General features: G+C 44.7%; 6 protein-coding genes and 3 pseudogenes across 17 annotated transcripts in view; 6 read left to right on the top strand and 3 right to left on the bottom strand.

Moving 5' to 3' along the window:
* ankrd33ba (ankyrin repeat domain 33ba) overlaps positions 1–26893 on the bottom strand; it is a 41268-nt gene extending 14375 nt beyond the window's left edge. The window contains exon 1 of the mRNA XM_029697099.1: positions 25686–26893. Within this exon, the coding sequence (XP_029552959.1) occupies positions 25686–26108 (423 nt within the window). The 5' untranslated portion in view covers positions 26109–26893. The remainder of the gene's footprint in view (positions 1–25685) is intronic.
* Positions 26894–34589: 7696 nt separating this feature from the next.
* LOC115148875 (ropporin-1-like protein) lies at positions 34590–37281 on the bottom strand (annotated as a pseudogene).
* A 511-nt stretch (positions 37282–37792) lies between these two features.
* On the bottom strand, positions 37793–50256 carry LOC115152277 (nucleoporin p58/p45). 9 transcript variants are annotated; one of them, XM_029697027.1, is made up of 15 exons: positions 49834–50255; positions 47228–47385; positions 47037–47069; positions 46578–46844; positions 46327–46368; positions 46080–46239; positions 45875–45940; positions 45573–45747; positions 45384–45463; positions 43894–44012; positions 43682–43764; positions 43361–43562; positions 39415–39498; positions 38870–38968; positions 37793–38730 (listed from the first exon to the last, which is right to left on the bottom strand). In XM_029697027.1, the coding sequence occupies exons 1-15, from the start codon at positions 49911–49913 to the stop codon at positions 38561–38563; spliced, it is 1818 nt and encodes a 605-aa protein (XP_029552887.1). In that variant the 5' UTR covers positions 49914–50255; the 3' UTR covers positions 37793–38560. The 9 variants fall into 9 exon arrangements, with proteins under 9 accessions (XP_029552887.1, XP_029552860.1, XP_029552899.1 ...); XM_029697000.1 differs by having other exon boundaries at positions 46080–46368; positions 49834–50256; XM_029697039.1 differs by lacking the exon at positions 46327–46368 and having other exon boundaries at positions 49834–50256.
* A 646-nt stretch (positions 50257–50902) lies between these two features.
* On the top strand, positions 50903–71649 carry LOC115152271 (myotubularin-related protein 6). Of its 3 annotated transcripts, XM_029696984.1 has the most exons (15): positions 50903–51137; positions 52888–53016; positions 57495–57657; positions 58205–58362; positions 58459–58587; positions 63877–64011; positions 64112–64244; positions 64341–64450; positions 65846–65971; positions 66092–66235; positions 66344–66450; positions 66526–66660; positions 67601–67727; positions 67870–67941; positions 71045–71129. In XM_029696984.1, exons 1-14 carry the CDS (start codon positions 51114–51116, stop codon positions 67891–67893), a joined length of 1644 nt encoding a protein of 547 aa, XP_029552844.1. In that variant the 5' UTR covers positions 50903–51113; the 3' UTR covers positions 67894–67941; positions 71045–71129. The 3 variants fall into 3 exon arrangements, with proteins under 3 accessions (XP_029552844.1, XP_029552824.1, XP_029552833.1); XM_029696964.1 differs by lacking the exon at positions 67870–67941 and having other exon boundaries at positions 71045–71649; XM_029696973.1 differs by lacking the exons at positions 50903–51137; positions 52888–53016; positions 57495–57657; positions 67870–67941 and adding an exon at positions 57674–58028 and having other exon boundaries at positions 71045–71649.
* LOC115152311 (oleosin-B3-like) lies at positions 67948–69491 on the top strand. 2 transcript variants are annotated; one of them, XM_029697086.1, is made up of 2 exons: positions 67948–68379; positions 68431–69491. In XM_029697086.1, the coding sequence occupies exons 1-2, from the start codon at positions 67969–67971 to the stop codon at positions 68674–68676; spliced, it is 657 nt and encodes a 218-aa protein (XP_029552946.1). In that variant the 5' UTR covers positions 67948–67968; the 3' UTR covers positions 68677–69491. The 2 variants fall into 2 exon arrangements, with proteins under 2 accessions (XP_029552946.1, XP_029552938.1); XM_029697078.1 differs by having other exon boundaries at positions 67948–68532; positions 68584–69491.
* An 8232-nt stretch (positions 71650–79881) lies between the features above and the next one.
* Positions 79882–83004, top strand: LOC115152263 (APC membrane recruitment protein 2-like). Its single transcript, XM_029696953.1, has one exon. It carries the CDS (start codon positions 80222–80224, stop codon positions 82223–82225), a length of 2004 nt encoding a protein of 667 aa, XP_029552813.1. The 5' UTR covers positions 79882–80221; the 3' UTR covers positions 82226–83004.
* Positions 83005–98935: 15931 nt separating this feature from the next.
* LOC115148864 (toll-like receptor 13) lies at positions 98936–110359 on the top strand (annotated as a pseudogene).
* Positions 110360–118541: 8182 nt separating this feature from the next.
* LOC115148856 (toll-like receptor 13) lies at positions 118542–120885 on the top strand. Its single transcript, XM_029691145.1, has 4 exons — positions 118542–118625; positions 118913–119438; positions 119728–119845; positions 120192–120885. Exons 1-4 carry the CDS (start codon positions 118542–118544, stop codon positions 120430–120432), a joined length of 969 nt encoding a protein of 322 aa, XP_029547005.1. The 3' UTR covers positions 120433–120885.
* A 15994-nt stretch (positions 120886–136879) lies between these two features.
* On the top strand, positions 136880–140390 carry LOC115152260 (toll-like receptor 13; annotated as a pseudogene).
* The last annotated feature ends 3789 nt before the right edge of the window (positions 140391–144179 follow it).

The raw sequence follows: 144179 nt of genomic DNA, 5'->3' as shown, positions 1-144179 counted from the left end.
CTCCTGTTCTGTCTTCTACTAGATACAGCTCTGTTTCACCCTCCTACCCTCTCTACCTGTAGCACTGAGGTGACTACTCCTGTTCTGTCTTCTACTAGATACAGCTCTGTTTCACCCTCCTACCCTCTCTACCTGTAGCACTGAGGTGACTACTCCTGTTCTGTCTTCTACTAAATACAGCTGTTTCACCCTCCTACCCTCTCTACCTGTAGCACTGAGGTGACTACTCCTGTTCTGTCTTCTACTAGATACAGCTGTTTCACCCTCCTACCCTCTCTACCTGTAGCACTGAGGTGACTACTCCTGTTCTGTCTTCTACTAGATACAGCTGTTTCACCCTCCTACCCTCTCTACCTGTAGCACTGAGGTGACTACTCCTATTCTGTCTTCTACTAGATACAGCTCTGTTTCACCCTCCTACCCTCTCTACCTGTAGCACTGAGGTGACTACTCCTGTTCTGTCTTCTACTAGATACAGCTGTTTCACCCTCCTACCCTCTCTACCTGTAGCACTGAGGTGACTACTCCTGTTCTGTCTTCTACTAGATACAGCTCTGTTTCACCCTCCTACCCTCTCTACCTGTAGCACTGAGGTGACTATTCCTGTTCTGTCTTCTACTAGATACAGCTGTTTCACCCTCCTACCCTCTCTACCTGTAGCACTGAGGTGACTACTCCTGTTCTGTCTTCTACTAGATACAGCTCTGTTTCACCCTCCTACCCTCTCTACCTGTAGCACTGAGGTGACTACTCCTGTTCTGTCTTCTACTAGATACAGCTCTGTTTCACCCTTCTACCCTCTCTACCTGTAGCACTGAGGTGACTACTCCTGTTCTGTCTTCTACTAGATACAGCTGTTTCACCCTCCTACCCTCTCTACCTGTAGCACTGAGGTCACTACTCCTGTTCTGTCTTCTACTAAATACAGCTGTTTCACCCTCCTACCCCCTCTACCTGTAGCACTGAGGTGACTACTCCTGATCTGTCTTCTACTAGATACAGCTCTGTTTCACCCTCCTACCCTCTCTACCTGTAGCACTGAGGTGACTACTCCTGTTCTGTCTTCTACTAGATACAGCTGTTTCACCCTCCTACCCTCTCTACCTGTGGCACTGAGGTGACTACTCCTGATCTGTCTTCTACTAAATACAGCTGTTTCACCCTCCTACCCTCTCTACCTGTAGCACTGAGGTGACTACTCCTGTTCTGTCTTCTACTAAATACAGCTGTTTCACCCTCCTACCCTCTCTACCTGTAGCACTGAGGTGACTACTCCTGTTCTGTCTTCTACGAGATACAGCTCTGTTTCACCCTCCTACCCTCTCTACCTGTAGCACTGAGGTGACTACTCCTGTTCTGTCTTCTACTAGATACAGCTCTGTTTCACCCTCCTACCCTCTCTACCTGTAGCACTGAGGTGACTACTCCTGTTCTGTCTTCTACTAGATACAGCTGTTTCACCCTCCTACCCTCTCTACCTGTAGCACTGAGGTGACTACTCCTGTTCTGTCTTCTACTAGATACAGCTCTGTTTCACCCTCCTACCCTCTCTACCTGTAGCACTGAGGTGACTACTCCTGTTCTGTCTTCTACTAAATACAGCTGTTTCACCCTCCTACCCTCTCTACCTGTAGCACTGAGGTGACTACTCCTGTTCTGTCTTCTACTAAATACAGCTGTTTCACCCTCCTACCCTCTCTACTTGTAGCACTGAGGTGACTACTCCTGTTCTGTCTTCTACTAGATACAGCTCTGTTTCACCCTCCTACCCTCTCTACCTGTAGCACTGAGGTGACTACTCCTGTTCTGTCTTCTACTAGATACAGCTCTGTTTCACCCTCCTACCCTCTCTACCTGTAGCACTGAGGTGACTACTCCTGCTCTGTCTTCTACTAGATACAGCTCTGTTTCACCCTCCTACCCTCTCTACCTGTAGCACTGAGGTGACTACTCCTGTTCTGTCTTCTACTAGATACAGCTCTGTTTCACCCTCCTACCCTCTCTACCTGTAGCACTAAGGTGACTACTCCTGTTCTGTCTTCTACTAAATACAGCTGTTTCACCCTCCTACCCTCTCTACCTGTAGCACTGAGGTGACTACTCCTGTTCTGTCTTCTACTAGATACAGCTGTTTCACCCTCCTACCATCTCTACCTGTAGCACTGAGGTTACTACTCCTGTTCTGTCTTCTACTAGATACAGCTGTTTCACCCTCCTACCCTCTCTACCTGTAGCACTGAGGTGACTACTCCTGTTCTGTCTTCTACTATAAATACAGCTGTTTCACCCTCCTACCCTCTCTACCTGTAGCACTGAGGTGACTACTCCTGTTCTGTCTTCTACTAGATACAGCTCTGTTTCACCCTCCTACCCTCTCTACCTGTAGCACTGAGGTGACTACTCCTGTTCTGTCTTCTACTAGATACAGCTCTGTTTCACCCTCCTACCCTCTCTACCTGTAGCACTGAGGTGACTACTCCTGTTCTGTCTTCTACTAAATACAGCTGTTTCACCCTCCTACCCTCTCTACCTGTAGCACTGAGGTGACTACTCCTGTTCTGTCTTCTACTAGATACAGCTGTTTCACCCTCCTACCCTCTCTACCTGTAGCACTGAGGTGACTACTCCTGTTCTGTCTTCTACTAGATACAGCTGTTTCACCCTCCTACCCTCTCTACCTGTAGCACTGAGGTGACTACTCCTATTCTGTCTTCTACTAGATACAGCTGTTTCACCCTCCTACCCTCTCTACCTGTAGCACTGAGGTGACTACTCCTGTTCTGTCTTCTACTAGATACAGCTGTTTCACCCTCCTACCCTCTCTACCTGTAGCACTGAGGTGACTACTCCTGTTCTGTCTTCTACTAGATACAGCTCTGTTTCACCCTCCTACCCTCTCTACCTGTAGCACTGAGGTGACTATTCCTGTTCTGTCTTCTACTAGATACAGCTGTTTCACCCTCCTACCCTCTCTACCTGTAGCACTGAGGTGACTACTCCTGTTCTGTCTTCTACTAGATACAGCTCTGTTTCACCCTCCTACCCTCTCTACCTGTAGCACTGAGGTGACTACTCCTGTTCTGTCTTCTACTAGATACAGCTCTGTTTCACCCTTCTACCCTCTCTACCTGTAGCACTGAGGTGACTACTCCTGTTCTGTCTTCTACTAGATACAGCTGTTTCACCCTCCTACCCTCTCTACCTGTAGCACTGAGGTCACTACTCCTGTTCTGTCTTCTACTAAATACAGCTGTTTCACCCTCCTACCCCCTCTACCTGTAGCACTGAGGTGACTACTCCTGATCTGTCTTCTACTAGATACAGCTCTGTTTCACCCTCCTACCCTCTCTACCTGTAGCACTGAGGTGACTACTCCTGTTCTGTCTTCTTCGAGATACAGCTGTTTCACCCTCCTACCCTCTCTACCTGTGGCACTGAGGTGACTACTCCTGATCTGTCTTCTACTAAATACAGCTGTTTCACCCTCCTACCCTCTCTACCTGTAGCAATGAGGTGACTACTCCTGTTCTGTCTTCTACTAAATACAGCTGTTTCACCCTCCTACCCTCTCTACCTGTAGCACTGAGGTGACTACTCCTGTTCTGTCTTCTACGAGATACAGCTCTGTTTCACCCTCCTACCCTCTCTACCTGTAGCACTGAGGTGACTACTCCTGTTCTGTCTTCTACTAGATACAGCTCTGTTTCACCCTCCTACCCTCTCTACCTGTAGCACTGAGGTGACTACTCCTGTTCTGTCTTCTACTAGATACAGCTGTTTCACCCTCCTACCCTCTCTACCTGTAGCACTGAGGTGACTACTCCTGTTCTGTCTTCTACTAGATACAGCTCTGTTTCACCCTCCTACCCTCTCTACCTGTAGCACTGAGGTGACTACTCCTGTTCTGTCTTCTACTAAATACAGCTGTTTCACCCTCCTACCCTCTCTACCTGTAGCACTGAGGTGACTACTCCTGTTCTGTCTTCTACTAAATACAGCTGTTTCACCCTCCTACCCTCTCTACCTGTAGCACTGAGGTGACTACTCCTGTTCTGTCTTCTACTAGATACAGCTCTGTTTCACCCTCCTACCCTCTCTACCTGTAGCACTGAGGTGACTACTCCTGTTCTGTCTTCTACTAGATACAGCTCTGTTTCACCCTCCTACCCTCTCTACCTGTAGCACTGAGGTGACTACTCCTGCTCTGTCTTCTACTAGATACAGCTCTGTTTCACCCTCCTACCCTCTCTACCTGTAGCACTGAGGTGACTACTCCTGTTCTGTCTTCTACTAGATACAGCTCTGTTTCACCCTCCTACCCTCTCTACCTGTAGCACTGAGGTGACTACTCCTGATCTGTCTTCTACTAGATACAGCTGTTTCACCCTCCTACCCTCTCTACCTGTAGCACTGAGGTGACTACTCCTGTTCTGTCTTCTACTAGATACAGCTCTGTTTCACCCTCCTACCCTCTCTACCTGTAGCACTGAGGTGACTACTCCTGTTCTGTCTTCTACTAGATACAGCTGTTTCACCCTCCTACCCTCTCTACCTGTAGCACTGAGGTGACTACTCCTGTTCTGTCTTCTACTAAATACAGCTGTTTCACCCTCCTACCCTCTCTACCTGTAGCACTGAGGTGACTACTCCTGTTCTGTCTTCTACTAAATACATCTCTGTTTCACCCTCCTACCCTCTCTACCTGTAGCACTGAGGTGACTACTCCTGTTCTGTCTTCTACTAGATACAGCTCTGTTTCACCCTCCTACCCTCTCTACCTGTAGCACTGAGGTGACTACTCCTGTTCTGTCTTCTACTAGATACAGCTCTGTTTCACCCTCCTACCCTCTCTACCTGTAGCACTGAGGTGACTACTCCTGTTCTGTCTTCTACTAGATACAGCTGTTTCACCCTCCTACCCTCTCTACCTGTAGCACTGAGGTGACTACTCCTGTTCTGTCTTTTACTAGATACAGCTCTGTTTCACCCTCCTACCCTCTCTACCTGTAGCACTGAGGTGACTACTCCTGTTCTGTCTTCTACTAAATACAGCTGTTTCACCCTCCTACCCTCTCTACCTGTAGCACTGAGGTGACTACTCCTGTTCTGTCTTCTACTAAATACATCTCTGTTTCACCCTCCTACCCTCTCTACCTGTAGCACTGAGGTGACTACTCCTGTTCTGTCTTCTACTAGATACAGCTCTGTTTCACCCTCCTACCCTCTCTACCTGTAGCACTGAGGTGACTACTCCTGTTCTGTCTTCTACTAGATACAGCTGTTTCACCCTCCTACCCTCTCTACCTGTAGCACTGAGGTGACTACTCCTGTTCTGTCTTCTACTAGATACAGCTCTGTTTCACCCTCCTACCCTCTCTACCTGTAGCACTGAGGTGACTACTCCTGTTCTGTCTTCTACTAAATACAGCTGTTTCACCCTCCTACCCTCTCTACCTGTAGCACTGAGGTGACTACTCCTATTCTGTCTTCTACTAGATACAGCTGTTTCACCCTCCTACCCTCTCTACCTGTAGCACTGAGGTGACTACTCCTGTTCTGTCTTCTACTAGATACAGCTGTTTCACCCTCCTACCCTCTCTACCTGTAGCACTGAGGTGACTACTCCTGTTATGTCTTCTACTAAATACAGCTGTTTCACCCTCCTACCCTCTCTACCTGTAGCACTGAGGTGACTACTCCTGTTCTGTCTTCTACTAGATACAGCTCTGTTTCACCCTCCTACCCTCTCTACCTGTAGCACTGAGGTGACTACTCCTGTTCTGTCTTCTACTAGATACTGCTCTGTTTCACCCTCCTACCCTCTCTACCTGTAGCACTGAGGTGACTACTCCTGTTCTGTCTTCTACTAGATACAGCTCTGTTTCACCCTCCTACCCTCTCTACCTGTAGCACTGAGGTGACTACTCCTGTTCTGTCTTCTACTAAATACAACTGTTTCACCCTCCTACCCCCTCTACCTGTAGCACTGAGGTTACTACTCCTGATCTGTCTTCTACTAGATACAGCTCTGTTTCACCCTCCTACCCTCTCTACCTGTAGCACTGAGGTGACTACTCCTGTTCTGTCTTCTACTAGATACAGCTGTTTCACCCTCCTACCCTCTCTACCTGTAGCACTGAGGTGACTACTCCTGTTCTGTCTTCTACTAAATACAGCTGTTTCACCCTCCTACCCTCTCTACCTGTAGCACTGAGGTGACTACTCCTGTTCTGTCTTCTACTAAATACAGCTGTTTCAGCCTCCTACCCTCTCTACCTGTAGCACTGAGGTGACTACTCCTGTTCTGTCTTCTACGAGATACAGCTCTGTTTCACCCTCCTACCCTCTCTACCTGTAGCACTGAGGTGACTACTCCTGTTCTGTCTTCTACTAGATACAGCTCTGTTTCACCCTCCTACCCTCTCTACCTGTAGCACTGAGGTGACTACTCCTGTTCTGTCTTCTACTAGATACAGCTGTTTCACCCTCCTACCCTCTCTACCTGTAGCACTGAGGTGACTACTCCTGTTCTGTCTTCTACTAGATACAGCTCTGTTTCACCCTCCTACCCTCTCTACCTGTAGCACTGAGGTGACTACTCCTGTTCTGTCTTCTACTAAATACAGCTGTTTCACCCTCCTACCCTCTCTACCTGTAGCACTGAGGTGACTACTCCTGTTCTGTCTTCTACTAAATACAGCTGTTTCACCCTCCTACCCTCTCTACCTGTAGCACTGAGGTGACTACTCCTGTTCTGTCTTCTACTAGATACAGCTCTGTTTCACCCTCCTACCCTCTCTACCTGTAGCACTGAGGTGACTACTCCTGTTCTGTCTTCTACTAGATACAGCTCTGTTTCACCCTCCTACCCTCTCTACCTGTAGCACTGAGGTGACTACTCCTGCTCTGTCTTCTACTAGATACAGCTCTGTTTCACCCTCCTACCCTCTCTACCTGTAGCACTGAGGTGACTACTCCTGTTCTGTCTTCTACTAGATACAGCTCTGTTTCACCCTCCTACCCTCTCTACCTGTAGCACTGAGGTGACTACTCCTGTTCTGTCTTCTACTAGATACAGCTGTTTCACCCTCCTACCCTCTCTACCTGTAGCACTGAGGTGACTACTTCTGTTCTGTCTTCTACTAGATACAGCTCTGTTTCACCCTCCTACCCTCTCTACCTGTAGCACTGAGGTGACTACTCCTGTTCTGTCTTCTACTAGATACAGCTGTTTCACCCTCCTACCCTCTCTACCTGTAGCACTGAGGTGACTACTCCTGTTCTGTCTTCTACTAGATACAGCTGTTTCACCCTCCTACCCTCTCTACCTGTAGCACTGAGGTGACTACTCCTGTTCTGTCTTCTACTAAATACAGCTCTGTTTCACCCTCCTACCCTCTCTACCTGTAGCACTGAGGTGACTACTCCTGTTCTGTCTTCTACTAGATACAGCTCTGTTTCACCCTCCTACCCTCTCTACCTGTAGCACTGAGGTGACTACTCCTGTTCTGTCTTCTACTAGATACAGCTCTGTTTCACCCTCCTACCCTCTCTACCTGTAGCACTGAGGTGACTACTCCTGTTCTGTCTTCTACTAGATACAGCTGTTTCACCCTCCTACCCTCTCTACCTGTAGCACTGAGGTGACTACTCCTGTTCTGTCTTTTACTAGATACAGCTCTGTTTCACCCTCCTACCCTCTCTACCTGTAGCACTGAGGTGACTACTCCTGTTCTGTCTTCTACTAGATACAGCTGTTTCACCCTCCTACCCTCTCTACCTGTAGCACTGAGGTGACTACTCCTGTTCTGTCTTCTACTAGATACAGCTCTGTTTCACCCTCCTACCCTCTCTACCTGTAGCACTGAGGTGACTACTCCTGTTCTGTCTTCTACTAAATACAGCTGTTTCACCCTCCTACCCTCTCTACCTGTAGCACTGAGGTGACTACTCCTGTTCTGTCTTCTACTAGATACAGCTGTTTCACCCTCCTACCCTCTCTACCTGTAGCACTGAGGTGACTTGTCCTGTTCTGTCTTCTACTAGATACAGCTGTTTCACCCTCCTACCCTCTCTACCTGTAGCACTGAGGTGACTACTCCTGTTCTGTCTTCTACTAAATACAGCTGTTTCACCCTCCTACCCTCTCTACCTGTAGCACTGAGGTGACTACTCCTGTTCTGTCTTCTACTAGATACAGCTCTGTTTCACCCTCCTACCCTCTCTACCTGTAGCACTGAGGTGACTACTCCTGTTCTGTCTTCTACTAGATACTGCTCTGTTTCACCCTCCTACCCTTTCTACCTGTAGCACTGAGGTGACTACTCCTGTTCCGTCTTCTACTAGATACAGCTCTGTTTCACCCTCCTACCCTCTCTACCTGTAGCACTGAGGTGACTACTCCTGTTCTGTCTTCTACTAGATACAGCTCTGTTTCACCCTCCTACCTTCTCTACCTGTAGCACTGAGGTGACTACTCCTGTTCTGTCTTCTACTAGATACAGCTCTGTTTCACCCTCCTACCCTCTCTACCTGTAGCACTGAGGTGACTACTCCTGTTCTGTCTTCTACTAGATACAGCTCTGTTTCACCCTCCTACCCTCTCTACATGTAGCACTGAGGTGACTACTCCTGTTCTGTCTTCTTCTAAATACAGCTGTTTCACCCTCCTACCCTCTCTACCTGTAGCACTGAGGTGACTACTCCTGTTCTGTCTTCTACTAGATACAGCTCTGTTTCACCCTCCTACCCTCTCTACCTGTAGCACTGAGGTGACTACTCCTGTTCTGTCTTCTACTAGATACAGCTCTGTTTCACCCTCCTACCCTCTCTACCTGTAGCACTGAGGTGACTACTCCTGTTCTGTCTTCTACTAGATACAGCTCTGTTTCACCCTCCTACCCTCTCTACCTGTAGCACTGAGGTGACTACTCCTGTTCTGTCTTCTACTAGATACAGCTCTGTTTCACCCTCCTACCCTCTCTACCTGTAGCACTGAGGTGACTACTCCTGTTCTGTCTTCTACTAAATACAGCTGTTTCACCCTCCTACCCTCTCTACCTGTAGCACTGAGGTGACTACTCCTGTTCTGTCTTCTACTAAATACAGCTGTTTCACCCTCCTACCCTCTCTACCTGTAGCACTGAGGTGACTACTCCTGTTCAGAGAGAGAGAGAGAGAGAGAGAGAGAGAGAGAAAGAGATCTGTGTATGTGTTTTAGCCTCCATGTCTGTCTGCAAGTGAAAGTTAGTTGATGAACAGGCCCATCTAGTTGACAGAACCAAAATCCACCAAACACTATGAGATGTATGAAGATGGCTGAATGAGAAGCTCAGTTCTGATGACTAACTGGGAAACATATGATATCTGAGCCAGTGTCGTGGAGGTTAGACGACAACAGGAGGCCTGTACGTATGGTCCAAAACCAATATCATTCAGTAAATATTACAGAAGTTTTGTTTGCTATTAAAACAGAACTTTGATCCTTGTGGAAAATTCCTATCGCTTTTCTGATGTGCTGTGTTTTTGGAATGCCAGTGCAACGTGTGTGTGTGTGTGTGTGTGTGTGTGTGTGTGTGTGTGTGTGTGTGTGTGTGTGTGTGTGTGTGTGTGTGTGTGTGTATTAAGCTAGCAGTATTGTTAACGGGAGTTGAAGGCTCAAACTCATTGGCTGTTAAGTGTGTAGTGTGTGTGTGTACAGGCTATCAGAGTGGCTTTAACAAGCTTGGGAAACAAACTCTTCTACTCTGTGCCTCTATGTCTATATCTTAACTGATTGCGCAACACACGTGTTTGTCTGTCCTTTCTTTCTTTCTAGCTAGTAGAGTGTGAATGACCACACACACACACACACACACACACACACACACACACATACACACACACACACACACACACACACACACACACACACACACACACACACACACACACACACACACACACACACACACACACACACACACACACACACACACACACACACACACACACACACACACACACACACACACACACACACACAGACACACACACACACACACACACACACACACACACACACACACACACACACACACACACACACACACACAGAGAGAGAGAGAGAGAGACAAGCCTATAGAGAGAACAGAAATACCACCAGACACTCAGTAGGCTAAACCTGACTGAAATAATCAGCCTGAGAGGTACTTCCAGGGACAGACTCTCTGTGTGTGTGTGTGTGTGTGTGTGTGTGTGTGTGTGTGTGTGTGTGTGTGTGTGTGTGTGTGTGTGTGTGTGTGTGTGTGTGTGTGTGTGTGTTTGACTTAAGTGATTTGCGTGGTGTATAATCAGGAATTCCTGGAAAAACTCAAAGTGAGACAATGGATATCTGTGTGAAAAATTGCCTTTTCACATACCGTACCTCACCATAAAAATAGCTGCGCTGAAGTTTTTCATTTTTTAAATATAGAGTAAAAGTGCAGGCTTGTTGTTAAACCATTATTCTTAAGGGTAGATGAACTTGTTTGTCCTCCCTAAATCCTAATCTGTTCTGTAGTGGATTGAGGTTGACCCCAGCCCAAGCACTATGTTCTGCATAACTGCTTCAAAACTATCTGAAATTTTTCAATTTCTCCAGTTTCTCCAGTTTCAAATACAATATATCTAAAAATACATGTATTTTCACTTGAAACTGTTATGAATTAAAATAATTAAATGTTTGTGAAAAAGTTCCATTCATGTGTATGATGTCATATGAAATGTGTAGAATTCAAGGTTGTTGAATTATGTTTTACATTCTGTAAGATTTGGCTATACTTGTTAGCAACAGCCCACGTTCTTCATCCACAGAACAAATTCAACATCTAAATTGACTATTTTCAAAGATATGTGTTGATTAAAAGACAGCATTCTGGACATGTTTTGCCTAGATCAATGTCTGCATCCCAACCCTGTTGTGGAAACATTAAGTCTATTCCCTGTGGTAAACCCTAATTGTTATACAAGTGACATGTTGTAGCTATTTTTAGGATGGATAACATCTATTTGACGAGCAGCGGTTGAAACTAAATGTCTAAGAATACATTTCCTAGAACACAAAAGGACTTGTGGGCATAAGACCAAGACAGCAGGTTGATTAATAGGTGAAGGTCTTTAAGGTCAATAGGGTCACTGAGTGAAACTACTCCGCTCTCAGCCCCACAGGTACAAACACAATCCCAGGATGCTGAGAGAGCGAGAGAGAGAGAGATCTGGGAATATAGAAAGACAAGAATAGAAAGGCTTAGCCACAGAGAGAGAGAGGGAGAGAGAGAGAGAGAGAGAGAGAGATCTCTCTCTCTGGGAATATAGAAAGACAGGAATAGAAAGGCTTAGCCCTATCAGCCACACCGAGAGAGAGAGAGAGAGAGAGAGATACCCTACACAGCCCCAGGACAGCAACACAATTAGACCCAACCAAATCATGAGAAAACAAAAAGATAATTACTTGACACATTGGAAAGAATGAACAAAAAAACAGAGCAAACTAGAATGCTATTTGGCCCTAAACAGAAAGTACACATTGGCAGAATACCTGACCACTGTGACTGACCCAAACTTAAGGAAAGCTTTGACTATGTACAGACTCAGTGAGCATAGCCTTGCTATTGAGAAAGGCCGCCGTAGGCAGACCTGGCTCTCAATAGAAGACAGGCTATGTGCACACTGCCCACAAAATGAGGTGGAAACTGAGCTGCACTTCCTAACCTCCTGCCCAATGTATGACCATATTAGAGACACATATTTCCCTCTGATTACACAGATCCACAAAGAATTCGAAAACAAACCCAATTTTGATCAACTCCCATACCTACTGGGTGAAATACCAGTGTGCCATCACTGCAGCAAGATTTGTGACCTGTTGCCACAAGAAAAGGTCAACCAGTGAAGAACAAACACCATTGAAAATACAACCCATATTTATGCTTATTTATTTTCCCTTTTGTACTTTAACCATTTGTACATCGTTAAAACACTTTATATATATATACATACTATTACATTTATAATGTCTTTATTCTTTTGGAACTTTTGTGAGTGTAATGTGAGTGTAATGCTCCGTTGTCCTGAGTCTGCACAACTCTGCCAGGACCTAGGAGTCTGCACAACTCTGCCAGGACCTAGGATCAAGGGAGACACTAAAGGGTTTTAGTACTATATCTCTTGACACAATGATGAAAATAATCATGGCCTCTAAACCTTCAAGCTGCATACTGGACCCTATTCCAACTAAACTACTGAAAGAGCTGCTTTCTGTCCTTGGCCCTCCTATGTTGAACATAATAACGGCTCTCTTTCCACCAGATGTGTACCAAACTCACTAAATGTGGCAGTAATAAAGCCTCTCTTGAAAAAGCCAAATCTTGACCCAGAAATTATAAAAAACTATCGGCCTATATCGAATCTTCCAGTCCTCTCAAAAAATGTAGAAAAAGCTGTTGCGCAGCAACTCACTGCCTTCCTGAAGACAAACAATGTATACGAAACGCTTTAGTCTGGTTTTAGACCCCATCATAGCACTGAGACTGCACTTGTGAAGGTGGTAAATGACCTTTTAATGACGTCAGACCGAGGCTCTGCATCTGTCCTCGTGCTCCTAGATCTTTGTGCTGCTTTTGATACCATCGATCACCACATTCTTTTGGAGAGATTGGAAACCCAAATTGGTCTACATGGACAAGTTCTGGCCTGGTTTAGATCTTATCTGTCAGAAAGATATGTTTGTCTCTGTGAATGGCTTGTCCTCTGACAAATCAACTGTCAATTTCGGTGTTCCTCAAGATTCCGTTTTAGGACCACTATTGTTTTCACTATATATTTTACCTCTTAGGGATGTCATTCGAAAACATAATGTTAAATTTCACTGCTATGCGGATGACACACAGCTGTACATTTCAATGAAACATGGTGAAGCCCCAAAATTGCCCTCGCTAGAAGCCTGTGTCTCAGACATAAGGAAGTGGATGGCTGCAAACGTTCTACTTTTAAACTCGGACAAAACAGAGATGCTTGTTCTAGGTCCCAAGAAACAAAGAGATCTTCTGTTGAATCTGACAATTAATCTGGATGGTCGTCTCAAATAAAACTGTGAAGGACCTCGGCGTTACTCTGGACCCTGATCTCTCTTTTGAAGAACATATCAAGACTGTTTCAAGGACAGATTTTTTCCATCTACGTAACATTGCAAAAATCTGAAACTTTCTGTCCAAAAATGACGCAGAAAAATTAATCCATGCCTTTGTTACTTCTAGGTTGGACTACTGCAATGCTCTACTTTCCGGCTACCCGGATAAAGCACTAAATAAACTTCAGTTACTGCTAAATACGGCTGCTAGAATCCTGACTAGAACCAAAAAATGTGATCATATTACTCCAGTGCTAGCCTCCCTACACTGGCTTCCTGTTAAGGCAAGGGCTGATTTCAAGATTTTACTGCTAACCTACAAAGCATTACATGGGCTTGCTCCTACCTATCATTCCAATTTGGTCCTGCCGTACATACCTACACGTACGCTACGGTCACAAGACGCGGGCCTCCTTAATGTCCCTAGAATTTCTAAGCAAACAGCTGGAGGCAGGGCTTTCTCCTATAGAGCTCCATTTTTATGGAATAGTCTGCCTACCCATGTGAGAGACGCAGACTCAGTCTCAACCTTTAAGTCTTTACTGAAGACACATCTCTTCAGTAGGTCCTATGATTAAGTGTAGTCTGGCCCAGGGGTGTGAAGGTGAACGGAAAGGCTGGAGCAATGAACCGCCCTTGCTGTCTCTGCCTGGCCGGTTCCCCTCTCTCCACTGGGATTCTCTGCCTCTACCCCTATTACAGGGGCTGAGTCACTGGCTTACTGGTGTTCTTCCATGCCGTCCCTGGGAGGGGTGCGTCACTTGAGTGGGTTGAGTCACTGACGTGGTCTTCCTGTCTGGGTTGGCGCCCCCCCTTGGGCTGTGCCGTGGCGGAGATCTTTGTGGGCTATACTCAGCCTTGTCTCGGGATGGTTAGTTGGTGGTTGGAGATATCCCTCCAGTGGTGTGGGGGCTGTGCTTTGGCAAAGTGGGTGGGGTTATATCCTACCTGTTTGGCCCTGTCCGGGGGTTTCATCGGATGGGGCCACAGTGTCTCCTGACCCCTCCTGTCTCAGCCTCCAGTATTTATGCTGCAGTAGTTTATGTGTCGGGGGCTAGTGTCAGTCTGTCACATCTGGAGTATTTCTCTTGTCTTTTTCGGTGTCCTGTGTGAATTTAAATATGCTCTCTCTAATTCTCTCTTTCTCTCTTTCTTTCTTTCTTTCTTTCTTTCTCTCTCTCGGAGGACCTGAGACCTAGGACCATGCCTCAGGACTACCTGGCTTGATGACTCCTTGCTGTCCCCAGTCCACCTGGCCGTGCTGCTGCTCCAGTTCCAACTGTTCTGCCTGCGGCTATGGAACCCTGACCTGTTCACCGGACATGCTACCTGTCCCAGACCTGCTGTCCCAGACCTGCTGGAACCCTGACCTGTTCACTGGACGTGCTACCTGTCCCAGACCTGCTGTTTTCAACTCTCTAGAGACAGCAGGAGCGATAGAGATACTCTCAAAGATCGGCTATGAAAAAGCCAACTGACACTTACTCTTGTGTTACTGACTTGTTGCACCCTCGTCAACTACTATGATTATTATTATTTGACCATACTGGTCATTTATGAACATTTGAACATCTTGGCCATGTGCTGTTATAATCTCCACCCGGCACAGCCAGAAGAGGACTGGCCACCCCTCATAGCCTGGTTCCACTCTAGGTTTCTTCCTAGGTTTTGGCCTTTCTAGGGAGTTTTTCCTAGCCACCGTGCTTCTACACCTGCATTGCTTGCTGTTTGGGGTTTTAGGCTGGGTTTCTGTACAGCACTTTGAGATATCAGCTGATGTAAGAAGGGCTATATAAATACATTTGATTTGATTTAATGTTTACTGTTCATTTTTATTGTTTATTTCACTTTCGTATATTATCTACTTCACTTGCTTTGGCAATGTTAACATATGTTTCCCATGCATATATTTCCCATGCCAATAAAGCCCTTTGAATTGAATTGAGAGAGAGTCACAGAGTCAGTGAAAGACAGAGAAAGGACAGTAAACTCTGACAGTAGACCTTGTTATGTCTCATTTCTTTGAGAGAGAGAGAGAGAGAGAGAGAGCAGGGGAGAGAGAGAGACAGAGAGAGAGAGAGAGCAGGGGGAGAGAGAGAGACAGGGGGAGAGAGAGAGAGAGAGACAGGAGAGAGAGAGACAGGAGAGAGAGAGAGAAAGGGAGAGAGAGAGAGCAGGAGAGAGAGAGTGAGAGCAGGAGAGAGAGAGACATCCACAGGTCACAGAGAGTGGTGTGTTTATGTTGAAGATATGTTCAAGTTTTAACAACGGCTAAAAATAAATCAAGCTCATGAAAGAATACATGTGTTATGTTGACTGTAAATAAACAGCATTGTCCTGTTGTCCCTCCAGTTAATATGTAGGCTGAACATCCTCTCTAGAGTCAGAGGTTATCTCTGTCATCAGGGTTGTGTCAGTCCAGAGGGTGACCTTTAACCCCCTAGACAGAATGTTGACTATGTCCGTGTACAGTTACTGTATGATACCATATTACTATACCATGTGCAGTCTGTTTATTGTGCTTTGTCTTTAGCTGGCCAGATCCCATTGTTTAATTTCATAACTTCTAAACTACAGCAATAGCAAACAGAATTATATGTGTGTAACTCATTTCTTTAATATTTCAGCAGTTTTAAAACATTAAACGTGTTTTTTTGGTGTGTATATTAGAGCCAGATAGTAGTTGATTGCGTGACGCTGGCCTCAGTGACACCAAAGGATATTAGATAGGACATGTCTCACCCAGAGAGACACAAACCCAAAACAGAGCTTTGTTGACAGTTTGACAGAGAGCTACGGTTGTCATTCCTGATACAGCAGATCATTTCATGGATGAAAACATTGTCCCTTATTTCTATGGCTAAGCAAACTGAAAACATATCTCAAACCCTAACCTCTAATTCCTATTTTACTTTGGCACAACCATTGTGTTACAACTGAGAGTTTTTCTGCACAAAAAAATAACACAAGCATTGTGTAGATATTTGTGCAGACATTCTCTCCATTGTATCACAGAAGCATCAGAACCATTTAACAACCTAAGTTTGAAAGAAACATGAAGCCTGGTTTTACAGAACACGAGGCAGGAGACAGGACTGTGTCCCAGTGTAATGAACAGCAGGCAGGAGACAGGACTGTGTCCCAGTGTAATGAACAGCAGGCAGGAGACAGGAGACAGGACTGTGTCCCAGTGTAATGAACAGCAGACAGGAGACAGGACTGTGTCCCAGTGTAATGAACAGCAGGCAGGAGACAGGACAGTGTCCCAGTGTAATGAACAGCAGACAGGAGACAGGACAGTGTCCCAGTGTAATGAACAGCAGACAGGAGACAGGAGACAGGACTGTGTCCCAGTGTAATGAACAGCAGACAGGAGACAGGACAGTGTCCCAGTGTAATGAACAGCAGACAGGAGACAGGACTGTGTCCCAGTGTAATGAACAGCAGACAGGAGACAGGACTGTGTCCCAGTGTAATGAACAGCAGGCAGGAGACAGGACTGTGTCCCAGTGTAATGAACAGCAGACAGGAGACAGGACTGTGTCCCAGTGTAATGAACAGCAGACAGGAGACAGGAGACAGGACTGTGTCCCAGTGTAATGAACAGCAGGCAGGAGACAGGACTGTGTCCCAGTGTAATGAACAGCAGGCAGGAGACAGGACTGTGTCCCAGTGTAATGAACAGCAGACAGGAGACAGGACAGTGTCCCAGTGTAATGAACAGCAGGCAGGAGACAGGAGACAGGACTGTGTCCCAGTGTAATGAACAGCAGACAGGAGACAGGACTGTGTCCCAGTGTAATGAACAGCAGGCAGGAGACAGGAGACAGGACTGTGTCCCAGTGTAATGAACAGCAGACAGGAGACAGGACAGTGTCCCAGTGTAATGAACAGCAGACAGGAGACAGGAGACAGGACTGTGTCCCAGTGTAATGAACAGCAGGCAGGAGACAGGACTGTGTCCCAGTGTAATGAACAGCAGGCAGGAGACAGGACTGTGTCCCAGTGTAATGAACAGCAGACAGGAGACAGGACAGTGTCCCAGTGTAATGAACAGCAGACAGGAGACAGGAGACAGGACTGTGTCCCAGTGTAATGAACAGCAGACAGGAGACAGGACTGTGTCCCAGTGTAATGAACAGCAGGCAGGAGACAGGACTGTGTCCCAGTGTAATGAACAGCAGGCAGGAGACAGGACTGTGTCCCAGTGTAATGAACAGCAGACAGGAGACAGGACTGTGTCCCAGTGTAATGAACAGCAGGCAGGAGACAGGAGACAGGACTGTGTCCCAGTGTAATGAACAGCAGGCAGGAGAAAGGAGACAGGACTGTGTCCCAGTGTAATGAACAGCAGGCAGGAGAAAGGAGACAGGACTGTGTCACAGTGTAATGAACAGCAGGCAGGAGACAGGACAGTGTCCCAGTGTAATGAACAGCAGACAGGAGACAGGACTGTGTCCCAGTGTAATGAACAGCAGACAGGAGACAGGAGACAGGACTGTGTCCCAGTGTAATGAACAGCAGGTAGGAGACAGGACTGTGTCCCAGTGTAATGAACAGCAGGCAGGAGACAGGACTGTGTCCCAGTGTAATGAACAGCAGGCAGGAGACAGGACTGTGTCCTAGTGTAATGAACAGCAGACAGGAGACAGGAGACAGGACTGTGTCCCAGTGTAATGAACAGCAGACAGGAGACATGACTGTGTCCCAGTGTAATGAACAGCAGGCAGGAGACAGGACTGTGTCCCAGTGTAATGAACAGCAGACAGGAGACAGGACTGTGTCCCAGTGTAATGAACAGCAGGCAGGAGACAGGACTGTGTCCCAGTGTAATGAACAGCAGGCAGGAGACAGGAGACAGGAGACAGGACTGTGTCCCAGTGTAATGAACAGCAGGCAGGAGACAGGAGACAGGACAGTGTCCCAGTGTAATGAACAGCAGACAGGAGACAGGACTGTGTCCCAGTGTAATGAACAGCAGACAGGAGACAGGAGACAGGACTGTGTCCCAGTGTAATGAACAGCAGGCAGGAGACAGGACTGTGTCCCAGTGTAATGAACAGCAGGCAGGAGACAGGACTGTGTCCCAGTGTAATGAACAGCAGACAGGAAACAGGACAGTGTCCCAGTGTAATGAACAGCAGACAGGAAACAGGACAGTGTCCCAGTGTAATGAACAGCAGGCAGGAGACAGGAGACAGGACTGTGTCCCAGTGTAATGAACAGCAGACAGGAGACAGGACTGTGTCCCAGTGTAATGAACAGCAGGCAGGAGACAGGACTGTGTCCCAGTGTAATGAACAGCAGACAGGAGACAGGAGACAGGACAGTGTCCCAGTGTAATGAACAGCAGGCAGGAGACAGGAGACAGGACTGTGTCCCAGTGTAATGAACAGCAGAAAGGAGACAGGACTGTGTCCCAGTGTAATGAACAGCAGACAGGAGACAGGACTGTGTCCCAGTGTAATGAACAGCAGGCAGGAGACAGGACTGTGTCCCAGTGTAATGAACAGCAGACAGGAGACAGGAGACAGGACAGTGTCCCAGTGTAATGAACAGCAGGCAGGAGACAGGAGACAGGACTGTGTCCCAGTGTAATGAACAGCAGACAGGAGACAGGACTGTGTCCCAGTGTAATGAACAGCAGGCAGGAGACAGGAGACAGGACTGTGTCCCAGTGTAATGAACAGCAGACAGGAGACAGGACAGTGTCCCAGTGTAATGAACAGCAGACAGGAGACAGGAGACAGGACTGTGTCCCAGTGTAATGAACAGCAGGCAGGAGACAGGACTGTGTCCCAGTGTAATGAACAGCAGGCAGGAGACAGGACTGTGTCCCAGTGTAATGAACAGCAGACAGGAGACAGGACAGTGTCCCAGTGTAATGAACAGCAGACAGGAGACAGGAGACAGGACTGTGTCCCAGTGTAATGAACAGCAGACAGGAGACAGGACTGTGTCCCAGTGTAATGAACAGCAGGCAGGAGACAGGACTGTGTCCCAGTGTAATGAACAGCAGGCAGGAGACAGGACTGTGTCCCAGTGTAATGAACAGCAGACAGGAGACAGGACTGTGTCCCAGTGTAATGAACAGCAGGCAGGAGACAGGAGACAGGACTGTGTCCCAGTGTAATGAACAGCAGGCAGGAGAAAGGAGACAGGACTGTGTCCCAGTGTAATGAACAGCAGGTAGAAGACAGGACTGTGTCACAGTGTAATGAACAGCAGGCAGGAGACAGGACAGTGTCCCAGTGTAATGAACAGCAGACAGGAGACAGGACTGTGTCCCAGTGTAATGAACAGCAGGCAGGAGACAGGACTGTGTCCCAGTGTAATGAACAGCAGGCAGGAGACAGGAGACAGGAGACAGGACTGTGTCCCAGTGTAATGAACAGCAGGCAGGAGACAGGAGACAGGACTGTGTCCCAGTGTAATGAACAGCAGGTAGGAGACAGGACTGTGTCACAGTGTAATGAACAGCAGGCAGGAGACAGGAGACAGGACAGTGTCCCAGTGTAATGAACAGCAGACAGGAGACAGGACTGTGTCCCAGTGTAATGAACAGCAGACAGGAGACAGGAGACAGGACTGTGTCCCAGTGTAATGAACAGCAGGCAGGAGACAGGACTGTGTCCCAGTGTAATGAACAGCAGACAGGAGACAGGACTGTGTCCCAGTGTAATGAACAGCAGGCAGGAGACAGGACTGTGTCCCAGTGTAATGAACAGCAGACAGGAGACAGGAGACAGGACAGTGTCCCAGTGTAATGAACAGCAGGCAGGAGACAGGAGACAGGACTGTGTCCCAGTGTAATGAACAGCAGACAGGAGACAGGACTGTGTCCCAGTGTAATGAACAGCAGGCAGGAGACAGGAGACAGGACTGTGTCCCAGTGTAATGAACAGCAGACAGGAGACAGGACAGTGTCCCAGTGTAATGAACAGCAGGCAGGAGACAGGACTGTGTCCCAGTGTAATGAACAGCAGACAGGAGACAGGACAGTGTCCCAGTGTAATGAACAGCAGACAGGAGACAGGAGACAGGACTGTGTCCCAGTGTAATGAACAGCAGACAGGAGACAGGACTGTGTCCCAGTGTAATGAACAGCAGGCAGGAGACAGGACTGTGTCCCAGTGTAATGAACAGCAGGCAGGAGACAGGACTGTGTCCCAGTGTAATGAACAGCAGACAGGAGACAGGACTGTGTCCCAGTGTAATGAACAGCAGGCAGGAGACAGGAGACAGGACTGTGTCCCAGTGTAATGAACAGCAGGCAGGAGAAAGGAGACAGGACTGTGTCCCAGTGTAATGAACAGCAGGTAGGAGACAGGACTGTGTCACAGTGTAATGAACAGCAGGCAGGAGACAGGACAGTGTCCCAGTGTAATGAACAGCAGACAGGAGACAGGACTGTGTCCCAGTGTAATGAACAGCAGGCAGGAGACAGGACTGTGTCCCAGTGTAATGAACAGCAGGCAGGAGACAGGAGACAGGAGACAGGACTGTGTCCCAGTGTAATGAACAGCAGGCAGGAGACAGGAGACAGGACTGTGTCCCAGTGTAATGAACAGCAGGTAGGAGACAGGACTGTGTCACAGTGTAATGAACAGCAGGCAGGAGACAGGAGACAGGACAGTGTCCCAGTGTAATGAACAGCAGACAGGAGACAGGACTGTGTCCCAGTGTAATGAACAGCAGACAGGAGACAGGAGACAGGACTGTGTCCCAGTGTAATGAACAGCAGGCAGGAGACAGGACTGTGTCCCAGTGTAATGAACAGCAGGCAGGAGACAGGACTGTGTCCCAGTGTAATGAACAGCAGACAGGAGACAGGACAGTGTCCCAGTGTAATGAACAGCAGACAGGAAACAGGACAGTGTCCCAGTGTAATGAACAGCAGGCAGGAGACAGGAGACAGGACTGTGTCCCAGTGTAATGAACAGCAGACAGGAGACAGGACTGTGTCCCAGTGTAATGAACAACAGGCAGGAGACAGGAGACAGGACAGTGTCCCAGTGTAATGAACAGCAGGCAGGAGACAGGACTGTGTCCCAGTGTAATGAACAGCAGACAGGAGACAGGAGACAGGACAGTGTCCCAGTGTAATGAACAGCAGACAGGAGACAGGAGACAGGACTGTGTCCCAGTGTAATGAACAGCAGACAGGAGACAGGACTGTGTCCCAGTGTAATGAACAGCAGACAGGAGACAGGACAGTGTCCCAGTGTAATGAACAGCAGGCAGGAGACAGGAGACAGGACTGTGTCCCAGTGTAATGAACAGCAGACAGGAGACAGGACTGTGTCCCAGTGTAATGAACAGCAGACAGGAGACAGGACTGTGTCCCAGTGTAATGAACAGCAGACAGGAGACAGGAGACAGGACAGTGTCCCAGTGTAATGAACAGCAGACAGGAGACAGGAGACAGGACTGTGTCCTAGTGTAATGAACAGCAGACAGGAGACAGGACAGTGTCCCAGTGTAATGAACAGCAGACAGGAGACAGGAGACAGGACTGTGTCCCAGTGTAATGAACAGCAGAAAGGAGACAGGAGACAGGACAGTGTCCCAGTGTAATGAACAGCAGACAGGAGACAGGAGACAGGACTGTGTCCCAGTGTAATGAACAGCAGACAGGAGACAGGAGACAGGACTGTGTCCCAGTGTAATGAACAGCAGACAGGAGACAGGAGACAGGACAGTGTCCCAGTGTAATGAACAGCAGACAGGAGACAGGACTGTGTCCCAGTGTAATGAACAGCAGACAGGAGACAGGACAGTGTCCCAGTGTAATGAACAGCAGACAGGAGACAGGACTGTGTCCCAGTGTAATGAACAGCAGACAGGAGACAGGAGACAGGACTGTGTCCCAGTGTAATGAACAGCAGGCAGGAGACAGGAGACAGGACTGTGTCCCAGTGTAATGAACAGCAGACACGAGGCAGGAGACAGGACTGTGTCCCAGTGTAATGAACAGCAGACAGGAGACAGGACTGTGTCTCAGTGTAATGAACAGCAGGCATGAGACAGGACAGTGTCCCAGTGTAATGAACAGCAGGCAGGAGACAGGAGACAGGACTGTGTCCCAGTGTAATGAACAGCAGACAGGAGACAGGACTGTGTCCCAGTGTAATGAACAGCAGGCAGGAGACAGGACTGTGTCCCAGTGTAATGAACAGCAGACAGGAAACAGGACAGTGTCCCAGTGTAATGAACAGCAGACAGGAAACAGGACAGTGTCCCAGTGTAATGAACAGCAGGTAGGAGACAGGAGACAGGACTGTGTCCCAGTGTAATGAACAGCAGGCAGGAGACAGGACTGTGTCCCAGTGTAATGAACAGCAGGCAGGAGACAGGACAGTGTCCCAGTGTAATGAACAGCAGGCAGGAGACAGGACTGTGTCCCAGTGTAATGAACAGCAGACAGGAGACAGGAGACAGGACTGTGTCCCAGTGTAATGAACAGCAGGCAGGAGACAGCACTGTGTCCCAGTGTAATGAACAGCAGACAGGAGACAGGAGACAGGACTGTGTCCCAGTGTAATGAACAGCAGACAGGAGACAGGACAGTGTCCCAGTGTAATGAACAGCAGACAGGAAACAGGACTGTGTCCTAGTGTAATGAACAGGAGACAGGACAGTGTCCCAGTGTAATGAACAGCAGACAGGAGACAGGAGACAGGAGACAGGACTGTGTCCCAGTGTAATGAACAGCAAACAGGAGACAGGACAGTGTCCCAGTGTAATGAACAGCAGACAGGAGACAGGACTGTGTCCCAGTGTAATGAACAGCAGACAGGAGACAGGACTGTGTCCCAGTGTAATGAACAGCAGGCAGGAGACAGGAGACAGGACAGTGTCCCAGTGTAATGAACAGCAGACAGGAGACAGGACTGTGTCCCAGTGTAATGAACAGCAGACAGGAGACAGGAGACAGGACTGTGTCCCAGTGTAATGAACAGCAGACAGGAGACAGGAGACAGGACTGTGTCCCAGTGTAATGAACAGCAGACACGAGGCAGGAGACAGGACTGTGTCCCAGTGTAATGAACAGCAGACAGGAGACAGGAGACAGGACTGTGTCCCAGTGTAATGAACAGCAGACACGAGGCAGGAGACAGGACTGTGTCCCAGTGTAATGAACAGCAGGCAGGAGACAGGACTGTGTCCCAGTGTAATGAACAGCAGACAGGAGACAGGACTGTGTCCCAGTGTAATGAACAGCAGACAGGAGACAGGACTGTGTCCCAGTGTAATGAACAGCAGACAGGAGACAGGAGACCGGACAGTGTCCCAGTGTAATGAACAGCAGGCAGGAGACAGGAGACAGGACTGTGTCCCAGTGTAATGAACAGCAGACAGGAAACAGGACAGTGTCCCAGTGTAATGAACAGCAGGTAGGAGACAGGACTGTGTCCCAGTGTAATGAACAGCAGGCAGGAGACAGGAGACAGGACTGTGTCCCAGTGTAATGAACAGCAGACAGGAAACAGGACAGTGTCCCAGTGTAATGAACAGCAGGTAGGAGACAGGACTGTGTCCCAGTGTAATGAACAGCAGGCAGGAGACAGGAGACAGGACTGTGTCCCAGTGTATTGAGTTTTATCATACACTCTTAAAACGAAGGACTGTCTTCCTCTCTCCCTCCATCTCTCTCTCTCTCTCTCTCTCCCAATTGAGGATATCCACATACATTTCTCTCCTCCTATTATCCCCATAATTATCATAAGAATTCCTCGACATGCAGCGTTGATGAGGAATGCAGGCACAAAGCCACCAACACACACTGAGAGCGTTGATGAGGAATGCTGCAGCATGGGGATAGATGAGTAGCAGTCCCAAGGCCAGGCAGTGAGAGACAGCCTGTCGGCATCATGGCGTTACATGTCTGATGAAGTAATTCACACTCTTCCTCCCTCAGGCCCTGTGACCTCATCATTGATTACACACAGAGAGAGGACTGTATGACCACTTCACTGTACAATCTGATAAAGGCTGATCCCGCGTACTGCCAGAACGAGTGAGTGAGTGTGTGTGCATATGTTTATATTCACAGTGAGAACTAAACAACATACAGAGGCACAAATATTCAAAGGGGAATTGGTCTTTAGTGGCTTTGAGTGTCTATCAATTCAAATGAAGGGTCCAACTGGTGGTTCCTAACCAGTTCCTCTTAGGTCTCTGTGTTGTTGGAAAACATAGTGGTGTGTATCTGGTGATTCATACTGACACTGAAAACACCATGTGTCGTAATAATAATGCAAAACCACTTGGGAACCATTATGTATACACTAGATGGCTAATTGGGGATGCTGTGTTGAAGCCACGATGCCTCCATCTTGGCACTCCCTCACCAGTGTAAAAAATATTTTGGGTTATAATTTTTTGAGATTACTAATGATACTGTCCCCACTACAGCAACAACAACAAAATATTAAATACATGTAATTTTGCCCTTGAAACATTTATTTGAAATGCTGTAGAATTCCAGTCATTTCTATGGAGGACTACTCCTACTGGGGAGTGCCAATATGGCCGAACAGTGGCTTCAAAGCCTCTCAATGGCCAATACATAGCATCAGCAATCCAGGGTTTATATATATCATTGATACACAGCCACACCCAACTGACAGCATTCATTACCTGCTTGGTATTCCAGGTCTCTTCGCATTGTCAAATCAAACATACATTACTACTATGATATTTATAAAGCAGTCATTGACTTGTAATGGACAGCCTGTAGGCCTAAATGAGAACGCTCTTCTCATGCGACTCTGTAAAATACTGTCTTAACAGTACAGGCACTTTAATTGACAGTGGGGAGATTCATATTAGAAATTCAGTAGGCAAACCTATATTACGTTGATTCTCTCACAGGTACCCTGAATGCATCCACAAACAGTAAAACAGATACATAAAGACACACACACAGTGCTGGTTGTTCTGCTGACTGTGAGAGACTCAGTGTTTTCCTGTTGCTGTAATTAGGCCCCTCTCTCAAGACCCATAAATCCTGGGCAGACACACACGTGAAAGGAAATGAAACGAATATGAGATGTGGCTCTGGTTCTGATTCTACTGTCAAACAAACTACTTGAGCAACTCAGCTCAGCTTGGATGGGAAGAATATGTTTAACTTTGGGATATAATGTTAATCATGACTCTCAATGTTTAAATATCTGCTACAATGGCCAAGTTATATGAAGAATCTGATTACTGTTGTCGTGACTGACATGTTCTTAAAACTTCCAAAAATAAATATATTTAACCCCTCGACACACTGATATACATGAGCGAATACATAACTGTTGACGTACTTCAACAAATATACAACAGTTGATCACTTTGGCTATGCACTTTGACCATGCGTAATTACGCACAGGTGAGTTCACACCGTGTACAAGGCAGTGCCAAACGTCCTAATCTCCAAACCCACGACAGGAAGAGAAGCCACTGGATAGAAATGCATTAGAACAGAACACTTTCCGACCAAAAAATATTTGGCACAGAACCTATAGGCACATTTAACCCGACTTACCCTGTTGTTTTTATCCGTCTCCCTCACCTCCTCTACCCTCACACCTTGTCGGATCATGATCCGGACTATCGTGGCGTTGTTGGTGCAGCACGCCTGGAAGAACGTCAGCGGCTCGGGACTCTGTGGAGAGGGGGTCCGCTCGTTGTCCGCGAACACATCGTCCGGTGGGTAAAACGAGTCGTCCGAAGCGATACTTTTACTGTCCGGTAATAACGAGAAATCGTCGTATTCCTCGTTCTCATCCCCCTCTGACTCGCAGGACCCGAGGTATGAGTCATCGTCTGATAAGGACGGCGATTCCTCAATAATGGTCGGATGGACCTGGGCGATGCCGCTGGTGCCTTTGGGGTTCTGCTGCTGCTGTTTGACTCGGGCCGTAGTAGAGGAGCCACCTCCGTCTCTCTCATCTGTGATCAGCACCATCTAACCCCCTAGGTGGCTGTCCTCCTCAGGGGGGAAGCACGTGTGGATGTCGGGCGAAGAGCACTTGGACGTTTTTTCCAACATCAACGCGGAGTATGAGTTGAACTTTGCCAAGAGCCTGGACATGGAATGACAGTGAAGGTTTGGCAACTCGTTTTGATGTGATCTAACAGGCAAACTGCTGATCCTACTCCGTTGAGAAATATTCCCCCGATAATAGTCCAACTCCAGCATCCCATGTTCCGTGAGAAATTAACAGGAAATCATATCGCTTCGCTGTCCCTGGAATACCAACCTAAACTACACCGGGTTGTAGCATTCACCCGAAGTCAGAAGTTGATTGTTTTTGTTCATTTTATAAAACGCAGAAAGTTTTTTACATCACGTCAGTGAGAAAATGAAATGCTCGTAATTTAAATTCAATTCAACAGTCAAAATCCCCCTTTGCCGACAAGAAGTAAACCGAGAGTTACGCCAACTCTTGTTATGTCATCATCAGTACGAAAAAAAAATGTGTTCCTCATTAGGACAGAAAACAATAGACACGCAGTACCAGAAGTAAAAGAGCCACACTCATCCAGCTAACGGTTAGAGTAGAAAAACAGGCGCTCGATAAACTGTAGTCCCATAATCCGATTAGTTTCGTAGCCCACTGCCCCCTCCTCTCCATCGCTCTCCCCTCCCCTCCCTCGTTTCGTTTTCGTTTTCGCAGATTAATTCCGCTCTGTCTGAAATGTTGACATCAGGAATACTTTGAGATTATCATTTTAGCTAAATGGGGGCAACCCCATTGCAACCCTTTCATGAGACATTGGTCATTGTTAGAATGATTCATACTGCAAAAGAAAAGCGTCTGTGTCATTCTGTGCCACAGTCATTCTGTGGTTTCAAATGTACAGAAAAAAAACACATTTTCTGTTTCTTGGATGATGTGAGATCTGGCAGGAAAATCCCCCTACATTACCTTAGTTCTCACTGTGAATGACTCAGTCACTCAGTAAAACAGTCACAACAGTTACAACAGATATCCATCCTTGATTCAACCATACAGCCACTTTTCACATTTTCACTCTTGCAGAACAAGCCAAGTTAAAGTAGGCCTAAACTGACTATTGATTCACTGACCCGTCCATGTTTAATATGGTCCCATCATCTCATGATGCCAATCCAAGACAGTGGTATTGTGCTTGTTAAATGGCCTGTGGATCTGTGCATCTGCTTGCTAGAGGGACTCTCCTCTCTCGGTGTATCTGACCCTAATCTGTCCCTGGCCCGGCCCCAGCTGTCCTAGCTGCCCGAGGCCTATGCAGCCTCTAAGTCAGTCTGCAGTGTATCAGCCCATTGCTAATCAGATCCAACAGGAGTGAATGACAAGGCTGTTTAGTGTTCAGCAGGCCTGATCCTCCTGATGTAGTCAAAGGCCTGATGCACACATCCAGTGGTCCTGGCTGCAGTTTCTTTGTGTGTGCGACAGAGACAATGAACAAGAATCTGCCTGGTTCCTGCCATATAACTTCATATGTGGCAATTCATCTATCCCTCTGTGATTCTGACCCACCTGATCTCATCTTGACTTGTGAGCCGCACCTGGAATCCCCAGCCAGCCAATCAGAGTAGAACCTCTGGGGGGGTAAAGGACAGGTAAACGTCTGGCCCAAGCCCATGTTCTGAGGGTCACAGGCAGGTGTATGACAGTCACAGAGAAAGGGGTGTGACTCAACAGATCAGCACCCGAAACTTTACGCCTAAGCATTTTCTGTGGGCCCGTGTCAATGCTCTATAGATGCTAATCATCAGTATATATATATATATATAATTTTTTTCCACGAAGATCTGCCATTATAAGTAGATAAACTGACAACGAATATCTCATACTGCCTATATTCTTCATCTGTCAGTATTCCTCAACACAACAGTATCTTACCTGGGATTTAAACATGTCTATACATGCACTCTCTACCTACAGACCTCTCAATTCATTTCTTTAAAACACAGAGCCTACACAACACCTTAAAGCCATAGATCCACCCAAAGTTGTTTTCAGCCATCAAAAGTGGTTCTACTTTGGAGGTCGGAAAATGTCTGTAAAAAAATATGTACATATATTTCTGAGGTGAAGTATCCCTTTAACGAGCCATCCCCTCACCTGGAATACCCTATGCTGCAGTGTACAAAACACCCTGGCCTGTGTGGGTTTGAGTACACCGTGTGTGTGTTTATACAGGTCTCTGAGTTGTTTCCCCTTTTCCCATAAAGCACCAATCTGCTGCGTATTAATAGGTTGATTAGTAGCTCTTTGACCGACAGGTATAAGTTAATTGGCCAGAACAGAGAACACCAGGTAGACACTAAAGGAGGGAGGGAGAAAGCAAAGGAATGAGATAGGTGGAGTGTTTACTACTTCCAATAGCATTTATTCAGCCTTCTGAGTGGCAATTAACAAATTCTAATCAGAGCACATCCCCTTCATTAACACGACTTTTTTGTATGTTTATGTACTCACTCGCATGCGTGCGTATTTGTCTGACTGTGTGTGTGTACCATTTATTAAAAGATGGGACATGGATACAGATACATAAGATGGGACATGGATACAGATACACACATACAGAATGAACCAGTTCATAACAGCCATACAGTCAAATCATAGTACATGATTATAGACAGGCAATAGACAGACAGGTCTTTGAATGAGGCCTCTGGATATGAAAGCCATCTGTCCTGTGTCCTACTCAGTGCAGTCTGTTGGTCTGGAAAAAGGCATGTCCACAATACAGAGACCAGTATAATTCAAGACAACATACAAAGTCAGGGAAAATGGGATACTGCTTTTGGGGGCAGTATAGGTCGTCAATTCCAACGCTCTTTGAATGGAGGATGATGACAGAAAAGCAGGAATTCCTGATATCAGAACAAAATGACATTTCAGGAAAAATCCCATCCCTGAAGTCAGCTGGCTTCACCATTCCTCCTTGGCAAAACAAAGAAAATTAGTTGCTGTAGAGGAGAGAGACCCTACTGTATTGTTAGCTGTGACCTACCCTGACAGCATGTTGTCAGTGGACAAAAGTTGTTTTCTTCCCTCCCTCCCTTCAGGTCCAACTCTTTCTTTGTTGCCATCTTCTCTTTCTCTCCTCCTGTTTCATCTCCCAAGTTACTCCCTCTCCTCACTGAGGGCTTTGTGTTCTCTGGCCCTGGCCCCTCGTTTCCTTCCTTCCTACTTACTATTCTGTGAAAGCTTCACCTCCCTAGAAATGTTATTTCCCAGGGACAGGCTGCTGTAAAGTAGAGGCTGCTGTGATGCAACAAATTCTTCTCCAGGACCCCAGCCCACTAACTCTACAAAGCTACACACAGACTATAACTGAGGTCTATGGTGTCTTGTGCACAAGCTTCCGTCGTGAGCTACCTAAGGAGCAATAAAGAGACCAGGTCCCATATCCACACAGCATCTCAGAGTATGAGTGCTGATCCAGGATCAGTCTTGCCTTTTTAGATCAAAATGAATACGATTATGTGGACAGATCCTAGAAGGGATCACAGCATAAAAGGAATCATTTAAACAAAATGTTAAAAACCTGGTCACGAAAAAACATATACAACTTCCCATGGCCCCCAGGCCTGGCATGGACCCCAGACTAGATGGGGGTTAGTTAGAAAAGGAGGGGTGCTGATGAGCCCCCTTCCTGCCCCCTCTAGCCTGCTGCTAAACAGTCCCGAAACATAAAATCCCCCTGATCTTATTTCCTGACCTGGCTTGTAACTTAGCTGGATCACTCCACACTCACAGCATGGAAACCTCATGTTTTATACCTGTACCTAGCCAGGGTTACACTCTACTGCTGTTTAGTACCGATACTATTGTGTAATATGGTTACATCTCTTCATTTGGGAAGATAAAGAGGAAAACCCTACTTTCCTCAACTTTGTCCTACCTATGCTAGCGTGTGTGTGTGTGAGACTTATGTTTGTGTTTGTAAACTTGTTCTCTGAAGGTGTGTGTGTTTGTGTAAGTGTTCACTGTCAGAGGTTTGTGTGTGTGTGTGTGTGTACTCTGCGAGAGTTGCAGTGTGTGTGTGTTAGGGATTAAGAGATTCCCTAGCAGTGAGTTGTCTGCTCTTCAGGTTTGGCATCATGCTGCAGTCTGTCTCACAGCACTCAGCCCTCACATCAACAGCCTCAAGGGGTGTGTGTTCCCTGTGAGATTTGCAGCGTATGACTTTGGCACCATGATGTGGTGTGTCTATTAGCAGCACGCTTACCCAAACCTCTCCATAACCCAGCATCTGGAGGTCAGAACCACAGATATAGAACCAGATTACCCAATCCCCAAATCCTAAACCTTAACTAATAGGGGTAACCTTTACCAAGACCCTTTTCTGCTCCCTGACTCCATCACTGCCAAGAGCCAATTTGATCAAAGGACTCCTTTACCTAAAACAGCCAGCAGCCAATTAAATCACAGGATTGCCTAACCAATTTCTGCAAGAAGCCAATCAGATTACAGAGCTCATCAAGCGCTGCCAGGAGCAATTCAGATCACAGGGCTTATTAAGCAGCGCTGCCAACAGCCAATGGGATGACAGGGTGTTGTGAGGTAAAGGAGTTTATTACATTACCATCAGTGACAGGCTAGCCAGGGAACTAGATTAACCCAGTGAAACCCTGGCAGATTCAAGAAACACTTTGTCTGGCATGAAACCCCCACTGTAATACAGTGGCTTGCGAAAGAACCCCTTGGCATTTTTCCTATTTTGTTGCCTTACAACTGGGAATTAAAATAGATTTTGGGGGGTTGTATCATTTGATTTACACAACATGCCTACCACTTTGAAGATGCAAAATATTTATTCTTGTGTAACACAAGAAATAAGACAAAAAAACAGAAAACTTGAGCGTGCATAACTATTCACCCCCCCCCCCCCCCCCCAAAGTCAATACTTTGTAGAGTCACCTTTTTCAGCAATTACAGCTGCAAGTCTCTTGGGGTATGTCTCTATAACCTTGGCACAACTAGCCACTGGGATTTTTGCCCATTCTTCAAGGCAAAACTGCTCCAGCTCCTTCAAGTTGGATGGGTTCCGCTGGTGTACAGCAATCTTTAAGTCATACCACAGATTCTCAATTGGATTGAGGTCTGGGCTTTGACTAGGCCATTCCAAGACATTTAAATGTTTCCCCTTAAACCACTCGAGTGTTGCTTTAGCAGTATGCTTATGGTCATTTCCTGCTGGAAGGTGAACCTCCGTCCCAGTCTCAAATCTCTTGAAGACAAACATGTTTCCCTCAAGAATTTCCCTGTATTTAGGACCATCCATCATTCCTTCAATTCTGACCAGTTTCCCAGTCGATGAAAAACATACCACCATGCTTCACTGTGGGGATGGTGTTCTCGGGGTGATGAGGTGTTGGGTTTGCGCCAGACATAGCGTTTTCCTTGATGGCCAAAAAGCTCAATTTTAGTCTCATCTAACCAGAATACCTTCTTCCATATGTTTGGGGAATCTCCCACAGGCCTTTTGGTGAACGTCAAATGTGTTTATTTTTTTCTTTAACAATGGCTTTTTTCTGGCCACTCTTCCGTAAAGCCCAGCTCTTTGGAGCGTACGGCTTAAAGTGGTCCTATGGACAGATACTCCAATCTCCGCTGTGGAGCTTTGCAGCTCCTTCAGGGTTATCTTTGGTCTCTCTGTTGCCTCTCTGATTAATGCCCTCCTTGCCTGGTCTTTTGGTGGGCGACCCTCTCTTGGCAGGTTTGTTGTGGTGCCATATTCTTTCCATTTTTTAATAACGGATTTAATGGTGCTCCGTGGGATGTTCAAGGTTTCTGATATTTTTTTATAACCCAACCCTGATCTGTACTTCTCCACAACTTTGTCCCTGACCTGTTTGGAGAGCTCCTTGGTCTTCATGGTGCCGCTTTTTTGATGGTGCCCCATGCTTAGTGGTGTTGCAGACTCTGGGGCCTTTCAGAACAGGTGTATATATACTGAGAGCACGTGACAGGGGCTTAATAGCAAAGGGGTGAATACATATGCATATGCACACACCACTTTTCTGTTTTGAATTTGTATAATTTTTTTGCAACAAGTAATTTTTTAATTTCACTTCACCAATTTGGACTATTTTGTGTATGTCCATTACATGGGAATCCAAATAAAAATCCGATTTAAATTACAGGTTGTAATGCAACGAAATAGAAAAAATGCCAAGCGGGGTGAATACTTTTGCAAGACACTGTACCTAACTAGGCTGCTTCATGCTAGAGAGATGATTTTACTATGCTGCAAGCAGTCAACTGGTATATGCAATGAGAGTTCTCGATACATTGTCAAACAGAGATGTCAATTCCTTGTAATATTTCCTCATCCTACATGACGACTGTATGGGAAAGAGAAAGTGAGAGATTAGTCTGTTTTGATTCCTGTGTTCCACCACTGCAGTGATGTGTTCTCTGGCTTTCACTATCACACACAGGCAATCTTCTGTGTAATACAGCATGTACTGTGTACCAGTGTGTGTGTTAGCTTCGAACAGATGATCTGGGGGCTCTCTCACTCACTAGCCTTATCAGTGTCTGTTCTATTGCCGAGAGGACCACTGATACGAACACTGTATCTCCATTTCACAAGAGCTGACAATCTCTCTGTCTCAGACCCTCTCACAGAATATGCCAAGTGGAAAGAGAATGCAAAAGGCACTTGACTGATGTCATGAGCATGACAAATTAACTATCGACTAACCTGTCAGGACAGGAGCGGGTGTCATTGGATCCAGTGATACTAACTTACATACAGTAGCCTTCCATGTAATATCTCAGCAACTCTCAATAAGATATGGACCAAACTCAATGACCTTGAGAGCATTCTGTTTGGGATATAATTCAAGCACCGGCTATTATTTATTATTATTGTCCAAATCTGAGCATTAATAGAGAAGAAAATCACTGATCCTGAATTCATGTTGATTTAGAGAATGCATTTGTAGAGTAAGTAGTAAACCCTTTTTTCCTGCTACGCTCAGTTTCTTCCTTCTCTTCCCTATCGTCTCTCTCCCTCTCCTATTCTCTCAGTTTCTTCCTTCTCTTCCCTATCGTCTCTCTCCCTCTCCTATTCTCTCAGTTTCTTCCTTCTCTTCCCTATCGTCTCTCTCCCTCTCCTATTCTCTCAGTTTCTTCCTTCTCTTCCCTATCGTCTCTCTCCCTCTCCTATTCTCTCAGTTTCTTCCTTCTCTTCCCTATCGTCTCTCTCCCTCTCCTATTCTCTCAGTTTCTTCCTTCTCTTCCCTATCGTCTCTCTCCCTCTCCTATTCTCTCAGTTTCTTCCTTCTCTTCCCTATCGTCTCTCTCCCTCTCCTATTCTCTCAGTTTCTTCCTTCTCTTCCCTATCGTCTCTCTCCCTCTCCTATTCTCTCAGTTTCTTCCTTCTCTTCCCTATCGTCTCTCTCCTCTCCTATTCTCTCAGTTTCTTCCTTCTCTTCCCTATCGTCCTCTCCCTCTCCTATTCTCTCAGTTTCTTCCTTCTCTTCCCTATCGTCTCTCTCCCTCTCCTATTCTCTCAGTTTCTTCCTTCTCTTCCCTATCGTCTCTCTCCCTCTCCTATTCTCTCAGTTTCTTCCTTCTCTTCCCTATCGTCTCTCTCCCTCTCCTATTCTCTCAGTTTCTTCCTTCTCTTCCCTATCGTCTCTCTCCCTCTCCTATTCTCTCAGTTTCTTCCTTCTCTTCCCTATCGTCTCTCTCCCTCTCCTATTCTCTCAGTTTCTTCCTTCTCTTCCCTATCGTCTCTCTCCCTCTCCTATTCTCTCAGTTTCTTCCTTCTCTTCCCTATCGTCTCTCTCCCTCTCCTATTCTCTCAGTTCTTCCTTCTCTTCCCTATCGTCTCTCTCCCTCTCCTATTCTCTCAGTTTCTTCCTTCTCTTCCCTATCGTCTCTCTCCCTCTCCTATTCTCTCAGTTTCTTCCTTCTCTTCCCTATCGTCTCTCTCCCTCTCCTATTCTCTCAGTTTCTTCCTTCTCTTCCCTATCGTCTCTCTCCCTCTCCTATTCTCTCAGTTTCTTCCTTCTCTTCCCTATCGTCTCTCTCCCTCTCCTATTCTCTCAGTTTCTTCCTTCTCTTCCCTATCGTCTCTCTCCCTCTCCTATTCTCTCAGTTTCTTCCTTCTCTTCCCTATCGTCTCTCTCCCTCTCCTATTCTCTCAGTTTCTTCCTTCTCTTCCCTATCGTCTCTCTCCCTCTCCTATTCTCTCAGTTTTTTCCTTCTCTTCCCTATCGTCTCTCTCCCTCTCCTATTCTCTCAGTTTCTTCCTTCTCTTCCCTATCGTCTCTCTCCCTCTCCTATTCTCTCAGTTTCTTCCTTCTCTTCCCTATCGTCTCTCTCCCTCTCCTATTCTCTCAGTTTCTTCCTTCTCTTCCCTATCGTCTCTCTCCCTCTCCTATTCTCTCAGTTTCTTCCTTCTCTTCCCTATCGTCTCTCTCCCTCTCCTATTCTCTCAGTTTCTTCCTTCTCTTCCCTATCGTCTCTCTCCCTCTCCTATTCTCTCAGTTTTTGCCGCTGTAGAAGTTAGCCACCTGAATCATGTCATTCTGTTTGGTGATGTAAACATTAATGCCTTGTTTTAGAACCATTTCATGCTGCTTACTATCATATCTATGATTCTAACCACAGTATCTCTACCATCTCATGTTGAGGGTATATTCCCAATCGTCTTAGGCAGTGTTTGATAACGTAATCATATCGTACACAATGATAGTCAATAGAATTAGGGTTAGGATATTTGAGAGGGTATTGACCGCCTTTGTAATGTAATGTCCCATCCACAGTACAGGTATGCTGTGAATACTACAGGTATGTTCTCTCCCTATAAACCAATAAGATTACTGTACTAGGCCTATACGGCTAATGAACAACAGGATAGATAGAGGTAGAGACAGAGGGGGATAGATAGTGAGAGAGACTGACAGACAGCTACAGAGTGATAGAGAAAGTGTGTATAGGGTAGTGTACTCAGACAGGCTCCTGCAGGCTGCTTAGGAAGCTGTCTATCTGGTCCTGGGGATCTCTCAGCCCAGGTGGGCCAGGTAGGTGTACAGCCCTGCGAACAGATCAAAGGGCATCGTCGCCGCTCCACCTCCTTCATTCTCCGCCAGGATTTCACACGCATACCTCAAGGCATTGATGATCTGAACACACACAGAAAAGTCAGTAAACCCCGGGTCATCAAGACAGTGCAATACTGCCTCCATGTGGTACTTATAAGAACTACACCACTGTTTCACTCTGGAGACTGACTGACATATGGGAGCCAGTCAATCACCCCTTACAGAGCGAATAACTGCATCCAGTGGATGTTGGCGAAGAAGTTACCCAGGGCCAGCAGTGTCCAGCTGCTCTGAGGGCTGACACAGACCCTTCCACTTCTGCTGCAGCTCCGCCATACTGATCGTCTCCTTGGGAATAGGCTAGAAACACACATGGAGGGGAGGGAGAACAGGGGTTCAATTAGCTTGGTTCCTCTCAATGTTTCAACTACCTTAGACAGTTATAATAGGGGCAAGCTAGAGTACCAAATAGGAGAGAGGAGGAGTGGTGTCATTCTGTGGGTTACTGAGTATCTGTTTGTTTAGGACCTTGAGCAGGCCTGGAGTTAGTCCGGTATCTGTCTTCTGTGTGGCGACAGGCCTCTCCAGCCTCTCCTTGGTTGGTAGAATGTCTCCTTTGGACAGGGCAGAGAAGTACCCAATATAACAACAACAGATACACTTTAACGAAACAATTTCACCTTACCCTGCCCATTATCCCTGCTCAGATACTGGGTAGTTACACGGCCAATGTACGACCACCTGTACCATAAAAGCCCGGTTCTCTTGGTGGGCCTGTAGTGGGTTTTATATGTGCCACAGGAGAACCAAGAAATGAAGAGCGACACCACAGCTGTCTTTTATGTTGGTCTGCAATAGTATTTTGAAAAGACAGGACAGGAACACATCAGTCTCCAACGCACTATCTGACAATTTGTTCTTTCTCTCTGTGTTTTCTCGGACTCACACAAATCACATTCATACATAAAGCCATAATGTATAGTATAAAATAATAACCAGTCCTTAATACAAAGAATGTATAATCTTAATTCTTAGACAATAGAACCATACCTGCAATAGTATTGTGAAAAGACAGGACAGGAACACATCAGTCTCCAATGCACCACCTGACAAGTTGTTCTACACAGGAGCATGAAGAAAGGTAAAATACATATCCTGTCTAACATCCCCAATACATTGCTAGGTGCTTTCAATGTTGACAGTACCAAAATACAACAACTCATGTACAAAAACACTGCAACACAAACAAGTTACAACGTGAAATCGCCACTATCCATTCAGACCTAAGAGGGCATAAAACTACATCTCCCATAATGCAACGCCAGCACAAGTCGGCAGCTCAGCTAACCGTCTACATCACAGAAAGGCATGCTAGCTGGCAACAGCAGCACTTTGTAAACTATATTAATAACAATACAACTCTGAAAGTTACATGTTTCAATAGTCTCACACTCCATTATAACAATATCTACAGCATTAACCTTGGGATGTTTTATTTATTACACGTTATGGACTTCTACAAAGGAGTAATCTGCAACACATACCTTTCTCTCAGTGTTTTCTCGGATTGAGGAGAACGGGAGCGACGGGTAGTACCAGGGTGTTAGTAGATGACGCAAGCACCCAGATTAAATAAAATACATTTAATGAAACAAAACCTGAAGATATTAACATCATTCAGCTTCTGTAGCTGCCCACCTAACATCAACAGGCAGCACCAGTAGCGCAACAATTAAAAATAGACACCAAAAGTAAAGTTCCTGGCGATCATAGCGATCTGACTCCCCCCTTCTGTCTGAACTTGGAATATTCCTGTTCGCGGGTTTGGGCCACTGACCCTCAAACTGGTTGTTCTGTTCTGCGTTGTGTACTATTCTAATAATTTGAAGTTTGATGGAATAACCTTTTTAACTCTCCTACAGTCTAGTCACATCCAGGGAGGCTGCAGACCATCGTAGCCAGTACATCCCGGGGTTGGGTTCTGATGGCAGCTTTGGTGAACTGTTTCAGGATGTCTGGTAGTTCACTGGGGGATGTTGATTTGCTGGGAACAGTACATAGTATCTGGAGAAGGCATTGCTGGGAAATAAAGTGGGAATTAATTGTTATTTTTTTGTGGGGAATTAAATGTTATTCAAGCTGTGATATATTAGCTAGTATAAATAGTATTAACTAGTGCACGGTTTTAGCTAGCTACGTTTAGCATACATAAAACACGGCTAATAAAGTAATGTAATCAGTTTAGTTACTACAAAAACTGTTACCGGAATACGGAATCGAATATCTTGCTTGGTGGCAAAAAACAATAGATAAATTGCTAAATTACATCAAGTTGATTTGGTTTAGGAATGGACAACCCCATTATCATTGCGTAGTAACCCCAAATGTTTGCCCTCAAGGTCACATAGCAACAGTAAGCTTCGGTGATTGGACCAGAAAGATGACATGTATTGCCGCAAAATATTTGTTCAACCGCCAGGTGGCATTGTAAACAGGCAAACAGCAGATTATCTTTCCAAACACTTAATACATGACCTCTGTCTGCTCATAAGAGAAACATTTCAACAAAAACAGACATAAAGGAAAACCATCATCAACATCAGGAATTTTATTATTAAACTGATGTTTGAAAATACAGGTTTACACTTATCAACTCAGATGAATAGAAGGATGACATCACTATTTGGTAACAGAGAGAATCAGAATAGACAACAGAAAAGCAGACAGTAATATGCTCATCATCCACCTGCCCTAAAACAACACCAGTCTATTGACACACACACTGCATAAATTCACACTTGACAGGAAATGTATGTATGTGTTTGTGCATGTTTGGTGTGTTCTGGTGTTCTAATTTGGGGCTGTGTGGGACATTCAGCACAGCCAGTTCTCTCCCTTGCATGCATCCTTGCACACACAACAAACACTTACAAAGAGTATAAAATAGAAACTCTACAAAAACAAAGCAATCATGATGAAACAATAATGAGGACGTTTAAAAAGAACAAAACACAGGTTATGAACCTTATCCAAATGTGCTGATCTGTTTCAACAGTTTTTTCTGCTTGAGTTCTCCCTCTCCTCATTCCCTCCACCCTGATCCTGCATCACCCCCTTCCCTCAAACCCTCTGCTCCCCCGTCAGGTATAAAAATAAAGATCTGGGACAGACTGTTACACCCCGACATCCCCTGGACAGCTCTAGAAGTCGCCCTTAGGCACAGGTCTAGAATAAACGTACCCTCCCAAATCCATCTACATGGACTGTGACCCATTAAACAACCTTGGACAGTTCTGGAAGTCACAGATCTAGGATCAGCTTACCCTCCCCAAATCCTAACCGTTCCCTTTGCCCCTCTATCTCTTGCCCCTCTTGTTTCCCACCGGGGGCTTCTTGAGCTGCAGCAGTGGACCTCCAGTGCCGAAGCCCGTGGCGGGAGGGTTGGACACGCCAAACGTCAGGCCTGCAGACGCGTTGAGGCCGGGGTTACTGAAGTTAAACCCTGAACTACTGTTGCTTCCAAAACCTGGAGAGAAGGAGATAGGAGAAACAGAAGAACGAGGACATGAGTTATTCAAATAATGAGTATGATCACAGGGAGTGTGTGTGTCTGCTAAAACACCCTCTAGAGAGCTTGCACAAGGAGGTAAGGTGTGTGTGTGTACCTGCACTCAGGCTCCCTCCCGAGGGCTTGCTGGCGGAGGAGAAACCAAATGAGGAGCCCCCCGTCGCTACCCCCCCGAAACCTGGACCCCCACCAAACACTGCAGGGGAGAGAGATTGAGGGAGCCAAGCTTTAGGGACACACACTCACTATGCTGCTACTACATGAGAGAGGGAGAGAGCTTAGCTTCATGGACACACCACACACACAACTACTGCAAGAGTGAGAGAAAGAACAGTAGCTAAGCCTCTGTAATGGCTCACTCACAAACAGGGTATAGTGGAAGTAACTGTATCCAATGACAAGAGTAAAGCATAGAGACGCACTACATACCACAGCTACAGGCAGACTGTTTCAGCCCTAGATAGTGAAGAGCTTAACTCACGCCACATACATTCCTAACACTGCCAACAGTCTTCCACACACAAGGAGGGGGAGAAATGGGAGGTTGTGAGTGAGATCTAAAGAAAGCAACGAACAGTGAGAAAGATACATAGTAGAGATGGATGAGGAAGAGAAGACTAGATGTAAAAAGAGAGGTAGTACCTCCGAGGCCTGAGGTGCCCAAGCTAGAGCCCACTCCCAAGGCAAAGGGGTTTCCCAAGCCAGACCCCAGGGACGCCTGGCTCCCTGAGACAGAGAGAGCACACAGCTTACTCCTCTGGACTAGGAAGTGTCCGTTTGTGTGTGTGTGTTACTGAAGTTAAGTTCCCCCTCTCCTCTGCAACGTTCAGTGGTGATATAGGCTCTGTGTGTGTGTGTGTGTGTGTTACTGAAGTTCCCCCTCTCCTCTGCAACATTCAGTGGTGATATAGGCTGTGTGTGTGTGTGTGTGTGTGTGTGTGTGTGTGTGTGTGTGTGTGTGTGTGTGTATTACTGAAGTTCCCCCTCTCCTCTGCAACATTCAGTGGTGATATAGGCTGTGTGTGTGTCCACAAGAGTGAATAGAGTAACATGTCAAGACCCTATGGATCAGTGGTTCAGTATTACATTCCACCAGACTACACTAGACTTCTAAGCCCAACCTCCTGTCTCACCCCAACACTATCCTTACTGCCACATCGAAGTTGTTCCCTTTAAGATAATCCCTACCCATTTCTACAAATACATTAGCAACTGTGGATAGATTTTCACAGATAAAATGGTCAAATTAATGTGACTGTGGTAGAAACATGTCTGCTAGTTCCTTCACTCTGAACCTCCGTGCACCTGTATCGTTTCTCAAATTGGATTTTAGAGATGCAAACTCAGTTTGGGTTTTAGCTTCATCCAAAAAGTGTACTCATTAATTCTCTTAAATCCAATTGGGTGTTCAAAAATCAGTAATTTACCAGTCAAAAAGAAACAAAGACAAAGTCGCTCCTTTAAAACGGATTTATTGTCAATTTAAAGCAATACCACTTACATATAAACAGACACAGTTAAAGGACACAACCGATTGTTCATTCCTAGCCTCTATATTGCATTTCACAAGTTTTCCAAAACTATTCAAGATTCCAAGAGTGAAGGAACTAGCATGTGCCAGAAAAAAATGCATCGCAAAATTATTATTATTATTAATAATATGTCTAGTTTCAAAAGGCACACAATATTATATAGTATCAGATATATGCATCATCGTCAACAACAAGCATTGGTTATATTTAGATTAAACACCATTCTAAACAAAAGCACTCTGAACCAGAGTGAAGATGAGGGGTGTGTTCAGTGATGTGACACGTTCTATACGTTGAAGACAGAAATGTAATGAATAGAGCTGAGATGACTCCCTATTCTACAACACATTTCTATCTGAACGCTCTGTAATGTCACACCCTCCTGAACAGGGCACAGAATTGGCATCTGTGTTTTTGTCTGAAAATACACCTCCCCAGCCAATACCAGTGTTCTACAAACATCCCAGCACCTCACTGGCCCCAACTAGCTATTCCTCTGAGTCTGAACACTGTCTGAGTGGACGGACAGCCTCTCAGCCAGACAGCCAGTCAGCCTCTCAGCCAGTCAGCCTCTCAGCCAGACAGCCAGTCAGCCAGACAGCCAGTCAGCCTCTCAGCCAGTCAGCCAGTCAGCCTCTCAGCCGCTCAGCCAGTCAGCCTCTCAGCCAGTCAGCCTCTCAGCCAGTCAGCCTCTCAGCCAGTCAGCCTCTCAGCCAGTCAGCCTCTCAGCCAGTCAGCCTCTCAGCCAGTCTACCACAACTAGTAGTCTTTTATTTAAGTAGGCAAGTCAGCTAAGAAATTCCTATTTACAATGACGGCCTACCAAAAGGCCTCCTGCAGGGACGGGGGCTGGGATTTAAAAAAACAAAAGGACCTTCAGACCTCATAGAACCCCTTCAAAAAGCCCCAAGACATTCATCATAGTCCTGTTAGCCAGCCCTGTCACATTAACAGGAGTTTGCTATGTAGAGCAGACCACAAGTTCCAGAACCAATCACAGAGTTCCAGAACTAATTTACGTGTTCCAGTTTCACAACTATTTAGCTACTCATTCTAGAACAATCAAAGTTTCAGAGTGGTTCTGGAATGCTAGCGTGAGATGGAGGACAGACCGGTCAGTCCAGAGCAGCAGTTGGTTAATCTCGGAGCACAAAATGGCTGACTCTGAATAGAGAAAAATACTGATTTTTGGCACTAATGATCCAACTGGCCTTCCCAAGGCAGTCGATACGAGCAGCACGTTCACTTGGTTTCTCCCCTGTAAAACTAGTGAGTGACGTAACACCGTAGCCCTTCTATTAAATAGAATGGATTATGGAACTAAAGAGAACTAGGTTCCATCTATACAGACAGACTGTGCGTCATCAGCCCCTCTGCCATCTATATTCTGGAGTGAGGTAGACCTGCATGGTAGACCACCTGCCAGTGTTAAGTAGTGTGTGTAGGAAATACTGATAAATCACAATCATTATCTTAGTCAAAAGGTTATTGTAGAATGCATAGTGATGGATTGAAAGTGATATGGACTGTCAGGTAGAAGAGGGTCTTGTCTGTGGTTAAAATTACTGTACAACGGTCATTACCGGCTGAGGCAGTCAATGTCCTGTCTACAATGCAGATACAGTCACACACACAGACAGACAAGCACACACCTGGCCACTAGCAACCAGAGCCTGCTGTTATTGCTATTACAACTAAAGACTCTGCCGTTGTTACAAAAAGGAATGCATATGTTCAACAGTTAAAATCTTTCACTGAAATTAAAACACCCTTTTGATGTAGACCTGTGCAGTAAATTATAATATCTTCTTTAAACACTAGACTATACACTGTCAGATCGTCTTGAACTTTTAAAATGTCATCCTGAAATATAGGTGAAGCATGTCAAAGACAAAATGACAGATGCCGAGAAAAAGGGCAAATCATTACTCATTACATACAACTGAGTTTGGAAGGGAGATCTGCTGGTCTAAGGCTGGTGGGTGTGTGTGTGTGTGTGTGTGTGTGAGAGAGAATGAGAGTGTGTGTGTGATTTAAGTGCTTATCAAGACTGCTACCACACAGTGAAAGCTACATTACTGCTTTATGAAAACACACACACAGACACAACTGTGTCCTAATCTAAACCAGTTTGTTCAGGAAAATCGTAATTAAAAAAAAAAAAAGGTTGAGACCCAATTTCCGAACTAAACCGATTTGGACAGTTGCGTCCTAATCGAAGACACAGAGCACACTCACCTGGAACCACCACGTTACACCATCCAGACTAGCTCCAGACAAACTACCTAAGATATTTTATTCAATAAAACCAAAGCAGTTAAGCTTCACAAAAAAGCACCTTCAATAAATATAGATAATCAAGAACCCATTCAATATAAATTAAGCGACTGAACCCAAAGAGAATGCAGCCTCCAAGTATTCAAAAGATTCTAGTCTAGAGTCTGTCTGGGACAGATGAGAGCTGTGAATGAATACCCAGTGATACGAGTCCTGCTTTCTTGTTTTTAGTCTCATCTCCAGTAATCTGAGGACTCTACACTTTTTCAATCATCTTAAAAAGCCACAGATTCACTGAGAAACTGTTAAGTGCTTCTCTTATGGAGGGAGAGACAGAGAGAGACAGAGAGAGAGAGGGGGGAGATGAAGGGAAAAGCAGAGAGCCGAGTAATGGCCCGTGCTACGTTTATAAACAGGCAGTTCCAACACAGCCGCAGAAAGATTGCTTTGGGTCTAATGCCTGTGAGGAAAAGGTCTTCTCACACATATAGAGCAGAACCACTGGAGAAAGACAAACTGGACACGGTTTGGAACTTACTATGTTGCTTTTACATTCTCCTCTTTCTCCTTCCCTCCATTTCTTTCCCTCTTTCCAGAGAAAGAAAAGACAAACTAACCTAAAAGTTGGGCACTGGCTACATTTTTTATTCTGTCCCACTTTCCTTCTCTCCCCCTACATCTCTCTCCTCCCCCCTCTCTCTGTCAGACTGAGGGGTGGTAAGGTGAAAGGTCAAAGGTGAGGGGGTCAGGGTTCTAGAACTTGAAGGCGGAGGTCAGACCTGGGCCGGGCTGCTGCTGCTGGCTCAGCGTGGCTGCCATGGCGACCGCCGCCGCATTGGGGACGCTGCTGAAGGGGGCGGGGCCAGTGGTGATGCGTGGGGCACTCTGCCACTTCTTACTGGCCACCCGCTTGGACTCGAAGACATCCGTGGAGTCCTTCAGGAAGGCCCGGCGGTATCCCAGGTACTGCTGCTTCAGGGTCTACAGATACCCCAGAGGAAGAACCTCAATCACTTCATTCAAAATACTCAATATTTATTTCTGTAACAAGGTGATTTGTTATAGAACAGTCAGTCAACAGTGATGTCTGTAGGACTTACCTTGACGTTCTCGTGTACTGACTGGAGCTGAGCAGCCAGAGCCACAAAAGTCTGGTACAACTTCTGCATGGCCAGTGACAAATCTACACACAATATCCAGTGAGAGACACAAAAACACACACATAAAGACTATGAAGAAAGTCAAGAGTATGTATGTATGTATGTATGTATGTATGTATGTATGTATGTATGTATGTATGTATGTATGTTACCCTGTGGTGTGATGTGTGATCCACTGCCCTGTGTAGTGAGGTGATTCTCCAGTTCCTCTATCTGCTGTCTGTACTGCTGCAACTGGACCTCAAACTGTTCCACTAAACACCGGAAATAACTACAGACAGACAGAGAGAAAGAAAGAATGAGACAGACAGGATTGAATTTATTATGGCTAAAATGCAGTACATTCATCTGTGGTTCAAAATCAAAAAAGGGGTATGGTACACACACACACACACAAAAGTATGTGGACACCCCTTTAAATGAGTGGATTCAGCTATTTCAGCCACACCCTTTGCTGACAGGTGCATCAAGCACACAGCCATGCAATCTCCATAGACAAACATTGGCAGTGAAATGGCCTTACTGAAGAGCTCTGTGACTTTTAACATGGCACCGTCATAGGACGCCACCTTTCCAACAAGTCAGTTCATCAAATGTCTGGCCTGCTAGAGCTGCCCCGGTCAACTGTAAATTCTGTTATTGTGAAGAGGAAATGCCTAGGAGCAGCAACGGCTCAGCCGCGAAGTGGTAGGTCACGAGCTCACAGAACGGGACAGCCGACTGCGGAAGCGTGTAAAAACCTTCTGTCCTCGGTTGCAACCCTCACTACCGAGTTCCAAATTGCATCAGGAAGCAACTTCAGCACAACAACTGTTCGTCGGGAGTTTCATGAAATAGGTTTCCATGGCTGAGCAGCCACACACAAGTCTAAGATCACCATGCGCAATGCCAAGCATCGGCTGGAGTGGTGTAAAACTTGTCGCTATTGGACTCTGGAGCAGAGGAAACGCGTTCTTTGGAGTGATGAATCACGCTTCACCATCTGGCAGTCCAACGGACGAATCTGGGTTTGGCGGAAGCCAGGAGAATGTTACCTGCCCCAATGCATAGCGCCAACTGTAAAGTTTGGTGAAGGAGGAATAATGGTCTGGGGCTGTTTTTCATGGTACAGACTAGGCCCCTTAGTTCCACTGAAGGGAAATCTTAACGCTACAGCATATAATGACATTCTAGACGATTCTGCGCTTCCAACTTTGTGGCAACAGTTTGGGGAAGGCTCTTTTCTGTTTCAGCATGACAATGCCCCTGTGCACAAAGCGAGGTCCATACAGAAATGGTTTGCCGAGATTGGTGTGGAAGAACTTGACTGGCCTGCACCGAGTCCTGACCTCAACCCCATCGAACACCTTTGGGTGAATTGGAGCTTCGACTGCGAGCCAGGCCTAATTGCCCAAAATCAGTACCCGACCTCACTAATGCTCTTGTGGCTGAATGGAAGCAAGTCCCTGCAGAAATGTTCCAACATCTAGTGGAAAGCCTTCCCAGAAGAGTGGAGGCTGTTATAGCAGCAAAGGGGGGACCAACTCCATATTAATACCCATGATTTTGGAACAAGATAGTCGACGAGCAGGTGTTCACATACTTTTGATCATGTAGTGTAAGTTCAGGGCGATATAACAATGATGGTGATAGGAATACTCACTCATACGGAGCTGTGTTGTCGTGTTGGAGTCCAGGGGGAGTCTTCTGAGTCCGCAGAGCTATGTCTGCATTCTTCAACTCCTAGACGAGGAGGGTTAGGAGAGAGGGACTATGACGTTCAGCAACAGTAAGGGCATGTGTATTTTGAGCCTTAATTCCTCAAAAGACCATGTGACATCAGCATGTGTACCTGTGCAGTCTCCATCTTCAGTTTGTCTATAGCCAGGGCGTTTCTCTGTAGTCCCGAGGCGCTGACAGACAGCAGCTGTTTGAGACTCTTGATGTCGTCCTGAACCTTCAGCATGGCTTTAGATGACATCCTGCTGATCTCCTCGTGAACCTGCTTCTGCTCCTTCACAAACTTCCTACAGGACGGAGAACTCACACGTCAACACAATGCATCTTCATGACCAAAGATGTGCAAACACAGTACTGTTAGAGCCCCACACACTAACACGGGGTGTAGTTGAAGAAAAGTACTGATTTACGTACTGGAAGTTGTCTACATCCTGACAGATGACTGGAGGCAAATTTTCATCTTTCAAAGCTTTACTGTCTCTGAGAGTGAGAGGAAAGAAAAATAAACAGGGACAAGAGTCAGATATATTACCTATTATGATGATCATAATAAACGGTTGGTCAAGAAATGACACTGGACACTCATTGGTCCAGACGGTTGTCAGTCAGTGGGACTCACTGTGGGCTGGCCCCTGATGATTTGTCACTTTTCTTCTCTGAGGAGGTGCTGAAGTCAACTCCGCCCAGTCCAAGGCTGGGGGCCGCTGACACCGCTGTGGAGGTAGAGGCCAGGGAACCTAACGTCAACCCCCCTGATCCGAGAGTAGTCTGGCCCAAACCTGAAAACAGACAAACATTAACACAAATAAACACACTGACACGCACAAACACAACCATGCAAATGTTAGTCTGACACCCATACAAACCTAACGCAAACCCCAGTCCTCCAAGAGTGGACTGACTCAGACCTAAGATCAACACATAATCAAAAAGGTGTTAGTCACACACACACATGAGACAGATCATTCACTACCTCCAAATAAGGAATGTAGTGAAAAGACAGTGATAAGAGATAGAAAAAGATAGGTGTGATGAGACCCAGAGAGAGATGTGTGTAATTAACTAACCAGTGCTATGCTGGATAACAGAGAGAGACAGAGATGTTTAGTTAACTAACCAGTAGTAGCCATGTTAGAGAACATACTGGAACCCAGCGATAGACCTGTGGATGGGGCTGTACTTGCGGCCACACCCCCTAGGTTGAGAGAGAATCCTGTGGCTCCTTGCTGTGGTGCAGTGGAGGTGAGGACGGAGCCTAGTGTCAGTCCTGCCCCTGTGGGGGCTGAGGAGGCTGCAGTGAGGGAGAAGGGTTGGGCCGAGGCAGAGGGTTTATTGAAGGTCATACTGAAGCCCGTAGTAGGGGCTGTAGAGGCTGCTGGTGCACCTGGGAGAGACAGCAGGTAGAGCAGGGTTAAAGGTAGACTCAACCATATGTCATCATCACCCATAGACATTAACAAATTAATCTGCCAAGACAGGCACTATTGTATCATCATGCGAAGGCACAGACTGGGATGAGCCAATGGTAGCAGTGAAGGTCTTGACTAATGTGTAGCTACATTGATAGTAAGCTCACCTAATGTAAGGCCTTGGGTGAGTGCAGCAGCTCCTGCACAAAAACAAGAACTCCATAACTACAATAGGTCACCTACACCTAAATGTCTGTCTGTGTGTTTCTTTGTGCTCGGTGGTAGGAAACATCAAGCATGAGGCAGGTCTGCAGAGGGAAAGAGACCGACAGGCCATGTTGAGAACATGTGTACCTACCTGAGGCAGGAGTGTTAAAAGAGAACCCCCCAGTAGGTTTTTGTGAGAATAGTGACACGCCCAGGCCCAGAGAAGAGGTGGTGGTGGTGGAGGCTGGGGCTGTAGCACCCAGAGCTCCACCCAGAGTAAACCCACCTGTACCTGCTGCAGCTGGGGTACTAGAGAAAGGGGTGAGAGAAAAAGTGGGGGAGATAGAGGGAAGAAGTACAAAACATTACATGACTTTGCAGTATGCCTCACCATATTTACAGACGTGCAATATGCCGCTGTCACAATTACAATATATATCCGTTGAAAACGAACAGTAAGTAATGTTAGCTATGACATAGAAAAGGCCTGAGTCTAAACCCCACACTTAATACAAACAATGACACACTTCTCTCTCACACAATATACACACACACACACACACACACACTAGAGGTCGACCGATTATGATTTTTCAACGCCGATATCGATACCGGTTATTGGAGGACCAAAAACAGCCGATGCCAATTAATCGGCCAATTTTTTATTTTTTTGTAATGATGACAATTACAACAATACTGAATGAACACTTATTTTAACTTAATATAATACATCAAAAATCAATTTAGCCTCAAATAAATAATGAAACATGTTCAATTTGGTTTAAATACTGCAAAAACAAAGCGTTGGAGAAGAAAGTAAGTGCCATGTAAGAAAGCTAACGTTTAAGTTCCTTGCTCAGAACATATGAAAGCTGGTGGTTCCTTTTAACATGAGTCTTCAATATTCCCAGGTTAGAAGTTTTAGGTTGTAGTTATTATAGGACTATTTCTCTCTATACGATTTGTATTTCATATACCTTTGACTATTGGATGTTCTTATAGGCACTTTAGTATTGCCAGTGTAACAGTACAGCTTCCGTCCCTCTCCTCGCTCCTACCTGGGCTCAAACCAGGAACACATCGACAACAGCCACCCTCGAAGCAGCGTTATCCATGCAGAGCAAGGGGAACAACCACTCCCAAGTCTCAGAGCGAGTGACTTTGAAACGCTATTAGCGCGTACCCCGCTAACTAGCTAGCCATTTCACATCGGTTACACCAGCCTAATCTTGGGAGTTGACAGGCTTGAAGTCATAAACAGCGCAATGCATTGCGAAGGGCTGCTGGTAAAACGCACGAAAGTGCTGTTTGAATGAATGCTTACGAGCCTGATGGTGCCTACCATCGCTCAGTCAGACTGCTCTATGAAATCATAGACTTAATAATAACATTACACAGAAACACGAGCCTTAGGTCATTAATATGGTCGAATCCGGAAACTATCACGTTTATTCTTTCAGTGAAATACAGAACCGTTCCGTATTTTATCTAACGGGTGGCATCCATAAGTCTAAATATTCCTGTTACATTGCACAACCTTCAATGTTATGTCATAATTACGTAAAATTCTGGCAAATTAGTTCACAACATGCCAGGTGGCCCAAACTGTTGCATATACCCTGACTCTGCGTGCAATGAACGGAAGAGAAGTGACACAATTTCACATGGTTAATATTGCCTGCTAACCTGGATTTCTTTTAGTTAAATATGCAGGTTTAAAAATATATACTTCTGTGTATTGATTTTAAGAAAGGCATTGATGTTTATGGTTAGGTACAGTCGTGCAACGATTGTGCTTTTTTCGCAAATGCGCTTTTGTTAAATCATCCCCCGTTTGGCAAAGTTGGCTGTCTTTGTTAGGAAGAAATAGTATTCACACAGTTCGCAACGAGCCAGGCGGCCCAAACTGCTGCATATACCCTGACTCTGTTGCAGAGGTGACACATTTTCCCTAGTTAAAAGAAATTCATGTTAGCAGGCAATATTAACTAAATATGCAGGTTTAAAAATATATACTTGTGTATTGATTTTAAGAAAGACATTGATGTTTATGGTTAGGTACATGTTGGAGCAACGACAGTCCTTTTTCGCGAATGCGCACCACATCGATTATATGCAACGCAGGACAGGCTAGATAAACTAGTAATATCATCAACCATGTGTAGTTAACTAGTGATTATGATTGACTGATTGTTTTTTATAAGATAAGTTTAATGCTAGCTAGCAACTTACCTTGGCTTCTTACTGCATTCGCGTAAAGCAGGCTCCTCGTGGAGTGCAATGTAAAGTAGGTGGTTAGAGCGTTGAACTAGTTAACCGTAAGAATGCAAGATTGAATTCCCAAGCTGACAAGGTAAAAATCTGTCATTCTGCCCCTGAACAAGGCAGTTAACACACCGTTAGGCCGGCAAATCGGTGGCCAAAAATACCGATTACCGATTGTTATGAAAACTTGAAATCGGCCCTAATTAAATCCGCCATTCCGATTAAATCGGTCGACCTCTAATATACACACACATACATACATACATACATACATACATACATACATATATATATGAATGAGAAACAACTAGTTGACACACCCATAATATATTAGCAGTTTGACACACATCAAAGCGCTGTTTGCATGATTACTTCTACATCGATATTTAGGAAGCTAGTTAGTTAGTTGGCTACAATACATCCTGGGTAAACCGCGCTGTATCTACATATCCGCGAGATAAAGCTAACGTACGTCAGCCGTACAATTCTTACCTGGCAGCGGCTCCAAACGAAAACCCTCCGCCAGCATTGGTGGAACCAATAGCCCCGGATCCGAAATTAAAGCCTGACATCTTTAAGCAACAACAACCAAGTTTCTAGTTAGTCAAACTTTATCTAACTGACTGTTCGATAGCTGTTAGCTAGCTTTGAAATGTACGAACGCCCGCGTGCAGGCCAGTGTGACTGTGACACTGTTGCTACGAAGTCATGGTAACGTAAAATAAAAACAAAACATACTATTCGGCGATTTAAACTCACACGCTTAGTAACGTATACACCTTTACAGCGATCTGTTATGCATATAGTTAAACAGCACTAAAATGCTAACTTCCTTCTCAAAACAGTTTTTCTGAATCCGCGCTTTACCCTCAATGTATTTTCCGGTTATTGTGGCCTGCTGGGATACTGGAGGACTTGGCAGATTGGACGGTCATATGGGGACATCTAGCGGTTGCTATCATGTTTTTTGTCAGTTTGAGAACGGGTTTTAAAAAATGCATGTGTCACGATGGAAAGATTACAGAATATGTGGAAATAGTAATAGGTGGTGGAGTAATGCCTTACAAGAATATCCTCTACTCAGACTACTCTGAATTCAATGTCTGATGTATGGGTTGAAACATTTCCCATAAAGCCTGGAATCTGTACTACGTTTTTTTCTTTTATTATACAAAATACAAATCAACAATTTACATTTGTTACATCATACAAAACAGAACACAGGTATTAACGAGAAATACTAAAACATACCAAAAATTAATTATTAATAAAGAAATAAACAATCAAACAATGGAATCTGTACTACGTGGCGGTGAGGTAGTACGCCCATTGACGTCGCCCAAGCGGGAAGCGCTGTAGTGCATAACGGTCTCCACTAGTTACCACAGTCACAAAGCCAAAAATGTGTATATCGTAAAAATTCCTGAAAACAAAAATTAGATTTTTGGTGTTAATTTAAGGTTAGGGTTAGGCATAAGGTTAGTAGTGTGGTTAAGGTTAGGTTTAAAATCACATTTTAAGAAGATAATTTGTAGAAATGGGCGGGGTTTATGACTTTGTGGCTGTGGTGACTAGTGACGACAGTGAATAACTAATAGCTAGCGAGCATCTACTGAAAAAAATACACAATCGTGAATACTCAACTAATGTCGGTACCAAAGTAAAACAAGCGGTCAAATAACGTCAGCTTGCCGCACCTTGATAATCGATGTGCGAGCCGCATCACATGTCAACTGGTTGAATCGTTGCATGCACTGACAGCTGTCAGGGAAATGGAACATATCCGAACGCCTAAGGTAAGAAAGCTAGCTAGCGCCATTCACGTTACTGTTTTTTTGTTTTACCTCAGCACAACATTTCAAATGCATATGATGTAGCTAGTTAGCTAACTTTAGCTAGCTATAATAACTTGCTATGCAATTACAACAACGTCTGGTGCGTTGACAATGGTGCCCCAAAAGCTCACGTTAGGCCTGACAAATACAGGGCCAGTTAATTAGTTAGTTAGCGTGTTAATCTGCTCAGTCTTGTTTTGGTTCCAAGAGAAGCGGATTCTGCTGCACGGCTGTATGAATGGCCTTTAGAATGGGCAAGTTGGTTCGCGCTTTGGGTGGTGACTTTAGAACATGACAGAGAGATTCAGGGAAGCCACTGTAGACATTGCTAGCAATATGAAACACTATCACAGTATAGGTGGAGACAACCGAGTAGGCTACACCAAGAAGGCAATCTTTTTTTTCTGGTGTTTTGACAACAGACTGTCTGATGTGCTGTGTGCCAGTGACCTGTTTTTCTCGCTAGCCGCCTCCTGCAGCTGCCTGTCCTCCTTGGCACAAACTCGATATTAGATTTATGGTACCAGCTGGATGTTTCCAGATAATGCATTTAGTGTGATGGGGCCACCACTACGTCAAAAGAGCAAAGTGGATGATTTTTTTGTATTTATGCTATAGTCAGAATGATGAGCTAGTTATACAATGATTTGCTATAGTGAGTGACAGACGTCATCACAGCCGCTGTTTTCTCAAAACAGGCTCAAAGCTTTCATGTTGGTGGCACTGCAGTCAAAGGGTATTTCTGTTGTAGCTTAAATAGCTTATTTGAAGAGCCACCTCAAAGTCCTTTTGTAATTTTTTTATCAGTTTAGTGCCGCCTGAAGGAGTGTCTGTTGAACTGCCACGTGTGTGTGTGTGTGTGTTTTGTTCAGGTGAAAGAAATGGTGGGTGTGGTCGCCTGCAAGGGTGTTACCCATCTGCAGTATTTTAGGCTCTGACCCCCTGGACACTGTTTGAACTCTTAATTAAAACATACAGACAGACAACTCCTGAGATTTACTGTGGCCTTGGGCCATGTGTGCACTAATCTGGATCAAGCTGATATCCGAATCAAGGAAATGGGCCTAGGGACTGTGGAACTGCAATGCAGTTGGCGAACAGGACAGTCATCAGCTTGACTTCAGGCCCGTCAACAACCTTTTCTTTCCTCCTCCTCTGTGTGTGTGTCAGTCTACACACACACACACTCTCTTCTGTTCGCTACCAGGCCTTGACTGAGCTGACTGATCGCCATCCTGTGGCGTTGCCTAGCACCACACTGGTTGCTGGGAGACAGAGAGAGACTTTCAAAGAGAGGGAGAGAGAATAGGCTAGCCTATTTGTTAATCACAGATTAGAATAGTGCAGATGAAGTATATTCAGTCAAGTGTTCTAAATGTCATTGAAGTGATACAACCTACAGGGTGTGAAGACAAAGGTGAGAGTTGAATGAAGTAGTTCTTCATCTTGTAACCACTGTCAACAGGAGTCAGTGAACCAGGAATGTGTAAAAAAAAATCATCTCTGGATCGACACTGTCAATGTTCTACTGACATTTATGCTGTGGGAGTGTTAGTGAGGACATGGTAGTAGGGCCAAAGGTTTTCACTACAAGTGTTTTTGTGCTTGGGTTATAAATGGACAAGGGAAAGAGAGTCCAAATCTCTTTACATAATGTTGCAAGGAGACAGGTTTGACAGGTGTCACTGTAATCATAAATGTACCTGTGCAGGTGGAGCAGGTGCGTCTGTTGGAACGTTTCAGTAACAAGTCCACCAGCGGGGCGCTGCACCTGACGGCCACACATCTCATCTTTGTGGAGAGCAATAACGCTGCCACCACCGCTGCACAGGAGATCTGGGTAAGAAGTACCTCTATTCTAATACAGAACACACCTTATCTCACACAGCGCTCTAAATTCAGAATGTAGGACTTGCTTCAACTAATCCCTGACACAGCCCATTACAGATTAGTGTTCTTTAATATCATAGGTGTGTGTGGGTGGTGTGAGGAAGTAGGGCAGTGTGAGGTGTGTGTAGTCTGTCTAGCGGTGATAGTTACTGTTGAGACACCGTGGGAACCGGGTTCGGCCTTCCTCGAGTGACAACTGTTGCTACAGTAACCTGCTGGCCCAGCCTATTCTCAACATCGCCTTGGTAACCTGTTGGCAGTGCCAGGTGGAAAGGAAGGGGTGAGAGAGTAGGAATGAGGTAGTGCAGATGAAGCTCTTATTAGGCCTACTTGACTTGATAAATCAACTTCATTTGTCACATGCACCGAATACAACGTGTAGACCTTACCGTGAAATGCTTACTCACAAGCCCTTAACCAACAGTGTAGTTCAAGAAAGAGTTAAGAAAATGTTTACCAAATAAACTGAAGTAAAAAGTAACACAGTAACGAGGCTATATACAGGGGGTACCGAGTCAATGTGCGGGGTACAGGTTAGTCGAGGTAATTTGTACATGTCTGTATTGGTGAAGTGACTATGCATAGATAATAAACAGCGAGTAGCAGCAGTGCAAAAAAAAAAAAAAACTGTCTATGACTTGGGTGACTGGAGTCTTTGACAATTTTTTGGACTTTCCTCTGACACCGCCTAGTATATAGGTCCTGGATGGCAGGAAGCTTGGCCCCAGTGAGGTACTGGGCCGTACACGCTACCCTCTGTAGCGCCTTACGATCAGCTGTTGAATTGGGTAGGTTAGTTAGTGCTGGCTGGGCTGAAGTCTGGAACAGAAATCTGTAAACCATGTAGCTCCAGGCCCACGGTTGGGAGTCAGACCTCTTAACAAAGACACTGCTGCCATGCTTCCTACACACTTCCTTCCTCTTCCTACTGCTGAGCAAGGGGAAAAGTGTGTGTCAATTTGGTAGCTAGCACTCAGTCAGAGTCAGTCTGTGTAGCAAGGCAAAATGTGCCTCCAGGGCATAAATATTGAAGAGATGCTAAGACTTGGTTTTAGGCGTGGGCGGTATCCAGATTGTCATACCGACCTTGTGCAATACTGGGCTATTCGGTAATACCGGTACTGAACACAAGGGGCGCTATTGTAATCCGAAGGTTAGCAATGCTAACAACTACATGTAAAATCCCAAAGACAATGCTAACTAAATATTAACGACTGCATTGGGAACATTGTATACAGTCTCTGACCTAAAGTATTTGCAGGACAGACATCCCAGCTCATAAAGTTACACAAGTAACTCAAATGCTACTCAGTTTGCTGCACGTGCAAAACAAGGCTCTTGATCCAGAGGGGATTCTTCTGTTACCAAGCTAACCACCTACAGTGGATGCTCCACTTAAAGTTTGGCGATTATGCTGCGGGACTTAGAGGTAATTTGTGGTTTAGTACAGTACCCTGCGTCACCACTTGAGGAAGCACAGTTCCCGCTCAGCCCAGTCAAAACTGTTCGCTGCTCTGGCACCCCAATGGTGGAACAAGCTCCCTCACGACGCCAGGACAGCGGAGTCAATCACCACCTTCCGGAGACACCTGAAACCCCACCTCTTTAAGGAATACCTGGGATAGGATAAAGTAATCCTTCTAAACCGCCCCCCCCCCCCTTAAAAGATTTAGATGCACTATTGTAAAGTGGTTGTTCCACTGGATATCATAAGGTGACTGCACCAATTTGTAAGTCGCTCTGGATAAGAGCGTCTGCTAAATGACTTAAATGTAAATGTAAATTGCTCCAGACCAGCGCAAGGAGGAGTTAGAGCACTGATTATGCTTTTGGGTCCTACTGTGTCTCTAACTGACAATGAATGGGCGACATAAACCTAAATAGAAACTGATAATTGTGCACGACTTCAGTATCACTTACTAAAACTGTTTATTTTGTTAGGATTATTTTGCTCTTACTGTAGCCCACTCCCGACCGGTCACGTTGTACAGCGCCTAAGTGGCGCAACGGTCTAAGACTCTGCATCGCAGTGCAAGCTGTGTTGCTACAGATGCTGGTTCAATACCCGTGACCCCCTCGACTGGGAGACCCATGAGATGACTGTAGATTTTTGGTTTCTCTCCCTCTTAAAAACCGAAATAAATAATAAACTGGCTTTATTTACAAATTAGTAACAATGTCTCACCCTATGTCCAATGGCCTTTTATCTCGCTCATTTTACGCAAGGTTCAAGGCACGAGGGCAGGGGGTACGGGATGGGCAGCAGAGCCGCACACAGAAGACGGACCTAGCCCATGAGAAAGGGGTGGTGGGCCCCCACCCCGCCCCACTGGGTAGTACATAGCAACACTTTAAAAGGCATTGCACTAATAATGGCGCTGACTAGGGAAACGTTCCCGCTGTTCTTAGTGCCAGTCTGCACGTTCAAACTAAAATAATGTAACTAATAATGGCATCTTTATGCTTTCATTTATAAAATAATGATAAAAATATTCTCCAATCCTCACGTCATATTTTTAGATATACCGTAGGAGACATGAGTCTCACTAGTGTTGCGTAATGTGCTGCTAAAAGTGGTGTAGGTCTTATTTATTTAAAGAGCATATTGAAGTTCCATCCTAACGGAAACGGAGGGATTTGTTTTTCTTGGATTAGAAACACCATAATATTAATCAAATTAATTAGGGGTTCTCTTCTTCATTGTAGAATAATAGTGAATACGTCACAACTATGAAATAACACATATGGAATCAGTTAAGAATAAATTCTTATTTATTAGGACAGCCTACTCCTTCCTCCCTGTCGGGGAATTGAACCCCGGTGTCCCGCGTGCCCGCATGACACAGGGATTCTTTAGCTAAATAGCCCAGTACTGTAGGCTACTTCCGGCTGTCACGTTGTACAGCGCCATATTTTCCGTGCCATCCTAACGGAAACCCAGAGGGTTTTTCCTTTTTCTTAGGATAGAAACACCATAATATTAAGCAACATTTCTTAATCAGTCCCTTATACTATGTTTTTACAAAAAAGGTTTTAAAATCTCTAGTACAGCTGCTATTGAAGGCTATAAAATGCTTCTCAAAGATGCCCTCTGGTGGTCAAACTAGCACTAACTAGCATTAATGGTACCAGTGGTTCACACTTAAATAACGTGCCATAGAATCCTGCTTCACCGTGCAAGCTGTGCTACAGTACGCTGCACCTTTTAAAGGAGGTACCACTGTAACTAGATGGCTCAATAGCTACTAAATTAACAAACCAATTGCACAACTGCAGAGCATTTAGCACATCTTTAGACAGTTAACTTAATAGTTATAAGAGTTGGCAGACATTTTTAGTTTAAATTCCATACTGTAGCTAGGTCACCTAGATCACATGGCTGCACAACAGTGGGTGACTCACAAGGCCATGGTCTCTCGTCATTGTGTGCTTGTAAACAAACACCATGTGACTGGCGAATACCGTCAAGCTTCTTAATGAAAAAATTGTGTGACTGGTGAAATGAAGTACGCAATCTTCTTCATCTCCTAACGTATAGCACAATTTGACTGCCGATATTTACTTAAATGTAGCTACAAACGTTCACATTTATAAAAAAACTTCTCAAATAAATAGTTATGGGTATTGAAAATCCATTTCTATTTTCAAATAACCCGGTATATGGTATATCTCACACACACACACACACACACACTTAGTGTTGGAATGTTCTGCTAGTCATTAACTATGCTGATGAATGCGCATTTTAATAATGTCCCAGGGTTGGAGTCACTATAGGGTTGTTGGTTATCTAATATGATTATGGAGATGGAATGATTTAAATATGCTTATTTGGTGCATTGTCCTTTCATGCGCTCTGTTTTGATGGTCATGAAAAGGCTTTAATGAATTGTTAACCTCATTCACACACTCCTGGCAGATAGAAAAAGGTGATGAGGTATGATGATTGCAATGAGCCCGTGTGTGAGTGCACATTATCTCCCTGCGTCCTTTGTGTGTTTAGATGTTTGATAGAGTGAAAGAAAAAGGTCTCTACCTCTAGATTAAGAAGACTTTATTTGTCTGTTTTACAAAAGGTTAAACTGAAATTTGAGTTCCGCTTTTATCCCAACCCCTCAAAGACACACTTACATAGGTTGGCGCAGGGGGCTGTTACACGGGGTGCCCGTGAAACAGTTGTTGTGGGAGTTTAAATGCCTTGCTCAAGGGCACAATGGCAGGCAATCGCATCTAGGATTTGATACCAGCGACCCTCCGGTTGCCAGCTCACTTCCCAACCTATTTTTACCGTCAGATCCGGGATTCGAACTGGAAACCTCCGGTGGCTGGCTCTTGTCTTTAACTGCTAAGTTACCTGCTGCCCCTACAGTATGTCCTGTGGCGTCATATTAAGCAAATGTATCATGACTGTTTTGTGTTCCCCTCCAGATCCTGCACCACCACATAGCGTCAGTGGAGAAGCTGTCGTTGACCACCAGCGGTTGTCCTCTGGTCATCCAGTGTCGTAACTTCAGAGTGGTCCACTTTGTGGTCCAGAGAGAGAGAGACTGTCACGACATCTACAGCTCACTGCTCAGATTGCTACGACCAGGTACCTACTGTACCTGAGCATGTGTGTGTTTCAGTTAGGGCTGTGATGGTGATGGTTATTGGTCAGCTAAATGACCCCTGGTCACAGTTTTAAAATCGTTAGAATAGCATTTTTATTTAAAAAAATGTAAGACGCACATTTCTTCCTCTCCTCCGCTCCTGACTGCATGTGCTGCTGTAGGGAGGGGGTGTTGCCGAGGCAACCAAAGACTTGTTTGCCACAACACCTTGCTTGTTTCAGCAAGGAGCAACAGTTTCATCACGTTGTAGAGAGTCCATGTTACCGCGGAAATGGACTCAACCGCAAGAATGACCTGCCGTCCCGTCTTCAGTCAGCTGTTCATTCCACCCCCAAAAAACAAAAACTAAACGGTTATGACTGTTATTTTATTTTAATGAGTCTTCATTCATAATCGTTGGTTGATGATTATAAGTTAATTGTGCCTCTGCCCTACTTTGAGTGTGCAGGACGCTTGAGTCGAGTGAAGTTTCTAAAGAATGTTGACATTTGCTCTCTCCCTCTTCTCAATCTCTGTCTCCCTCCCTAGTATCCTATGATGAGCTCTATGCGTTCTCCTACAACCCCAAGCAAAACGAGCAGCAGAGAGAGGAAGGCTGGCAGCTCATCGATCTGGGGGCGGAGTTTGAGAGGATGGGCGTACCCTGTGACCGATGGCAGCTCACTGACGTCAACAGGGACTACAAGGTGGGCAGAGCGTTTCAATAGGATTCAGGATGTAATGGAATAAGATTGGTTCAATATTTGACAACAAATCCCATGATTCTATGTTTCCTGTTGTAGATATGTGAGACGTATCCCAGGGACCTGTATGTGCCCATAACAGCCAGTAAGCCCATCATCGTCGGCAGCTCCAAGTTTAGGAGCAAAGGACGCTTTCCTGTCCTCACATACTTCTACCAGGAGAAGAAGGTAACACCTTACCCTACCCATCTTCACCCTAACATTCAGTGCATTCCGGAAGTATTCAGACCTCTTCTTTTTCATACATTACAGCCTTATTCTAAAATGTATTAATGTATTATTATTTTTTTTCAATCTACACACAATACCCCATAATGACAAAGAAAAACAGGTTTGTAGATTTTTTTGCAAATGTATTAAAAATGAAATAATTTACATAAGTATTCAGACCTTTTACTCAGTACTTTGTTGAAGCATCTTTGGCAGCGATTACTTCCTCGAGTCTTCTTGGGTATGATGCTACAAGCTTGGCACACCTGTATTTGGGGAGTTTCACCCATTATTCTCTGCAGATCCTCAAGTTCTTTCAGGTTGGATAGGGAGCATCACTGCACAGCTTTTTTCAGGTCTTTCCAGAGATGTTCGATTGGGTTCAAGTCCAGCCTCCTGCTGGGCCACTCAAGGACATTCAGAGACTTTTCCCGAAGCCATTCCTGCATTGTCTTGGCTGTGTGCTTAGGGTCGTTGTACTGTTGGAAGGTGAACCTTCGCCCCAGTCTGAGGTCCTGAGCGCTCTGGAGCAGGTTTTCATCAAGGATCTCTCTGTACTTTGCTCCGTTCATCTTTCCCTCGATCCTGACTAGTTTCCAAGTCTATGCTGCTGAAAAACATCCCCACAGCATGATGCTGCCACCACCATGCTTCATCGTAGGGATGGTGCCAGGTTTTCTCCAGACGTGACGCTTGGCATGCAGGCGAAAGAGTTCAATCTTGGTTTCATCAGAACAGAGAATCTTGTTTCTCATGGTCTGAGAGTCTTTAGGTGCCTTTTGGCAAACTCCAAGCAGGCTGTCATGTGCTTTTTACTGAGGAGTGGCTTCCGTCTGGCCGCTCTACCATAAAGGCCTGATTGGTGGAGTGCTGCAGAGATGGTTGTCCTTCTGGAAGGTTCTCCCATCTCCACAGAGGATCTCTGGAGCTCTGTCAGAGTGACCATCGGATTCTTGGTCACCTCCCTGACCAAGGCCCTTCTCCCCCGATTGCTCCGTTTGGCTGGAGCGGCCAGCTCTAGGAAGTGTCGTGGTTCCAAACTTCTTCCATTTAAGAATGATTGGAGGGGCTTCCTGGGTGGCGCGGGGGCCCCATGGGGCGGCACACAATTGGCCCAGCGTCGTCCGGGTTAGGGAGGGTTTTGCCGGCAGGGATAGCCTTGTTTCATCGCGCACTAGCGACTCCTGTGGCGGGCCGGGCGCAGTGCACGCTGACCAGGTTGCCAGGTGTACGGTGTTTCCTCCGACACATTGGTGCGGCTGGCGTCCTGGTTGGATGTGTATTGTGTCAAGAAGCAGTACGGCTTGGTTGGATTGTGTTTCGGAGGACGCATGGCTCTCGACCTTCGCCTCTCCCGAGTCCGTACGGGAGTTGCAGCGACGAGACAAGACTGTAACTACTACCAATTGGATACCACGAAATTGGGGAGAAAAAAGGGGTAAAAAAAAAAGTGATTGGGAACTTCAATGCTGGATACATTTTTGGGTACTCTTCCCCAGAGCTGTGCCTCAACACAATCCTGTCTCGGAGCTCTACGGACAATTCCTGTGACCTTATGGCTTGGTTTTTGCTCTGAAATGCACTGTCAACTGTGGGACCTTTACAGTTGAAGTCGGAAGTTTACATACACCTTAGCAAAATACATTTAAACTCAGTTTTTTTCACAATTACTGACATTTAATCCTAGTAAAAATTCCCTGTGTTAGGTCAGTTAGGATCACCACTTTAGTTTAAGAATGTGAAATGTCAGAATAGTAGTAGAGTGATTTTATTTCAGCTTTTATTTCTTTCATCACATTCCCAGTGGGTCAGAAGTTTACATACACTCAATTAGTATTTTGTAGCGTTGCCTATTTAAATTGTTTAACTTTGGTCAAACGTTTTGGGTAGCCTTCCACAAGCTTCCCACAACAAGTTGGGTGAATTTTGGCCCATTCCTCCTGACAGAGCTGGTGTAACTGAGTCAGGTTTGTAGGCCTCCTTGCTCGCACCCGCTTTTTCTGTTCTGCTCAAATGTTCTATAGGATGAGGTTTTGTAATGGTCACTCCAATACCTTGGCTTTGTCGGCCTTAAGCCATTTTCCACAACTTTGGAAGTATGCTTGGGGTCATTGACCCATTTGTGACCAAGCTTTAACTTCCTAATACTGATGTCTTGATGTTGCTTCAATATATCCACATAATTTTCCTGCCTCATGATGCCATCTATTTTGTGAAGTGCATCAGTCCCTCCTGCAGCAAAGTACACCCACAACATGATGCTGCCACCCCCGTGCTGCACGGTTGGGATGGTGTTCTTCCCCCTTTTTCCTCCAAACATAACGATGGTTATTATGGCCAAACAATTATATTTTTGTTTCATCAGACCAGAGGACATTTCTCCAAAAAGTATGATCTTTGTCACCATGTGCAGTTTCAAACCGTAGTCTGGCTTTTTTTATGGTGGTTTTGGAGCAGTGGCTTCTTCCTTGCTGAGCAGACTTTCAGGTTATGTCGATATTGGACTCGTTTTACTGTGGATATAGATTCTTTTGTACCTGTTTCCTCCAGCATCTTCACACGGTCCTTTGCTGCTGTTCTGGGATTGATTTGCACTTTTCGCACCACAGTACGTTCATCTCTAGGAGACAGAACGCGTCTCCTTCCTGAGCGGTATGACGGCTGCGTGGTCCCATGGTGTTTATACTTGCGTACTATCAGAAGCTTCTAAAGCCATGACATCATTTTCTGGAATTTTCCAAGCTCTTTAAAGGCACAGTCAACTTAGTGTATGTAAACTTCTGACCCACTTGAGTTGTGGTTCAGTGAATGATAAGTGAAATAATCTGTCTGTGACACAATTGTTGGAAAAATGACTTGTGTCATGCACAAAGTAGATGTCCTAACCGACTTGCCAAAACTATAGTTTGTTAACAAGAAATTTGTGGAGTGGTTGAAAAACGAGTTTAAATGACTCCAACATAAGTTTATGTAAATTTCTGACTTCAACTGTATATAGACAGGTGTGTGCCTTTCCAAATCATGTCCAATCAATTTAATCTACCACAGGTGGACTCCAATGAAGTTGTAGAAATATCTCAAGGATGATCAATGGAAACAGGATGCACCTGAGCTCAATTGAGTCTCATAGCAAAGGGTCTGAATACTTATGTAAATAAGGTTTTTCAGGACCTCCCGAGTGGCACAGTGGCCACTGGAGATTCTGGGATCAAGTCAGGCTCTGTCGCAGCGGGCCGCGACCGGGAGACCCATGGGGCGGCGCACAATTGGCCCAGCGTCGTCCGGGTTAGGGGAGGGTTTGGCCGGCAGGGATGTCCGTGTCCCATCGCACACTAGCGACTCCTATGGCGGGCCAGGCGCAGTGCATGCTGACACAGTTGCCAGGTGTACGGTGTTCCCTCCAACACATTGGTGCTGCTGGCTTCCGGGTTAAGTGGGCATTGTGTCAAGAAGCAGTGCAGCTTGGTTGGGTTGTTTCGGAGGACACACGGCTCTCGACCTTCGCCTCTCCTGAGTCCGTAAGGGAGTTGCAGCAATGAGACAAGACTGTAACTTTCTCTTTCCAGACTCATTTCAAACATCTCCAATCCAAAGTTAAATCTTGAATTGGTTTCCTATTTCGCAACAAAGCATCCTTCACTCATGCTGCCAAACATACCCTCGTAAAACTGACCATCCTACCGATCCTCGACTTCGGCGATGTCATTTACTGCCATCCGTTTTGTCACCAAAGCCCCATATACTACCCACCACTGCGACCTGTACGCTCTCGTTGGCTGGCCCTCGCTTCATACTCGTCGCCAAACCCACTGGCTCCAGGTCATCTACAAGACCCTGCTAGGTAAAGTCTCCCCTTATCCCCGCTCACTGGCCACCATAGCAGCACCCACCTGTAGCACGCGCTCCAGCAGGTATCTCTCTGGTCACCCCCAAAGCCAATTCCTCCTTTGGCTGTCTCTCCTTCCAGTTCTCTGCTGCCAATGACTGGAACGAACTACAAAAATCTCTGAAACTGGAAACACTTATCTCCCTCACTAGCTTTAAGCACCAGCTCTCAGAGCAGCTCACAGATCACTGCACCTGTACATAGCCCATCTATAATTTAGCCCATACAACTACCTCGTCCCCTACTATATTTATTTATTTATTTATTTATTTATTTTGCTCCTTTGCACCCCATTTATTTCTATTTCTACTTTGCACTTTCTTCCACTGCAAATCTACCATTCCAGTGTTTTACTTGCTATATTGTATTTACTTTGCCACCATGGCCTTTTTTTGCCTTTAACTCCCTTATCTAACCTCATTTGCTCACATTGTGTGTATATAGACTTATTTTTCTACTGTATTATTGACTGTATGTTTGTTTTACTCCATGTGTAACTCTGTTGTTGTATGTATCGAATTGCTACGCTTTATCTTGGCCAGGTCTCAATGAGAACTTGTTCTCAACTTGCCTACCTGGTTAAATAAAGGTGAAATAAAATAATTAAAATTGGATAACACGAAATTGGGGAGAAAAAGGGGTAAAAAAACCAACATTTTAAAAATAATAAGGTATTTCAGTTTTTATTTGTAGTACATTTTCAAACATTTCTAAAAACCTGTCGTTGCTTTGTCATTATGGGATATTGTTTGTAGTAAAAACAATGTAATACATTTTAGAATAAGGTTGTAACAAAATGTGGAAAAAGTCAAGGGGTCTGAATACTTTCCGAATGCACTGAATACCCTACCCATCTTCACCTTAACCATAACATGTACCTGGTTTTATTTGGCCCCCCAAGTTCTTTCTTTTTATTGTTGAGAATTTTAATTGTTGAACGTAAGACACCAGGAAATCAGTCCCAAGTGATTTTACTTATGTAATTTGTTCCCAAGTATTCCCACACATAATGGAGAGAAATTATTGTAAGGTTTGAAAAGATTATGTGCTCGTCAAATATTATATCTGTTTGGACTTCTTTCGGTCAATTTACAGTCTACAAATTATTTATAATTATGTTCCGGCCCCCCGACCATCCACTCAAGGAAAAATCTGTCCACAGTGAATCTAGTTGATGATCCCTGCCCTAACGTTTTACCACTGATCACAACACCAGTCATAATCTAAACCTAACCTGTACCGTTACCTCTACCATTTCACCCCAACGCAATATTCCTAACCTACCAAGTCTCCGTAAATCGTCCAGGTTAGGTGTATGTGGCCTAATCCCCGTTTTCTGTGCTCGTCCCTGTCCCTTGCAGGCAGCAGTGTGTCGGTGCAGCCAGCCTCTCTCTGGGTTCAGCGCACGATGCCTGGAGGACGAGAGCATGTTGCAGGCCATCAGCAAAGCCAATCACAACAGCCGATTTGTCTACGTCATGGATACCAGGCCCAAGGTACCCAATCGCAACGCCGTTAGCAAGCTCTTCCCAAAGAATGTGTACATTCTCAGTCCATTCCTTCATTCTTTTTGTTTATCGCCCTCCCTCTCTGCAGTTGAATGCCATGGCCAACAGAGCAGCAGGTAAAGGCTATGAGAATGAAGATAACTACTCCGATATCCGCTTCCAGTTTGTGGGGATCGAGAACATCCACGTGATGAGGACCAGCCTACAGAAACTCCTGGAAGGTCAGACGGGCACACTCACTCACACCCACACATGCACTACACACACATGCGCTATTTACTTCACTCCCTCCCTCCATCTCTCTCTGCCTGTCTCAGTGGTGGGAAGTCGTTTTCTGTCAGTGAATGACTACCTGCTGGGCTTGGAGAGCTGTGGTTGGCTACGGCACGTCAAAGCTGTGGTAGATGCAGCCATCTTCCTCACCAAGGTAAGGCCATGTCCCTTCTCCAATCACTTTCTGCTTTCCACTTCAGTTTAGTCACACTGTGATTGCAGACAGTTAGGGGTATAAACGTTAAATTCGGATCCTTAACGTTTTAAGAAAAATCCCAAACCGAAAAACAATGTAGCAGTGCAGATATCACAACATGATTTTCCGTGTTATATCCTAACTAGACGATATGCTATAGAGGTCTGGGGAAAGTTGTTTCATTGAAATAAAACCAGAGAGGAAGAGGTGAACTTGAGGCTACTTTGGTGAATATGCAAGGCAGATTTCCAAGACATATGCGCACCTCTCTCTCTCCCTCACGCTGACTCGCCTGGGGGCGTATTCCTTCTGCCGATTCTGTTGCAAAATTATTCTTAAACAGAAGAAAACGGGGAGGGACCTACCTCCATTTGTCTGTAGAAACTCTCGTTTTAGTTGAAAAACGCTTCTCAACTGTTAGAGCAGTGTTATGATCATTAGTCCTAATGCCAGTGTGTGTTCAGTCTTCGGTCTGTTGCGTGTAGAATATCCTAGCCTATTCATTGATAATAGGCCCTGCTTTACTGAAGTTGCGAGACATTGCAAGGAAAGAAATTGTGAGATACAGCATTCCATTGCGATACCAGCTTTTGACTGCCTATAGATGGGCCTAGTGCACGGTTCTGACTGTCTGCCTGGTGGCCGTCCTGCCTATGCTGTTCCCCTCCCCTCGCTATCCGTCCCTCGCTAGCTCGCTATGAAAGATGCAACTGTTTGTTCTTGGAAGTACGGCAACTACTCGGTCTCCTCCGTTCCAAAAATTCTGAATCTTTAGGAGTTGATTCTGAGCGGAATCTAATCTTGACATTCAGAAATGGGAGTCAACATGGGAGTCAACACCGGGAGTTGAGGAATCAATTATTTTGGCGTCGACTCTCCACCACTACGTCACTATCGTTAACAGTTGGAAAAATAGCAGAGAAAGGCAAGCGACAGCTGCGAAGTCCTGTATGGCAATACTTTAAGAAGTTAAATGAGATGGAAATGCAAACTTTGAAAGGTGGAATTGAGGTAAAGAAATGGTACTTAAAGTGCAATGCTTAACCATCTGGAAGGGATGCATCGTGAGACCCAAACCATTGCTGGCAGCAGCACAGCTGTAATTTTATGAAATTCTTATTGTTTAAACAGTGAGACATTTTTCTCATTTGTCACATGAAGCAGGTAGCCTAGCACTTAGAGCATTGGGCCAGTAACCGAAAGGTCTCTGGTTCGAATACCCTGACTCTGTAAAACAACACATTTTACTGCACCTTTCCGGTGTGTGTGACAATAAAAACATTGTATTTAAAAAATATATAATTTATTTACAAGTTATGGCAGTGATTTAACTTCAGTCCCCCTCCCCCGTAGGCAGTGACAGTAGAAGGAGCCAGTGTGTTGGTCCACTGTTCAGACGGCTGGGATCGGACAGCCCAGGTCTGCTCTCTGGGAGCTCTGCTCATGGACCCCTACTACCGCACCATCAAAGGCTTCATGGTAAGTGTGTGTGTGTGTGTGTGTGTGTGTGCTACTGCACCATCAAACTTCCCTATGCCTGTAGACATGCGTAGAGGAAAGAAACATGTCATAAGCAACTCTGCTCTCTCTGTGGTTCAGGTCCTCATAGAGAAAGACTGGATCTCATTTGGACACAAGTTTGCAGACAGATGTGACCAGTTGGATGGAGACCCCAAGGAGGTGTCCCCCGTCTTCACACAGTTCCTGGAGTGTGTGTGGCAGCTCACCGAGCAGTTTCCCCAGGTGTGTGTGCAGGCATCTGCGTGTTTCCAGTATACTCACCACATAGCAGCCATCACAGTGGAAGAGTGAGGAATGATTGTGATGATGATGATACCTACTCTTCCTCAGGCGTTTGAGTTCAGTGAGTGGCTGCTGCTGCAGATCCATGAACATGTTCACTCCTGTCAGTACGGAAACTTCCTGGCTAACAACCAGAGACGGAGAGAAGAGCTGCAGTGAGTAAACCACAAACATGCACACTTTCCATCTCTCCCTCTCACTCACTCAATCTTCTCTCTCTCTCCTGCCAGACTTGGAGACAGGACTCACTCTCTGTGGGCGTTTCTGTTAAGTGAGCAGCAGAACTACCTAAACCCCGCCTACTGCCCCGCCTACGCAGACACACACCCCGTCCTCGAACCCTCCACCCTGCCCTGCCACTTCAAGTAAGAACTAGTCCTTTACCACCTCTCTCTGTCCTTCCCTCATCCACTCTACTCTAAGAATATCCTTTCTCTATCCTTTCCTCATCTTCCTAATCTCTTTTTCACTCCACACTGCTTTTTCCCACCTGGACAAAAGGAACACTTACGTGAGAATGCTGTTCATTGACTACAGTTTACCGGTCAACACCCTAGTGCCCTCCAAGCTCATCACTAAGCTAAGGGCCCTGGTATTAAACACCTCCCTCTGCAACAACATATCCGCCACGCTGACCCTCAACAAGGGGGCCCCTCAGGGGTACGTGCTTAGTCCCCTCCTTTTCACCCATGACTGGGTGGCCGCGCACAACTCCAACACCATCATTAAGTTTGCAGACGGTGGTAGGCCTGATCACCGACGACGATGACGAGACAGCCTACAGGGAGGAGGTCAGAGACCTGGCAGTGTGGTGCCAGAACAACAACCTCAACGTCAGTAAGACAAAGGAGCTGATCGTGAACTACAGGAAATGGAGGGCCGAGTACGCCCCCATCCACATAGACGGAGCACATTTCTTTTGACTCATCACATATGCTGCTGTTACTGTTTATTATCTATCGCATTACCTGGTCACTTTATCCCTACCTAATATATCTACCTAAATTACCTTGTACCCCTGCACATCGACAGAGTACAGTACCCTGTGTATATAGCCATTCTCCCCCCCCCCCGCAAAAAAAATATAATTTTAATTAAAAAAAATATATATCTCTGCATTGTTGGGAAGGGTCCGTAATTAAGTATTTCACTGTTAGTTTACACCTGTTGTTTACGAAGCATGTGACAAATACCATTAGATTTTGATCTCTTCTCCATCCTCCTCTCCGTCGCTCTCTCTCTCATCAACCCTACCCTGTTATTCCCTCATGTCTCTCTCTCTGTCTCTTTCTGTGTGTGTGTCAGGTTCTGGAGGAATATGTACCACCAGTTTGATCGGTCCATGCACCCCCGTCAGTCTGTCCTGAAGAACGTTCTCACCCTGAAGGAGAGCAACTGCCAACTGGAGGACACAATAAAAGAACTGGAGGCTGTGAGTACTTGTATCTCACTGGGTTGATGGGTTGTGTTGAGGGCTTCTATTCTGTTTCTTGCTTATTTTGAAGTAATTTTTAATTTTTGTATGCATTTCTTTAATGGTGCAGTGTTAACGCATTGTTTGTTTATTGGAGAAGGGGGTGTATAGATGGGCAAAATGAGCAGAGGCAGGTTGCTGTAGTAACGGAGACTCTGCTGGGGCTGAGGAGGTGAGTACAGGGTCTGTGGGGAACGGTATGCATGCTGGTGGGGCTGAGGAGGTGAGTACAGGGTCTGTGGGGAACGGTAAGCATGCTGAGGAGGTGAGTACAGGGTCTGTGGGGAACGGTAAGCATGCTGGTGGGGCTGAGGAGGTGAGTACAGGGTCTGTGGGGAACAGTAAGCATGTTGGTGGGGCTGAGGAGGTGAGTACAGAGTCTGTGGGGAATGGTAAGCATGCTTGTGGGGCTGAGGAGGTGAGTACAGGGTCTGTGGGGAACGGTAAGCATGTTGGTGGGGCTGAGGAGGTGAGTACAGGGTCTGTGGGGAATGGTAAGCATGCTGGTGGGGCTGAGGTGAGTACAGGGTCTGTGGGGAACGGTAAGCATGTTGGTGGAGCTGAGGAGGTGAGTACAGGGTCTGTGGGGAACGGTAAGCATGCTGAGGAGGTGAGTACAGGGTCTGTGGGGAACGGTAAGCATGTTGGTGGGGCTGAGGAGGTGAGTACAGGGTCTGTGGGGAACGGTAAGCATGTTGGTGGAGCTGAGGAGGTGAGTACAGGGTCTGTGGGGAACGGTAAGCATGTTGGTGGGGCTGAGGAGGTGAGTACAGGGTCTGTGGGGAACGGTAAGCATGTTGGTGGGGCTGAGGAGGTGCCACACAGAAGGAGAAAAGAGAGGGGCTGGGCAAAGGCAGAGTGGGCTCATCCCCGGAAATATTGCCTGTTATTGAGGAGGAGGCCCTGATCAGGGGGGAAGTGCAGGGCGGGCAGACTGAGGAGGACGTTACCGTGCCAATGGAGGAGGACGAGGAGGCCTTGTTTTCAGACGGCTTAATGGAACTAGAGCTGCCAGCCAGTCAGGCGGAGGGCCCTATACATACAGCGAGGGAACTGTCTAGCTTCCTGAGGGAGACTAAAGGGGAAAAGAAGGTTCCACTGTAGTGTTATTTTCCTGCTTCTGAAAGGTTTGTATGGTTGGTACAACACCTGATGAAGACTGAGGGGTTTAGTGTCCTCTCACCCAAGAAGCAGGCTAAGAAAGTCGGTCGCATTGGTGCGTAAGCGCATTTCTGCAGACTCTGTGTAAATTGCTAGGTCTTTTATGGCACGCTGGCTTCGTGGGCTACTCTACCGGTTTCTAATTGTGGTGTTTTCCCTCCCACCTGGAGATTTTACGGTTAGGCTCCCTTAACATGAACGCGACACAGACTGGGGGAAGAGGGGTTTGTAAATCTTGTTTACATTTTTTTGATTTTTTTTTACAAGAGACACACAGTGATGTGAAGATTGAAGTGGATTGGGGGGGTCTGGTGGAAGGGGGCGCAGGTGCTAAGCCATGGCACAAAGCTTAGTGCAGGGGTAGCTATGCTTCCCCCTGGGACTGGGTGTCAACATTAGTGGTTAGAGACTAAATCAATAACCTTTCATAAATGTGTATGCAGCTAGTACAGGACGGGAGAGGGAGCTTCTGTTTGGGTGTCTAAGACAGGAGCTTGCACACTTAGCGCAGGACCAGGTGCGTGTGTTGCGGGGAGGGGGGATTGGAACCACACAATTGACTTCACTAAAGACAGGAATGTTGAGGAATTGCATTTGGTCTCGGCAGGGGGGTTGAATGATGTTCTGAATGAGTTGGACACATGGAGAACTAAGTATCCCACCTCCAAAGCAGTATGCGAGGGTAAAGGTGGTTTGGGGTAGGGTGAACGCAACTCGTTTGGATCGTAGCTATACATTCAAAAATCTGAGCAATAGGCTAGTGAGAGCCTCCATTCTCCCAGTTGGGTTTTCAGACCATCATATTGCCATGGCTCACTTCTGTTTCACCAGGGCTCAGACAGGTGTCGTATTGAACATTCTATGTAAAGCTCTTACATGATTCCACTTTTTGCTCAAGCTTCCAAGGCTTTTGGGAGAGGTGGGGACACCGGAAAGGGGAGTTTGAGTCTCTGTTAGTGGTGGGATGTAGGGAAAGCCCAGATTGGGTTTTTCTGTCAGCAGTATACAGCCTTTTGTTCTTCAGAGTCCAGGAGAGTAGTTGGGAAGCTTGAGTGTAGCGGAGGTTGAGCTGGTGTGGCAGAATAGGAGATGATCTTGCAGCCCCCACCCTAACTACACTGGGACATGGGGCTCTTTATCCCATCAAAGCGAATGGAGCACTTGTAGGAGCTGGATTTTCCACGTTGTCAGAGATGGATGCTCTCTCTTGTTTGGGTGGGGAAACCAGGAAAACCCATTGTTTACTTTTGTCTGATGGGCGTGTAACTTCTGTTGTGAGGGAGATGCTGCAGTACTGAGGGAGATGCTGCAGTACTGAGGGAGATGCTGCAGTACTGAGGGCCTGGCAGCTGCTGAGGCCCACACGAGGGGGGGCAGCGGTGTGGGAGGAGCCCATCTTCCACAACCCACTGATCCCTTTGAGGTCCGTTTGTTCAGCCACCCTGCAGTGACGTTTAATGGCAGCAGGAGACTAGCTGACCAACGGCTGGTGGGGGGTGGGAAACCCCTCAGGAGGTGGCACAACAGGCGGTACTAACGTCTCTTAGGTTGCTGGAGAGAGTCATGGGAAGGTCCAGGAGGCTCTGCCTGAGCCAGTGAAGAGGGTTCTGGAGCAGCCTCTGGAGGAGGGGCCACCACTGCAAGTGACAGCAGAGACTTGGGACTGGCAGGAGGGTTTGGAGAACATACTGATATTTAGCACGCCGAGCCTGTGGGAGTTTGCGGAAGTGGGGGTAAGGCGCTGTACACCCTCCGTGTCAAGGTTAGGCATGTCAGGAGCTTAGTGGGAGTGACGGGGCATCAGTGGCAGGGGGTTGTGGGGGGCTGAGAGCATGGCAGGGTATAGGTGGAGGGTGCTTTATAAGCTCCCAGTGACGTTGTTTCAGGAGGTGTGGGGGCTCAGGGGGCTGTCTGTATGGCTGGAGAGGAGGGGTTAGAGGTACGGTTTTAATGTGGTGCTGGTGTATTGAAACAACACACAATGTGACATCAATCGACACAACAGGTGATTGTGTGGAGGTATTGGTGGTGTGCAATGTGTTTTTTTTATGGGTGGGGGGGTTCTCTCTCGTTACTAAATCTAACCCCATGTCTCCTTCTTTGTGTCCCTCCAGAGGCTACAGAAGCATGGCATCAGCCCCCCCACCCCGGACCCTCAGGCTTCCCCTAGAGACCAACGCATCCTCCCCACGCGCCCTCACTCCCTCATCCTGGGAGCCCCCCTCAGCCGGAAGGAGGCACAGCGACAGCAGGAGGAGGAGGTGGGGGAGGAGGTGACAGAGTGCTGCAGAGACACAGAGCGGACAGTGGAGGGCAGCAGCGGTACAGAGCGCATGGAGAGCTACAGTGACCTGCAGGGGACATACGGGGCCAAGGCCGAGCCCGCTGTGGTCAGCCTGGAGTTTGGAGTGGCCCGCATGACCTGCTGAGGCGTGTGATACTGGAGAAATGGAGGAGGAGGGGTGATTGGGCTGGAATGGAGGGATGCAAAGAGTGAGAGATGGGGTCACTAAAGGACGAGTGTGTGAGTGTGTGTTGGTGTGAGTGCGTGTGTGAGTCTGTGAATGCGTGTGTGTGTTGTTTAGCCATATTCCTATGTTGGCGAATGAAGGTGTATTGTAAATCTTTATGGAAAGCAGCATTTACTGCACATAGAAAGGCTTGTTTTTAAGAATGTTGAAAAGCACTAAAGAAAATAAATGACAACATGAATCATGAAGATCTGCGTGTTCTGTCTACCTATGTTATTCAACTCAATACAACTGTATTTGTGAAAGCCAACGCTCTGTAGGACAGTTCCAGACATCGGACTGTGTCTGCTCTGATCTCTTGATGTTCAAACCATCAGATTCTTCCCTTAATCCAACATCTAGCCGATTTAATAATGAACATCCCATATTTCATGTTCTTAATATTGCGATCCTCCAGATAGGGTGACGGCCAGGTACAGATTTGAGTTCTAAAACGTCTCGATCCTCCGTCAAAGCCAGAACATCTTTCAATAACCCTGTTTTAACTTGGAATTGCACTGAAATCGGATAATTTATCCTTCAAACTGTTCCATCTTCCGAGATGGCATGATTCCACTGTAATCTGAATGATGGATGCTGAAAGCCGATTTTTACTTCCATGTCCAACATTCATCCGTGGACATGGCATTGAGATAATCCCATTGGCTCTCTTGGGTTGATTTAGATAATCCAGTTGGTTACCTTTGTCTCACTGGGTAAGGTCATGACCCCATTTTCAAGGTAATTGCCATAGTTACTCTGGGGTCATAGAACATTGGAGGGGTCAGCAGGAGAACAAGGAGGCTGTGTGTGAGAGACTGGAAGAGTATCAATCCATCTCTGATCCACCTCTATGCAGACGACACCATTCTGTATACTTCTGGCCCTTGGACACTGTGTTAACAACCCTCCAGACGAGCTTCAATGCCATACAACTCTCCTTCCATGGCCTCCAACTGCTCTTAAATACAAGTAAAACTAAATGCATGCTCTTCAACCGATCGCTGCCTGCCTGTCCAGCATCACTACTCTGGATGGTTCTTATTTAGAATATGTGGACAACTATAAATACCTAGGTGTCTGGCTAGACTGGAAACTCTCCAGACTCACATCAAACATCTCCAATCCAAAGTTAAATCTAGAATTGGCTTCCTATTTCGCAACAAAGCATCCTTCACTCATGCTGCCAAACATACCCTCGTAAAACTGACCGTCCTACCGATCCTGGACTTCGGCGATGTCATTTACTGCCATCCGTGTTGTCACCAAAGCCCCATATACTACCCACCACTGCGACCTGTACGCTCTCGTTGGCTGGTCCTCGCTTCATACTCGTCGCCAAACCCACTGGCTCCAGGTCATCTACAAGACCCTGCTAGGTAAAGTCCCCCCCCTTATCTCCGCTCACTGGTCAAGATAGCAGCACCCACCTGTAGCACGCGCTCCAGCAGGTATATTTCTCTGGTCACCCCCAAAGCCAATTCCTCCTTTGGCCGTCTCTCCTTCCAGTTCTCTGCTGCCAATGACTGGAACGAACTACAAAAATCTCTGAAACTGGAAACACTTATCTCCACCATGGCCTTTTTGCCTTTACCTCCCTTATCTCACCTCATTTGCTCGCATTGTATGTAGACTTATTTTTCTACTGTATTATTGACTGTATGTTTGTTTTTACTCCATGTGTAACTCTGTGTTGTTGTATATGGTCGAACTGCTTGGCTTTATCTTGGCCAGGTCGCAATTGTAAATGAGAACTTGTTCTCAAGTTGCCTACCTGGTTAAATAAAGGTGAAATAAAATCAATAAAATCAGAGGAGACTAGAGCAGGGCTGTCCGCTCATTCCATGGAGGGCCTAGTGTCTGCTGGTTTTTCCTTTCAATTAACACCTGGACAACTAGGTGAAAAGGGAGTTCCTTACTAATTAGTGACCTTAATTCATCAATCAAGTACAAGGGAGGAGCGACAACCCACAGACACTTCCATGGAATAAGTTTGACATGTGCAGTAGAGCCTCTGACCAGATTATCGCGATCTTTCAGACAATTCTTCATGTTCCATTGGTGAGAACATCAGGGTGACTATACCCTGATAAGGACAGCTTGTCTGTCGAAACGTTGGTTAGGTTATCCAATTATTGCATCGGGCTCCATTTCTTTTTCAAGTATTCTACTCCGCTAGCCAGCACCTCGCCTAAACAGGTGTTCTACTCCGCTAGCCAGCACCTCGCCTAAACAGGTGTTCTACTCCGCTAGCCAGCACCTCGCCTAAACAGGTGTTCTACTCCGCTAGCCAGCACCTCGCCTAAACAGGTGTTCTACTCCGCTAGCCAGCACCTCGCCTAAACAGGTGTTCTACTCCGCTAGCCAGCACCTCGCCTAAACAGGTGTTGTACTCCGCTAGCCAGCACCTCGCCTAAACAGGTGTTGTACTCCGCTAGCCAGCACCTCGCCTAAACAGGTGTTGTACTCCGCTAGCCAGCACCTCGCCTAAACAGGTGTGCGTTTTTCCCCGCCTCCACATTGGTGAAAACAGCCATAGCTGGCATCCGGCAGGTGGTCGCTATAACACACTGTGGCGACAGCAAGCAATAGGACAGTCACCCGTTGTTTTTAGTTGTTTGTCGTAGTGCATCTGAGCTGGCCACTAGAACTAGCCCCTCGTTGATTCCACTTGGGCCCGCGGGACCGGTGTAGCCTCGCTACAGTGTATAATGTAATCCCACTACGGCCCATGCCGAGAGGTCAGGACATTGCTGTCCCCCAGCAGTCGCTACAGTAGTGTAACAGGATCAGACTGTCTGTAATGGGTTTATACAAGTTGACCTAAACCATTTCTCTGATCCCTCTCACACACTGACAAGCACACAGTGTACAGATGGTATTATGTGTGTGTGTGAACATACGTTGTGAAGTTTGTCTGAAAGTAACTGGGGGAGGGGGGTAAAGCACTTGCTCCTAAATTATTTATGAATATGCCCTGCTTGGGCATTGAACAAGTTCCACCAGCTCTCTACAAACCTCCATGAAGACACTGTACCAATGTACTTTACCAGGCCTTTTATTCCAAGCCTGGGTGCGTGATTATGTCTGTTTTCACCAATACATGGTTGCTACTCTATACTCGCATCAGCTTTCTGTAAAGACCAGCTAAAACCCTGTAGCCTGAGACAAGAAGGTCCTTGTTGTAAATGAGCTCTGGAGGTCACTGTTACTATACGTACACACACAAACACTATGTCAAGAGTGTCTGCTGAAGGGTTGGATGTAGAGGGAGACTTCTCTCTCCCTCTACATGATGAACTCTGCTTCCGTAAGCCCTTTCGTCCCATTGCACTTTAACTTCCATTAAACATTAACAGGTCTTTTACACGACATGGTTCCCCTACCGTCTCCCATAGCGCGCCAACATTCTGCTACGTTCTACACCCCAGACAGCCATGCCACTACTGAGGGCTAAGTACACATGCATGCACGTCCACCCACACCTACACACACGCTCCAAATGTGGACACCTGCTCGTCGAACATCTCATTCCAATAACATGGGCATTAATATGGAGTTGATACCCCTTTACTGCTATAACAGCCTCCACTCTTCTGGAAAGGCTTTCCACTAATGTTGGAACATTGCTGCGGGGACTTGCTTCCATTCAGCCACAAGAGCATTAGTGAGGTCGGGCACTGATGTTGGGCGATTAGGCCTGGCTCACAGTCGGCGTTCCAATTCATCCCAAAGGTGTTCGATGGGGTTGAGGCCAGGGCTCTGTGCAGGTCAGTCAGGTTCTTCCACACTGATCTCAACAAACCATTTCTGTATGGACCTTGTATTGTGCACAGGGGAATTGTTATGCTGAAAAAGGAAAGGACCTTCCTCCAACCACGAAGTTGGAATCACAGAATCATCTACACTGCATACACAATTATTAGGCAAGTGAGTATTCTGATCTTATCATTGTTTCTATTCACATATTCGAACTCCAAACCATATAAACTTGAATGCTTATTGGATTTAATCATTTTCAGGTGATATGTATTTGTGTAATGAGGGAGGGTGTGGCGAAAGTTAATAACACCTTATATCAAGGTGTGCATAATTATTAGGCAGCCTCATTACCTCAGGTAAAATGGGCCAAAAAAGAAATTTAACTCACACTGAAAAACCAAAAATGTAAAATGCCTTTCAGACGGATGCGACACTCTTTAAATAGCTAAACTATTGAGGTGTGACCACCGGACATTCAAACGTTTTGTTGCGAATAGTCAACTGGGGTGTAAAAAACACACGAGGAAGAAAAGGTGCAAATTAACTGCAAAAGACTTGAGAAGAATTAAACGTCAAACTACCAGGAACCCATTATCCTCCAGTGCCACCGTATTCCAGAACTGCAACCTACCTGGAGTGTTCAAACGTACAAGGTGTCAAGTGCTCAGAGACATGGCCAAGGTCAAGAAGACTGAAACAAGACCACCACTGAATAATATTCACAAGTTGAAGCGTCAAGATTGGGCAAAGAAATACCTGAAGACAGATTTTTCAAAGGTTTTATGGACAGATGAAATGAAAGTGACTCTTCATGTACCAAATGGATGGGCCCGTGGCTGGATCAGTAATGGACACAGGGCACCACTTTGAGTCAGGTGCCAGCAAGGGGAAGGAGGGGTACTGGTATGGGCTGCTATCATTGAGGATGAGGTAGTTGGATCTTTTCAGGTTGAAGATGGACTGAAACTCAACTCCCAAACCTAGTGCCAGTTTCTGAAAGATTCTTCCGTCAAACAGTGGAACAGGAAGAAGTCCTCAGCATTCTAGAAGGCCATGATCTTTATGCAGGACAATGCTCCATCACATGCATCCAAGTACTCCACTGCTTGGCTAGCCAGCAAGGGCCTGAATAATGACCTGGCCCCCTTCCTTACCTGACTTAAATTAAATCCTATTGAGAACTTGTGGGCCCTTCTCAAACGTGAGATTTACAGTGATGGAAGACAACACACCTTTTTGAACAGCATTTGGGAGGCTGTGGTTGCTGCTTCAGTGAAAATTGATCGTGAACAGATCAAGAAACTGACAGACTCCATGGATGGAAGGCTCATGGCAGTTATTGAAAATAAGGGTGGCTATATTGGTCACTGAATATTTTTGAAAGGCCAAAAATGTTCTATAATTGTCATTTTGTGTTACTTATCTGTTACACTTACTCTAAAAATTGAGAATAAACAAGTGAGTTGAGAGAAATTATTTTTGTAATTTAGTTGCCTAATAATTCTGCCCACTAATAGTTGCCTAATAATTGTGCACATTTATATATTTCCCTGAGAAAGACAAAACTCACTTTTCCTTTGTTAAACATTCAGGTTTGAGGTTCAATAACATTTTGGATTGACTGAGAGCATTGTGTTTGTTCAACAATAAAATTAATCGCGAGGAATACAATTTGCCTAATAATTGTGCACGCAGTGTAGAATGGTTGTATACTGTAGCGTTAAGATTTCCCTTCAGTGGAACTAAGGAGCCTGAACCATGAAAAACAGCCCCAGACCCTTATTCCTCATTCACCAAACTTTACATTTTGCACTCTGCAGGTAGAGTTCTCCTGCTATCCGCCAAACCCAGATTCTTCCGTCGGGCTGCCAGATGGTGAAGTGTGATTCATCACTGCAGAGAACGCGTTTCCACTGCTCCAGATGGCGGCGAGCTTTACACCACTCCAGTTGACGCTAGGCATTGTGCATGGTGATCTTAGGCTTGTATGCTGCTGCTTGGCCATGGAAACCCATTTCATGAAGCCCCCGACGAACAATTATTGTGCTGACGTTGCTTCTCGAGGCAGTTTGGAACTCGGTAGTGAGTGCTACAACCGAGGACAGATGATTTTTAAGCGCTTTGTGCTTGTGTGGCCTACCACTTCAAGGCTGAGCCATTGTTTCTCCTATACGTTTCCACTTCACAATAACAGCACTTACAGTTGACCGGGGCAGCTCTAGCAGGGCTGAAATTTGATAAACTGATTTGTTGGAAAGGTGGCATCCTATGACGGTTCCACATTGAAAGTCACTGAGCCCTTCAGTACGGGCCAATGTTTGTCTATGGAGACTGCATGGCGGTGTGCTCGATTTTATACACCTGTTAGCAACGGGTGTGGCTGAAATTTGAAGGGTTGTCCACATACTTTTGTATCTACATGTTCCTTTTTCATGCTCACATTTAGATCAGTCCTAAAACAGCATATACAATTTGTTGACTGAACTGTACATGTCATTTTAATATAGGTGTGTGTGTGTGTGTGTGTGTGTGTGTGTGTGTGTGTGTGTGTGTGTGTGTGTGTGTGTGTGTGTGTGTGTGTGTATTCGTACTATGTCACAATGGGGGGAGTGTCTCTATGTCACTTAATAAGACCTAAAGCTGTTCTCTGTTCATTACAGGAACAAAAGAGCACAAGGAGTAATCCTGGGGGGGTTAAAACACACACACACACACACACACACACACACACACACACACACACACACACACACACACACACACACACACACACACACGGATTAGTCTTATTCTGACCCAGCCACACTGGGGAGACACTCTTCTAAGAGTCCCTACCCCCCAAAACCACTCACTACAAGACTCCTGGGGCTACAGAGGGGGTGACCAGTGTGTGCTCTGTCTGCATGCATATGTCTGTGTACTGTGTGTTAGTAAATCTGTATTAGAGGAAGGCTTATAATTTTGTATTGTTCAGAGCAGAAGATATGACCTGATAAATCCATCAAATCTGTCCTTACCACTATGGCCAGATGGATGTCTAAGGCAGATATGAACAACAGCCATTCACGGGCTGATCCATCCAATAATTGTTACCATGCCAACCACTCTCACAGTCCACTCCACTCCGCTTCAGCCCATCAATGGATTGAGTCATTGGTCTGAATATGGAGTCAATAGACAGATACCTCTCTCTCTCACACACACACACTCAGTAACACTCTGTAATGTCCTCTAACTGTCCCATTTAGTGACGAGATCTACCCAGGGGGCCTGTGAAAAAACACGCAATGGAGAGAGAGATAGAGAGTAATGTACTATTTTCGCAGGCAGACAGACACGTAGGCAGACAGGTAGGTACTGTAGGTAGACAAGCTGGTAGGCAGACAGACAGGAAGGTAGGTAAGTAGGTAGGTAGGTAGGTAGGTAGGTAGGTAGGTAGGTAGGTAGGTGGGTAGACATGCAGGCAGACAGACAGATAAGCAGACAGACAGGAAGATAGGTAGACAGACAGGCAGGCCTAGGTAGGTTCTATCTAGTAGAGTTGGCTGGGAAAGAGCATAAGGAGATCCACCTCAGCGCTTCACTCTGGGGAAGCCCTCACGTGTCTCTGTGTGTGTCTGTGTGTGTGTCTGTGTGGATGTTGGTAGCCTCCATCATGTGAATGAAGACATTGTTTGATAGCAATGAGGTGGAAGATGGGTCCCGTGCCTCAAAACTAGGAAAGAGGGGGAGGAGGGAAGGAGCGAGGAGAGCGGCTAAAAGTAGGTCGGGGTGCTGAGGGGAGATAGGGAGGATTGGAGGAATAGAAAAGGACAAGAGAAAGGTTAGAACAGATTGAGCACATAAGCAGTACTCATCTAGGAAGGAGAGAATGAAACAGAGTCTGTGGACGAAACACGAGGAGGGAGACAGAACAAAACGGTATGATATACTATACATGTATGTATTTATTTCAATGGGTCAAATACACAACACAAAAAAATCTATTTCAACAGTCAGTCTTCTTTAGATGAGACTGTTAGACCGTTGTCTCTTAGCTGTCATATCCAATTGGACACATGGTCCTTGACTCCATGGGTAACAGGGTTAGTTGTATACTGCCATATGTTGTATACTGTCAGGCCAAACTCTACTGGAGGCATGTCTGCAGTCTGGGGTGTGTGTGTGTGTGTGTGTGTGTGTGTGTTTGTGTGTGTGTGTGTGTGTGTGTGTGTGTTGAGAACATTAGCAATGCTGAAATAATTCTCTAAATCCATATGCATGCTTTATCCTCTTCAGTGGACTGATCAGCAGATCTGCTCATACACACACGCACGCACGCACGCACACACGCAATGGGGGAAAAAACACTACACAACTGAGTCTTCTCATCTGAGTGGGATTTGAGAGGGTCAGTTTGTATACTTAAAGTGTTTACCTCTGAACACACACACATGTTATTATGTAAGTTCTGTATAGGTCACACATTCATAAGCAAACACAAGCTCATCTGTCTCACATACTATTGAAATCTCACACAAACACAAACACATACACACAACCACATACAGTAGTGCAGCACAAGTCAGTCTCTCTCTCTCTATGTCTCACTTTGATGGGAGGAACTAATCTGGAGGCGTGAACAAATATGAATAAATAAAGGACAGAAAAGAAGAGAGGGAGCCATGGTGCTGATCGGGTGGGGAGGGGGGAGTATATTGAGGGAGCAGGGAAGGAGAGAGGGAGGAGGAGAGACATGGGCAGTCCTCCAACTCTGACGAAAGCTGCTTAGCCCAACCAGTTGCCATGGATACAGTCAGGAGTAGCACCCGGCGTGTGTGTTGGTGTGTGTGTGTTTGAGAGAGAGAAAGAGAGAGAGAGAGAGAGAGAGAGAGAGAAAACCAACAGGCAAGCATCAGATAGAACCAGTGAGGAAGCGAGAGAGTACCAGGCTGCAGGACAGAGAGAGAGTGTGAGTGAAAGAGAGAGAGGAACAGAGGGAGACAGCCGGAGAAACAGAGTGATAGAGATAGCTAGAAGATGGAGGTGCAGTCAGAATGCGTGGAACCTCCTCCACCTCCTCCTTCTGTTCCCCCATGCGACCCCCAACCACCAGGGAAGATCAACAAAGCAGCCTTAAAGCTGTTTGGAAAACGACGCTCCAGCTCCGGAATGGCCAGATTCTTCTCCTTCAGGAACAAAGAGGCCAATGGGAATGGGAATTCCGAGAATGGGAATTCTGTGAATGGGAATTCTGCGGGGGCGGCTAACGAGCTCGTCAGGAGTAAAACGCATGATGGACTAACAAGCTCAGAGACAGATGGACAGAGAGGGGAGGAGTCCGGAATATCAGAGGCGGGACAGGTGAGGTCTCTCAGCAAATCACTGAGCTTCTTTTCGCTGCTCAGACGAGGAAGTGTGAGAGCTAATGAGAATACAGGGTTTGGAAGCAGGGGGAGGGGTTTAAAAGGCTTCTTTAGTAGTATAAGGTGGCGGCGGAAGGAGAGAGTGACGGAGGGAGATGTGGGGGTAACTGAGGGGAGGGAGGTGAGAGAGGGGGATGTGATTCTAAAGGAGGAAGGGAAAGACGTCACTCTGACCCTTGAACCCCAGCCCCGCTCACCCCAGGAGGATAATGGGAGCTTGGAGGCTGAGCTAAACATAGAATCAGCGGGAACTTCTCCCGCAGACAACGCCACAACACCACTCACGCACTCTACTGCCATGACGACAAACCTGTCAGAATTCCCCTATACACCATCCCCTTCCCCCCTTCACTCTGCCTTTCACTCAAGACCCAAAACGTCAATTTCCTCAGCAACGGCCACCCCCCCTCTGGATCGATGTGACCCCACCTCTGAACCCTCAGTGGACCGGCTCTGTTCACTCCTCTTCACTGACGTCACCTCGCTCAAGAGCTTTGATTCGCTGACAGGATGCGGTGATATCATCGCAGACGCAGAGGAGGAGGTGGCAGGAAACGTGGGAGGAGGAAATGGAGGAGGAGGAAGTGTCACCAGTAGTAGCAGTAGCAGTGGGGGAGGTGTAGTACGCAGCTCCCCAGCTAAATCCTCCATTACTAACCATGTCACCCCTTCCAGCATTGCCCCTACCCCCAATTCCGCCCCTGCCCCCCTCCCAGCCAGGGCACGGCTGATGCCCTCTCACTCTGCCCCGATTCAGCAGCCCTCTGGCAGTGGCGTGGTGGCCTACATGGGGGGTGGCGAGGAGATGGCCAGCCCTGACGGGGTGGACGACGCAGACATGCAGGGGCTCTGGCACATGCTCCCCTCTGGGGGAGAGAACTCCCCCGCCCTCCCCCGACCCAGCTCTCACCCGGCTCCCCCCAGGGGTACAGAGCGGAAACCCCCCCAGGTCAAGTCTCTGGGACTCAGCAAGATCCCTTTAGTGGGGGGAGGAAGGATGAGTAAACTCCCCCCTCATGCTGCCCGTCAAACCTCCTTGCCCAATGAGAAGGACACTAAGGAGGAAGTCCAGCCCCAACAGGATGCCCCGGCCCTTAGAGATGAGGGCTATTGGGATACGCCCTCGGCAACCCCCACGGCAACGCCTGACGACGGCTTCCTGCAGAACCAGAGGATTGGTTTATCACGTGACAGCTGCTCTGGCGACGCGCTCTACGACCTCTACAATGAGGAATTGGGCAGATCAGATGAAGAGGAAGAGGAGGAGGAAGAAGATCTGACAAGTACTCCTTCCTTCTCCACTGACGACTACAAACGCAGCGCTCCCTCCCAAACTACTCCTCCTTCCTCTTCCTCCTCTTCATCGTTCCGCTCGATGAAGGGAAGCACTAGCCTTCCCCGCGAGTCCAAAATCCCTCTTAGTGTCAGACAGAACACACCCCCTCACTCTGTGAGCCAATCAGCTCTTTCCACTGTCCTCGCAGCCACTCCTCCCTCTGACACACCCACCCAAGCTCCTCCCCCAGCCCGGACCAGGATCCCTGTCTCCAAGGTGCCAGTCCGTCGCCCTGGGAACAAGCCCGGCAACGCTACACGAGGGCCAGCCCCCAGGAAGTAAGTCTGGACCAGGCAGCCATGGACTTTGGTGTCTTTGGTTAGAACTAGACAACATCACTGGACTGGTGTGTATGACATTGCCGGACTGGTGTATTGTGAAATGCATCAGACAATGATAAAGACTTGAAAGAGAGTGATAGGAGAGAGTGATAGGTCACGCCCCCCCAAAAGTTGAAGTTAAAAACAAAAAATCTACATCACTGGACTTGTGTGTGCAGCATCACTGAAATTATGTGTATGGGACACTTTTAAACACTTCAAGTGGGTGAGGGGAGGGCATTTCAAAGTTTGGGATCCACTTTTTCGACAACTCTCAGCGCTTTTGAATATGTAAACAATGGTCACAGAATTCAACTGCACTGCACACCACTAGGAATGACTAGAGAAGCTTTTCTTCTTCTCTCTCTTCTCACTGCACACCACTAGGAATGACTAGAGAAGCTTTTCTTCTTCTCTCTCTTCTCACTGCACACCACTAGGAATGACTAGAGAACTGCACTGCACACCACTAGGAATGACTAGAGAACTGCACTGCACACCACTAGGAATGACTAGAGAAGCTTTTCTTCTTCTCTTCAAGTCCTTGTTTCTAAAACACAGATTTTTATATGATACCACGTGTTTAATCTAACGACGGCCTAATCTAATGAAACAGTTTGTAACAATCTAATTGTTAACTAATTACCTCCTAATCCAAGACTACAATAACAGTCTCAATCCTCATCTACATCTTTTTTATGCCATTTAACAGGCGCTTTTATCCAAAGCGACTTACAGTCATGTGTGCAATTATTTCTAAGTATGGGTGGTCCCGGGAATCAAACCCACTATTTTGGCATTACAAGCACCATGCTCAACCAGCTGAGCTACAGAGGAGCAATACAGGACTATTAAAGGCCCAGTGCACTACTTTTGTGATTTTGTAAAAATGATTTTTGTAATTTTCTTCAGCACCCATACTTCCCGTGGTAATGTGGGGTGTACTGTTGATTATTCTTCTCCCAGTTCTAAAGTACCAGTGGATAACAGCGGTGACAACATTGCTAAAAACAATCAGAAAGCATTTAGAAATGTATTTTTATTAAGGTGTACATGGAGATCACTGGATACAACACCTCACCATGCCAGTGAACATAACCAAGAAACAACATCACAAAACTTAATCGTTCTAAGTGAATGACAAACACACACATTCTCCTCTGGACCAGATGTACTTCACCACTCAAACAAGCAACTACTGTACTGTGATGACCTTGCACTGGAGAAACAGCAGCGGGTTCAATCTCTCTGGGATTAACAACTTTAACAAACCAACCAATAAAAAAACGGAAAAAGTAACGCAATAGTGAGACACCATTGAAGGATGTTCCTCTACTGACTGAACAATGACCACTGAACACTCCTCTCTTGCTGCATGAGGTGCCTGGAACACAAGGCACTAGGTTCAGGGAACACAGTCTACACTAAAGACACACACACGCGCACACACACGCGCACACACACACACACACACACATACACACACACACACACACGCACGCACACACACACACACACCACGTCAAGGAATCTCTTTCTCTCACACACACACACACACACACACACACACACACACACACACACACACACACACACACACACACACACACACACACACACACACACACACACACATATACACACACACACACACACACACACACAATATTAAGGATTACTTTCTTCTCTACCAGGACACATTAATACAATGCTTTTTTCTACTGAATACTTTGTTCTTCACTGGTTTTCATACTCTTTTTATAAGATAATGTTTAATGAGACACCGCAAACAACCTTCACAGCGAACCCCCCCCCCCCCCCCCCCCCCCCCCTCGTCCCGTCTCCTACTGGGCACAAACTGGTTGAATCAACGTAATTTGTCTATGTATTGTGACGTGGAAAATATCAACCTGTTGTTTTGAAGGTGAAATTTCAACCAGAGAATAATGGCATCACGGTAACCAAATTTCAACATAGAAAAATCATATATAATAATCCAACATATCAATTATTAATTTGTAGATAAATTGGAATTAAAGCCAGACTAAGTCAGTGGCACAGATGGAACTATCTAAGCAGAAGATAAATATCTTTCAAATGTTGATATTTGGTTGCGTTGACAAAAAAATAAACACAATTCAACATCACTTTTGAAATACAGTAAACAGCCTATTAACTTGTCAACAAGTTAACTAATGATGTGTTGGATTCATGTCTCCAACTCAACCAAAAATAAAAGTTCAAGAACAGGTTTAAGCCAGTGGCTCAGATGGAACTGTCCAATCAGTAGATACATCGCCTTTAAATGTTGATATTTGGTTGCGTTGTCAACCAAACACAATTCCATATTACTTTTGTATACAGTAAATCATTCAAACTAATGTAACATTTAACCTTTAAATAAGTAACACATCCATGGCCACATTTTGAGGTTACTGTTAACTATACATTTCTTCTATAATCATATAAAGCGTGCATGTTCAAGATAGCATCATAGGTCATTGCAGGTCCATGGAGATCTTTACAATCGCTTTAATAATCTGCGCAGAATCTAGAATGGCAATGATCGATTGCACCATGTACTTTTAATGTAATCTCAACTGCAATCCAGGTCACTTGGTTGTGCTACTAGATGCAGCACAGTAATAACATATTCATCTGTTTTATAAATAAACAAAATATCTGACATTGTATTCCCATTTGAACTGCTGTGCTTTAAAATGGTTGAAAGTGCAGTGATAGGCGTTTGGGTGACATCTAAACCAAAAATCAGACATTGTTTTTCCATTGGAATCTGATCGTGGTTTTAGATGTTTGAAAGCATATTGATAACACATTGGAAATTCAACTAACTTTTGGCTGTCTTTTTGAGTTGAATATAGGTTGTAATCTCATTGATCAACCTCTCAACCGAATATGACACAATTATCCACGTTGAAATGACCTGGTGTGCCCAATGGGCAGGTTCTTAGCGGACCTTTGTTTCTGATATCTGAAGGAGGAAGGGGGTGGGGGCCAAAGTTAATACCTGTGGCTTGCATTCAGGAGTACACCTCATCCCCATCCCCAAATCATAGACACACACTCCTTTTCTCTCATCCTGCTGTTGATCACTGTTCCTCTATATACCATCAGGAGTGACAGACCTATAGAAAATGAGCATGACGTTGCTCTTAACCCTACGTCTACCTACCTCTGTCGGTCGGTCGGTCTGTCTATCCATCTGTCGGTCTGTTCCTGAGTTTTAGAGGTGGGTATAAGGGATGTTGATTGGACCCACTAGCTTGGGGAGCGGTTCGGAGAAATTCTAACAGACAGTCGAAGAGAGGAGAGTGTAAAGGTGGAGTGCAGTTTTAAAAATAGTCTGGATGTTTTTCTATGTTTTGGTTTCCTTCTCTCTGTTCACCACCTTATCCTTAATCTGGGCAACAAGTTGCATTACAGTGGAAAGCATTATCCATCATTTTTACTGTTATCTTTCTGTCTGTCTTTCTTTCTCTCTGTTAATGGTGTGAATGTCTTTGTTTTCTTTCCTGTTTATATATTTCATGAATAAAACCCTGTGTTTGTGCTAATAGAGTGGATTCTGGCTCAGTGTTAGCACCCATTTGTCACCTGCACACACACACACACACACACACACACACACACACACACACACACACACACACACACACACACACACACACACACACCACGTATAGGGCATGGTTGTTCAGCTGGTGGGTGATATGGATGAAGCTTTGTGGTTCAGCCCCCTCCCCCTGCTGTTTAAATCCCTAGGAGGACGAGGGGTGGGGGAGGGAGGCTGTTGTTGTTTTAGTGTGTGGCTCAGAGAGCTGTCTGGTTCATTTCAAGAGATGGAGATACAATTCCCCATGCTTGTTCGTTAAAAATAAATCAATGGTGAGTATTGATTGTTAGAATGTATGGTAGGGAGAGACAGACTGAATAGGGAACACAAAGAAAGGCGCTGGATTCAGCCAATATAGGAAATCTGTCAATATGGATCCGAGTGTGTGTGTGTGTGTGTGTGTGTGTGTGTGTGTGTGTGTGTGTGTGTGTGTGTGTGTGTGTGTGTGTGTGTGTGTGTGTGTGTGTGTGTGTGTGTGTGTGTGTGTGTGTGTGTGTGTGTGTGTGTGTGTGCATTTGAAAGGAAGGGGGATCTGGTGCAGTGCGAATCCCCTTTGTAATGGTGCAGCAAAAAGAAGTCTCTCCTTCTCTCACCCCCATCTGTCTTCCCTCTCCCTGCAGAGTGCAGTTTATGTAAAAGCATTACGTAACACCATAACACTCTAATGGCAACAGCACACCAGATCAAAGCTGCTCATGATGACAGAGAGAGGGGTGTGTGTACACTATCAGTGTGAAGTAGGAGCCTGCTTTTTGTATGAAGTGACTGCCTGTGTGCGTGCGTGCGTGCGTGTGTGTGTGTGTGTGTGTGTGTGTAGTGGGATATCGCTTTTTGTTTTCGTGTGATCTAACCTTTGACTACACACACACACACACACACACACACACACACACACACAGTCAGTCAGCGTAGGTATACTGCATATTCAACTATAAAGACTTGTCTGGGTGGAATTACTTTGAATTTGCTTACAGAGGAAAACAAAGAAAGAATGGAAATGAGAGAATGAGAAAGAAAGAGAGAAAGAAAGACTGAGGGGTAGGCAGGAAAGCAATGAGGACTTTATTGTGTGTGTGTGTGTGTGTGTGTGTGTGTGTGTGTGTGTGTGCGCGCGCGCGCGCGCGTGCGTGCGTGCATACGTGCGTGTGTAGGGGTTTGTTTAGGGTGAACTCTAATTGTCGAATGATGCTCGAAAAGGTCTGGCATCAAGAGCCTGTCTGTAGTCACATTGTGCATGTTTGTTTGAGAACCTGCATAATTTAGAAGAATGATTTAAGTTGACTGTATAGTTATTCAGGTGAGATTGTACTACTAAATTATGATAATTATGGCAATGATGTTGATGATGATTATGGCGATGATGTTGATGATGATTACGGTGATGATGATGTTGATGATGATATACAGTTCTACACCCTTAGCAAAAAGGTGCTATCTAGAACATAAAATGGTTCTTTAGCTGTCCCCATGGAATAACCCCTTGAAGAATGCTTTTTGGTTCCAGGTAAAACCCTTTTGGGTTCCATGCAGGACCCTTTCTACAGAGATTTCTTAATGGAACCCAAAAGGGTTTTACGTGGAACCTAATAGGGTTCTCCTACGGGGAGAGCCGAAGAACCCTTTTTTCTAAGACTGTAGATATACTAGATAATGTACTCTTTTTCAGAAACTCAAGAGTTAACAATGATTGTAGTTCTCTCCTCCCCTCATCTTTTCGTCCCTCTCTTTTCCTTCTCCTCTATCTGTTTTTTTCTCCATTTAATCTCCATGGGTAACTGGCCTTGCTTGTATAACATCTCACCACTGATTTTCACCTGAGTGTATGTGTGTGTGTGTGCCAGAAAGTGGATGCATGTGTGAATGTGTGATTGAAGCCCATTCAAAAAGCTGCACCCCACATTTTGCCCCACCACAGATGTTTCCTTGGCAACCCCACTAGGTCATCCAATAAGAAGAAGGTGCTGGGCAAGGAGAGGAGGGGGGGAACTGAGAAACCAGATTGGAGTCAGACTGGTGCAGTGACACACACACACACACACACACACACACACACACACACACACACACACACACACACACACACACACACACACACACACACAAACAAAATGAACATTCATGGCATGAACATGTGGTTTTGAAGCAAGCCTGTTTTGTTCAATTGAACTCTCACCTTTAACACACATTATATCCATGTGTCAATCTCACCTCAATGGTCTCCCGCTCTCTCTCTCTCCCTCCCAATGCAAGATGATGCCACTTCCTGTTCAGAGAAGTGGTTGCGTAATGGTTCCTCTTTTCAATATCATATGCACCTCCTCAGCTTCTGCCACTGTGTGTGTGTGCAGTGTGAGTGTGTGAGTGTGTGTGTGTGAGAGACAGAGAGAGACAGAGAGAGACAGAAAGAGGAGGGGGCGGGGGCTGAAGAGAGAGACATGAAGAGAGATGGGATAGAGATTAATATATATTACAAGAGATATATGGTCAATAATGTAACAGCTCTGAGTGGATAGAACAGTGGATAGAGTGAGTGAATAGAACATTCATGCTGGAGACCCGGGCTCATTCTCAAAAGTCTTTCCTTGATTCCTCGTGTCCCCTCTCCTCGTCTCCTTTGTAACACACATTGGAGGAGAGGATCTGAGAGAAGAGTGGAAGTAAGGAACCACTAAAATACTTTTGAGGAAAACCAAAGCTCTCACTGACCCGAGTCTTCACATCTCCCATGATGACAGAGATGTCTGACAATGCTTTTCCAATTGACTAAAAAAACACTGCTGAAAAATACCTGTCAGGCGGTGACGTAGGCCGCTACGCTTACACACTCTTTATACAATATATGTTGTGAAATCTGCCCTCCTGCCCCATCCCTCAGGAAAAACACAAAGGAAGTAAGTATGGCATCCTGTAACTGTAATCAGGTACGTTACCAGCTACAATACTGTAATCAGAGTACAGATACTTTTGGATTACTTTCAAATTCAGAACAGATGATTGCAACAACAAAAAAACGTTATGACACATTTCTGTTTTCTCAATTACATTCAATTCAGCATTTAAAAAAGGTACAAGTTGAAGTTTGTTCGACCTGAGGGAGTCTGACCACAAGTCAGAGACCACTATGATGACACACCAAATGCATTTAGCGGATCCTTTTTGTCTTCTTCTAACGCCTCTTAAAGGGACATTTCCCCATGTTTCAACTTCATATTCATCATCTCCAGCACCACCCCAACATCAACATTATGTGAAAAAGATGTTTCTGTTTTGTAGGAGGATAAGTGTTTCCAATGTAATCAAAATCCCATGATGCACACCGATGATGTCATTGGAAATACATATTCCTATTTTTTAGAAATGGACTATTAAAATGTCCTTTAAGGGTAATGTAGTCCAAAAGTAATCAGATTACGTTACTACATTTGGGTAATCTAAAAGTTATGTTACTGATTACAATGTTGGACAGGTAACTTGTAACTAACAGATTACATTTAGAAAGTAATTTACTCAACTCTGGATGTGCTCCATGAAGTTTATGGTTAGTTATAAACAAAATACTTATATATCGCTGGTACAACGCTTCAGACAGCACACATAATGAAGTTTGTTAAGAATGACCAATGAAGAATAATACATTTTGGGTCAGTTTCAGCTCATATAAGACTTCAGTGTAACCCCTGTGTAGCCCACGCACAATGTGCCTCTAGACCTGTCTCTGGAGAGAGGACTCAGAACCAGTCTGAATCCAGGACAAGATTACCCCCTAGTGGTTATGACACAACACTGCTGCTTCTGAGCACAGATGACAAATGCACCATCAGCTTTAACAAGCTGGGCATGTGCAGTTGTTGTGGCATATTGCCTGCCAGTCCCCAGGAGTCTGGAATCGCAGAATTCAATGCAAAATCAACCAATCAGCGCATATTATGCGAGACTCGCAATTTTGACCAATTCCCGCACTTTTAGCACATAAAAGGGTCCAATCAAAAGCGGGTTCGTAATTTTGACCAATTACTGCACTGTTACCGTGGTTAATGTCCCAATCCAACCACACGTCAACAACGTTTTTTCCGCTGGCCTGTCAGCGTATTCACGTGCGAAGATGATGGGTGATTGTTGATGGCTGACAGGCAGTACAATGAACAGAAATCAATCTCATTTGCCAACAAAAATAACAGCTAACTACAGTGCGAAACAATTTCCAAATGTTTTTGGAAACTAGAGAAAGTCGCCAATCAACAGTCACTTCAAATCAGCAAAGCATATTTGAATGTGAGAACATTTCCCACAGCAGCGGCAGATCACCATGACTGAAGTGGTAGCAGGGAAGACTGACAAGCACTGCGTGCCTTTTACTGCGCTAACCTTGGCTTTAGTAGGGTGGTCGGCACTCTGCTCTCCCCAGTCTGTCTATGGAGAGCGCTGCTCAAAGCACAAAGGGCAATTTGTCAGCATTGCCGTTTTAAACTCTGTAAAACTTAATACGGATCACCAAAGCACAATCTTTCTGGATTTATTAGAAATTGAATAATCAACCACAACTCTATTTTTACGTGTTCTGTTCTTTATCTCCCATACAACCCTTTCAGAAGAAATCACAATCTCAAGAATTTTGAAGACAACTTATTAGAAAGAAATATCGATCCTCAAATTGAAAGTGATTGATCAGCTTTGAATCTATTTGGGTTTTTTTAAAGAGAGAGGAGGAATGGGAGGTGCATCTCGTGTTGATAGCTAGCCCCCAAGTCGGATGGAGAGGTGTGTGTGAATATGTGAGTGGATTATGACAGAGCTGTTTGTTCAGGAAAATAAACAGAATTGAGCACTTCAGATGTTTCTAATAGTTTTTGTATTTATGTATTCTGCTGAAACTCGTCAAAACTGAGCACATATGACTTATTGCTTTATATGAAATTAACTGAGAAAACCATTTGGTTCTTTTGGAAGTTGTAGAAATCAAACATTTCCCTTCGGAAGTTCCAGCTAGGCAGGCTAATGTTAGTTAGCTAATTAATTTACTAGCTATCATACAGTAGGTGAATTTAATAGAAGTAGACATGCACTTAATTGAACGTAGCAAAGCACCCACAAGCCACCGGTGGCAGAAACACAATCATCTTGGGACGAAAGAATGATTCATTTACAGCCATTAAAAATTATTCCTTCCTCCCTTGCAAGTGTATACTCGTCAGACGTCATCAGAAGTGTCCACTTCATTTGAGGACTGAGGGGATAGGGTGTGTTTAAGTGTTTGGACTGCGGCCATTGTTTTACGTTGGACCGTTGCATGTCACATGACCACATTTGAGGCACAGCCTGTGAACTTCAGTCCGGGAGATCCCACCTGTAAGAGACATCTACCACATTCTGGAGGCAGGAAATAAGACCGCCAGTGTAGATAGTTACCACGAACCGGCTCGTAGCCCGTAACAAAGAGACAATGCAGAGACCAAGGAGTAACAAAAATGTATTTATTAACTAAAGTAACTATATACAATCAACAATGGTATGTGTAGTCAGTAGTGTGAGTGGTTGCCTGCATAGATGGTGATAATGAGGGGTGTTGAGGTGCCAAAACAAACCACAAAATGCCACAACAAAGTGTCTGCATGGAGAGTCTCCTCAGTGAAAGGTATGTATCCCCGGGACATACCCAGCCCAGGTATGTCCCATTTCACTGACAACCCTCCCGGCTCCGCACCACCCAAACAAAAATACTGCACTTGTTAACGCTACCCCACTGCCCCAGCCAACCTCATCCTCTGCAACCTTTGCGCACAGGAAGCAACCTTTGAGAGAAAAGAGGACAGCAGGGAACAGAAAACAGGAGCAACACAAAATAAACAGTGGCCAGTCACATGGAGGCCATACAACCTCAGGGACCCCACGTATGAGACCGCGCGTCCACCGATCAATAGGACTAGACGCATTTAGGAACAGGGCGCGCGAGAGAACGCGTCAGCATTGACATGCTGCACATTGAGATGGAATGCCTGTAAAAACAAACCATCTGGTTAGGACACGTCATGACCTCAAGGTGGTGAGGGTTATGGTCGGTGTAGACCACAATAGGTACTACACCCGACATACACCTCAGTGTTGTGGCACCCATATGAGTGCTAGCGCTTCTTTTTCCACCACGGAGTAGTTCAATGATAATGGTTACACTTCTTGGAAAATAAACTAAACAGGCCTCGCAACACATCTGCTTGCAGCAGGACTGCACCTGCATCCACCTGCAAGGTGAATGAAAAATCCAAGGGAGGAGCAGCCAGCACCGGAGCTGAGGTAAGCAACCTCTTTGCATCTTGAAAAGCCTGAGAGGAGACCAGATGTACACCGCATTAGCTTTCAGTAAATCTGTCAGGGGAGTGACTACGGTAGAGAAGTTCCTACAGAACCAATCATAATGCAACAAAATACTATACACCAAAATGTCTAGAAACCAACCTTATGATTCCAGATGAGCACCCATGAACCAGCTCGTAACAAAAAGGGAGACAACGCAGAGATCAAGGAATAACCAAATATATTAACTAAATTACTACATACAATGGTGTGTGTAGTCAGTAGTTGTGTGCCTAGATGGTGATAATGAGGAGAGTTGCCAAAACAAACAAGCCAGAAAATTCCACAACCAAAAATACAGTGTGTCTGCATGAAGAGAATCTCTTCAATGAATGGGGGAAAGATGTATTTATACCCGGGCTGAGCCCAGGTGTGTCCCATTTCGCTGACGTCCCTCCCGGCTCCGCCCACTGACATCCTATTAAGGAAAACAAGAGCAAAGAGAAAGAATTTAGCAGACAGAGTGGGAGGGTCATCACATTGCACACTAGCTGATACAATATACAGGGAAGTTGCTATTGTCCCGGGCCAATGTGATGGTCCATTAGCCATTACCAGATAGGTACTGTTTGGTGTAGCACAGAGAATTTTAGACCAACCTTAACTTGGCGATACAATCTTTGTTCTCAATTCAAAACACGCATCTTCTAAAATGGCCGTGTCCAGTTGCTGGTGATTCGTTTGAAGTTAGAGCCATGGCTACATGGAACATTTTCTATGTAGTACTGTGTGCCTCCCTTAGTCTGTTCTGGACTTTAAGTTTGTGGAGAGACCTCTGGTGGCATATCTTGTGGGGTATGCATGGGTGTCTGATCTGTGTGCTAGTAGTTTAAACAGACACCAAGGTGCATTCAGCATGTCAACACTTCTTACAAAAACAAATAGTGATGAAGTCAATCTCTCCTCCTCTTTGAGCCATGAGAGATTGACATGCATATTATTCATGTTAGCTCTCTTGTACATTTAAGGGCCAGATGTGCTGCCCTGTTCTGAGCCAATTGTTTATTTTCCTAAGTCCCTCTTTGTGGCACCTGAACACACGACTGGACAGTAGTCCAGATGCGACAAAACTAGGGCCTGCCTTGTTGATAGTGTTGATAAGAAGGCAGAGCAGCGCTTTATTATGGACAGACTTCTCCCCATCTTAACTACTGTTGCATCAACATGTTTTGACCTTGACAGTTTAAAATCCAGGGTTACTCCAAGCAGTTTAGTCACCTCAACTTGCTCAATTTCCACATTATTCATTACATGATTCAGTTGAGGTTTACGGTTTAGTGATTGATTTGTCCCAAATACAATGCTTTTAGTTTTTGAAATATTTAGGACTAATATTTCTTGCCACCCATTCTGAAACTGACTGCAGCTCTTTGTTAAGTGTTGCAGTAATTTGACTCACTGTAGTAGCTGACGTGTAAAGTGTTGAGTCATCCGCATCCATAGACACACTGGCTTCACTCAACTAATGACATGCCACTGGCTTTTTTTCTATATTTACTAAGGGGCCTAGACAGCTGCCCTGGGAAATTTCTGATTCTACCTGGATTATGTTGTAAAGGCTTTCATTAAAGAACACCCTCTGTGTTCTGTTAGACAGGTAACTCTTTATCCACAATATAGCAGGGGTGTAAAGCCATAACACATACTTTTTTTCCAGCAGCAGACTATGATGGATAATGTCAAAAGCTGCACTGAAGTCTAACAAAACAGCTCCCACAATTGTTATCCATTTCTCTCAGCCAATCATCAGTCATTTGTGTAAGTGCTGTGCTTGATGAATGTCCTTTGCTATAAGCGTGCTTAAAAACCTTTTACATCTAGACGTTCCGCTAGCGGAACACCTGCTCCAATAGCCAATGATGGGCGTGGCGCGAATTACAAATTCCTCAAAAATACAAAAACTTCAATTTCTCAAACATATGACTATTTTACACCATTTTAAAGACAAGACTCGCCTTTATCTAACCACACTGTCCGATTTCAAAAAGGCTTTACAACGAAAGCAAAACATTAGATTATGTCAGCAGAGTACCCAGCCAGAAATATTCAGACACCCATTTTTCAAGCTAGCATATAATGTCACATAAATCCAAACCACAGCTAAATGCAGCACTAACCTTTGATGATCTTCATCAGATGACACCCTTAGGACATTATGTTATACAATACATGCATGTTTTGTTCAATCAAGTTCATATTTATATCAAAAACCAGCTTTTTACATTAGCATGTGACGTTCAGAACTAGCATACCCCCCGCAAACTTCTGGTGAATTTACTAAATTACTCACGATAAACGTTCACAAAAAACATAACAATTATTTTAAGAATTATAGATACAGAACTCCTCTATGCACTCACTATGTCCGATTTTAAAATAGCTTTTCGGTGAAAGCACATTTTGCAATATTCTCAGTACATAGCCCAGCCATCACGGCTAGCTATTTAGACACCCAGCAAGTTTAGCACTCACCAAAGTCAGATTTACTATAAGAAAAATGTTATTACCTTTGGTGTTCTTCGTCAGAATGCACTCCCAGGACTTCTACTTCAATAACAAATGTTGGTTTGGTCCCAAATAATCCATAGTTATATCCAAACAGCGGCGTTTTGTTTGTGCGTTCAAGACACTATCCGAATGGTAAAGAAGGGTGACGAGCACGACGCATTTCGTGACAAAAAAATTCAAAATATTCCATTACCGTACTTCGAAACATGTCAACCGCTGATTAAAATAAATTTTTATGCCATTTTTCTCATAAAAAAGCGATAATATTCCGACCGGGAGTGGTGGTTTTCGTTCAAAGAGAGAGAGAAAGTAAACATGGAGTCGACTCGTGCACGAGCCATAGTCTCATAGTACTCTGACCGGCCACTATCCAAACGCGCTAATGTTTTTCAGCCATGGCCTGCAAAGCCACGATTCAGCTTTTTGCCGCCTTCTGAGAGCCCATGGGAGCCGTAGGAAGTGTCACGTAACAGCAGAGATCCCCTGTATTGGATAGAGATAATCAAGAAGGCCAAGAAATGGTCAGACAGGGTACTTCCTATTTGGAATCTTCTCAGGTTTTGGCCTGCCAAATGAGTTCTGTTATACTCACAGACACCATTCAAACAGTTTTAGAAACTTTGGAGTGTTTTCTATCCAAAGCTAATAATTATATGCATATTCTAGTTTCTGGGCAGGACTAATAATCAGATTAAATCGGGTACGTTTTTTATCCGGCCGTGAAAATACTGCCCCCTAGTCATAACAGGTTAAAGTCTGTTGTCAATTTGTTTACTGTAACATAGCATTAACTGGTCAAACACAATTCTTTCCAAATGTTTACTAAGGGTTGGTAACAGGATGATTGGTCGGCTATTTGAGCCAGTAAAGGAGGCTTTACTATTCTTGGGTACCTGCATCAGAGGAGAAGCAGGGAAAGATCAGCAGTCTTGTAAAGATTTTAGCAATGGAATTGGACCAAAAGTGCAAGCTCTGTCCACCAAGCACGTCTGTCAAGAAATGCAGTGCCGTCAGAATGTATTCATACCACATTGTGTTACAGCCTGAATTCAAAATGGATTAAAATAGATCTACACACAATACCCCGTAATGACAAAGTGAGAACATGTTTTTAGAAATGTTTGCACATTTGTTGAAAATGAAATACCTAATTCATATAATGTAACGTATACACCGGTAGTCAGGAAGCAGGTGAGTTTATTAAAGAACCGATGGAGATGTATAAACATGAGCTTACTGAACACGAGAAAAAGAAGTGACTGAAGACAACTGAGGGCCAAATAAAGGGGGAGTAATTAAGGAGGGAATGACAACCAGGTGTTCATAATGGGGAACAGGTGTGTGTAATAATGATGCCAGGGCCAGTGGTTAGTAGACCTGCAACATCAAGCGCTGGAGGGAGGGAGCAGGAATAGGTGTGACAGTGTCGTTGGGGACAGCGTCATCCAGAGGACCTGAAACATGAAAGGAAGGTGAGATCCGGTAGTTGGTGGGGAGTTTGAAACGATAGGGTTAACCTCTCTTGGGTAGGGGGCAGTATTTTGAAGTTTGGATGACAAACGTGCCCAAAGTAAACTTTGGAAGCTAGGATATGCATGGTAGTATTGGAGAGAAAACACTGAAGTTTCTAAAACTGTTAAAATAATGTCTGTGAGTATAACAGAACTGATATGGCAGGCAAAAACCAGAGGAAAATCCATCCAAAAAGTGGGATTTTTTTGATTTGAGTTGTTTTCCATTGAATGCCTATTGACTATGTTAATAGTTAGGGCCCAGATTGCAGTTCCTATGGCTTCCACTAGATGTCAACAGTCTTTAGACATTCTTTCAGGCTTGTATTTTGAAAAACGACAAGTTAAAAAACCTTTTGGTCAGAGGACAGGGGAAGAATGCAGAGCTGAGTTGTGCGCATGACCGATAGTGTGCCGTTCATTGTTTTTCTTTTCTATTGAAGACGCTATTGTCCGGTTGAAATATTATTGATTATTTAGACAATAGACAACCTGAGGATTAATTATAAACATCGTTTGACATTTTTCAACGCACTTTACTGGTACTATTAGGATGTATTCGTCTGCATGTTTTGGGACATAAAGAGGGACTTTATCGAACAAAACGAACGTTTATAGTGTAACAGGGAGTCTTGTTAGTGCAAACATATGAAGATCATCAAAGGTAAGTGATTAATTTTATCGCTATTTCTGACTTTTGTAACTCCTCTACTTGGCTGGAAAATGTTTGTATGCTTTTGTTAGCGGGGCGCTGTCCTCAGATAAATCTGACAGCGGCTGGATTAACAAGAAGTTAATCTTTAAGCCGATGTATAACACTTGTATATTTTATGAATGTTTATTATGAGTATTTCTGTATTTTGAATTTGGCGCTCTGCAATTTCACCGGATGTTGGCCAGGTGGGACGCTACCGTCCGAGGTAACCTCCGGAGGACCTTGAAGTGCCCAACAAACCGAGGGCTCAGCTTCCGGCAGGGGAGCGGGAGATTCCTAGTGGAGAGCCAGATGCGATCAACAGGAGGGAACACTGGAGCCTCACTGCAGTGGCAGTCCGCCTGATCCTTCTGACCTTCTCTCCTGCACACCTGAACCACTCGTCCACTGCAGGGGCCTCGGTCTGGCTCAGAGTCCACGGAGCCAGGGCTGGCTGATATCCCAGGACACATTGGAAGGGAGTCAGCCCGGTGGAGGGGTGTAAACATGAGTTCTGGGTGTATTCCGCCCAGGGAAGGAACCGTGCCCACTCACCTTGCTGGTCCTGGCAGTGACTACTTAGGAAGCTCCCCAGCTCCTGGTTGGTCCTCTCCACCTGCCCGTTTGACTGAGGCTGGTACCCGGATGTGAGGCTGACTGTGACCCCCAGCTTCTCCATAAAGGCTTTCCAGAACCACATAAAGACTTTCCAGAACCACGATGTGAACTGGGGACCACAGTTGGAAACGGTCCTCCGGAAGGCCATAGTACCGGAAGACCTGCTGGAATAATGCCTCAGCGACCTGGAGAGCGGTGGGTAGACCAGAGGGATAAAACTGCAGGATTTCAATAATAACCATAGTGGTAAAACCATCAGAAGGGGGGAGATAAGTTACAAAGTCCATGGACAAATGAGACCAGGGCCGCTGAGGCACAGGAAGAGGAAGTAGTTTCCCTGTTGGAGCGTTATGAGGGGATTTGGATTGAGTGCATATGGAGCATGAGTTGACATAGTTGGTGACGTCCTGCGCCAAGGTGGGAAACCAGTACTTTTCAGAGAGGGATTAGATGGTGCTAGTGATACCTGGGTGTCCAGCGGTGACGTATGTGTGTGCCCAGGTCAACAGCCGATCTCTCACTCCTGTGGGAACGTAGATGTGCTCCGGAGGGCAGGAGCGGGTTCCCGCTCCAGAGCCTGGCAGATGTCCATATCTACGTCTCCAACACTTGTGGCCAACGATGTGGCAGGACCGATTGATGGGACGGTGGACACTCACAGGGCCCTCAACCGATGTAGAACCATAGAGTATGGGAAAGCAGGTCCTCCGGCATCCTGGTCCCCAGGTGGTAATTTTCATACTCGACCATGTGATGGTGGGATTGTGACGTTGGAGCCACGGGAGTCCGAGGATAACCTTGTGTATAGGTGTGGAGGTGATGAAGAAGGGAAGGCTTTCCTGGTGCATGGGTCCCACAGTGAGGGTGAGGTGTGTAACTGTGCCGGTTCCCAATGTTCGTGTGTCCAGAACCTGGATAGGAAAAGGAAAGGAGACCCGGCATGAGGTTAAGTTCAGGGAGGAGCCGAGAACCAGGTCGATGAAGTTCCCAGCAACACCGGAGTCCACTAGAGCTGTAGAGACAACACTTGAGGGTCAGCCAGCGAAATAGGAACCGTAAAGGGTTTGGCAGAAAAAGATGAAAATGGGGTACTCACGCCTAACCTGGGAGATGGAAAGTCATGGGGCCACCTCTCTGCTCTAGTGGACCCTGGATTAGGGCGTAACGGACACCACTGAAGCTGGTACAGCTCCTAGCCGCAATAGGGACAGAGCCCTAGCTGTCTCCGCCGATGCCGCAGAGAGGTGTGGCCCCTCCATGTTTTCAGGCTCTGCCTCAAGACAGACAAAGGAGGGAGGCGAGTGACGAGGTGGACACCGGCGCTCCCGCAGAAGGTTATCCAGACGGATGGCCATCGAGATGAGCGTCCAAGGAAATATTGTCATCCTGACATGCCAACTCCATCAGACCGCCTCGCACTGTCCATTCGGAAAAGAGTGCGGAGAGCCGGCTCATTCCATCCACTGTAAGCTGCTACAGTCCGAAAGGTGAGGGCGTACTCCGCATCGGTCTGGGCACCCTGCCAGAGCTGAAAAAGTCACCTCCCTCGCTACCCTCTGGAGGATGGTCGAAGACCGCCATGAACAGAGCCATGAACCTCTTATAGAAACCCAGCTCCTCCTCTTCTCTCTCCCAGATGGCTGTAGCTCACTCCAACCTGTCCAGTCAGCAGGGAAATGACTGTGTTAACCTTGGACCTCTTGGTGGTGGGGGCTCCCGTCTGATAGGTGAAATAGAGGGAGCACTGGAGTAGGAAGCCACGGTTTTGATAGAATGCCGTCATATTTTTCCCAAAGGGATAGTCAGGCATCGCTGACCTGAGTGGACGGCTGGGGGACGGGCTGACTGTGACAACCCATGGTAGGAAGCCCTCTGATAGGGAAATGGAGAACCTCGCTGGTGGTGTCGAGGCGGTGGAGAACGTGGAGGACCTCCTCTATGGCCGTACCCAGTTTCGCCAGCTGGTCATGGAGTAGATTGTTTGTTAACTGTCTGGAAGAGAGTTGAATCTTCTGCTGATTCCATATTGTTGAGGTGTTATTCTGTAACGTATACGCCGGGAGTCAGGAAACAAGTGCTGAAGGTGAGTTTATAATAGAACCGATGCAGATGAACAAACATGAGGAGCATACTGAACGTGAGAGAAAACAATAACACCTAGTGACTGAAGACAACTGAGGGATAAATAAAGGAGTAATCAAGGAGGGAATGGTGACCAGGTGTGTGTAATGATGGGGAACAGGTGTGCATAATAATGAAGTCGGGGCCGGTAGTTAGTAGACCGGCGACGTCGCACCATGGAGAGAGGGAGCAGGAATAGGCATGACACATAAGTATTCCGATCCCTGAGTCAATACATGTTTGAATCACCTTTGGCAGTAATTACGGCTGTGAGTCTTTCTGGGCGCTGACAAGATGGGTCCGACAGATTTGGTCGCCTCGCTTCAGGTCCTTATGTGTTATTTCTTACATTGTTAGCCCAGGCAATCTCAAGTGTTATTACATACAACCCGGAAGAACATATTTGATATTAAAGCGATGACAACTTACCAACATTACGACCAGGAATACGTCTTTCCCGTAGCGGATCCTTTGTTCGGACCTCCATCCTGGACATGGGATCTTATCCCAGAGGCCGACCCAAAAGAGGCAGACTCCGCAGGAGAGGCAGACGGAGCGGCCTACTGGTCAGACTCTGAAGGCGAGCACACCGTCCACCACTCCCGAGCATATTACTCACCAATGTTACTCACCAGGTGAACAAGGTGGAGGAAATTAGGGCATGAGTTGCCTTCCAGAGAGACATCAGAGATTGTAACATTCTCTGCTTCACGGAAACATGGCTCACTCGGGATATATTGTCAGAGTCGGTACAGCCCCCCGGTTTCTTCATGCATCGCGTCGACAAACAAACATCTCTCTGGTAAGAAGAATGGCAGGGGTGTATGCCTTATGATTAACGACTCATGATGTAATCACAACAACATACAGGAACTTAAGTCCTTTTGTTCACCTGACCTAGAATAACTTACAATCAAATGCTGACAGCATTATCTCCCAAGAGAATTATCTTCGATTATAGTCACAGCCGTGTATATCCCCCTCAAGCAGATACCTCGTCGGCCCTGAAATAACTTCATTGGACTCTATGTAAACTGGAAACCATACATCCTGAGGCTGCATTTATTGTAGCTGGGGATTTTAACAAAGCTAACCTGAGAACGACACTTCCTAAATTCTATCAGCATATCGAATGCGCAACACGGGGTGCTAGCATTCTGGATCATTGCTACACTAACTTCCGCGATGCATACAAAGCCCTCCCCCGCCCTGCCTTCGGCAAATCTGGCTATGACTCCATTTTGTTGCTCCTAGCCTATAGACCGAAACTAAAACGGGAAACGCCCGTGCTCAGGTCTGTCCAACGCTGGTCTGACTAATCGGATTTCACGCTTCAGGATAGCTTCGATTATGTGGACTGGGATATATTCCGGATAGCCTCAGACAACAACATTGACGTATACGCTGACTCGGTGAGCGAGTTGCAAGGCGACTGGAAACAGGACCGAATACAAACAGTGCAGCTATTCCCTTCGCAAGGCAATCAAACAAGCAAAGCGTCAGTATAGAGACAAAGTAGAGTCGCAATTCAACGGCTCAAACACGAGACGTATGTGGCAGGGTCCACAGTCAATCATGGATTACAAAAAGAAAACCAACCCCGTCGCGGACATCAACTTCTTGCTCCCAGACAAATTAAACAACTTCTTTGCTCGCTTTGAGGACAATACAGTGCCACTGACATGGCCCGCTACCAAAGCCTGTTGGCTCTCCTTCTCCGTGGCCAACGTGAGTAAAACATTTAAACGCGTTAACCCTCGCAAGGCTGCCGGCCCAGACGGCATCCCTAGCCCCGTCCTCAGAGCATGCGCAGACCAGCTGGCTGGTGTGTTTTATGGACATATTCAATCAATCCCTATCCCAGTCTGTTGTCCCCACATGCTTCAAGATGGCCACCATTGTTCCTGTTCCCAAGAAAGCTAAGGTAACTGAACTAAATGACTCGCCCCGTTGCACTCACTTCTGTCATCATGAAGTTCTTTGAGAGACTAGTCAAGTAGCATATCACTTCCACCCTACCTGATACCCTAGACCCACTCCAAATTTCTTACAGCTCCGAAAGGTCCATTGACGATGCAATCGCCATCACACTGCACACTGCCCTATTTAAGTACCCTCCAAACTCGTCATTAAGCTCGAGATCCTGGGTCTCGACCCCGTCCTGTGCAACTGGGTCCTGAACTTTCTGACGGGCCAGACCCCAGGTAGTGAAGGTAGGAAACAACATCTCCACCCCGCATCTCCACCCCAACAATGGGGCCCCTCAAGGGTTCGTTCTCAGCCCTCTCCTGTACTCCCTGTTCACCCATGACTTCATGGCCATGCATGCTTCCAACTCAATCATCAAGTTTGCAGACGACACTACAGTTTTTGCACATTTATTATTTAAAAAAAAATTCAAGCTCAGGGCCTCTCGAGTGGCGCAGCAGTCTAAGGCACTGCATCACAGTGCTTGAGGCATCACTACAGACCTGGGTTCGATCCTTGGCTGTGTTGCAGCTGTTGTGTTCATTTCATGGTAATTAATTCTGTGTTCCCGGTCCAAAATGACCACCCCATTATAGTTTATTATAAATCCATAATAATGCATATATTATCACCGAATGTTGTGTTAGATCTTTTTATCAACTTAGGTTTTTGTGAACATTTACAAGTTTTTATCTTCTATTTGCTATTTTCTCCTCCTCACCAGTGTCATGATCAAGGATATGATCAAGAGCCTCACATACAGTATATAGTTTGGTCATTGTGCTGCCACAAAATGAATTGTGAGCAAGGCCTCAAAAAAGCTTTATATACCAGAGCTGCAAGAAAAGTGCTATATATTATTGAAACAATGTTGCGATTGTAAGAATGCCAACAGGTGTGAATCCCGTGGGGGAAAGATTCCATTGGGGGAAGGTTCCCGTGGGGGTTGCCATGGATGCCAAGAAGGGGAGTGAGGTGTGTGTGTGTGTGTGCTCAAACACACATGCATGTGGGGGTCTGGGAGAGGAAGTGTGTCCATTAGAGGTCGACCGATTATGATTTTTCAACGCCAATACCGATTATTGGAGGCTCAAAAAGCCGATGCCGATTAATCGGCCAATTTATTATTATTTTTTGTAATAATGACAATTACAACAATACTGAGTGAACCCTTATTTTAACTTAATATAATACATAAATAAAATACATTTAGCCTCAAATAAATAATGAAACATGTTCAATTTGGTTGAAATAATGCAAAAACAAAGTGTTGGAGAAGAAAGTAAAAGTGCAATATGTGCCATGTAAGAAAGCTAACGTTTAAGTGCCTTGCTCAGAACATGGGAACATATGAAAGCTGGTGGTTCCTTTTAACATGAGTCTTCAATATTCCCAGGTAAGAAGATTTAGGTTGTAGTTATTATAGGAATGATAGGACTATTTCTCTCTATAGGATTTGTATTTCACATACCTTCGACTATTGGATGTTCTTATAGGCACTTTAGTATTGCCAGTGTAACAGTATAACTTCCGTCCCTCTCCTCACTCCTACCTGGGCTCGAACCAGGAACACATCGACAACAGCCACCCTCGAAGCAGCGTTACCCATGTAGAGCAAGGGGAACAACTACTCCAAGTCTCAGAGCGAGTGACGTTTGAAACACTATTAGCGCACACCCGCTAACTAGCTAGCCATTTCACATCGGTTACACCAGCCTAATCTTGGGAGTTAACAGGCTGCTGAACGCACGAAAGTGCTGTTTGAATGAATGCTTACGAGCCTGCTGGTGCCTACCACCGCTCAGTCAGACTGCTCTATCAAATCATAGACTTAATTATAATACAGTAAACACACAGAAATACGAGCCATAGGTCATTAATATGGTCGAATCCGAAAACTATCATCTCGAAAACAAAACGTTTTTTTCTTTCAGTGAAATACGGAACCGGTCCGTATTTTATCTAACGGGTGGCATCCCTAAGTTTAAATATTCCTGATACATTGCACAACCTTCAATGGTATGTCATAATTACGTAAAATTCTTGCAAATTAGTTCGCAACGAGCCAGGCAATGAACGCAAGAGCAGTGACACAATTTCATGTTAGCAGGCAATATTAACTAAATATGCAGGTTTAAAAATATATGCTTGTGTATTGATTTTAAAGAAAGGCATTGATGTTTATGGTTAGGCACATTGGTGCATTAACAGTGCTTTTTTCGCAAATGCACTTGTTAAATCATCACCCGTTTGTCGAAGTAGGCTGTGATTCAATGAGAAATGAACAGGCACTGCATCGATTATATGCAACGCAGGACACGTTAGATAAACTAGTAATATCATCAACCATGTGTAGTTAACTAGTGATTATGTTAAGATTGATCGTTTTTTAAAAGATAAGTTTAATGCTAGCTAGCAACTTACCTTGGCTTCTTGCTGCCCTCGCGTAACAGGTAGTCAGCCTGTCATGCAGGCTCCTCGTGGAGTGCAATGTAAGGCAGGTGGTTAGAGCGTTGGACTAATAACCAGAAGGTTGCAAAAACGAATCCCCGAATCCCCTCTGAACAAGGCAGTTAACCCCCGTTCCTAGGCCGTCATTGAAAATAAGGATGTGTTCTTAATCTGACTTGCCTAGTTAAATAAAGGTGTAAAAAAAAAAAAAAGAATTGCCAAATCGGTGGCCAAAAATACCGATTACCGATTGTTATGAAAACTTGAAATCGGCCCTAATTAATCGGCCATTCCGATTAATCTGTCGACCTCTAGTGTCCATCTGATGAATGGGCGTGTGCCTGAACTCAATTTTATACACTAATTGTAGTCTCACCCATGAATTTCTAATGATCGGTCATTTTTGACCGGGAACACCACAGGTGTACAAAAGTTAAATAAAACCCAACATTTTATGAAAATCATCAAAATGTATTTTGTGTGTTCAGATGCCCTGTGTGGACAAAGTCATGGAAACTTATGACAATCAGATTAAATAATTTACATTTTTCAGAGCGAACTCGACCAGAACACAGCAGGAGGGTTAATGCCCATGATTTTGGAATGGGATGTTCGACTTTTGTCCATGTAATGTACATGAATTCCATATCAACTTTTGATGTGACCGGAAAAACTTTTATTTTAGATTACTAGGGTTATCATTCAGTGAAGGCAGTACTGATTAATACTCCCACATTGTAAGTACTGTGTTATTCAAAATGAATCAGGCACAATTGTAACCAGGAACATCCACTTGTATCTTCTGAGTTGAGAACAGCTGATGAAATAGGATGATTTTAATGTTAGCAATATGTTTTCTTTCTGTAATTACTTTGTCATACACTACCGTTCAAAAGTTTGGGGTCACTTAGAAATGTCCTTGTTTTTGAAAGAAAAGCTCTTTTTTTTGTTGTTGTCCATTTTAAAATAACATCAAATTGATCAGAAATACAGTGTAGACATTGCTAATGTTGTAAATGACTATCGTAGTCGGAAACGGCTGATTTGTAATGGAATATCTATATAGGCGTACAGAGGCCCATTATCAGCAACCATCACTCCTGTGTTCCAATGGCATGTTGTGATAGCTAATCCAAGTTGATCATTTTAAAAGGCTAATTAACATCAGGAAGAATTTGGAGAGGAACCCAATTGGACTCGATATTTGGCGACAAGCCACATTTTATTCTGAAAAAGGAAACAAACTCCTTTATATGAAACTGAAATGTCAGGAAAACCAAGTCAGGAAAAGGAAATGGGTCTACATATTATCAGTTGAGTTTCTTTCTATGGATTCTTCTGTATTTCTGGGTTCTATTTAATCCAGTAAATTGCTACACAATGAAACACTGCAGAATCAGGGAATCTCTGTGCTATGTGATAGCAGGAACCTCAATGCCGTACCAGCAGACATTCCATCATTGGTGAGAACTGTAACAAAGAAGAACATTTCACAGATAAAAAGTGAGGACTTTAAAGATCTAACGATTCTCAAAATGTTAATAATGTAGAGCAACTGGATCTCTCATGTGGAGAATGGGTCTTTTTCAGACCTGGTGGCTCTAGAGCAGCTTAATCTGGCCTTTAAAAAACTTGCGTCCCTCTCAGACCAAATGCTTAAGAGCCTGGATAACCTCACAGTACTATACCTGGATAACAACCACATCTCAAGTATCTCAGCATCTTTTCAGTTACTCTTCAGCTTGAAGGTACTGAAATTAACCAGCAACAAACTGCATTGTTTCAAGGAGCTTCAGCACATTTTACAATTACCAAGCTTGCTGAAGTTGTTCATTGGGAACAACAGCTTGACCTCTTTGCAGTCACAGGAAATATCAAATAGGTCAATAGGGCTGACAGAGCTGGATCTATCCAGGAATCCTCTGGAGATCTTCAGTGTCACAGCAGATATTTTTCCCTATCTTAAGAATTTAGACCTCTCCTTCTGTGGCATTAATGGAAGCATGGAATGGGATGTAGCGGACAGGTATTTTCTGAGGAATGTGAGCAGTCTCGACTTGAGTGGCATTCATATGTCTTTACAGGGGATTAGTTCAGTGCTCCAGAGCATCAACTTTTCTTTGGCATCTCTGGGGCTGGATAAAATAGGAAGAGATAATCTCATTAATGTAGCCTGCCACATACCTACACTGAAGACACTCCGATTGCAATGTAATAACTTCAGTACTGTCTCTGACAAGCTTCTGCAGTCCTGCACACAGGTGACTGACCTGGACATATCAGGTAATAATATTACTGACTTGTCAGAAGCCGCTTTTCGATCAATTAAAGGTCTTAAAACTCTGAGACTAGACAATGACGGCCTCTCTTCTGTGCCGAATGCTACAAGGAATCTCCCCACATTGAAAAAATTGGATCTCAGCTACAACATCATCAAAACTTTAGGCTGCTCGGATTTCTCCAATCTAAGAAGACTCGAAAAACTCTATCTTAACAACAATTTAATCTCAAACCTTGAAGGTTGTGTTTTCCAGGATTTAAGGGCCTTAAATAGCCTGACACTTAGAAGGAACCGCATCCTAAACTTGGGTGATGCTTTCACAAAGGGTTTGCAACATTTAAAGAGCTTGGATTTAGGATTCAATAAACTAACTAACATCAGAACAAAGTACTTCAAAAGCTTAAGATCACTTGAGGATTTGTCTTTATATGACAATCAAATAAAGACACTGGAAGATGGGGCCTTTGTGGGTTTGGCCAAACTTAAAAATCTTGTTCTGCTAAACAATGTTATAGGTAAAAGTGAAATCCGAGGTGCTGTGTTCAAAGGACTGAGAAGCTTAAAAACTCTCAATATGGCTTCCAATGCTATCAAATATGAAAAAGAGGAACTACTCCAACCACCACCCTTCACTGACCTGTCATCTCTGGAAAACCTCTACATGTTTAGTCAGCAATTATAGTAAGTACAGTTGAAATCGGATTAACAAATTATAGTTTTGGCAAGCCGGTTAGGACATCTACTTTGTGCATGACACAAGTCATTTTTCCAACAATTGTTTACATTCACTGTATCACAATTCCAGTGGGTCAGAAGTTTACATACACTAAATTGACTGTGCCTTTAAACAGCTTGGAAAATTCCAGAAAATTATGTCATGGCTTTATAAGCTTCTGAAAGGCTAATTGACATCATTTGATGTGGATGTATTTCAAGGCCTACCTTCAAACTCAGTGCCTCTTTGCTTGACATCATGGGCAAATCAAAAGAAATCAGCCAAGACCTCAGAAAACAATTGTAGACCTCCACAAGTCTGGTTCATCCTTGGGAGCAATTTCCAAATGCCTGAAGGTACCACGTTCATCTGTACAAACAATAGTATGCAAGTATAAACACAATGGGACCACGCAGCCGTCATACCGCTTAGGAAGAAGACGCGTTCTGTCTCCTAGAGATGAACGTACTTTGGTGCGAAAAGTGCAAATCAATCCTAGAACGACAGCAAAGGACCTTGTGAAGATGCTGGAGGAAACAGGTATAAAAGTTTCAATATCCACAGTAAAACGAGTCCGATATTGACACAACCTGAAAGACCGCTCAGCAAGGAAGAAGCTGCTGCTCCGAAATCTCCATAAAAATGCCAGACTACGGTTTGCAACTGCACATGGGGACAAAGATCGTACTTTTTGGAGAAATGTCCTCTGGTCTGATGAAACAAAAATAGAATTGTTTGGCCATAATGAGCATTATGTTTGGAGGAAAAAAAGGGAGGCTTACAATCCGAAGAACACCATCCCAACCGTGAAGCACGGGGGTGGCAGCATCATGTTGTGGGGGTGCTTTGCTGCAGGAGGGACTGGTGCACTTCACAAAATAGATGGCATCATGAGAAAGGAAAATGATGTGGATATATTGAAGCAACATCTCAAGACATCGGCCAGGAAATTAGCTTGGTTGCAAATGGTTCTTCCAAATGGACAATGACCCCAAGCATACTTCCAAAGTTGTGGCAAAATGGCTTAAGGACAACAAAGTCAAGGTATTGGAGTGACCATCACAAAGCCCTGACCTCAATCCTATAGAACATGTGTGGGCAGAACTGAAGAAGCGTGTGCGAGCAAGGATCCTACAATCCTGACTTAGTTACATCAGCTCTGTCAGGAGGAATGGGCCAAAATTCACCCAACTTATTGTGGAAGGCTACCCGAATCGTTTGACCCAAGTTAAACAATTTAACCTGTTAGGGCTAGGGGGCAGTATTTACACGGCCGGATAAAAAACGTACCCGATTTAATCTGGTTACTACTCCTACCCAGTAACTAGAATATGCATATAATTATTGGCTTTGGATAGAAAACACCCTAAAGTTTCTAAAACTGTTTGAATGGTGTCTGTGAGTATAACAGAACTCATATGGCAGGCAAAAACCTGAGAAGATTCCTTAAAGGAAGTGCCCTCTCTGACAAGATCTTGTTCTTCTTGTCTCTGTTTATTGAAGACTGAGGATCTTTGCTGTAACGTGACACTTCCTACGGCTCCCATAGGCTCTCAGAGCCCGGGAAAAAGCTGAATGATGTCATTCCAGCCCCAGGCTGAAACACATTTGCGCTTTTGGCAAGTGGCCGATAAGAGGATAATGGGCTTAGGCGCGCGCGTGCACGAGTCGATCCCGTGCTTTATTTTCTTTCGTCTATTTACCTAAACGCAGATTCCTGGTCGGAATATTATCGCTTTTTTACGAGAAGAATTGCATAAAAATTGATTTTAAACAGCGGTTGACATGCTTCGAAGTACGGTAATGGAATATTTAGAATTTTTTTGTCTCAAACTGAACTTGAGTCATTAGATTTTAGCATAGAAGCTAACCTCACTCAAGTCTGTTTCTTAAAACTTCTTTGGGCTAGGCCCCTTTTTTCTCAATTTCTGCCTGAATGACGTGCCCAAAGTAAACTCCCTGTTACTTACCTGAAGCCATTGGAAAGAAAACACTTTGAAGTTTGTAGAAATGTTAAAATAATATAGGAGAATATAACACAATAGATATGGTATGAGAAAATCCAAAGGAAAACCCAACTGGAAATTTTGTTTTTGAGAGCCCATGCTCTTTCAATGGAAAGTATAGAGGCGTACTGAATTCTAGCTCCCAGGATGCAATTCCTATGGCTTCCCCAGGGTGTCAGCAGTCTATGTTCAAGCTTTCAGGCTTGTAGCTTCCAAAACTAATAAGAAATATCAGTTTTAGTTCAAGGACACAGTCTTGGAAATTTCTGTAGCTGCGCGCGATGAAGAAAGAATGCACCTGCTACAATCGGTTTCCTATTGAACATACTTCTTTCCGTAAGAAATATTATAGTTTGATTACATTTTAGGGTATCTGAAGAGTATATAGAAACTTATTTTGAAGTAGATTTTTGGAGTAGATTAGGAGTAGATTTTCGGATTCCTTTCTCTGCATGTTGAACAAGTGGATTACTCAAGTCGATGGCACCAACTAAACAGACTTTTTGAGATATAAAGAAGGATTTTATCTAACAAAACGACACTACATGCTATAGCTGGGACCCTTTGGATGACAAATCAGAGGAAGATTTTCAAATAGTAAGTGAATATTTAATCGCTTTGTGAATAGCGATTAAATATTTCACCGGAAGTTGTCCTGCTAGCGGAATGCCTAGCCCCAAGAAGTGAGACAGATTGAAATTACATGGACCAATGAGACAGTGGTGCACTCGCTCCCAGCCTTAACTCTCCTGGATATGCAAAGGAATCCTGTCATCTGTGACTGCAGAAATGCTTGGTTTGTTCATTGGACGGAGAGAAACAACCAAACACAAGTTGCTTATACCCATGACTATCCATGTAGCTATCCAGACGATCTAAAGAACACTAAACTGTTGCACCTGGACACCCAGGTGCAAGATTGAATCCCCGAGCTGACAAGGTACAAATCTGTCGTTCTGCCCCTGAACAAGGCAGTTAACCCACTGTTCCTAGGCCGTCATTGAAAATAAGAATTTGTTCTTAACTGACTTGCCTAGTTAAATAAAGGTAAATTTAAAAAAAATACTCCTGTTCAATAGACATAGGCGTCTTCTACTTCATCTCAAACACTTCTCTGGTCCTTCTCCCCCTGCTGGGGTCCTTTTATCTATCATCTCTTGAGGTGGCAGGTTGTATATGCCTACCTCCTCTTCCTGGCTTATCTCCATGACCCCATTCTCACTGGGGTGGAGAGACGGTGACATTGAAAACTGTCATGCTCTGATTTTATATTCTATTTTTGGTTTTACTTTAAAACATTAATTCTATATATTAAATGATTCATTAAGAATTAGCATTGGTTAATGTTATTCAATCTAATGATTTCATAGGCCTACACTTGCTAAGTTACATGTGTTGATTTCTATTAACCTATCTTTAACTATTGGTGGTTGTCACAGTATCCACAGAAAATGGTGCCCCTCCTCGGCCGGGCGGCGCTTGGCGGTCGTCGTCGCCGGTCTGCTAGCTGCCACCGATCTATGTTTCTGTGTTCTTTGTGTTTTGTCTGTCTAGGTCCACACCTGTTTCCTTTTCTGTCATTAGTAGGGGGGGGGGTATTTAGTTTGTTCCTTTGGGTTTGTGTTTTGTGCGGGATTATTTGTTTGTCAGCGGGCAGTGGTGTTGTACGTTGTGTTTTTCTCCAGCGTTTATATATTGGAGTATTGATTCTAGCCGGGCTGCGCCCCGTGCATATTTTTTCCTCTTTATTGGATTACCTGTTTCCCTTTTGGGGTATGTGCGATCCCTGTGCTTTTGATTCACCTAGTGTGTTGGGTGTCAATAAACTTCGGCCTACCGGACAATAGTATCCTGCATTTGACTCTGCTCCTTCCTCCTGCCCTAAATATCTGTGACAGTGGTTGTTTTTAGCTTTTTTTGGTGAACAATTGTCTTTTATTGGGTCACAAGGGGAATGCAATCATAAAAATAAAATTACAATTTTCCCCCTTTTTTAAACTTATATATTTTTTTTACTTACACACCTTCTTACCCATTCCAAACATACCCCCGGCGCTACACTAGAATATATACAGCAAATTTATTTGCTAATACGACACCATTTAAGTAAGCATTTTACATCACATCCAGCAGTTTAGAGATTCGAGGCAGCTACTTTCCATAGGTCACGGTATGGGCTTTGAGCCTGTTTTACATGAAATCTTACAAGCGGTGTCCAGTACGATCTATGACAAAGTTTTTAAAAAATGAAGTGACTGTTTGGGTTATTTGTGTGAAATATATTCTCCCAGACATTCGCCCAATCAATAGCTTCATCATCAACAGCCAAATCATTTACCCATGCTTTAACCGTTGAAAGATCTTTCTGCTTTAATCGTTGAGATGAGCATTAATAGCAGACCAAATCTTTGTACTGGAATGTAAATATCCACTCTATCACTTGGTGCCTTCCCAAATTTGTACCTCATGGGACCCCATAGGCACGAAGTGTTGACCGTAGTATATAGAAAGAATGACGACCCTTGCAAAACGAAGACCCCTTTTGCAGAACAGGCTCTAGACTCAAATGGTTTATTACCGGAAGTAATAACCTTGTTATGCCATAGGGGGGTATGGAGGTGCCATTTCCAGTTAATACCTACACACTTCTCAACCTTCCTAAAATTCTCTATTGTATTAGAATTCATAGGACCAAAATACAGCATGCATTTCTTATTAGATATATCAGAATATAACACATCCTGCAATCTAGTAGGTGAAACAAGTTCTTCCTCAATAGTTCTCCAAGAGACTGATGTAGACTGATCAAACCATGATCTAAGTGGGCGTAATTGGAGAGATTGGTGGTAAATACAAAATGTTGTAATGCAAATCCACCATTACACTTCTGTCGTTGTAACACGTCAAACCTAATCTTCGGATGTTTGCCATTCCAAAGGTATTTACCTATACGTTTATCAATCCTTCCCCAATAGCCTACTGGTGGAGGGATCGGGATCATCATGCTCAGGAAACTAAAACGTGGCAACACATTGATCTTTATGGTAGCGACCCTAGTTTGTAAAGAAGCAGGCAACTTCTCCAAAACGGTTAAATCTCGTTCAACCTCCCTGTAAATTTTCTCATAATTAAACTTCACCAGACCATGCAGGGATGTTTGTATACTAATACCCAAATAAGTGGACTGTGTTTTCATAGGAATTGTTGATGGAAGTGAAACTTCCTTTGCCGCTTCATTCAGTAACATTAATGCTGATTTTGTCCAAGTTATCTTATACCCGAACAGCAATTTGAATTCTTCAAATGTGGATAATAAATATGACATTGAATTCTGAATATCTGTCATATATAGATGAGTGTCACATCTAGTCCCACTCCTCTCCTCCGTTACGAGGAGAATATCATCCGCATATAGTGATATGATATGAGAGGAAGATTTAATCAGTATAGGAGAAGCAACTACATTCTGCCTTAGAGGTAGTGCTGAAGGATCTAGCGACATAATGAATATCGTTGGGGATAGGCCGTCTCCTTGTCTACATCCCCGAAAAATAGGGAATGGACTTGAGCGCATGCCATTAGTAGAAACCATAGCAACAGGGTTAGCATATAAAACACAAACCATATCGATAAAATTCTTTCCCAAACCAAATTTCTCCAAGATAGCCCACAAGTACTGCCATTCAAGCCTGTCAAAATCCTTCTCGACATCTAGAGACAGCACAGCGCACGGTGTGTCCTGCTGTTGTGTTTCATGTACTACCTGCATTATTCAACGGACGTTGAATAATGCCTTCCTTCCCTCTCCTCCTCTCACCTTCCTTCCCTCTCCTCCTCTCTCCCTGCTTTATCCCCTTTCCATTCAATCTCTCCACCTCTGTCCCCCTACAATACTCCTCTCCTGTCTCCACCTCTGAAATGAAATTATTGTATTGAGCCACTGTATGAGAATTTAACATTACAGCAAATGTGAAAAACAATATAACAGATTCTGATAAAGCACAACTCTGGGTGACCTCATACCAGGTCATTTGAAGTTTGTTATATAACAACTAGTTCAGGCTGTTGCGAAATCCTGCACGGAGCCTTCACCGTGCGCTGCCACTTTAAGAGCGCATCAGCAGTCAGAAAGGAGGAAATACAGGTAGATCTTCCGGCACTCTGGGAGGTAGCTCTCGGTTGGCGCGCCAGTTTGATTGTAGTGTGCAAGGCTGCAGAAGTCTTGCTTATTTTCAGCGTGCTGAGTTTGTAAAGTGTTTAACTCTATCATCGGTGTTACCGCTCTAGATCTGTGTTGTTAACTTATCTTTTCAGTTATTGACCTCATGGATTAGTAGGTACCTTGTTGGAAAGCTTTGCCATACAAACAAACAAACAAACAAACAAACAAACAAACAAACAAACCATCAGATGGACAGACAGTGCAACTGCAAGCCTGAAGTCCACAGCTAAGTCTCTTTCTTTCTTTCTTGCTGTATTGATGTGGGGTGGTACTATTGACATGTGGCCTTTGTTTTGTCTATTAACACACCCCCCCCATGCATACCCTCTGCACTCCTCCACTGGTAGGGTGGTACTATTGACATGTGGCCTTTGTTTTGTCTATTAACACACCCCCCCCATGCATACCCTCTGCACTCCTCCACTGGTAGGGTGGTACTATTGACATGTGGCCTTTGTTTTGTCTATTAACACACACCCCCATGCATACCCTCTGCACTCCTCCACTGGTAGGGTGGTACTATTGACATGTGGCCTTTGTTTTGTCTATTAACACCCCCCCCCCATGCATACCCTCTGCACTCCTCCACTGGTAGGGTGGTACTATTGACATGTGGCCTTTGTTTTGTCTATTAACACACACCCCCCCATGCATACCCTCTGCACTCCTCCACTGGTAGGGTGGTACTATTGACATGTGGCCTTTGTTTTGTCTATTAACACACACCCCCCATGCATACCCTCTGCACTCCTCCACTGGTAGGGTGGTACTATTGACATGTGGCCTTTGTTTTGTCTATTAACACACACCCCCCATGCATACCCTCTGCACTCCTCCACTGGTAGGGTGGTACTATTGACATGTGGCCTTTGTTTTGTCTATTAACACCCCCCCCCATGCATACCCTCTGCACTCCTCCACTGGTAGGGTGGTACTATTGACATGTGGCCTTTGTTTTGTCTATTAACACACACCCCCATGCATACCCTCTGCACTCCTCCACTGGTAGGGTGGTACTATTGACATGTGGCCTTTGTTTTGTCTATTAACACACCCCCCCCCATGCATACCCTCTGCACTCCTCCACTGGTAGGGTGGTACTATTGACATGTGGCCTTTGTTTTGTCTATTAACACACACCCCCCATGCATACCCTCTGCACTCCTCCACTGGTAGGGTGGTACTATTGACATGTGGCCTTTGTTTTGTCTATTAACACACCCCCCCCCATGCATACCCTCTGCACTCCTCCACTGGTAGGGTGGTACTATTGACATGTGGCCTTTGTTTTGTCTATTAACACACACCCCCCATGCATACCCTCTGCACTCCTCCACTGGTAGGGTGGTACTATTGACATGTGGCCTTTGTTTTGTCTATTAACACACACCCCCCATGCATACCCTCTGCACTCCTCCACTGGTAGGGTGGTACTATTGACATGTGGCCTTTGTTTTGTCTATTAACACACACCCCCCCCATGCATACCCTCTGCACTCCTCCACTGGTAGGGTGGTACTATTGACATGTGGCCTTTGTTTTGTCTATTAACACACACCCCCCATGCATACCCTCTGCACTCCTCCACTGGTAGGGTGGTACTATTGACATGTGGCCTTTGTTTTGTCTATTAACACCCCCCCATGCATACCCTCTGCACTCCTCCACTGGTAGGGTGGTACTATTGACATGTGGCCTTTGTTTTGTCTATTAACACACACCCCCCATGCATACCCTCTGCACTCCTCCACTGGTAGGGTGGTACTATTGACATGTGGCCTTTGTTTTGTCTATTAACACACACCCCCCCATGCATACCCTCTGCACTCCTCCACTGGTAGGGTGGTACTATTGACATGTGGCCTTTGTTTTGTCTATTAACACCCCCCCCCCCCCCATGCATACCCTCTGCACTCCTCCACTGGTAGGGTGGTACTATTGACATGTGGCCTTTGTTTTGTCTATTAACACACCCCCCCATGCATACCCTCTGCACTCCTCCACTGGTAGGGTGGTACTATTGACATGTGGCCTTTGTTTTGTCTATTAACACCCCCCCCATGCATACCCTCTGCACTCCTCCACTGGTAGGGTGGTACTATTGACATGTGGCCTTTGTTTTGTCTATTAACACACCCCCCCATGCATACCCTCTGCACTCCTCCACTGGTAGGGTGGTACTATTGACATGTGGCCTTTGTTTTGTCTATTAACACACCCCCCATGCATACCCTCTGCACTCCTCCACTGGTAGGTAATACAGATTAATGTAAATCCTCTAATATTGATGACTGCGTTCTTTCTTGTAAATTGTTTCTCTGAAGTTGCCGTTAAATTGCTCTGCCATTTATTATTGTGTGAGTTATTATTTATTATTGGTTGGGTTACCCCTGTGCTGTGATGTGTGTTTTATATGGTGTGTCTTATCTTTTCTCTCCACTGGCTATGTGACAAACAGGCTACACTCTAGACAGTCTCTTCTGCTGATGTGTGTGGGTCTGGTAGTGGTACTCTCTCTATCCTACTATTTTCCTTTCGGCATGGTTAATACCTGCCTGGCGCCCCAACAAAATCTTTATCTTTACCCCTCTCTAACAATACCACTACATGTTTTCTTATTCCTTGATAACCTTCTGTTAGTAAAAAACAAGGCCAACTGATCGCGAGGAGCAAGTTACACAGGAAATAGACTGTTCCTTGACTGTTAGTATGCGGTCTCAATATGGGAGTTATAAGGGCATAGTATGTTCTACAGGAGCTGAAAGGGTTAATGGGGAAAGTGAAGCAAGTTTTAGAACAGAAGTAAAATGGCATGTGACTGAGGAACTACTTGAGGGAAATGTTGCGTATTCCATGATCACATTATAACTACTGTAAACCCTTGTTAGAGTGGAGAAGCATATGTCCTCTTCTGCTTATGGTGAGTAAAACAGAAAAAAGCTATATATTTTCACATTTTCTCTGTCTTGTTTAACAGCTTTTGTTCAGTTTGACTACTTCAGTATAGTATTATTTACCATTATATGAAGTTAACAGTTTAGGAACCAAGTTGGTTAATTGGATTACCCATAAGTAGGGCTGTCAAATGATTGATTAATGTATGCAATTATATGATAAACTCTGGTCCATATAGTTATTCGTCATCATGTGACATGACCAAGGAAACGTCTTTTAGGTTTCTAGGGTTATGTGATGTCTTTCAGTGAATACAGTATTGATTAATACTATTACATGGTAAAAACTGCAGTAAGTAAATATTAATCAGGCACAATTATAACCAGGAAAATCCACTTGTATCTTCTGATTTGGGCACTAGAACAACTGATGAAATATGATTGTCTTATTTTTTTGCAATCTGTTTTCATTCTGTAATTAACGAAAGTCATATGTCCTCCACCTATGATGACAGTTATTTCAAATGTTTTGTATTTGTCTTTTATTTACATTAGATCTCAAGTAGCCTATAAGTCAAATACATCAGGAAGAGTCTCGAGAAGAACCTCATTGGACTCCATTTGTTGGTGGCAAGCCACTTTTTCTTCCAAAAAAGGAAACAAAACCCCTTAATATGGAACTGAAAATAACCATGTCAGGAAAAGGACATGGGTGTACATATTCTCAGTTGAGTTTCTTTCTATGCATTCTTCTGTATTTCTGGGTTCTATTTAATCCAGTAAATGGCTACTCAATGAAACACTGCAGAATCAGGGAATCTCTAAATATGTCTGTGCTATGTGATGGCAGGAACCTCAATGCCGTACCAGCAGACATCCCATCATTGGTGAGAACTGTAAACATAGCAAAGAATAACATTTCACAGATAAAAAGTGAGGACTTCAAAGATCTAACGATCCTCAAAATGTTAATCATGTACAGCAACAGGATCTCTCATGTGGAGAATGGGTCTTTTTCAGACCTGGTGGCTCTAGAGCAGCTTAATCTGGCTTTTAACAAACTCACGTCCCTCTCAGACCAAATGTTTAAGGGCCTGGATAACCTCACAGTACTGCACCTGGATAACAACCACATCTCAAGTATCTCATCATCTTTTCAGTTACTCTTCAGTTTGAAGGTACTGAACTTAACCAGCAACAAACTGCATTGTTTCAAGGAGCTTCAGCACATTTTACAATTACCAAGCTTGCTGAAGTTGTTCATTGGGAACAACAGCTTGACCTCTTTGCAGTCACAGGAAATATCAAATAGGTCAATAGGGCTGACAGAGCTGGATCTATCCAGGAATCCTCTGGAGATCTTCAGTGTCACAGCAGATATTTTTCCCTATCTTAAGAATTTAGACCTCTCCTTCTGTGGCATTAATGGAAGCATGGAATGGGATGTAGCGGACAGGTATTTTCTGAGGAATGTGAGCAGTCTCGACTTGAGTGGCATTCACATGTCTTTACAGGGGATTAGTTCAGTGCTCCAGAGCATCAACTTTTCTTTGGCATCTCTGGGGCTGGATAAAATAGGAAGAGATAATCTCATTAATGTAGCCTGCCACATACCTACACTGAAGACACTCCGATTGCAATGTAATAACTTCAGTACTGTCTCTGACAAGCTTCTGCAGTCCTGCACACAGGTGACTGACCTGGACATATCAGGTAATAATATTACTGACTTGTCAGAAGCCGCTTTTCGATCAATTAAAGGTCTTAAAACTCTGAGACTAGACAATGACGGCCTCTCTTCTGTGCCGAATGCTACAAGGAATCTCCCCACATTGAAAAAATTGGATCTCAGCTACAACATCATCAAAACTTTAGGCTGCTCGGATTTCTCCAATCTAAGAAGACTCGAAAAACTCTATCTTAACAACAATTTAATCTCAAACCTTGAAGGTTGTGTTTTCCAGGATTTAAGGGCCTTAAATAGCCTGACACTTAGAAGGAACCGCATCCTAAACTTGGGTGATGCTTTCACAAAGGGTTTGCAACATTTAAAGAGCTTGGATTTAGGATTCAATAAACTAACTAACATCAGAACAAAGTACTTCAAAAGCTTAAGATCACTTGAGGATTTGTCTTTATATGACAATCAAATAAAGACACTGGAAGATGGGGCCTTTGTGGGTTTGGCCAAACTTAAAAATCTTGTTCTGCTAAACAATGTTATAGGTAAAAGTGAAATCCGAGGTGCTGTGTTCAAAGGACTGAGAAGCTTAAAAACTCTCAATATGGCTTCCAATGCTATCAAATATGAAAAAGAGGAACTACTCCAACCACCACCCTTCACTGACCTGTCATCTCTGGAAAACCTCTACATATTTAGTCAGCATTATAGTAAGTATAAGAGACAGTCTTATCTACCTTCCAACTTTCTTGAAGGTCTGAAAATGTTATCAGAGTTCCAAGCAGGGAATCTTCATATTATGTCCCTGCACCCTGACGTATTCATTTACACACCCCAGTTGTTGTCCCTTGATATCAGCCAGAATTGGTTCAAAGCCCTCTCCCCAGAGCTCTTTCACCCAATCCCCAAGCTCAAAAGACTCACCGTCTCCAAAACTAAACTTGAGTCATTAGATTTCCTTATAGAAGCCAATCTCACTCAAGTTCATTTCTTAAAGGTGAGACAGAATGAAATTACATGGACCAATGAGACAGTGCTGCACTCTCTCCCAGCCTTAACTCTCCTGGATATGCAAAGGAATCCTTTCATTTGTGACTGCAGAAATGCTTGGTTTGTTCATTGGGCTGAGAGCAACAACCAAACACAAGTTGCTTATGCCTATGACTATCCATGTAACTATCCAGACGATCTCAAGAACACTAAACTGTTGGACCTGGACACCCACTCCTGTTCAGTGGACCTAGGCGTCTTCTACTTCATCTCAACCACCTCTCTGGTCCTCCTCACCCTGCTGGGGTCCTTTATCTATCATCTCCTGAGGTGGCAGGTGGTATATGCCTACTACCTCTTCCTGGCTTATCTCCATGACACCAAGCGGAGGAACAGACAAGCTCCTCATCAGTACGATGCCTTCATTTCCTACAACACCCATGATGAATCCTGGGTCATGAGGGAGCTGCTGCCAGAGTTGGAGGGAGAGCAGGGCTGGAAGTTGTGTCTTCACCACCGGGACTTCCAGCCAGGTATCACATATTTAGCACAACAATTGGTCATTGTATTGAAATGCATTGTTATTTCAGACATTTTAGATGAATATTCTGGATGTAACACAGGCTTGTGTGAGTGACCTGCATCCAGTACAGCATTAAATGCCATCTGAAACAGGAAGTTGCATAATACTAAGATTGTACAAATTCAGTTGCAACACGTAGTCAGCTGGTGTGTCCCAGTAACTACATACACTTACAACTAGTAGGTACATTGTCAAAAATCACTGCTTACAAAGGATTTGTTTCTCACCATGTTCCACAGGTAAACCCATCATAGAGAACATCACAGATGCCATCTACAGGAGCAGGAAAACCATCTGTGTGATCACCCACCGATATCTGGAGAGCGAGTGGTGCTCCAGAGAGATCCAGGTGGCCAGGTTGGTTTAATGTCTTTCTATTTATAGTTGTATGACTGTCCAGGGGTTTGTTTCCCTGAAGCTTCATAGCTAATATTCCCTTTTTTTCTCTCAATGTCCTAGACCCACTCCACTCATAGATCAGCAAAGTGCTTTATTTGACCGATGTTGTTTCTATATCAACAGACAATTGACATTCTAATATCGATTTGATAATTTTTACACTCTTGTGGCTTTGCGTCTGGGTTGTCGAGAGATAACTATGTGCGATGTGGTTAGCTTCAGGTATGATGTTTTTTGGAAAATCACACCGTGTATGGGACTTGGGTTGTCTACGCAAACACTGAAATAAGACTGCTCTCTCCAGCTTCCGTCTTTTTGATGAGCAGAAGGATGTGCTGATCCTGGTGTTTCTCGAAGAGATCCCAGACCACCAGCTCTCACCCTACCACCGCATGAGGAGGCTGGTGAAGAGACGCACCTACCTGAGCTGGCCAAGAGTTGGGGAGGACACAAGGGTCTTCTGGCAGAAACTCCAGGTGGCTTTGGAGACCAGGGACTTGCCTGCGGAAGAGAACCCCATCCTCACCGGGGTGGAGAGACAGTGACATAGACAACTGTCATGCTCCGATTTAAATTCTATTTTTTGTTTTACTTTTAAATATTTATTTTATATGTTACATGATTGAATAACATTAACCAATGCTAATTCTTAATTAATCCAAGGTTATAATTGGCCTACACTTGCTTAGTTAAATGTGTTGATCTTTTTTGTGTGTGTGTGTAGATCAGCTTTAATATTGCATATAGGTTAATGGAAGCTATGATGTAATTGTCTGCATCACTTCCAATCCCCCATATATTTTTAAATATATATTTCCTTCATTACCGTCTAACCCTACCACTCCTCCCCCATTTGGAGAAACTAGTGAACAATACTGCTTAGGCCTGTACTTCCAGCTTATGCACTAGCGTTCAAAAGTTTAGGGTCACTAAGAAATGTCCTTGTTTTTGAAAGAAAAGCTATTTTTTTGTCCATTAAAATAACATCAAATTGATCAGAAATACAGTGTAGAAATTGTTAATGTTGTAAATGACTATTGTAGCTGGAAACGGCGGATTTATTTTTTATGGAATATCTACATAGGCGTGCAGAGGCCCATTATCAGCATCCATCACTCCTGTGTTCCAATGACACGTTGTGTTAGCTAATCCAAGTTTATCATTTTAAAAGGCCAATTGATCATTAGAAAACCGTTTTGCAAATAGGCTAGCACAGCTGAAAACTGTTGTGATTAAAGAAGCAATAGACTAGTTGAGTATCTGGAGCATCAGCATTTGTCGGTTTGATTACAGGCTCAAAATGGCTAGAAACAAAGGACTTTCTTCTGAAACTCGTCAGTCTATTTTTGTTCGGAGAAATGAAGATTATTCTATGCGAGAAATTGCCAAGAAACTGAAGATCTCGTACAACGCTGTGTACTACTCCCTTCACAGAACAGTGCAAACTGACTCTAACCAGAATAGGAGGAGGAGTGGGAGGCCCAGGTGCACAACTGAGCAAGAGGACAAGTACATTAGAGTGTCTAGTTTAAGAAAACGACGCCTCACAAGTCCTCAACTGGCAGCTTCATTAAATATTACCCGCAAAACACCAGTCTCAACGTCGACAGTGAAGAGGCGACTCTGGGATGTTTGGCCGACAGACATGTTCCTTACTTTTTTCCCCTTCCACTTTCTTCTTCCAGTTTTGCGGTAATGCTGCAAATAGTTGGTTGTAATTTTGGGTAGACCAGACATATGTTCCATATCCATATCCATATGTTTTTATTTGCTGCATGTATGACATAACTACACCAGTCATATTTATGAAATCCTCAATTACTATATTTGAGTTTAACCACAATAATTGTTGTATTTTTTAGTTCTGTCTTTTCTGGTGGATTCAATTGAAATTATAACCAACTTTCTATGTCATTTTTAAAAAATAGTGATATTTGGGAGATTTGTTTTTCAAATAACTGAAAGTGAGAGTTTTTAATCTGAATATAGGGAAAAAGGCCTTTCTTGAACATAGGGTGAGCCATTCTTACTAATTTGCTAGAGAACCAGTTTGGATTTAAGTATGACTTTTGTATGACTGAAGCCTTTCATGAGAGGTCTAATGCTTTAATATTTTATCATTTTTGCCCTCTGAATTCATTTTCATTATGTGTGTATATAGGCACGTTTAATTTTGTCTGGCTTACCGTTCCAAATAAAATTGATTTATTTTGTCATATAATTTTAAAAAAACTGTTTGCTAGGTGTAGGCAAGACCATAAGCAAATGGGTAAACTGGTATATGACTTGTCACGCCCTGACCTGAGAGGGTTTGTTTCTCTATGTGGTTAGGTCAGGGTGTGGGGTGGGCATTCTATGTTTTATTTTCTATGTTTTGGCTGGGTATGGTTTCCAATCAGAGGCAGGTGTCTATCGTTGTCTCTGATTGGAAGCCATACTTAGGCAGCCTTTTTCCACCTGTGTTTGTGGGATCTTGTTTTTTGTATTGCTGTTAGTAGCCTGCAAAACTTTTCGTTCGTTGTGTTGTTCATTGTTTTGTTTTTTTGCCGGTTCACCATTAAATAAAATATGATGAACCCAACCCACACTGCACCTTGGTCTACCTTTAACGACGGACGTTACATGACTAAAGAGTGAATCAGGGTATTTCTTCCGCAAATAGAAAGGTATTCACCTTTCAATGGTAGCAAGATCTTATCTATTTTTGCTAACTTTCTATTAAAATTTATTGGAGTGTGAAGTGATTTCGGGATATGTATACCGAGTATGTCCACATCACCATCAGACCATTTTATTTGTAAACTACATGGTAATGTAAAAGTTTTATTTTTTAGTGATCCAATATGTAATATAGTACATTTCTCATCATTTGGTTGTAATCCAGAGAGGTTAGAAAAGTATCTAGATCCTCTGAGGCTGTGGAGGGATCCAAATTGTGGATTAAAAAGAAACCATGAATCATCAATGTACAATGATACCTTTTGTTTTTAAGCCCTGTATTTTTAATCCCTTGACATTATTTTTGGATCTGATTTTAATTGCTAACATGTCGATGGCCATAATAAATATATATGCCGATAGTGGATGAAACGTGGTTAAAGTATTAAACTGTTATTCAAAGAATAACGGTTGCATTCTCCTGAAAGCAACCGCATTGACAGATTTCAAAATAACTTTACTGGGAAAGCCAACTTTGCAATAATCTGAGTACTCTGGTCAAAAAAATACACTAGGCTATACAGATAGCCGCCATGTTGGAATCATCTAAATCATAAATAACATTAGCAATATTCCCTTACCTTTAATAATCTTCATCAGAAGGCACTTCCAGGACTCTCAGGTCCACATCAAATGTTGTTTTTTTCGATGAAGTTCATAATTTATGTCCAAATAACTCCATGCTGTTCCGTGTTGTTAGCGCGTTCGGTAGGCTACTCAAAATTGTTGTTAGCGCGTTCGGTAGGCTACTCAAAATGTAGGGCGCGGGAGGGAAAAAGTCATGACGAAAAGTAAAAAAAAAAATCTATTTACGTTCGTTCAAACATGTCAAACGTTGTTTAGCATCAATCTTTTGGTCCATTTTTAACGTGAAACATCAGTAATATTTCAACCCGACCTCTCCTGTGTCTTGAAACAAGTTTTGAAAAAGGTCTCGCCTCACATGAACGCGCATGTGCGCGCAATAATGAAGTGACGACATCCCAGGGACGTCAACTTCCCTTCCTTCTCATTCGGTCTCTGTTCATCATAGACGCTTCAAACAACTTTATAAAGATTGTTGACATCTAGTGGAAGCCATAGGAAGTGCAAAATGAATCCTTTGTCACTGTGTGTTTTATTGCCAATGACTTGAAAATAGTACAGCCACAAAATGTTCATCACCTGCTTGTATTTTTTCTCAGGTTTTTGCCTGCCATATGAGTTCTGTTATACTTAGAGACACCATTCAAACAGTTTTAGATACTTCAGTGTTTTCTATCCAAATCTACTAATAATATGCATATTCTATTTTCTGGGCCGGAGTAGTAACCTGTTTAAATTGGGTACGTTTTTCATCCGGCTGTGAAAATACTGCCCCCTAGCCCCTAGAGGTTAATTAACTCTTTTTTAAAAAACTTTTCGCATTGTGTGTGTTGTTCTGTATTGCTAGATATTGCTGCACTGTTCTAGCAAGAAAACAAGCATTTCGCTGCACCTGCGATAACATCTGCAAATCTGCATATGCGACTATTAAACTTTGATTTGATAACGCTTAGTTGTTAGCGTCTTCAAAAACACTTCTCTTTGGAATGAACAGCTCTTCAAAAATATTACATTGAATTCACTTTGTGCAATATGTATTTTTCCTTGTCAAGTGAAGCAAGTTGCTGAAAGAACACTTGTTATATATTGGAGCAACAGTGTGTGACTAGTCATAATATGAATCTAAAGGGAACCAGCGCGCTCTCCCAGAAGCTTGGCTGGTGCCTAAAATCTGCAAATTCTGACGAACAAAAAGGTGTAATGGCTTCGCACTCAAAAATATGTCTCATGAAGCTTACGTCATTATTAAATTGTTTTCACTGCATCAGGGATAGCGTACACAGACGTTTTGGCTTTATCGCCTTCAGTTTGTAGGTACAATTTTCTTTATATTCATAACAGCATTTGTAGTGAACAACCGATGAGCAGCAAATGCTTCCAATCTGGTTTGCCACTCATATGCCAATCAGGCACGTGGCTTTTCTGGCTTACCTGTATACAAGTTAGTCACAAAGAAATACGTCTGTGTACGCTGGGGTAGGGAGGCAGGAGGAGAAGTGAGTAAGAGGGGAGCCCCATAGAGCAGGCCCAAAATGCTGAGTCAGTCATTTCACTTATCAACCAGAGCTGTTCCAGCACATGACTTCGTGACAGACATGTTCCCATTGTCACCATGGTAACTGCAGAGATACGACCATTACACATGATACACCACAGACACAGCTCAAATGTATTGTGTGTGTGTGTGTGTTTCACCTCAAGGAAAAGGTTAGCTGATCTCTGTATTAAAATATTAAGACTACAAAAAGGTGTAGTTAGTCCGCACTCAAAAGGATGTCGCATAAAGCTTACTTCATTATTCAATTTTTTTTCACTGCATCAGGGATATGCCATCTCCTCTCTCACCTTCCTTCCCTCTCCCCCTCTCTCCTGGCTCTATCCTCTTTCCACTAAACCTCTCCACCTCTCTCCTCCTACAATACTCCTCCCCTGTCTCCCCTTCTGAAATTAAACTGTCGTTTTGAGCTACTGTATTAGAAATGTCTCTGTTTTTCACGTTAGCTGTCAATGTCAAGTACCCCGATAAAGCACAACTCTGGGTGACCTCATTCCATGTCATTTGAAATGTTTAGTATATAAAAACTAGTTCAGGCCTTCAATGTTTTCTTATTCCTTGATAATCTTCTGTTAGTCAAAAACAAGGCCAACTGATAGTGAGGAGCAAGTTACACAGGAAATAGATAATTGGTATACTGTCTCAATATGAGACATATAAGGGCATTGTACCTTGTGAAACAGGTTTTAGAACCTGGAAGTAAAACTGCATGTGAGAAGCGTAGTGAGAAGCGTATGTCCTCTTCTGCTTATGTCGAGTAAACAGTAAAAAGCTATATATTTTCACATTTACCTCTGTCTTGTTTAATTACATCTAGATGTTCCGCTAGCGGAACACCTGCTCCACTATCCAATGATAGGCGTGGCGCGAAATACAAACTCCTCGAATATCCGAAAACTTATGACTATTTTACACCATTTTAAAGACAAGACTCTCCTTTATCTAACCACACTGTCCGATTTCAAAAAGGCTTTACAACGAAAGCAAAACATTAGATTATGTCAGCAGAGTACCCAGCCAGAAATAATCAGACACCCATTTTTCAAGCTAGCATATAATGTCACAAAAAACAAAACCACAGCTAAATGCAGCACTAACCTTTGATGATCTTCATCAGATGACACTCCTAGGACATTATGTTATACAATACATGCATGTTTTGTTCAATCAAGTTCATATTTATATCAAAAACCAGCTTTTTACATTAGCATGTGACGTTCAGAACTAGCATTCCCACCGAACACTTCCGGTGAATTTACTAAATTACTCACAATAAACTTTCACAAAAAACATAACAATTATTTTAAGAATTATAGATACAGAACTCCTTTATGCAATCGCGGTGTCCGATTTTAAAATAGCTTTTCGGTGAAAGCACATTTTGCAATATTCTGAGTAGATAGCTCGCCATCACGGGCTAGCTATTTTGACACCCACCAAGTGTGGTACTCACCAAACTCAGATTTACTATAAGAAAAATTGGATTACCTTTGCTGTTCTTCGTCAGAATGCACTCCCAGGACTTCTACTTCAATAACAAATGTTGGTTTGGTTCCAAATAATCAATAGTTATATCCAAATAGCGGCGTTTTGTTGTGCGTTCAAGACACTATCCGAAGGGTAATGAAGGGTGACAAAAAATGTCAAAATATTCCATTACCGTACTTCGAAGCATGTCAAACGCTGTTTAAAATCAATTTTTATGCAATTTTTATGAGTTGTCTCGTGCACGCGTGCGCCAGTCTCATTGTTCTCAGATCGACCACTTACCAAATGTGCTACTGTTTTTCAGCCATGGCCTGCAAAGTCATCATTCAACGTTCTGGCGCCTTCTGAGAGCCTCTGGGAGCGTTAGAAAATGTCACGTTACAGCAGAGATCCCCTGTTTTGGATAGAGATGATCAAGAAGGCCAAGACATGGTCAGAGAGGGCGCTTCCTGTTTGGAATCTTCTCAGGTTTTGGCCTGCCAAATGAGTTCTGTTATACTCACAGACACCATTCAAACAGTTTTAGAAACTTTGGAGTGTTTTCTATCCAAAGCTAATAATTATATGCATATTCTAGTTTCTGGGCAGGAGTAATAATCAGATTAAATCGGGTACGTTTTTTATCCGGCCGTGTAAATACTGCCCCCTATCCATAACAAGTTATCAGCTTTTGTTCAGTTTGACTACTTGTTTGACTACTTCAGTATAGTATTATTTACCATTATATAAAGTTAACAGTTTATGAACCAAGTTGGTTAATTGCATTATCCATAGGTAGGGCTGTCAAATGAGTGATTAAAAAAGCTGTCTGTAATTGCATGATTAACTATGACTATAGGGTTGTTCCATATCATTTCAATCATTTTCTGTCAGCACCCCTTTTGATTTGAATGAAACCTTCCATAGCATACAGTGCCTTCAGAAAACATTCACACCCCTCGACTCTTTCCACATTTTGTTGGGTTACAGTTTGAATTCAAAATGGATTTCATTTATATTTTTTTGGTCACTGGCTTAGACACAATACCTGATTAATGTCAAAGTGGAACTATGTTTGTAGACATTTTTACAATTAAATAAATACATGTAAAGCTGAAATGTATTGAGTCAATATGTAGTCAACCCCTTTGTTATGGCAAGCCTAAATAAGTTCAGGAGTAAACATTTGCTTAACAAGTCATAATAAGTTGAATGGACTCAATCTGTGTGCAATAATAGTGTTTTGACAATTTTTGAATGACTACCATATATCTGTTCACCACAAATACAATTATCTGTAAGGTCCCTTAGTCGATCAGTGAAATTTAAACACAGATTAAACCACAAAGACTAGGAAGGTTTTCCAATGGGGGCACCTATTGGTAGTAAAAAAAAGCAGACATTGAATGTCCCTTTGAACATGGTGAAGTTATTAATTACACTTTGGGTGGTGTATCAATACACCCAGTCACAACAAAGATACAGGCGTCCTTCCTAACTCTGTTGCAGTTGAGGAAGGAAACTGCTCAGGGATTTCACCATGAGGCCAATAGTGACTTTAAAACAGTTTAATGTCTGTGATAGGAGAAAACTGAGGATGGATCAATTACATTGTAGTTACTTCACAATAATAACCTAATTGACAGAATGAAAGGAAGGAAGTCTGTACAAAATACAACTTTTTGAAATATGCATCCTGTTCGGCAACAAGGCACTAAAGTAATACTGAAAAAAAAAAAATGTTGGGCTGTACAAATTATGTTTGGGGAAAATCAATACAACACATCCCTGAGTACCACTCTCCATATTTTCAAGCACAGTGGTGGCGACATGTTATGGGTATGTTTGTAATTGTTAAGGACTGGGTAGTTTTTCAGGATAAAAAGAAACAGAATGGAGTACAGGCAAAATCCTATAAGAAAACCTGGCTCAGGCTGCTTTGCACTGTCACGACTCCTGCCGATGGTGACTCCTCTCCCTGTTCGGGTGGCGCTCGGCGGTCGTCGTCACCGGCCTACTAGCTGCCACCGATCCCTTTTTCCCTTTTCTGTTGGTTTTGTCTTTATTGGTTTCACCTGTGTTCTATTATTGATTAGTTGGGTATTTAAGCCCGTTTACCCACCTGTTCTGTGTGCGGGTTTATTTCTGTCGTTCACTGGTTTTTGTGTAGTGGAACGTGTTTTTTGGATCCTTGTGTTTTTTGATTATACCCTGTTGTTGTTCTTGGGTGTATACTCTCTTTGACTGTGCATGTATTAAAGCACGATAGCAAACACTCTTGTTTCCTGCACCTGACTCCACACCCACTACATCAAGCGTTACAGAAGCCCGCACCTTTAAGTATGGAGCCAGCAGGAGCAGCCGCCACCCCTCTCCCCTCTATGGAGGAACGGGTCCTCCACCACACCACCGTACTCCATCGAATCGGGTCGGCAATGGACCAAATGATGGAGAGGATGGACCGATGGGAGAGGAGTGGTCTCCTCTCTTCGCCTCCGACTCACCAGATGAGTTCACCTATTCCGCTCCCTCCTACGTCTGGTTCTGGCGCATTACGTCTTGCGCTCCCGAGGGAGTATGATGGAGCAGCAGCGGGGTGCCAGGGGTTTCTGCTTCAGATTGACTTATACCTGGCTACCGTGAGGCCGTCTCCCTCGGGAGAGGAGAGTGTGAGCCTCCTCGTCTCCTGCCTGACGGGGCGAGCGTTGGAATGGGCCAACGCTGTCTGGAACAACCCCAACTCAGCGAGAGAGAACTACCCTGAGTTCACCCGCCGTTTCCGGGCCGTATTCGATCACCCTCCAGAAGGCCGGGCGGCGGGTAAGCGACTGTTTCATCTCAGGCAGGAGACGAGGAGCGCGCAAGACTTCGCTCTGGAGTTCCGTACCTTGGCTGCTGGGGCCGGGTGGAACGACAGGGCCCTAATAGATCATTACCGGTGCAGCCTCTGGGAGGACGTCCGCAGGGAGCTAGCGTGTCGGGACACTACACTCTCCCTGGATGAACTGATTGACATGTCAATCCGACTGGACAATCTGCTGGCTGCCCGCGGGCGTTCAGAAAGGGTCCTGTCAGTTCCACCTCCTAGCCCTCCCGCGCCCATTCCCATGGAGCTGGGAGGGGCTGCATCTAAGGGAACCGGAGGAGGGCGCTCCTCCTGCACCAATTGTGGTCGCCGAGGACACACGGTCGACCGGCGCTGGGTGGTCCCTCTGGGAGTCGAGAAGGCAGGCAGAACACACCTCGTTCACCCCAGGTGAGTCAGCACCAAACTCACCCAGAACCCTCTGTTGGTCATATATTTTTTTTCTTTTTTTTCTTGATTTTTTCCCCTGTTCCTAGCATAAGGCGCTAGTCGATTCAGGCGCAGCGGGGAACTTTATGGATCGCGGACTCACCCTCAAGCTCGGAGTTCCACTAGTACCGTTAGATTCCCCCTTCCCCGTGCACTCCTTAGATAGCCGGCCATTAGGGTCAGGGCTGGTCAGGGAGACCATGGTGCCACTGGACATGGTAACACAGTGGAATCATAAGGAGCGAATTAGTTTCTTCCTTATCGATTCACCTGCATTTCCAGTGGTGCTGGGGGTGCCTTGGCTGGCCAGTCACAATCCCAAGATTTGTGGAAACAGGGGGTTCTCCAGGGGTGGTCAGAGGAGTGTTCAGGTAGGTGTCTGGGAGTTTCCATCGGTGCCACGTCGGTGGAAAGTCCAGACCAGGTTTCCACTGTGCGCATTCCCCCTGAGTATGCCGATTTGGTTCTCACCTTCTGTAAGAAGAAGGCGACTGAATTACCACTGTGTGATAAACCTCCAGGTAAACGCTGCGCTTCCCAACAGTCACATGTACCCATTGTCCCAGGAGGAGACGTTGGCATGGAGACATATGTCACGGAATCTCTGAGACAGGGGTTCATTCGGCCCTCCATCTCACCCGTCTCCTCAAGTTGCTTTTTCGTGAAGAAAAAGGGGGGAGGTCTGCGTCCGTGCATAGATTATAGAGGTCTCAATTCCATCACAGTGGGGTTCAGTTACCCACTACCTCTCATCGCTACGGCGGTGGAATCATTTCACAGAGCGCGTTTTTTCACGAAACTGGATCTCAGGAGCGCGTATAATCTGGTGCGTATTCTGGAGGGAGACGAGTGGAAAACCGCATTCAGTACCACATCAGGCCAGTATGAGTACCTCGTCATGCCGTATGGGTTGAAGAATGCTCCAGCCGTCTTTCAATCCTTTGTGGACGAGATTCTCAGGGACCTGCATGGGCAGGGCGTGATAGTGTATATCGACGACATCCGGATTTACTCCGCCACCCGCTCCGAGCATGTGTCCCTGGTGGGCAGGGTGCTTGGGAGATTGCTGGAGCATGACCTATACGTCAAGGCTGAGAAGTGTGAGTTCTCCAAACGAGCCGTCTCCTTCCTGGGTTATCGCATTTCCACCTCGGGGGTGGTGATGGAGTGTGACCGCGTTAAGGCTGTGCGTAATTGGCCGACTCCAGCCACGGTGGAAGCTCAGTCCGGCGGAGCGTAACTATGATGTGGGGGACCGGGAGCTGTTAGCTGTGGTCAGGGCTCTGACCGTGTGGAGACACTGCCTTGAGGGGGCTAGACACCCTTTTCTCATCTGGACTGACCACCGGAACCTGGAGTATATCCGGGCAGCTAGGAGACTGAACCCGCGTCAGGCATGGTGGGCCATGTTCTTCACCCGGTTCCAGTTCACTATTTCGTATAGACCAGGTTCCATGAACACTAAGGCCGACGCGCTGTCCCGTCTTTATGACACTGAGGATCAGCCCATCGATCCTACTCCCATCCTTCCAGCCTCTAAGCTGGTCGCACCGGTGGTATGGGAGGTGGACGCGGACATCGAGCGGGCGCTACAGTTGGAGCCTGCGCCTTCCAACTGTCCAGCAGGCCGTAAGTATGTTCCGCTTGGTGTCCGTGATCAATTGATTCGATGTGCTCATACGTTACCCTCGTCGGGTCATCCTGGGGTGGCGAGGACAGTGCTAGGCCTTAGGGGGATGTACTGGTAGCCCACCTTGGCTAAGGACGTGAGGTTTTATGTCTCTTCCTGTTTGGTGTGCGCCCAGAGTAAGGCTCCTAGGCACCTTCCTAGAGGGAAGTTACAAACCCTCCCCGTTCCACAGAGGCCGTGGTATCACCTGTTGGTGGACTTTCTCACCGATCTTCCCCCGTCTCAGGGGAATACCACGGTCCTGGTAGTTGTGGATCGGTTCTCTAAGTCCTGCCGTCTCCTCCCGTTGTCCGGTCTCCCTACGCCCCTACAGACTGCGGAAGCTCTATTCACCCATGTCTTCCGGCACTACGGGGTGCCGGAGGACATCGTTTCTGATCGGGGTCCCCAGTTCACGTCCCGTGTATGGAGGGCATTTATGGAGCGCCTGGGGGTCTCGGTTAGCTTGACCTCCGGTTATCACCGCGAGAGCAATGGGCAGGTGGAGAGAGTGAACCAGGAGTTGGGTAGGTTTCTGCGGTTGTACTGCCAGGACCGGCCAGGGGAGTGGTCCAGGTACATACCTTGGGCCGAACTGGCCCAAAACTCACTCCGCCACTCCACTAACATTTCACAATTTCAGTGTGTTTTAGGCTACCAGCCGGTCCTGGCACCGTGGAATCAGAGTCAGACCGAGGCTCCTGCAGTGGAGGATTGGGTGCAGCGCTCCAAGGAGTCCATTCTGGACTCAAGACGCCGGGTGAGGGGCCTGCAGTACCTCGTGGACTGGGAGGGGTACGGTCCGGAGGAGAGGTGCTGGGTGCCGGCGGGGAACATACTGGATCCAGCACTGTTGAGGGATTTCCATCGCCTCCGCCCGGATCGTCCTGCGCCTCGCCCTCCGGGTCGTCCCCGAGGCCAGTGTCGGTGCGCTGCGGGAGCCGCGCGTCAGGGGGGGTACTGTCACGACTCCTGCCGATGGTGACTCCTCTCCCTGTTCGGGTGGCGCTTGGCGGTCGTCGTCACCGGCCAACTAGCTGCCACCAATCCCTTTTTCCCTTTTCTGTTGGTTTTGTCTTTATTGGTTTCACCTGTGTTCTATTATTGATTAGTTGGGTATTTAAGCCCGTTTCCCCACCTGTTCTGTGTGCGGGCTTATTTCTGTCGTTCTCTGGTTTTTGTGTAGTGGACGTGTTTTTTGGATCCTTGTGTTTTTTGATTACACCCTGTTGTTGTTCTTGGGTGTATACTCTCTTTGACGGTGCATTTATTAAAGCACGATAGCAAACACTCTTGTTTCCTGCGCCTGACTCTACACCCACTACATCAAACGTTACATGCACCAGACACTGGGAGATTAATTCACCTTTCAGCAGGACAATGACCTAAAACACAAGGCCAAATCTTCACTGGAGTTGATTACCAAGAAGACAGTGAATTGTCCTGAGTGGCCGAGCGATAGTTTTGACTTAAATCTGCTTGAAAATCTGTGGCAATACCTGAAAATGGTTGTCTATCAACAAACAATTTTACAGAGCTTAAAGAATTTTGAAAAGAATAATGGGCAAATATTGTACAATCCAGTTGTGCAAAGCTCTTAGAGACCTACTCAGAAAGACTCACAGCTGTATTAGCTGCACAGATTATTCTAATAAGTGTAAGTGTTATTACTGATGATTCCCTTTGCCACTATTGTAAGCCAACGTTTTTCTTTTGGTTTGTCTTGCCTTCCTACTCAACATGGAATCTTTTGGGCTGGTTTGTGTGGCTTGCTTTACGAGGGGTGGTGTTTGAATTAGAATCGTCCCAGTCAATAAGTGCCAAACCAGCGGTAAGTTAACTGTTGCAAAACACTGTACATCAAAGTGAAGATCGAAATATACAAGTTATATCAATTTGTTTGTAAACATTGCAGGAATATTAAACATAATGTGGTATTTCCTTTGTGGATATTTGGGTGCATTTTGTCAAATATAATTTCAGCAAACGCTAGCTGGCTAATCACTGTGTCGGGGTGTTTTATGCATTTTGTACAGGCCACATGCGGAGAGTAGAATGATCTGTGGTGGCTGCATTGCATGATGTGCTATCCGTGCTGTTTCTCTATCAGGTACATTTGTGAAATTATTAGTATATTTTGCATTGTATTTTTCATATTTCCTGTTGTGGTAAACTTGTATTATTATTGGTAACTATGGTTACCCCAGTCAACAAGCACCAAACCAGCACACATGCAGAGTAGGATGAGGATCTGTGGTGGCTGCATTGAATAACGTGCTGTTTCCCATCAGATAATACATCTGTGACTGGTGCTACATGCTGGAGTCCTTGTCGATGATTGTTCACAATGCAAGAAGAGGACTGTTACATTAGATTCTATCTCTGGCACAAACTTTCAGACGGACACTGAGGGAACTCAAACCAGGTTTATTACACTCCAAATGGATGCTTCAGCTGGGTGCATAGATTCACAAAATCACACAAACATTTATATACAGAGAAAATGTAATGGGTGTGGCTTCTCAGGACTGTCCATCAGTTTCTTGGAATTGACCATCGTTTGCGTTGTTTTCTTTGCGGTCAGGCATGTTTGTGGCAATTCCTCTATATCTTGTCCTCTTGCGAATGTTTTGTGCAAACCCCTGCTCATCTTACTCACCAGACACTAGACCGAACATCCTGTTTGTCACGGTTGTCGTAAGGATTGGACCAAAATGCAGCGGTAATATGTATACTCATCTTCTTTTTATTTTGAAGAAGGAGAAACAACTAAATACGTATACAAAAAAGAACAAAACGAAACAGTCCTGTCAGGTGCAACAAACACTATACAAGGAAGCAACTACCCACAAATCCCATAGAAAAAACACCCCTCTTAAATAGGACCTCCAATTAGAAGCAACTAGGAGCAGCTGCTTCCAATTGAAGGTCAACCCAACAAACACCACATAGAAATAGACATACTAGAACTAACATAGAAATAGACTAACAAGAACATAACCCAACATACCCCGAAACACTCTAAACAAACACCCCTCTTAAAACAGAACATAGCCCAACAAACCCCGAAACACTCTAAACAAACACACCCCTGCCACGTCCTGACCAAACTACAATAACAAATAACCCATTATACTGGTCAGGACGTGACACTGTTCCCCTTACCTCAAACAGTAACTGTCTACACTCAATGTTCCTATGTCCTAACCATTAACACATAACATCTAGTTCTATGATTTATGTGACAGATTGAAATGTTGTTTACGGTGTTCATATAAGGACAGTAGTTCAGCACCTAACAGTCCCCTACATCCCATCAAGCTGTAACTCACACCAATCACACCACTGGCGTAACGCACTTTCTCTGGATCCTTCCACAAGGTCAGAGTTCGCCCTGTTGTCTATACTGAGTATTGCCAAACCAGACATCCTGAGACATTGTGCATTATAAATGTCCATTGCGCTGCACACAATTTAAACTTAGTCTTGAATGATGCATGCCAGGATATACCGAAGAGAGGGGACTCTATTGTCTGCTGAAGATGATAATCTGTTTGCATCTGCCAATTAAATGGCTGTCCATTATTCAGATGACCTGTCCCAAGAACTTCCTATACAGTTTTTATTTTTCTGTAACATGTTGAGGCCAGCAATTAATGATGTTACAGAGCTGCTGTATTTGAAGCACCACTCCCTTCTGCCTGGTTTCACTGATGTTGCTGCGACAATCAAGCTGTTTTACTATCCCTGTAACTGTTGATTCTGCAGAGAGATTGTTTTCTTAACTAAAACTCACTCACAGCAACCTAGCCCATAACAGATTAATCTATATTGTAACATTATCATAATTGCTGCTAATAAGCTAGTTATAAAGGCTGATGAAATAGGATGATTTGTATGTTAGAAATCTGTTTTTATTCTGTAAATATTGTATGTCCTTCACCTATGATGACACAGTTATTTGAAATGGATTGTATTTCTCTCTGTTATTTACATTAGATATCATGAAGCCTATACATTTTAAGCAGGAAGAATTTCGAGAGGAATCTCATTGGACTCAATTATTGATGATAAGGCATTTTTTCCTCTTAAAAAGGAATGTCATGAGAAGGAAATGGGTATACATATTCTCACTTTGTCATCTATGCATTATGTTGGGTTCTATTTAGTCCAGTAAATGGCTACTCAATGAAACACTGCAGAATCAGGGAATCTCTGTGCTATGTGATGGCAGGAACCTCAATGCCGTACCAGCAGACATTCCATCATTGGTGAGATCTGTAAACGTAGCAAAGAAAATAACATTTCACAGATAAAAAATGAGGACTTCAAAGATCTATCAATCCTCAAAATGTTAATCATGTACAGCAACAGGATCTCTCATGTGGAGAAGGGGTCTTTTTCAGACCTGGTGGCTCAAGTGCAGCTGAATCTGTCCTTTAACAAACTTAAGTCCCTCTCAGACCAAATGTTTAAGGGCCTGGACAACCTCATAGTACTACAATTGAAGGTACTGAACTTAACCAGCAACAAACTGCATTGTTTCAAGGAGCTTCAGCCCATTTTACAATTACCAAGCTTGCTGAAGTTGTTCATTGGGAACAACAGCTTGACCTCTTTGCAGTCACAGGAAATATCAAATAGGTCAATAGGGCTGACAGAGCTGGATCTATCCAGAAATCCTCTGGAGATCTTCAGTGTCACAGCAGATACACTTCCCCATTTAAAGAAACTTGACCTCTACATCTGTGGCATTAATGGAAGCATGGATTGGGATGTAGCGGACAGGTATTTTCTGAGGAACGTGAGCAGCCTCAACTTCACGTCTTTAGAGTGGATGAGTTCGCTGCTTCAGAGCATAAACTTTCTGTTGGTGTCTCTGGGGCTGGATAAAATAGGAAGAGATAATCTCATTAATGTAGCCTGCCACATACCTACACTGAAGTCATTCCGATTGCAATATATCAAGTCTAGTATTGTCTCTGACGAGCTGCTGCAGTCCTGTACACAGGTGACTGACCTGGACATATCAGGTAATGATATTACTGACCTGTCAAAAGCCGCTTTTCGATCAATAAACAATTTTAGATGTCTGAGACAAGACAACGATGGCCTCTCTTCTGTTGCAAATGCAACAATGAATCTCCCCACACTGAAAAAATTGGATCTCACCCAAAGCATAATGAAAACTTTAGGATGCTTGGATTTCTACAATCTAAGATGACTCGTAAAACTGTATTTTAGCAATAATTGAATCTCAAACCTTGTGTTTTCCAGGAATTTAGGGCCTTAAATACCCTGATTCTTGGAAGCAACAAACTCCTAAACTTGGGTGAAGCTTTCACGAAGGGTTTGCAACATTTAAAGAGCTTTGATTTGGCTTTACATGATAGTCAAATAAATACACTGGAAGATGGGGCCTTTGTGGGTTTTGTCACTTAAAATAATTGTCCTGCTTAACAATGTAATGGGTCAAAGTGAAATCCGAGGTGCTGTGGTCAAAGGACTTAGAAGCTTAAAAACTCTCAATATGGCTTCCAATGCTATCAAATATGAAAAAGATGATCCAGTCCAACCATCCTCCTTCACTGCCACCCTTCACTGTTCTATGGAAAACCTCTACATATTTATGCAGAATTATAGTAAGTATATGATACAATATTATCTACCTTCCAACTTTCTTGAAAGTCTGAAAATGTTATCAGAGTTCCATGCAGGGAATCTTCATATTATGTCCCTGTACCCTGACACATTCATTCACACACTCCAGTTGTTGTCCCTTGATATCAGCCAGAATTGGTTCAAAGCCCTCTCCCCAGAGCTCTTTCACCCAATCCCCAAGCTCAAAAGACTCACCATCTCCAAAACTAAACTTGAGTCATTAGATTTCCTTATAGAAGCCAATCTCACTCAAGTCCATTTCTTCTTCTCTGTATACATCAATGATGTTGCTCTTGCTGCTGGTGATTCTCTGATCCACCTCTACGGAGACGACACCCTTCTGTATACTTCTGGCCCCTCTTTGGACACTGTGTTAACTAACCTCCAGACGAGCTTCAATGCCATACAACTCTCCTTCCGTATCCTCCAACTGCTCTTAAACGCAGGTAAAACTAAATGCATGCTATTCAATCGATCACTGCCCGCACCTGCTCGCCCATCCAGCATCACTACTCTGGACGGCTCTGATTTAGAATACGTGGACAACTACAAATGCCTGGGTGTCTGGTTAGACTGTAAACTCTCCTTCCAGACTCACATTAAGCATCTCCAATCCAAAATGAAATCTAGAATCGGCTTCCTATATCGCAACAAAGCATCCTTCACTCATGCTGCCAAACACACCCTCGTAAAACTGACCATCCTACCGATCCTCGACTTCGGTGATGTCATCTATAAAATAGCCTCCAACACTCTACTCGACAAACTGGATGCAGTTTATCACAGTGCCATCCGTTTTGTCACCAAAACACTACCCACCATTGCGACCTGTACGCTCTTGTTGGTTGGCCCTCGCTTCATACTCATCGACAAACCCACTGGCTACAGGTTATCTACAAGTCTCTGCTAGGTAAAGCACCACCTTATCTCAGTTCACTGATCACCATAGCAGCACCCACTCGTAGCATGCGCTCCAGCAGGTATATCTCACTGGTCACCCCCAAAGCCAATTCCTACTTTGGCCGCTTTTCCTTCCAGTTTTCTGCTACCAATGACTGGAACGAACTGCAAAAATCTCTGAAGCTGGAGACTCATATCTCCCTCACTAGCTTTAAGCACCAGCTGTCAGAGCAGCTCACAGATCACTGCACCTGTACATAGCCCATCTGTAAATAGCCCATCTATCTACCTACCTCATCCCCATACTGTATTTATTTATCCTGCTCCTTTGCACCCCAGTATCTCTACTTGCACTAACATCTTCTGCACATCTACCATTCCAGTGTTTAATTGCTATATTGTAATTACTTCGCCACCATGGCCTATTTATTGCCTTAACTTACCTCATTTGCACTCACTGTACATAGACTTTTTGTTTTCTTTTGTTCTACTGTATTATTGACTGTATGTTTTGTTTATTCCATGTGTAACTCTGTGTTGTTGTATGTGTCGAATTGCTACGCTTTATCTTGGCCAGGTCGCAGTTGCAAATGAGAACTTGTTCTCAACTAGCCTACCTGGTTAAATAAAGGTGAAATAAAAAAAATTAGATAAAAAGGTGAGACAGAATAAAATTACATGGACCAATGAGACAGTGCTGCACTCTCTCCCAGCCTTAACTCTCCTGGATATGCAAAGGAATCCTTTCATTTGTGACTGCAGAAATGCTTGGTTTGTTCATTGGGCTGAGAGTAACAACCAAACACAAGTTGCTTATGCCTATGACTATCCATGTAGCTATCCAGACGATCTCAAGAACACTAAACTGTTGGACCTGGACACCCACTCCTGTTCAGTGGACCTAGGCGTCTTCTACTTCATCTCAACCACCTCTCTGGTCCTCCTCACCCTGCTGGGGTCCTTTATCTATCATCTCCTGAGGTGGCAGGTGGTATATGCCTACTACCTCTTCCTGGCTTATCTCCATGACACCAAGCGGAGGAACAGACAAGCTCCTCATCAGTACGATGCCTTCATTTCCTACAACACCCATGATGAATCCTGGGTCATGAGGGAGCTGCTGCCAGAGTTGTAGGAAGAGCAGGGCTGGAAGTTGTGTCTTCACCACCGGGACTTCCAGCCAGGTATCACATATTTAGCACATCAATTGGTCATTGTATTGAAATGCATTGTTATTTCAGACATTTTAGATGAATATTCTGGATGTAACACAGGCTTGTGTGAGTGACCTGCATCCAGTACAGCATTAAATGCCATCTGAAACAGGAAGTTGCATAATACTATGATTGTACAGATTCAGTTGCAACACGTAGTCAGCTGGTGTGTCCCAGTAACTACATACACTTACAACTAGTAGGTACATTGTCAAAAATCACTGCTTACAAAGGATTTGTTTCTCACCATGTTCCACAGGTAAACCCATCATAGAGAACATCACAGACGCCATCTACAGGAGCAGGAAAACCATCTGTGTGATCACCCACCGATATCTGGAGAGCGAGTGGTGCTCCAGAGAGATCCAGGTGGCCAGGTTGGTTTAATGTCTTTCTATTTATAGTTGTATGACTGTCCAGGGGTTTGTTTCCCTGAAGCTTCATAGCTAATATTCCCTTTTTTTCTCTCAATGTCCCAGACCCACTCCACTCATAGAACAGCAAAGTGCTTTATTTGACCGATGTTGTTTCTATATCAATAGACAATTGACATTCTAATATCGATTTGATAATTTTTACACTCTTGTGGCTTTGCGTCTGGGTTGTCGAGAGATAACTATGTGCGATGTGGTTAGCTTCAGGTATGATATTTTTTGGAAAATCACACCGTGTATGGGACTTGGATTGTCTACGCAAACACTGAAATAAGACTGCTCTCTCCAGCTTCCGTCTTTTTGATGAGCAGAAGGATGTGCTGATCCTGGTGTTTCTCGAAGAGATCCCAGACCACCAGCTCTCACCCTACCACCGCATGAGGAGGCTGGTGAAGAGACGCACCTACCTGAGCTGGCCAAGAGTTGGGGAGGACACAAGGGTCTTCTGGCAGAAACTCCAGGTGGCTTTGGAGACCAGGGACTTGCCTGCAGAAGAGAACCCCATCCTCACCGGGGTGGAGAGACAGTGACATAGACAACTGTCATGCTCCGATTTAAATTCTATTTTTTGTTTTACTTTTAAATATTTATTTTATATGTTACATGATTGAATAACATTAACCAATGCTAATTCTTAATCAATCCAAGGTTATAATTGGCCTACACTTGCTTAGTTACATGTGTTGATTACTTTTTCTATTAACCTAGCTGGTATTTCTCATTCTGATACTTCCTAACTCTTTTTTTAAAAACTTTTCGCATTGTGTGTGTCGTTCTGTATTGCTAGATAATATTGCACTGTTGGAGCTAGAAAACACAAGCATTTCACTGCACCTGCGATGACATCTGAAAATCTGCGTACGTGACTAATAAACTTTGATTTGGTAATTGTCTTTGGAATGAACAGCTCTTCAAAAATAAGATGTAGCATTGTTATTATTACATTCAATTCACTTTGTGCAATATGTATTTTACCTTTGTCAAGTGAAGCAAGTTGAATAAAGAACACTTGCTCTATTTTGGAGCAACAGTGTTTGACTAGTTTTAATATTAACACAAAGATCAGTTAACCTTTCCTTGAGGTGCAACACACACACACACACACACACACAGAGAGAGGTTTAGCCTTTCTGCTGAACTTATTAGAATATTTTAGCCTGACAGATTGCAAAATGATTCATATTTATTGATGCTGGATACAAGCATTTGTCTTTTTTGCCTGTCAGCTCAGCGATAATAGATAAGTCACCAACAAACCCACACCGAATCTGATTAGTTGGAATTATCACAGAGTATGGTCTCATTTAAATAAGATTACCACACAGACTGTTCAGGAAGTATTACACACTTTGCATAACAGCCTATTGTGATGTTGGTGCAAGATTGTGATATCTCCTAGGCTACAGCACAGCTCCAAACCATATGGCTTGAATATATCCCTAGAGGAGACATTGTAATATTACAGTAACCACCCATGTTTATTCATCAATTTGTCAACTGCAAAGCACTATTCGTATAATAGTCTTCTTTGTCGTCATACATTTTTGTTCGTACATTTTACTTGTATTATTGACAGAACATGTTGAACTGTTTGAAAGGCATTTAGACAAGTATTCTTGGAATTTGAAAAGGGGAAAGCAGTATTATTTGCATGTTGTCCTCAATCAATGAAATCCATATGTTGTTTCTGAAAAAACAGTATAATCAACATTAATATCTGTATCATGTTCTTTCATCTCTGTAACTAATGACTGTAACACTAATAAACACCCGGTCTATCAGTAACCCACCATGATAACATTAAATAGCTTCCCACTGGGCACAGACGTCAATTCAACATTTATTCCCCGTTTGTTAAACGTAATTTAATTGAAATGACGTGGAAACAACGTTGATTGAACCAGTGTGTACCCTATGTGTTTCCTTTACCCGCTATGGAATTCAAACAAATATACAGGAGATTTAAGAGTCCTGATTTCCCTTCTCTACCAACATGCTTCCCAGGGTTGGGCTAACAGCAATATGCTCTTACAGTGAAGGGCATTTTGTGTGTGTGTCTGTGTTTATGTCTAATGTTTGCCTATCTATGAAACGTACATGGTAGAGTTTGTAAGGTTAAACTTACAGGCTTTGAGGCAGTGCCACGTTTTCATGGAATGAGATTTACAGAGTTAACAAGAAACAGAGCTATTGGGTGCAGTGGACACTATCCCTCTTTCTTGCCTGGGAAAGCCATCATTCACAGTGGTTCATATTACAGTGAGAGAGTCTATTCGTTGTTATAACAGATTTGACCATTGGTCATGTACCATATGGATGATTAGGACATGTTAAGATAGTATTTGAACCAATCCTGGTTTGAGTTCCCAGGGCCCACTAACTACCCAAATCTCCATTGAACTTACTGGGAGCTGATGCTAAAATGCTTTTTTAAATATTGTATTTTAGTCTAAATCCATATACTTCAAAATCCATCATACATAACAATGAGTGTTAACTGGGCTGGCAGGTAGTCTAGCGATTAAGAGCGTTGGGCCAGTAACCAAAGGGTCACTGGTTCGAATCCTTGAGCTGACTTGGTGAAAGGTCTGTCGATATGCACTTGGGCAAGGCACTTAACCCTAATTGCTCCTGTAAGTCGCTCTAGATAAGTGTCTACTATAATGTGATAGTTTGGATTTTGTAGCGCTGCATTCTGTTTGTTGGAGCACCAGGGGGAGCTGTTGTATAACAAGTTGAACAGTGTTCTTAATGTTCTGTATAGGCATAGTATGCAGTAGTGTATTTCGCTTTCATTCTCTCATCGGCCCTCCAGTCAGACCTCCATGGTAGGGTCAGAGAGGCAGGCCGTTCCTAAACCCTATGCCCAGGAGAGTGCCTCCTCTGTAACTCCAGATTGAGAGTGTGTGTTTGAGAGAGAAATGCTGGTCATGTTTAGATTTCCTTCAAACATTTGGATAAATTGTTGTCTTTTTACAGAGAAACATGATCCAGCAACTGCTGAAGATAACATAGAGTTTTGGTTTTGAGAGGAAAGAATTTACTCTGTCCTTTACCCCCGTGTCTCTCACTTGCTATAACTCTGTCACTCGCTCAATTCAATTACAATTCAATTTCAATTTAAGGGGCTTCATTGCCAAAGCAAGTGAAATAAAAAAAACATTTTTTTACAGTAAAGATTACCCTCACAAGTTCCAAAGAGTAAAGACATTTCAAATGTCATATTATCGCTCTCTGTCTCGCTCTCTCCCTTGGTTACTCTCCCTCTTTCTCAGTTCAAAGGTATCATCAAAATTCACCCCCTTGGATTTTTTAACATTTTATTGTGTTACAAGTGGGATTAAAATGAATTTGATTGTCATTTTTTTGTTAGTGCTCTACACTTCAAAGTGAAAGAAAGATTATATATATATTCTTAAGACCAATGACAAATAAAACACCAATATACCTTGATCAGATAAGTATTCACCCCCTGAGTCAATACATGTTAGGAACACCTTTGGCAGTGATTACAGCTGTGAGTCTTTCTGGATAAGTCTCTAAGAGTGATTACAGCTGTGAGTCTTTCTGGATAAGTCTCTAAGAGTGATTACAGCTGTGAGTCTTTCTGGATAAGTCTCTAAGAGTGATTACAGCTGTGAGTCTTTCTGGATAAGTCTCTAAGAGTGATTACAGCTGTGAGTCTTTCTGGATAAGTCTCTAAGAGTGATTACAGCTGTGAGTCTTTCTGGATAAGTCTCTAAGAGTGATTGCAGCTGTGAGTCTTCTTGGGTAAGTCTCTAAGAGTGATTACAGCTGTGAGTCTTCTTGGGTAAGTCTCTAAGAGTGATTACAGCTGTGAGTCTTCTTGGTTAAGTCTCTAAGAGTGATTACAGCTGTGAGTCTTCTTGGTTAAGTCTCTAAGAGTGATTACAGCTGTGGGTTTTCTTGGGTAAGTCTCTAAGAGTGATTACAGCTGTGAGTCTTCTTGGTTAAGTCTCTAAGAGTGATTACAGCTGTGAGTTTTCTTGGGTAAGTCTCTAAGAGTGATTACAGCTGTGAGTCTTCTTGGGTAAGTCTCTAAGAGTGATTACAGCTGTGAGTCTTTCTGGGTAAGTCTCTAAGAGTGATTACAGCTGTGAGTCTTTCTGGGTAAGTCTCTAAGAGTGATTACAGCTGTGAGTCTTCTTGGTTAAGTCTCTAAGAGTGATTACAGCTGTGAGTCTTCTTGGTTAAGTCTCTAAGAGTGATTACAGCTGTGAGTCTTCTTGGTTAAGTCTCTAAGAGTGATTACAGCTGTGAGTCTTCTTGGTTAAGTCTCTAAGAGTGATTACAGCTGTGTGTCTTCTTGGGTAAGTCTCTAAGAGTGATTACAGCTGTGAGTCTTCTTGGTTAAGTCTCTAAGAGTGATTACAGCTGTGAGTCTTCTTGGTTAAGTCTCTAAGAGTGATTACAGCTGTGAGTCTTCTTGGTTAAGTCTCTAAGAGTGATTACAGCTGTTAGTCTTCTTGGTTAAGTCTCTAAGAGTGATTACAGCTGTGTGTCTTCTTGGTTAAGTCTCTAAGAGTGATTACAGCTGTGTGTGTTCTTGGTTAAGTCTCTAAGAGTGATTACAGCTGTGAGTCTTCTTGGTTAAGTCTCTAAGAGTGATTACAGCTGTGTGTGTTCTTGGTTAAGTCTCTAAGAGTGATTACAGCTGTGTGTGTTCTTGGTTAAGTCTCTAAGAGCTTTGCACACCTGGATTGTGAAATATTTGACCACTATTCCTTTCAACATTTTTCAAGCTCTGTCAAAGTGTTGGGGATCATTGCTGGA

Source organism: Salmo trutta, chromosome 2 (genome assembly GCF_901001165.1).
Source record: "Salmo trutta chromosome 2, fSalTru1.1, whole genome shotgun sequence".
Taxonomy (NCBI): Eukaryota; Metazoa; Chordata; class Actinopteri; order Salmoniformes; family Salmonidae; genus Salmo; species Salmo trutta.
The sequence above is the reverse complement of the archived record's forward strand: the minus strand, read 5'-3'. Positions and strand labels throughout refer to the sequence as shown.

Excerpts from the sequence above, each read along its gene's own strand:
- LOC115152263 (XM_029696953.1), top strand. The coding sequence starts at position 80,222 with ATGGAGGTGCAGTCAGAATGCGTGGAACCTCCTCCACCTCCTCCTTCT.
- LOC115152311 (XM_029697086.1), top strand. The coding sequence starts at position 67,969 with ATGCATGCTGGTGGGGCTGAGGAGGTGAGTACAGGGTCTGTGGGGAAC. Across the intron at positions 68,380-68,430 it reads ACGGTAAGCATGCTGAGGAG|GTGAGTACAGGGTCTGTGGG; the intron begins GTGAGTACAGGG and ends GGGGCTGAGGAG.
- LOC115148856 (XM_029691145.1), top strand. The coding sequence starts at position 118,542 with ATGAAAAAGAGGAACTACTCCAACCACCACCCTTCACTGACCTGTCAT. Across the intron at positions 118,626-118,912 it reads CATATTTAGTCAGCATTATA|GTGAGACAGAATGAAATTAC; the intron begins GTAAGTATAAGA and ends CATTTCTTAAAG. Across the intron at positions 119,439-119,727 it reads CCACCGGGACTTCCAGCCAG|GTAAACCCATCATAGAGAAC; the intron begins GTATCACATATT and ends CATGTTCCACAG.
- LOC115152277 (XM_029697000.1), bottom strand. The coding sequence starts at position 49,913 with ATGTCAGGCTTTAATTTCGGATCCGGGGCTATTGGTTCCACCAATGCT. Across the intron at positions 46,845-47,036 it reads CACCCAAGGCCTTACATTAG|GTGCACCAGCAGCCTCTACA; the intron begins GTGAGCTTACTA and ends TGTCTCTCCCAG. Across the intron at positions 43,765-43,893 it reads ATCACACATCACACCACAGG|ATTTGTCACTGGCCATGCAG; the intron begins GTAACATACATA and ends TATTGTGTGTAG.
- LOC115152271 (XM_029696964.1), top strand. The coding sequence starts at position 51,114 with ATGGAACATATCCGAACGCCTAAG. Across the intron at positions 64,012-64,111 it reads TCATGGATACCAGGCCCAAG|TTGAATGCCATGGCCAACAG; the intron begins GTACCCAATCGC and ends CCCTCTCTGCAG. Across the intron at positions 66,451-66,525 it reads AGACGGAGAGAAGAGCTGCA|ACTTGGAGACAGGACTCACT; the intron begins GTGAGTAAACCA and ends CTCTCCTGCCAG.